This window comes from Macaca thibetana, chromosome 4 (assembly GCF_024542745.1).
Source record: "Macaca thibetana thibetana isolate TM-01 chromosome 4, ASM2454274v1, whole genome shotgun sequence".
NCBI classification, from domain to species: domain Eukaryota; kingdom Metazoa; phylum Chordata; class Mammalia; order Primates; family Cercopithecidae; genus Macaca; species Macaca thibetana.
Window position 1 is genome coordinate 26,893,975 of NC_065581.1, and position 143,600 is coordinate 27,037,574.

Below are 143,600 nucleotides of genomic sequence, written 5' to 3' on the forward strand. Positions count from 1 at the left end.
TTTTTATTTTTTTATTATGTACATTGTTTTTCCTGCCTTTATGGCTGTCTAAACTTTAGGGAAAAGGGAAGACCGGTTAATGATGAGTAGAAAAACTTGTAAGCTAATCATTCACTGACTTATTTTCCTTCCATTTTCTGGTTTTTTAAAAATTAGCCACACCACAAGAAACCCACATTTTTAGATGGAAAGAGCAAGAAAATTGTGTCAGTGCTCTTAGTTATTTTCATCTTAATGGTATAGTGAAAAGACATTGGCTTGCAGATGATGCTAAGGAAGCTTTGGCTCACTCTTACTTGAAGAGGGGATCTTGATGTTTTAGTACTTGGACTGTACAAATGTTTTACTGACTTTTCTTACTGCTATAAAGGAATCAGGCAGTTGGGTATTGATACATTATTTGGTGCTCTCATTCATGGTAAAGGATTTGATAAATAAGTTCTTAAAACACTAAAGCAAAATCAAATGAGCAAAACTAAGGATAAAATGTAATATTCATCAGAACAAGGATCACTGAGAAAAAATATTCAGAAACAACTTTAATAAAACCTGAGTTGAAATAACTGCAAAAAAAAAAAAAAAAAAAAAGAAGAAAAAGAAAAGAAAAGAGCTATCAAGACAGGAAAAGACATGGAGGAATCTTAAAAGCATATTGCTAAGTGAAAGAAGTCAATCTGAAAAGGCCACATACTGTATATATGATTCCAACTATACAACATAGTGAAAAACATAAAAATATGTAAACAGCAAAAAAGAGCAGTCATTGCTAGGAGGGTGAAGAGGTGAAGCACAGGGAATGTTTAGAGTGGAGATACTATTATACATGATACAGCAATGATGGACACATGTCATTATACATTTATCAAAGAGGAAAGAGTTACAACATAACCCATAAGAGTTACAACAAGGAGGAATGAACCTAAAATAAACTACAAATTTTAGTTAATATTAATGTATCAATATTGGTTCATCAGTTGTAACAAATGGACCACAATCGTATAAGATTTAATAACAAGGGAAGCTATAGGAAGGAGAGGAGATATATGGGAACTGTTTGTGCTTTCTCATCAATTTTTCTGTAAATAAAAAACTGCCTAAAATGTCTATTAATTTTTTAAAAGTATAAAGAATGTAACCAGGAAAGAGCAGTAAAAACAAAACCAAAAGTAGAGGAAGCAAACTGGAGATTTAAAATCCAAGTAAAGGAAGAGAAGGAAGGAAGGAAGGAAGAAAGGAAGGAAGGAAGGAAGAAAGAAAGGAAGGAAGGAAGGAAGGAAGGAAAGAAGGAAGGAAGGAAGGGAGGAAGGGAGGGAGGAGACGGAGGGAGGGAGAGAGAGAAAGAAAAGAAAAAAGAAAGAAAGGAAAAGAAAAGAAAAGAAAAAAAATTAGCCGAGTGTGGTAGCACATGCTGTAGTCCCAGCTACTTGGGAGGCTGAGGCAGAGAATCACTTGAACTGAGGAGGTGGAGATTGCAGTGAGCTGAGATTGCTCCACTCCACTCCAGCCTGGGCAACAGAGCAAGACTCTGTCTCAAAAAAAAAAAAAAGGGACAGAGAACACAGAAATCAGAAAACCAGCAACAACAAAAAACAAGCTAATATCCCTAACTGACATACATGATTTAATGATGTAACAGAGTTCCCAAAACAAGGAATAGAAATGGAAACACACTGAAGCATATCTTTCAGACATTGCAGAACATTGAGGACAAGGAAATTATCCTGAAATAGATAAATAAAAGCCAACTGCAAATGTAGACTCTGTAATTAGAATGACTTTGTACTTCTCAAAATGAATACTGGAAGCTAGAAGAAAATAGAGAACTCCCTCAAAATCCTGAAACGAATTTCAAAAGCTTGAAAAATATTTCCCAGACAAACATTCAATCAAGTTGCTGGAGAAGTATTAAAAAGTCTCCATCTACAATAAACTTTTTCTCAGGAAGCTGCTTTACAATGTACTCCACCAAAATGTGAAGGTATATTAAGATAGAAAATACACGAGAAATTGGGAATACAGCACCAGTGGCAGGGAAATAAAATGTATAGTACAATGGTGAAGGAAGACATCAGGATGAAAACCGAATATCAAGTTTAGAAATCACTCAGTTTATTGTTTTGGCAAAGCTTTTATGGTTATTTGTGATTTTTTTCTAAAAATAATGTTCAGGAAACAAAACACGAAAGATAGGTAAATAATATTGCCAAACATAATTATATAAAGGGTGATTACTCATTCAATAAAAATTCTGATATAACTATATTTGAAGGAAAAATTGCTAAGAAGGGTGTCTGTGGAGGTGTTTATGGTGAGGAAGAGAAGTGAATCTTCTATTTGTATCATGGGAAATCAATGGAAAATACTAAGCTTAAAATTAATATGTAGCATATGTATTAGAGTACAATTTTGTCTTTGTAACAAAGACCCAAAAGAACCATAGCTTAAAAGAAGCAGACATTACTGTGACTGTCTGAGGGTGTAATCAATGCCAGAGTGATGCTTTGGCTTCATGGTGTTGGTTCCAGTCTTCTATGTCATGGCTCCCTCCTTCCTACAGTGTGCTGGGTTCAATCACTGTTTCATGAAGCCTTCATTCTCAAAAGCAGAAACATGAGGAAGAGATAAATAGAGGTTATTTCCTTCTCTTATGGACATAACCTGGAAGCTTTACATACATTTTCTCTCTTATGCCTTTACTTAGAAGTTGGTCACGTGATGATGCTGACTCTCAAGGGAAGTCACTGTAATCTTTTCATGGGTGGCTATGAGTTCAGCTAATTTTCCATTTATTGGAAAAAACAGAAATAATGAATGGACAATTAGCCATCTCTGCAATAGCATGATATTTGGAGATATGCAGGTAAAAACAGCAACACAAAATGCCAAATGGCTGAAAATGCCTCTACTATGAGGAATAAGATAGGAGAGACCACTGTTTCGCATACACATATTTTTTTGAAGTAATTGAGCTTTTAAAACATGTGTAGTTAACTTTGATTAAAAATTTTGTTAATAAAAAAAAAAAAAAACAGCTTTAAGAACCAAAGTATGGATCAATAATTCAGCCAGGCTAAAGTGAGAAAGGGAAAGAGCATTCCATGAGGGAAAATCGCTTGTTGGAAGAGGAAAACTAGATCTGTCTTGATGCAAAAACCCAAATGGGACTGAGCATGGAAAACAAGAGGTAAGGAAGTGGGTAGAGTTGAGGTTGAAGATTTCAGGCACGTCAATGCAGCAAACACTACAACATAAGGGCTCTTCCGGGGAAAAAGAAAAGGATAATTCTTTATGAATTCACAGAAACAAGCAAAGGTGGTCTTCACTCAAGATGTTAGTGCAATTAACGTAAAATATCCTCACAGTGAGAGTGTGAAAATACAGCAGGGGTCCATTCCTGCAGGATTTCCCCTGTTCCCTGTTGCTCGGCCTGTGATTGATTTGCGTGGGCTTCTCTGAAGAGAAATCGACTCCGGTGTGAACGGTTTGGGAATCTCCGTCTCCTGCTGGCTCCCAGGTGCGCTGTCCCGACGCGACGAGACGCGGTGAGCCGACAGAAGGGCTGACCGGCTCACCTGCCGCCCCAGGTCGAAGGCAAACCCAGTGCGCCCCGTCGGCCCGGTCACGCCCGCAGCCTGCTCAGGCACCTCCTGCCTCGGGACCAGGAAGCGGAAGAAAGGGAGAGACTCGCCCGGCAACTACGTTACTATCATGTCTCGAACATTTGTGTGAGTCCCATGAAAGTTAAGCCCGTTTTTCCCCCCTCGAAGCGTTTCCATTCAGTTCTTGTTCATTCATGTGAAAACGAGCCATTTCCACGTCTCCCAAACGTCTTCGAACCATGTCCTAAGTCTTCTAAGGCCGCCAGTGGGTTCCGATCACAAACTCTGAAATAAAATACTCAGGAAATGAAGTGTATCGAGACGAGGTGGCCGAGTGGTTAAGGCGATGGACTGCTAATCCATTGTGCTCTGCACGCGTGGGTTCGAATCCCACCCTCGTCGGGTGAGGTCTTTTAATACAAGAAAACAATACCCAAGTCCAGCCAACTTTCCTTTAGACTCTCCTGGAATTCGGGACCCTGGCCTTGGAGAGGAAAAAGCAGCTGTCGTAATTCTGTACCATCAGTATTACGATGGTATTGCTGGGTTTTCTAACTTTAATGGTTGATTCGGTATTGATTGTCAATATTGTTCGCGTGATCAGTTTAATGAATATTCTTCTGGTGGGCTTCCTACCTGATGACTGTAAAAACGCGTTAGAGCCTGAGAGAAAGGGGAGAGGGGAATAGAGTAGAGGAAGGTGACAGTGGGGCTAGAGAGAGAGATGAAGCTGCCAAAAAGGGGGAAAAACTCGAGGTGTGGTTACCCCAACCCCTTCTTTTAGAAATCATTACTACTGTGAGCGTTAAAATAAATTCATAAAAAAAAAAAACCCAGCACGACAAATACACCAAGACAGAAATTCAATTACTAGATTCTCAAGACAAATCAAGGGACCAACATTGAAGAAACACGTAGCACTGACATGGCCACAAGATTTTTGTTTTGTTTTGTTAAAAAAGGAAGGAAGGAGGGAGGGAGGGAAGGAAGGAAGGAAGGAAGGAAGGAAGGAAGGAAGGAAGGAAGGAAGGAAGGAAGGAAGGAGAGAAGAAAGAGAAAAAGAGAAAGAAAAAAGCAAGCTGGGCTCTGTAGCTCAGGCCTGTAATCCCAGAACTTTGGGAGGCCGAGGTGGGTGGATCACCTGAGGTCAGGAGTTCAAGACCAGGCTGGCCAACTTGGCAAAACCCCATCTCTACTAAAAAATACAAAACATTAGCAGGGCGTGGTGGGCACCTGTAATCCCAGCGACTCGGGAGGCTGAGGCGCGAGAATCGCTTGAACCCAGGAGGCAGAGGTTGCAGTGAGGCGAGATGGCGCCACTGCTCTCCAGCCTGGGCAAGAGAAAGAGACTCTGTCTCAAAAAACAAAACAAGTTATGAAATTTGAAGGTAAGTTATTTTCAAGTCTTCTTCATGATCATCTTAATAGCTGCATTATAGTCACAGGAGTTGATATACTTTAGCAATTCTTCTGTTTTCAAAATGTATTATAGGAAAATTAACGAGTCAAAGGATTGTTGCAAAAATAGGTCAAAGGCTTTGAACGTCTTCTGGTTATTGCTGGTAATTAGTGATTTCTATTTCAGTGTATGTTGTTTCTCTTTGCAATCAACAGTGAAAGAGGGACCCAGTTACCCTACTGACACTTTGACGCAGGATAGGTATTCAAGGAGGTAACCATGTTCTTGGGACACAGCAACGGTGGTGACCGTACAGTCAACACAATAAGCCTCAGCATTCACACTGAAATTGAGCTCATTCAACAGCTATCAAGAGGAAATTTCCCCTAGAGAGAGCATGCGCATTTTGACTTTACCTGTACTTAGACTGAGCCTTTGCTCATTACAATAGTAAAAAACACACCTCTGACTGGAGATTTAAGATGCCAATGAGACATCCCATGTATGAACAAGCATGTACAGCTACTGCGCACGTGCACGCAGAGGACCACCCAGAAGATGCTTACTAGTAACACTTCTTCCCACCTCCTTCTAAATAGTCATGTAAGACCCCTATAAAGGTAGCCTCCCTAGAGCCAATCTTTGCTGTCTCATCCTTAGGAACAGTCTGCCCTGGGTTCTCTCTCTCTCAGGGTGCGTTGTCTATTCTGCACCTAACTTACAAAATATTCTTTTTCCTTTGCAATAAATTAATCTACGCTGCACTTCTTTTGCTGTGTGACTCTGGTTTAAATTATTTTAAACTAATAAGACAAGAACCGCCGGGCACGGCGGCTCACGCCTGTAATGCTAGCATTTTGGGGGTCTGAGGTGGGCTGTTCACTTCATGTCAGGAGTTCGAGACCAGCCTGGTCAACATGGTGAAACCCCATCTCTGCTACAAATACAAAAATTAGCCGGGCATGGTGGCGCACGCCTGAAATCGCAGTTACTCGGGTGGCTGAAGCAGGAGAATCGCTTGAACTTGGGAGGCGGAGGCTGCAATGAGCCAAGATCGTGTCACTGCACTCCAGCCTAGGCAACAGAGTAACACTTTGTTGAAACACACACACACACAAACACACACACACACACACACGATCCGAGGTCTTACAACAGCCATCAACAACTTGACAAGCTGAATTACATTATTTATTTATTTTATTTTATTTATTATTTATTTGAGACGGAGTCTCCCTCTGTCACCTAGGCTGGAGTACAGTGGCCCAATCTCGGCTCACTGCAACTTCTGCCTCCCGGGTTCAAGCAATTATTCTGCCTCGGTCTCCCAAGTAGCTGGGACTGTAGGCACCCAACACCACTCCCGGCTAATTTTTTTTTAGTAGAGACCGGGTTTCACCATGTTGGCCAGGCTGGTTTCGAACTCCTGACCTCTAGCACTCCACCCGTCTCGGCCTCCCGAAGTGCTGGGATTACAGGCATGAGCCACCATGCCTGGTCAACAATTATTTATATACTTTATATTTATATAAAATCATATATGTTACATATATATATTGGATATATCAAGTAGAATGGCAAGAATTTTTCCATATTCTGTTCTTTATGCATTTACTTGCTATAAATCTATCAGTCCTTAGAATCGTTTACCTCAAATATATTTCCTTTAACTTTTCAAATAGATTTTTAAAACAATTCATAGAAAAAATTTAAATACATTGAAATTTATATTAGTTATAAAATACCCATGTATCTATCTCAGAACTTCCATTTTATCCATTTTTGAAAATTCTTGTTCTACAAAATAGCACTTTTTTCATTTTTAAACTTTTTTTGTGAATATTATCACCCATGCAGAAAAGTACATAAAATATATATGCAAACTTAACTTTATGTACAGAAAAGTGTATAAAATATGTATGCCAACTTAAGTAATTACAAAGCAAGCACCTGCAGAATTGTGACAAAGGCCAAGCAGTAGAACATGGCAAGCATCTAATAAGGGAAACCTCCCAGTCACTGTCTCCTCTCTTCCCCAAAAATATATATCATGTATTATATATCATATATGTTCTATAACATGTTATATATCATGTGTTATATATCATATGTTATATGTCATATATCATATGTTATATATCATATATATGAAAACCAACCTGACTTTAATGGTACTTCCTGCATTTTTAAGAATTATTTTATCACCAATTATTTTATTCTTAAACACCATCGTTTACCTATGTCTGAACGTTATATAAATAGAATCACATCTCCAGTATATTTTCTACATTTTTCCTTGAAATAATATTCTATACATTTCATTCTTGTTGTAGTTTATCCCTGTTTTTATATAGTACGTCACAACATAAACATACTGCAACATATTTATCCTTTGTATTCATTTTCCATTGCTGTGTAAAATATTTCCCTAAAACGTTGTTGCTTAAAACATTTGTTGGCGGCTGGGTGCGGTGGCTTACGACTGTAATCCCAGCACTTTGGGAGTCCGAGGCTGGTGGATCACAAGGTTAAGGGATCGAGATCATCCTGGCCAATGTGGTAAAACCCCGTCTTTACCAAAAATACAAAAATTAGCTGGGTGTGGTGACGCGCACCTGTAGTCCCAGCTACTCAGGAGGCTAAGGCAGGAGAATCGCTTGAATCCAGGAGGCAGAGGTTGCAGTGAGCCAAGGTCGCACCACTGCACTCCAGCCTGACAACAGAGCAAGACTCTATCTCAAAAAAAAAAAAAAAAAAAAAAATTTGCTTCTAATTTCTGTGGGGGAGGATTCTGGGAGTGGCTTAGCTGGGTTCTCTGGCTCAGAGTCCCTCACAAAGCTACAATCAAGGTGCCAGCAGGAGCTTCAGTCGTCTCGAGGTTAGACTGGTGAAGGACTGGCTTTCATGATCACTGATATGGTTGTTAACAGCATGTTAAACTGAGGATGTAAGTACTCACCAACTATTGTCTGGAGGCCACTCTAAGTTCCTTGCCATTTGAAGTCTCCACAGCACTGCTGACAACATAGCAACTTGTTTCATCAGAACAAGCAATTCAGAAGAGCCAGAGTGAGTACAAGCAAGAGAAAAGTGACAATCTTTTATAACCTAATTTTGGAAGTGACATCCTATCACTTTTGCTGATGCTGTTCATTGAAAATGTTTAAGTAGGCCCAGCCCACCATTCAAGGGGATGGAATTACACAAGGGCATGATTAACAGGAGCTGGGTATCGTGGGGGGCTCTCTTAAAACCTGCCTACCACACATTTTAGGTTAATGAAAATTTGTGATTCCGTTTACTTCTAGGGCCCTTCTTGTGCATTTCTTCTGATGCATATATGCTCACATTGCTGAGTTATACATTATGGATATGTCATGGGTCTGGCTTTGTTCAATATGATGTTGGTGAGATAGATCCATGTAGTTGTAGTTCATTTTCATTGTGCTGTACTGTTCCACGGTTTGGATACCCATAGTTTATTTATCCATCCTATTGTCAATTGACCTTTTTTTCAAGTTTTGCCTATTATAAACTACATTTTTGGAGATTTTTTCCACATATCTCAGTGCACATTTGCACTGGATATACATACAGAAGTGTAATGTTGAGTCCTATGATATGCATAATTTATTAGATAATTTTATTAGATACCCCCAAAATTTTCTGAGATAGTATCATGCACCTGCAGTATACATTAAATTCCTGTTGCTTCAAATTCTTTCCAAAATTTAATATGATCAGGCTTTTTAATTTCACTATTTTCCTGGATGTTAATTGGTCAAAATTGCTTATTTATTCTGTAAATAGCTGATTAGTAATGTCGTTAAGTCCTTTTTATACTATTATTACTATTCAATATTCCATTTTGTGAAATGCCTCTTCAAATCACTTGATTTTTGTTTTTCTGTTCCTTTCTTACTGATGTGTAGTAGCTCTTTCTATATTTTGACTACAAGCTCTTTGTTGATTCCATGTGTTACAAACACAATTCCCCTACACTGTAACTTGCCATTTGAACCTCTGAATCTCTTAACAACTTGAGGAACAAAAGATTTTAGTTTTAATGAATCCAGATTTATTTATATGTGTGCGTATGTGTGTATTTGTCATATATTATATATGTACATATGTGTTAGTGTTTTGTGGGTTTTGTTTTACAAATCTTCTGCTCCCTAGGAGTCACAAAGATATTTCCCTTTATTAACATTTAGAGGCTATCTTGTTCTACCTTTCACATTTAGATCTAAAATGTACCTAGAACTGATATTTATGTATAGTGGGAGGGAAAATCACCTGGAATATCTATCTATCTATCTATCTATCTATCTATCTATCTATCTATCTATCTATCTATCTAAATTCATTTATCTAGAGATAAGTATATTCATTTTGGTATTAAAATGACCAAGCACTTGGTGGGGGGCAGTGGCTCATGCCTGTAATCCCAGCACTTTGGGAGGACAAGGCAGGTGGATCACTTGAGGTCAGGAGTTCGAGACCAGCCTGCCCGACACGGTGAAAGCACATCTCTACTAAAAATACAAAAAATTAGCTGGGCGTGGTGGCACACACCTGTAGCCCCAGCTACCCAGGAGGCTGAGGCTCGAGAACTGCTTGAACCCCAGGGGGCAGAGGTTGCAGTGAGCCGAGATTGTGCCACTCTGTTCCAGCCTGGGCGATAGAGCGAAACTCTGTCTCAAATAAAAAGAAAAAGAAAAAGACCAATCATCATTTGTTGAAAATAAACCCCATCTTTTCCCTCTTTATTCTGCAGACCTACTTTTTCTATACACCAGATGCCCATATATGTGGTCCTTTTCATTTCTGACTCTCTTCCTCTTGTCTATTTGTCTAACTTTATAATCCCCCACGCTCTTATTTACTATAGCTTTATAAGTCTTGATATGTGGTAACAGAAAACTTGACCTATTCTTCTCCTTCAAGATTTGCTTGTTCTGTATTGCCTCTCTATACTTACATGTACATTTTGGAATTATTTTGTAAATTTCTGCCAAAAAAAAAAGTCAGCTGCTGTGATTTTGGATAATATTTCTTGAATCTGTAGATCAGTTTGATTATAATAGGTATCTTTAAAATTATGAGATCTGGCCGGGCATGGTGGCTCAAGTCTGTAATCTCAGCACTTTGGGAGGCAGAGGTGGGCAGATCACTTGAGGCCAGGAGTTCGAGACCAGCCTGGCCAACATGGTGAAATTCTATCTCTAATAAAAATACAAAAATCAGCTGGGCATGGTGCCACATGCCTGTAATCCCAGCTACTTGGGAGGCTGAGGCACGAGAATCGCTTGAACTTGAAAGGCAGAGGTTGCGGTGAGCTGAGACCGCACCACTGCACTCCAGCCTAGGTGACAGAGTGAGATTCTATCTCAAAAATAATAATAATAACACAATAATAAAATGAAATAAAATTATGAAATCTTACAATCTATATATTACCTTTCCATTATTTAGGTTTTCTCTAGTTTATCTCAATAGCATCACACTATTTTTCTACATAGAAATATGGCCAACATTTTACTAGGTGTATTTCAGATATCTTTTGGTTTTTGTGCTAATACATGTGATATTATTTTTTTATTTTCATTTTATTAATACATTACAATTTAACTTATTTTTTATATCTGTTATAGAAAGCCTGATATTGGTTCATTGTGTGGATGCTGATATAAGGAGAAACAGGCATGCAATTTGAAACGCTGTATTAGGAAGGGTTAGCCTCACATCAGGTGATGCAGGATACACATATGTGTACAAGACAATAGACTACCTAAAAAACTCAGTCTAAGTTATGACTGAGGCTTCCCTGCTCAACCAGCATGCCTCTTTCATGAATGAAGGATCTAAGCAGTGGTTCTCAACCCACGGTGATTTTGCCCCATTGGGAGACTTTTGACAATGCATAGAGACATTTTTTGTTGTCACAACTGGAGAGGAGATGCTACTGGCATCCTCTAAAGGCCAGGGATGCTCCCAAACATCGTCCAATGCAAAGGACAGCTCTCCACGACAAATAATTTTCCAGTCCAAAACGTCAATAGCTTCAAAGTTGAGAAACCCTGATACACTATGATATATATTAATATATACACATATATAGAGAGAAAATATATCAAATGACAATTTTAGTCTCTTTTGGATCAATACCCAACTCCTTTGCTGACACTCAAGACCCTCCATGCCCTCTACTTACCTTACTGCTCCTTAGAGTGAAGTTTCAGTCTCGCTCACCCATGTCATATGAATTCCTATCTCCAGTACATGTCTTAGGATCTTTATGTAACCTACCCTGCACCTTTAGCTTTGACTAATGTATACTTCTTCAAAGACTATTTCCAGGTGTACCCTTCTACATAGACTATAGAGAAAAGTGATTATTTGCTTCTCTCAACTCTGATATGTGATGCTTCCTCATATATCCAGCTAATAGGACATTTGCCCATGTTTACCTTCTTTTGGATGATAGTTCTCAAACTACCCCACTTGCTTGGGTAGAGTTGATCTGCTTCTGTCAAATATATACAGAAATATGTAGATCTCTTTTTCTAGCACATGATATCACTGAATAATAATTTGTTCCCCATGTGGTATCTTCTGATAAAATGAGACCTCAGGAAGTTTTTCTTCAAACAGAAAATATGTTATATGATTTGCATGTTTGTGTTGCCCCCAAATTCGCACATTGAAATCCTAACCTCCAATATCATGGTATTAGGAGGTGGGGCCTTTGGGAGGTAATTAGACCATGAGGGTGGAGTCCTCTTGAATGGGATTAGCGTCTTTGTAAAAGAGACCCCAGAAGACTCTTACCTTCTTTCTGCCAGGTGAGAATACAATGAGAAGTCTGCAACCTGGAAGAGGGCCCCCACCAGAACCTGACCACACTGGCACCCTGATCTCAAACTTTTAGCCTCCAGAACAGAGAGAAATAAATTCCTATGGTTTATAAACCACCCAGTCTATGACTCTTTGTTATAGCAGCCTACACTGACTACAACATATACCAACCAAAATCAATTGTAGGCTGGGCGTGGTGGCTCATGTCTGTAATCCCAGCACTTTGGGAGGCCAAGGTAGGCAGATCACTTGAGATCAGGAGCTGGAGTTTGAGACCAGCCTGGCCAACATGGTGAAACCCCGTCTCGACTAAAAATACAAAAATTATCCAGGCATGGTAGCAGGTGCCTGTAATCCCAGCTACTCAGGAGACTGAGGCAGGAGAATCGCTTGAACCTGGGAGGTGGAGGTTGCAGTGAGCCAAGATGGCTCCACTTAATTGTATACTTATACACTGTGGTGTTCTCTTTCTCGTCTATATATTCTCCACTACACAGCTTTAATGCAACCTATCCTGGGGCCATAGGAACAAACTCTTGCTATTAGACACAACTTGAATCAAATATAATACTAACAGAATATTTAAAAACACTAACAGAGACCTAGAGTGACACAGAGACAGATTAGCACCTAGAGACACACCATGTGAGAAACAGATATGCCATGAAACAGACACAATCACACCCCCACACATTACGATAAGGCATTCAGGGCCAACATGTACCAGACACTGTGCTAAGCACTTCCTAGTCAAATTCACATGACATTTTCATAAAAAATTATGAGACAGGTACAAATAATTTCCACTTAAAAGTGTATAAATCCAAGGCACAAAAATATAATTTTCCCAAGGTCATCAAATGATAAATTGGGGTCAGGGTAGGAATTTTACCTGTCTTTGACCTTAATTACTACTCTGAAGTGTCCCCTTCCCTAAGTTATAATGAGGCTGGTTTCTTCTCTTTCTTCAGATTTCAGGTCTAAGAAGCCTTTCAAGATTCCACAGTTAAAGAGCCAACATTGCCTTGCTTCATTGTCTTTTAGAACCCATGACTATTTGGAAGTATTTATTATCTTCTACTTTTGTATAGCTGCTTGCCCTTCCAAGAGTTAGGCAAGAGAGACTTCCTTCATCTAGGATTGCCAGATATAGCATATAAAAATATAAAATGCCCACTTAAATTCGAACTTCAGATTTTTAACATATCTCATGTATTATTTGAGAGTTACTTATATTAAATACTTATATTCATTGTTTATTTGAAATTCAAATGTAACAGGACATCCTATATTTTATGTGGCAACCCTCTCCATCACAGTCAACCCATCTATGGAGTTTTTCATATAGTTGTGTTTTTTTTTGTTTGGTTGCTTGGGTTTTTCTTTTTCTTTTTTTTTTTTTCTGCGATGGAGTCTTGCCCTCTCGCCCTGGCTGGAGTACAATGGTGCAATCTCGGCTCACTGCAACCTCCGCCTCCCAGGTTCAAGCAATTCTCCTGCCTTGGCCTCCCAAGTAGCTGGGATTACAGGCGTGTGCCACCAGGCCCAGTTAAATTTTTTTTTTTTTTGTATCTTTAGTAGAGACAGGTTTCACCATGTCGGCCAGGCTGGTCTCGAACCCCTGACCTCATGATCCACCCACCTTGGCCTCCCAAAGTGCTGAGATTACAGGCATGAGCCACCGTGCCCGGCCTCGTATAGTTGTTTTTAAATGTATACCTTCAATGTAGAAATACAATAAGTATTTCTATGGCTGTGGTTCAGGAAATCCATGTAACTGCTTGAATTGGGTGCAGGAACTGGCATTTTTACAGATTTGCAGGGAGAATGTTCACAGATATTTCTAGATAAGCAAATAGATCAATGCTTTTTACCTTTGCTCTCTTAGCAAGTGGGCACTAGCTCCTTTTTATGTAGGATTTTTCCTTAGAACTTTCTCAGACGTGATGATTCCCTAGCTGTTCTTACATAAACCTCCTCCTTAACTCCCTTTGCTTTATAGAAAGACATAGAGAGACAAGGTGTTTGTGAAAGGAGTCTGAATATGTGGATCCTCATGGTGGACTCATCGTCCACTGTGTCTTCTTTCTCACCATCATACCCTGCTAATTTTTATATTTTTAGTAGAGATGGGGTTTCATCATATTGACCAGGCTGGTCTCAAACTCCTGACCTCATGATCCATCTGCCTTGTCCTCCCAAAGTGCTGGGATTACAGGCGTGAGCCACTGTGCCTGACCAGAAAACCTTGTTTTAACAGAGGGAACCATTCTTTAGAAAAACTATTATAAACAGTTCCCTTTTAATTATTCCTAAGAATCATATACAAAATTCCTTTTATATATTCCCCTTCACAAACCTTGTCGCAACTTACAGAGACCATCTGTGACATGCTTGGACTTTCTGACTTGTCCTATACTACCTCTTCCTTAAATACCTAGTTGTTTGACTCTAGAACAAGAGTTTATCATATAAGATTTCCTTTCCTACTGCAATAGTCCTCTCATATTGATTTTTTTAAATTGAAGATCCTTTTTCATATACAGTTATACTCTTTTCTTTATAACTTTCCTTTATACAATTATTCTTTATAACCTTCCTTACCAAAAATACATCTCCACATCCATAACTTTCTTCACATCTCTCTCCTACTTAAAGATTCCTTATTTCATAACCTTTTCTAATCCATAATTTAAATCAACCTTTAGATAGTTTCTGAATTTGACAAAATTATCTCATTAAGAACACATTTGAACTAAATATTTGTATTTAGCACTTCAAAAGTTACCTAACACTCTTCCATGGAGATGGGAAGGTGTCCAGTGGGAGCTGTGGGGAATCTTGGGCCCCATCGGTCTTGTTTTCTCAGCCATTATGGGTTTGGGTAACCTAGGCTCCCTCTGAAGCTTAGAACAGTTCCTTTTTCAATGGCCCTCTTGCTTACAGAAGGCACAGAGCTCAGCAAGTTTGGGACTCTCATCTGGGCATCTGGGATGCTGATCTCAAATTTCCTCAGGCTGGCTAACCCTGAGGTGGGAGAGTGTGCTTAAAGTAGTCATTAACAATTGCATTTTGGCTATTATTTCTTTTGGTTCTCTCTGCCTGTTTTGATCTGTCCCTATTGTTGTAAACTGTAAAGGCCATATTTAAAAATTGGCTTATAGGAGTTTGAGTTTCCCATTTCTGACTTTCACAGCTTCCTCCTAACATCAAGGACAGATTGAGTGATAAAAGAGTTTTATCTTTTATCCTTTAGCCTTCCTGGGGAGTCTATCCGGCAATATTTCCTGAGTGCCTCAACCAAATAGCCCTGACTAGAATAGGATTTTTATCTTCCCCTAGAGTTACTTCTCTAACCTTGTCATAATTAACTGGATTAAGCACATTTTCATATCTTCTATTAAACAAGTTACCTATGATTTCTACATTTGAGATCTCAGGAACCCCTCTGGTAATCCCACTGGGGGTCCAAATCTGGGAGTGCACTCCCCACATACAGTAAATGGCATGATCCTGGTTACAAGCAGCCATTCCATCAGCATATTCTCAGGCAGTATTCAAAAATCCCTTGTTTCTCCTCTACAGCACAGCAGGTGGACACTATTTGCAAGCCATGCTGAGTTACATCAAACTACAAGCTTCCCTGGATCCTCTGATACCAACCAACGTTTCCCGTGCATAAAGCTAAATTAGACATGGAAAAAGGCACAAGTACTATTCCCGCCATTAGCAATGTCTCAGTCTCTCACAACACATGTAAGTTTGATTTTAAGGGCTGATAAAGGGCCTCATTCCTGGTGAGACTGGTTGGACTTATTTCCTCAGGCAGTATGGCACATAGGCTGTAGTTAGTTGGTTAAAGCAGAGGGGTACCTGATGAACTTGGGATGGAATCCTATACTGAAGAACTGGCAGGACCCCCTTCCTCATATCAAGGCACCAAGGTGGCTCCAGGGACAGTGAACCATTTTTAGGCCAAATTTCTTGGGAAATTAATTTGTACTAAACAGTGTTAGCATAGAAGATGAGTTTTTAAGACATCAAATTTGAATTTTCTTTAATCGCCTAAAAGGCATCCTGAAAAAGTGTTTCAGGATGCTCACTGTTGTTATGTCTATCAGAGATACTACTAAACCCAGAAATCTTCTAAGTCCAGAGAGTCCAGTTACTTTCCCTTTCAAATTTCCACCTCCCTTTTCTTCAAGAGCAGTAGGGCAATTACCACTGACTCCTGCCAAAAGAACATGGGTATCAAGAATTAGGTGCCACAAAAGTGAAAGATGAGTGGGCAGTGGGCTGGCAACTACCATCACTAGCCAATGGAATGTTACAAAGAAGGCACTTTAAGTATGGAAGTAAAAAAATGCTGACCAAATTAAGAACCCTTAGTGGAAATTTAAACCACGATCTTAGAAAGGTGACCAAAAAACAAAGCCCCTAGGGCGGAACTCTCAATTCTAATGCCATGTAGAGTGGGACTGACAATAACCCAATAAATTCCCCCTAGAGTGGGACTCTAACCAGTCCTAGAAGGAACATGGCTCTGGCATACAACCACGCATTTAGGAACTGAATGGTAATATCAAGTAGCCAGTCATTATAGATTTAATAGACAATGGTCAAAGAGGGGGCAATGGGTACGTAATCTGAATATGGGACTAGCTGGAGGCCCCATTTTCATTTCCTGGTTTACCCAGAAAGGTCAGTATGGCAAGGAAATCACAGAAACCACATGGTGCCAATTGGCCATTAATTTGGGTCCAGGCAAAGATTTCCAAAGCTTTGGTGTACAACCAGTCAGTCACCAAGAAAACATGGTTCTGAAAAGAGCCTTTGGCTAGTATACAGCATTACAGCATCACAACTCCAAACTTTATCTTGATGGTCAACCCCCTCATCTTGATGCTCCCTTTGTGGTCTCCTCATTTTGATGGTTCCTTCCTTCATGGTCACCAGGCTGACACAGGTGAGCCCCAAAATGGGGACTTACCCAATTTTGGAGGGTTTGTGGCTTCAGAGTTAACTTAAAAACACTTTCTAGACCAATAGGAAGCAGCGAACTGCTCTATAAACAAAGGGCAACCTGTGTGCTAACCCGCAGGCAGCACAGCCTGGAGTAGCAGTGTACAGAAAAGTGAGTGCTCCACAGAGCACAAGATAACCCACACGGCAGAGCAGCCAAGTAGCATCATGCAGCAAAGTGGGCGCTCCACACAGCACAAGCTAACCCACAGGCAGAACAGCCCGGAGTAGTAGTGTACAGCAAAGTGGGTGCTCCACAGAGCACAGCTCACCCACAGGGAGAGCAGCCCAGAGTAGCAGCATGCAGCATAATGGGTGCTCCACAGAGCAAGGCTCGCCCATAGACAGAGCATCCCAGAGTAGCAGCATAGTACAGCAAAGTGGGTGCTCCATAAAGCAAGGCTAACCCATAGGCAGAGAAGCCTACAGCAACCGTGTACAGCAAGGTGGATGCTGCAGAAAGCACAACTAACTCACAGGCAGAACAGCCCAGAATAGCAGTGTACAGCAAAGTGGATGCTCCACCAGTAGAACAGACAGGAAGGGGAGGAGCAGTGTTTAGCAACAGGAGCAGTCCAGAGCAGGAGTCAGAGCAGGAGCCAGAACTGAAGAAACAGCCACAGTGAAGCACACAGGCTAGCTATATTTATACCCACTATTAATTATATGCTAATTAAGTGGCGTGTTATTCAGAATTTTCTAGAAAAGGGGCAGTGGGGCGCTCCCAGAACCCTATAAGGTAACTTCTGAGTCATGTCCATGGCATTTGTAAACTGTCATGGCGCTGGTGGGAGTGTTATTGTTCTAATGAGCCATGCGGGCAACTAGAGGTTGCTTTGTCACCATCTGCTGGTTTCAGCCGGTTTTTTTGTTTTGTTTTGTTTTGTTTGAGACTGAGTCTGGCTCTACCGCCCAGGCTGGAGTGCAGTGGCTCACTGCAACCTCCACCTCCTGGGTTCAAGCAATTCTTGCGCCTCGGCCTCCCGAGTAGCTGGTATTACAGGTGTGCGCCACCACACCCAGCTAATTTCTGTATTTTTAGTAGAGATGGGGTTTCACCATATTGGCCAGGCTGGTCTAGAACTCCTGACCTTAGGTGATCTGCCCGCATCAGCCTCCTGAAGTGTTGCAATTACAGGTGTGAGCCACTGCGCCCAGCCCAGATTTTTGTTTTTGAGACAGGGTCTTGCTCTGTCACCCCAGTGGAGTGCAGTGCCACAATCATAACTCACTGCTGCCTTGATCTCCCAGGCTCAAGCAATCCTCCCACCTCAGCCTCCCAAGCAGCTGAGACTACAGGTGTGGGTTACCACGCCTCGCTAATTTTTTTTAACTTACATTTTTAGGGATGGAGTTCTCACTATGTTGCCCAGCTGATATCTAACTCCTAGGCTCAAGGGATCCTCCCATCTCAGCCTCCCAAAGTGCTGGGATTATAGGTGTGAGCCACCACTCCGCGGAGGTTTTGGTTTTTTTTTTTTTTTTTAAACTGCATCCTGGTTTTAATCAGCATGGTCATTACTGGTGCTTGGAAAAGCTGATCTCCTACCTCACTTTGGAAAACTCTTTTAGAGATTAAGTATATGACTATTTATAAAGAGCTTAGTACAGTGACTGAAACCAATGATCAATTATTTAAAATTGCTTTACTTTTGTTAGTGTTATTATTAAATTTTTTTATTCTTTTCATTATTCTGTATCCCATATTGTTATATTTTCACAGTGACTATGAGTCTGCATCCAGTTATGGCCAATGACTTCATATTCTTTGGTGATCTATGGAGTGTCAGATGTGAGTCCATTCAGACAAGACCAGACCACCATAAACCACTGAGATATATTCATCTCTGCTGCTTGTGACCTGGGGTCCTCTTGCTTCCCCTCTGCTGCTACTATTCTAACAGAAGTAGAAGGAACAACAGAATGGGCAGTGGGTATAATTTTGTTTTATCTTTTTTTTTAGAATTACTACTTTTTTTACATTTTTGCTTTTAAAACTAGTTTTGCTAAAGTATAATTGGCATATGATAAACTGCACATAAAGTATACATGTTAATGAGTGTGACATAAGTATTCATATGAACCCATCACCCCAATCAAGACACTGAACTTGCTGGATGCGGTGGCTCACGCCTGTAATCCCAGCACTTTAGGAGGCCAAGGTGGGCGAATCACCTGACGTCAGGAGTTCGAGACCAGCCTGACTAACATGGTGAAACCCTGTCTCTACTAAAAATACAAAAATTAGCCAGGCATGGTGGCACATGCCTGTAATCCCAACAACTCGGGAGGCTAAAGCAGGAGAACCACTTGAACCTGGGAGGCAGAGATTGCAGGGAGCCGAGATCACGCCATTGCACTCTAGCCTGGACAATAGAGCAACACTCCGTCTCAAAAAAAAAAAAGACAGTGAACTTATCCATCACCTCTAAAATGGACTTGTGCCCCCTTTGTAATACCTTTCTCCTGTCTCACTTTATCCCCCATCTCAAAGGAATCACTGATCTAACCTTTGTCACTGTAGTTTATACTTTCTACAGTTTTGTAAAAATAGAATCCAGTATGTACTCTATTTTGATCAGTTTCTTTTATTCAGCAAAATTATTTACTCAGCAATCCTTGCTGGTTTCATGACTTCACTGGTCGTGTGGGGAAAGTCCACATGGCCAGGAGCTTCAAGGTTCTCTAGGAAGTACAGGCAGCCTCTCAGAATTAAAGGCATCTTCCAGTCAGCAACCAGCAAGAAGCTGGTATCCTCATACCTAAACCTGCGAGGAAATGAATTCTTCCAACAACCTGAGTGAGCTTGGACATGGATTCTTCCCCAGTCAAGTGTCTAGATGAGAATGCATCCTGGTGGGACACTTTGATTAGTCTTGTGAGACCCTAAGCAAAGGACCTAGCTAAGTCATGCCCAGACTCCTGATCATTTATTATCCTGAGATAATAAATGTGTGTTATTTTGAGACCCTGAAGTTTGTGCTAATGTATTTTGCAGCAATAAAAAACTAGCATATTTTATGCTGGGCACAGTGGCTAACACTGTAATCCCAGTGCTTTGGGAGCCCTAGGTAGGAGGATCACTTGACGCCAGGAGTTCAAGACCAGCCTGGGCAATACAGTGAGAAACTGCACCCCCCCCCAACCCTTTGTCTCCACAAAAAAAAATTTAAAAATTAGCTGGGTTTGGTGGCACACACTTATAGTCCCAGCTACTCAGGAGGCTGAGGTAGGAGGATGGTTTGAACCCAGGAGTTCAAGGCTACAGTGAGCTATGATTGCACCACTGTGCCCTAGCCTGGGTGACAAAGTGAGACTCCATCTCAAACAAAAAGAAAGAGTGACATTTTGAATCAACAATTTGTTTCTTTTGTTGCTTAGTAGTATTTCTTTGCAGGATATACCACAATATTTTAGCCATTCATCTATTGATAAACATTTGGATTATTTCCAGATTTAACTAATACAAATAAAGCTACTATGAGTATTTTTGTACAAATCTTTATATGGACACATATTTCCTTTTCTCTTGAGTAGATACCTAGAAGTGCCATGGCTAAATCGTATGGTAGTTAGTTATATGATTAACTTTTTAAGAACTTATCAAAATGTTTTCCATAATAATTTTTACATGCATAGGATAAATTTATGAGAGTTCCAGTTCCTCTATGTCCTTTCCAATACTTCACCCTCAGTCTTTTAAATTTTAGGCATTCTAATAGGTGTGTAGTGGTATTTGATTGTGATTTTAGTTTACATTTCCCAAACGACTAATGATATTTAAAGTATTTTCCTGTGCTTATTTGCTAACAATACAGTTTCTTTGAAGTGTCTGTTCATATCTGTTGCCCACTTATTTGGGTTGTTTATCCTCTTAGTGTTGAGAGTACTATATTAAGTATTGTTCATTCTGGATATTAGTCCTTTATCAGGTAAGTGCATCTACAAGTATTTCCCCGAGTTTGTGGCCTGATTTTTCATTTTCTTAACACTGACTTTCAAAGAGCTATTTTTAATTTTGAAGAAATCCAATGCATCAGTTTGTTCTTTTATGGATTCTGGTGTCATATCTAAGAAATCTTTGCCTAATCCAGTGTCACAAAAATTTCTCTTATATTTTCTTGTAGACGTCTTGTAGTTTTAGGTTTTATGCTTAGATGTATGAACCATTTTAATTTTCACAAGGTATAGACACAAGTTCTTATATATATATATATTACATATTATATATCTATATTTTGCATGTGGATATTCAATTTTTCTAACACTATTTGTTAAAAAGACTATCCTTTTTCCACCAGGATGCCTTTGGGCCTCTTTCAAACATCCGTTGTTTATATACATGTTGGTTTGCTTCTGGATTCTCTATTGTGCTGCATTGACCTACTTGCCTATCTTACAACCATACCATGCTGTCTGGCTTTCTGAAGCTTTATGATAATTCTGTGAAATGAGTAGTTGATAGCCATCCAGCTTTGTTCTTCTTTTTCAGAGTTGTTTTGGCAACTGTAGATCCTTTTCAGTTCCATATTAATTTTGGAATCGGATTATCAATTTCTGCAAATAAACCTCCTGGGTTTTGACTAGGTTAGTGTTGAATTTGTATATTAGTTTGGGAATAATTGTTATCATAACAATACTGAGTTTTCTGGCCTAAAAGCAAGTTTTATCTCTCCAAGTATTAACGTCTTCTTCGATTTCTCTCAGAAGTATTTTGTAGTTTTCAGTGTATAGATATTTCACATCTTGTCTCAAACTTATCCCTAAGTATTTCATATTTTAATTTTATTATAACATTTTTAAACATTTTATTTCTGATTGTTGCTAGTATATACAAATGCAGTTCAGTTTTTTTATATTGATCTTGCATCCCACAGCCTTTCTGAACTCAAGCATTAAACTCTAGTAGCTTTTTGTACATTCGGTCTGATTTTCTACATGACATGGCTATGTCATTTGAGAATAATGGTTAAGTGCTATCTTTACAATTTGGATGATTCTTACTTCTTTCCTTCCATTTTTCCTTCCTTCTTTTCTTTCCTCTTTCTTTTTGCCCCTAATTTCACTAGCTAGAATTTCCAATACAACATTGAATAGAAGTGAAAGGGAACATGACTATCTTGTTTACGACCTTAGGGGGAAAACATTCAGTCTTTAAGTATAATGTTAGTTGTAGATTTTTTGTAAATACCCTTTATCATATAAGGAAGTTCTCCTCTATTTCTAGTTTACTGAGAGTTTTCATCAATAATGAATGTTGAATTATGTCAAATGCTTTTTCTGCCTTATAATGTGACAGTCCTCCACCAGCTTGCTTAAGGGTGATATCTGCTACTTGAACATCATTTACAGAATATGGTGAGTTAACCAAATATTTTACCATGTATGTATAAATCTCAATAAAACAAAGAAATTTTAGAATTCAAATCTATAAACTTTAAAGTATTGACTTTGTAACATGATTAATTTAAAAGTAAATTAAAATACATGAGTTTGTGCCTGGCATGGTGGCTCACATCTGTATTCCCAGCATTTGGGAGGCTGAGGTGGGCAGATCACGAGTTTGTCGAAACCAGCCTCAACAACATGGAAAAACCCTGTCTTTACCAAAAAAAAAAAAAAAAAAAATTGGCCAGGTATAGTCCCAGGTACTTGGGAGGCTGAGGTGGGAGGATCGCTTGAGTCTGGGAGGCAGAGGTTTCAGTGAGCCAAGAATGCGTCACTGTACTCCAGCCTGAATAGTGCCAGACCCTGTCTTAAAAAGAAAATATATATGTATATTAGTTTGATAAACTCCAATATAACTTTTTACATAAAATTGACTTTTTAAAGTTTATAAATATAAATATTTAAATATGTTATTGAAATCCAATTTTGCTGGAAAGCCTAAACACAATGTGGAAGCTATTGACTTGTCTATTATCAATCTTACATACTATTATAAAACAAATGCTATGCCATTATAGCTTCTTTCAACTATCCAAAAGCTTGTGGGTCAGGTGTGAAACCTACAAGATGAAGCAAATGAGGCTTTATCTAGGGGTGACAGTTTTGTGGAAAGACATGAGTATCAGGGAAGGCTACATAATGCAAAAACAAAATTCTGTGTGGACTTGAACCCAAGGCATTTTGCTTACCAGACAAGTAAGCTGAATGACAAAGCAACAATTCCCTGTCATAAAAGTTAATTTATTTGATATTATAGTTAGACATTTAAAAATATACCAGAAGAATTTTAGAGTTTGAAAATGACAAGTTGCATTTTGTTTTGAGCAGGAAACATATCAAGACAAACTTACTTCATACAAGACATTATTGTAATCCCAGTGACTCAGGAGGCCCAAGCAGGACCACTTCAGGCCAGGAATTTGAGATTAGCCTAGACAACATAGCGAGACCTTGTCTCTAAGAAAATAAATTAGTCATTGTAGTAGCACACACCTATAGTTCTAGTTACCTGGGAGGCTGAGGTAGGAGGACAACTTGAGCCTAGGAGTTTGAGGCTGCAGTGAACCATGATCACGCCACTGCACTCCAGCTTAGGTGACAGATCAAGACCCCATTTCTGGGAGGGTGGGAAAACCAGACATTGACAAGGCCTGAGCAGAGGAGGCTGCCAACTGTAGAAATTGCAAGTTACAAAGAAATTCTCTGTTTTCTACCTTGACATCTATAAAAAGTTGCTCTAAAGAAAAAGAACCAGCTCTGGCCAGGCATGGTAGCTCACACCTGTAATTCCAGCACTTTGGGACACCAGGGCAGGTGGATCACTTGAGGTCAGGAGTTTGTGACCAAGCCTGGCCAACATGGTGAAACCCTGTCTCTACTACAAATACAAAAATTAGTGGGATGTGGTGGTGCTCGCCTATAGTCCCAGCTCTCAGGAGGCTGAGGCAGAATTGCTTGAATCAGGGAGATGGAGGTTGCAGTGAGTTGAGATTGCGCCACGGCCCTCCAGCCTAGGTGACAGAGCAACACAGAAGAGAAGAGAGAGAAGAGAAGAGAAAAGAGAAAAGAGAAAAGAGAAGAGAGAAGAGAAGAGAAGAGAAGAGAGAGAAGAGAACCAGTTATTTCCACTGTTTTCAGAACAAATCAACAGACTGAAGTTTACTTGTGTTGACAGTGTGTGAGGTTACAATGTGATACTTACTATTCTTGAGGAGATGGAAATGTTCAGAAAAGAAGCCACACAAAGTACATGGCAGAAGAGCAAAAATGCAAAACAGGCTTAAAGAACCCTGAGTTTAGAAAAAAGCAATAGATCAAAGGGATCAAGAATGGGCATTAGAAGATGAAACTGAAGACAGAATAGGGAGTAGGTTCCAGGCATGGAAACAGGACATTCTCTGTGAGGAAAAGGGAAGAACTTGTTTAGTTAGGCATGAAACACACATTCTAGGTAGAAATAATTTTTTTTTTCTTGAGACGACATCTAGCTCAGTCACCCAGGTTGGAGTTCAGTGGCACAATCTTGGTTTACTGCAACCTCCGCCTCCCAGATTCAAGCGATTCTCCTGCCTCAGCCTCCGAGTAGCTGGGATTACAGGCGCCTGCCACCACGCCTAGCTAATTTTTGTATTTTTAGTAGAGACGGGGTTTCACTGTGTTGGCCAGGCTGGTCGTGAACTCCTGACCTCGTGATCCGCCTGCCTCAGCCTCCCAAAGTGCTGGAATTACAGGCATGAGCCACCACGCCCAGCCCGGTAGAAATAACTTTTCAAAACTTAGCTGGAAAAATGTATATAGCAACAAGTCTTAAAACTCAGACTAAAAGGATAGAAGCTCTTTTGAAAAACTTTTTGAGAAGTTGCTTTCTCAAACTAAGCTTTGAAGTGTATTTCTTATCTGTCAGGAAGGTTGGAAGATGGAGAGCTTAGAAGTGGAGAAACCAGAAACTTTTCAAATAAGGGCCCCAGATGCTAGGCTATGTTCCTTCAGCCTCTGAAGTCAGCAGTGAATACATGTGACACAGCATGTGTTCATGCTATGTGCCACGAATCCATGAAGGAATGAATGAAAAGAAAGCAAATGTGCGGGAATAATCTATAAGAGTTGGCAAGTCATTGGAGGTGGAGATGTACGTCTAATGGGTGGGAATGCACAAATCTGTAAATACGTGTCAAGTGAACCGTTGGGTACATGCGGAAAAGGAATGTGGAGGGAACATGAGCTGATACGAGAAGGAGCACATTTCAGAATCAAAATTATTCTGCTTTCTAGTACTGGCTTTGCCACTTTTATCAGTCTTGTGACTTAAGGATGTTTTCTACTCTAAGTCTCAGCTTCATCTCTAAAATGAGGATAATGATACATGTTTGTGAAAAAAATTAAGTTGGATAAAATAAAACAATGTAAATGACTCATGTTTTGTTTTGTTTTGAGACAGTCTTGCTCTGTTACCCAGGCTGGAGTGCAGTGGCACCACCTCGGCTCACTGCAAACTCCACCTCCTGGGTTCACGCCATTCTCCTGCCTCAGCCTCCCAATTAGCTGGGACTACAGGCTCCCGCCACCACACCAGGCTAATTTTTTGTATTTTTAGTAGAGATGGAGTTTCACCATGTTAGCCAGAATGGTCTAGATCCCCTGACCTCGTGATTCGCCCACCTCGGTCTCCCAAAGTGCTGGGATTACAGGCATGAGTCACCGTGCCTGGCCATGACTCACATTTTATTGTCCCTTAATACATAGCCCTGAATAGACTGTGGCGATTTTTTATGATAAGGTCCTTTTGGTGGCATTTTCGAGAGGAGTATCTCAGGCCATGTGCTTGCAAGTGCAGATTTAAAATAAGGAGAAATCTAGGCTGGAGACAAGTTTGCCAGCATTCAGCCATTCAGCTGTACTACGTCACCTACTCTGTACTAGGGCCAGAGAGGAAACAATGGCTGGTGAAAGAGCAACTGATATTTCTGAAGGCAGGAAGACATAAATAATTAGAACAAAAGAGAGGGTGAACAACGAATAGTGTTGACAGCGCAGCCCTCAAGTCTTGGGTCCTTCTAAGTGCAAGATGAAAAAGGAAGCCTTCATGACACATAAATTCTTACGAGACAGTGTTTCTCTTCTGGGAGAAATGGAAACTCGGAAATCAGTGCTCTCAAAGGGAAATTAGGTATGATTTCTTGGGAGCCACAACCCAACCAGGCTATGAGGCTTTCCAAATAATAACAGTCCTGAGTTTGAGCCTCAGAGAAGGCACGTATATTTTCAAGTCATGCACGGTATCAACTGCCTTTTTTGGTAGATAAAAGAAAATACTGTATATGCTAATAATCATTAACAAAAAAAATTCAGGTAAAAAGAAGAAATCTGAGTTTTAACAAAACTGAAAAACACTCAGAAGAGGACTATATGGAATGACAATTTGTTTTTCATCTTCTGGATCATCCCCTGAGGAAAGCAAAGAAAGTTCCCCCAGGATATTCCAGTTGGCAACAGCGGAGCAGAGGAATATTACTTTATTCATTTATTCAGAGAAGTACTTTGCTGGGCACTGTTCTAGAAGATGGGAAATACAAGTGATCAAAATATAACCTACTCCACAACTCTCAAATCCAGCTCCAAAAAACTTTTAGTGTGGAGGATGGTACAGTAAAGATAATAAGCCAATAAATAAGTAAAACATAGCATTTCAGATCTGTATATTATGACAAAAAAAAAAAAAAAAAAAGGCCTAAATTGGAACAGGAAACACAGATGGGGTGCTGAATTACAAGATGGCAGTTAAAGAAGGCCTCACTGACAAGATAAGTTCCCAGTGTTAGGACCCCAATATCCTTCCTTACAAAGGGTGGGGATCCCACCCTAGAAAAGGAATAGCAGTTCAGCCGCCCCACAGCAGCTGTGGCAGGGCTGCTTCTGGATACCTTCATGGAGAAATGCACAAACTGCCCTTCATTTCAAAGATGAGCATCAGTGTCGTCTTCAGAGAAGATGCAGCCATTGTGGGGTTAGGGTTTCTCTCCTCAGGTCACTAGTGTAGGTGCACCTGCTGAGAAGGTTCAGCCACTCCACCTGCAATAAGACAGATAGTTAATGAGAAAAGCAAGAGACAGAACCTGTGAAGAACATGTGACCATCAATCATTTGAATGAAAGGGGGCAAATTTGAATGAAAGGGGACACATTTGTTTATTTGTGTTTGTATAAAGGTATTCCAGACAGGTACACAGGAAACGAAAAGTGGTTCACTGTAGTATATCAAAGACAAAACACAGCCAGGCCTTAGTTTAAATGACAAAAACAGATTTTATTTAGTAACCACTGACAGTGGGAAACCATCTGGGTTTCATAACTGGCACATATCAAAATCAGGCTCCACAAAGCCTGGGAGACGAGGGCCCTATCTTCAGACGTTGACTGAAACAAATGTAAATTCCTTTGGCAGCATCAATTGAGTTTTCTCAGGCAGGCACTTGAGGAGATCGGGCCTATTAGAAACTACGTTCGGGTTTGTTCAGGTCTTTATAGGCCAAGGTGGCCACCTAGTCCAGAAGAGGGCTCAGAAGAATCCGCCTACAGTTTGGTCAAAAAGAGAATCGTTGCCAAGTAGATGAGGGAACTGGGCGGCTGGGGACTGTTGGGGATGGGATGGTTTATAGTATTTTTTGCATATTCAATTATTAAACCGTAGCAATGAAATACCTAATCGAAATAATAAAACGAAACAAAGTTTTAGCTACATTATCCTATCCATTATCGCCACAAGATGGCGATAGCGCTTCTCAATTCGCCTGCGGGACAGAGGAGGGTGCGGCCCCGAGAACTCCTCTCTGTGCCAACTGCAGCGTTTCGTTAGTTCAGTCGCCTGAGCTTTTCTGCATGTAGATTCCTCTCAGGGTAGCCCTTTGTTGACCAAAAAAGAAATACGTTCACTGATTTCGCCAGCTTTTTTTTTTTTTTTTAAACTTTTTTTTTTGGAGGGGAAAGGGAGTGGTCATGGACATCCCGAAGCAGACACAAAAATACAGAGAATCCTGCACTTCCCAAGGCTCGTCGCGGAGGCTTCAACAGTTACCAACATCTTGCCCATTTTGTTTCATTATCCGCACCCACACTGACAGATGAGGGAGTCTAAAAAATATCCGAAACATGAAATCCCATATATGTGATTTTAATTATGAATATTTTCACAAATATCCTAACAGATACGGATATAAAGAAAATACACTGAGATTTTACACCTAAGAAAATTTTAAAAATGATGTGTAACATTATCCAATACCTAGCCCTTAAAGAAAGAAAATCCTGAATTGTCTCAAGTATTTTTTATACTGATTTTGTCTGAATGAGATCCCACCAGATCCAAATACGGCATTTGGTTGCTGTTCCTCTTGAATGTATTAAAATCCGTAAATTTACCCAGGTCTCCAAGTAGCCTGACTGCTCTTTGAAAAAGGAATTGAGACCATAATCTGGGTGGGAATTCTCACTGATTATGGATTGTCATTGCTTTTAAAACATTCTTTGAAAAGTGTTGTGGAAAAAATGGTTTTCTTTCTTTTTTTTTTTTGAGATCTGTCGCCCAGGCTGGAGTGCAGTGGCACGATCTGGGCTCATTGCAATCTCCGCCTCCCGAGTTCAAGCGATTCTCCTGCCTCAGCCTCCCAAGTAGCTGGGACTACAGGCACGCACCACCACGCCTGGCTTATTTTTGTATTTTTAGTAAAGACCGGGTTTCACCATGTTGGCCAGGCTGATCTCCTTCCTGACCTTACGTGATCCGCCCGCCTCAGCCTCCCAAAGTGCTGGGATTACAGGCGTGAGCCATCGCGCCCGGCCAAAGGTGTACTTTTTATGAGAGTATTTTTAAAAATACTCAAATTATCTGTCACGGTTCCTTGCCTATGCCCCTAAAAAGAGAGGGGAGGGGTGGGGGAAGCGGGGGGTGGAAACAGAAATAAAAAGAAAACTGACAGAGGAGGAGTCCAAAAGCCCAACTCCCATTAAGTCAAGACTTCCCACAGTTCTTTAAGCCAGCAAATGAATGTAATTTAAACTGCTTCAAACTTCATATAAAAATAAATCATTTTTGGTAAATCAATAAACAAAGAGGCATCTCCATGACTACTGGTGGGAGTATGTACTCCTCCTTTTCTAAAACAAAAAAAAACAGCAGAGAGCCCTGAGTTGGAAACATGGAAAGCATAACTTTTTTGAGTTGGCTATTATTAAGTGTAATATGAGACGGACCACTCCATTCCTACATCTCTTTTCTTTAACCAATGCATTTTGGCTACAGAAGAAATTATGCCTTTTCTTAGCCACTATTCAGCACACCTACAACATCCAAAATTGAACAGTACTCCAAGAGGGTGCTAAATGACTACATGCCACTTTAACTGAGTCTTCCAAAAACTGAGACTTCTGCTTATAAGGAATGTGGTACACATTAGGACTACTGAGTCCCATGGTCATCCATTCATTACCTTACCCTTTCTGTATAATGGGTCCAAAAAATGTTGAGATATGAGGTATAAAGTGTTCAGTAAGTTCATAGGTGGTCCTGCTAGCAATAGCAAAGTGAAGCATATCCAAATTTAGAGGGTTTATCTCAGTGAAGACAAATCCCTGCCTTATCCATCACAAAATACTTGCAAGAATACAAGAATACTTCCCCTGACATATGGGGCACTTAGCAGCATCAGTATCCAGAGGTCAGCCTTGGTGAGCTAAGTCTATACTACAGAGCTCAAGTATCACCTCTACCATTGCCTGCCATCCTGGTCACATTGTTTACAAATAAATCACTTGGGCAATCAGTGGGGTGATAGGAAAAGAGACTACGTAACAGCCATATGGTTGATGTGTACCTGATTGTTGATAGCCTCCTCTGAAGAGTGAGAATTTAGGTTAGTATTCATATGGGACATTATTCTCATACTCTGGGACCATTCTGGGAAATTCGTCCATATCACCATTCCCCAAAGCTTCTTGTCAACACAGCCTCCACTTTTGCCCACTTAAAATCTCTGTCTATCCAAACCATTAGCCGTGTACATTCAGTTTAGATCACTCTCCTTCTAGAAAAAGTAAACAATGGCATTCAGTACTCCAAATTGTGCTGAGTGGCAGCAATTCTTTTTCCTATTGTCATTTATGGACATACTTGAGTTACAGCTTCTAATGCTACTGTTACAACTGGTGTCAGTACTATTAGCCAGCTTATATTGAATGCTCACTATGTACAGGACATTGTTGTAAGTATACCAAAACTATTTGCTCAAGAGGCACTATTACATCCCCTATTACATCCACTATTACATTTTAAAATGAAGGGAAAAGCCAGAGGAAAAAAAAGAGAAAAAAGCCAATTCTTCAGGAACTGGTTAGTAATGGGTTGAACTTGTAGCATTCAGTTTTTTTTTTTTTTTTTTGGAGACGGAAACGCCTCTGTTGCCCAGTCTGGAGTACAGTGACACAATCTCGGCTCACTGCAACCTCCACCTCCTGGGGTCAAGTGATTCTCCTGCCTGAGCCTCCTGAGTAGCTGAGATTACAGGGTGCTGCCAGCTCATTGGGCTAATTTTTGTATTTTTAGTAGGGATGGGGTTTCACCATGTTGGCCAGGCTGATCTCGAACTCCTGACCTCAACTGATCCACCAGCCTCGGCCTCCCAAAGTGCTGGGATTACAGGCATGAGCCACCCCGCCCAGTCCCATTCAGTTTTTCAAGCAAAGTATTAACTTTTTGTCCTTATTCTTAAGGGGATACTAGCAAGATGAAAATAACCCATAAGGTGATCATTTGTTTCATTGCCTCTTAGGCAGGTTAGTCTTCTGAGTAACAGAATTAGCTGGGTTCTTTTCAACTTAACTTTGTGTAGTTTTCGAAAACCTAGCCTTTACAAATTTTCACCTGTGGCTGGACGATATGCCCATGAGTCAGTCGCAATCCTCCTTTTCTTACAAACTCTGCTTTTTATTCTGATTTCTATATCTTGTAAGACAAAGAAGCAAGTTATTTAGCTTGGAAATTATCATCTATTTGGATTAATAGAGAGGGTCAGAGGCCCCTGTAACATAACAATAATGTCATAAAAGTAATTTAAGTTCTGTTTATTCACAGAATTGATAACAGTTCAGTTATCATTAGTATGGGATTATGGTGAAGTAAAAGAACTTGAGTGTATATTTTCTACATAGAAATATATACAACAAACCAGATAGCAATTCAAAGAGATATATGTTTTAGAAACTCTACAGAGACAGTTTTCAAAGGCTGGACAAGTGTCCGAAAAAAAGCTCAAAAAAGAAATTTCATAAAGCAGACAATATTTAACTGGGCTTTGAAAAAAATAGGACATGAGTCAACAAAAGTGTGTATTTGATAGTGGATTTAACAAAAATACTAATTGCTTTAGATGCTATTACTGTGCTAAATTTAGATCCATTTTAAATAAACTAGATAGTAACTCGTTTATATACAATTACTACCTTTGAAACCAAAAGCCAGTCATAGTGGGAGCTTCCAAATGCTTTATAGACCTTGGATTTTTACCTAAGAGACACATGACTGAATAGTTACAACCTAGAGCAACATCGTTTGTTGGATGACTGGTTCTCATTTGTGACAACCTGAATAAGGGGGAACTTGTTTTTCCTCACTTCTTCTAGGCAAAGTCAAAAACAGTATTTAAAATACTAAAGAAAGGAGTTTTAAAATTGAAATTGACTTATTTCAGAAAAGAGTCTGGGATAAACGTCCTCAAGTTTTCTGCCTTAACACCCCGAATTGTCCTGTTTAGGCTTCTAATGCCTTTGCTTATATAGATATACCATAAAGGGAAAATAGTATTCTAATTAGAGATAAAGCATTGATCAGGCTGAAAACTACCGCCTTCAAATTCCATTGCAGCCGGACTGGATGGCTCACGCCTGTAATCAGCACTTTGGGAGGCTGAGGCTGGTGGATCACCTGAAGTCAGGAGTTCGAGACCAGCCTGGCCAACATGGTGAAATCCCGTCCCTACTAAAAATACAAAAATTATCCGGGCATGGTGGCGCATGCCTCTAATCCCAGCTACCCGGAAGGCTGAGGCAGGAGAATCGCTAGAACCCGGGAGGCGGAAGTTGCAGTGAGCTGAGATCACGCCACTGCACTCCAGTCTGGGTGACAGAGAAAGTCTCCCTCTCAAAAAAAAAAAAAAAAAAAAAAAAAAAAAAAAAAAACTGATTATGTTGCCATAAAGGGTCCCTTTTTTAAAAAATCGCTGTATCCAATGAAAACTGAGAAGAAATCAATCTCCTTCCCGAAAGCGATAAAATACTAAAGAATGAGAAACACAAACTGACAGTTTACTGAGTTTGTTAAGGCAGGCCAAATAAAGGCGGGGTTTGAATTCCTTTGGCGCACCCAAACAGGCCGTGGACTTCCTGGATACAGCAACTAATCAGGATGCAGACAGGAAGGGTGGGCGCTGCCCGGACAAATTCAAACTGATAACCGCTGCAACTTGGCACTGTTCCAACTCACTATCCGCTGGGGGACCGACGAGTATTTTAATCGGTTTCGAACGTGTAATAGAAAGTCTCCCCATCTCCTTACTTAACTCTAAGGGGATTAGAATGGCAGATCTAAAAAAAAAAGTCATTAAGGATTAGTTCAGACTAAAAAAACAGTAGTGAGTTACAAGTACTATGTCAATGGCCAGCACAGGAGAAATACAAGCACCAGCTCTCTCTTTGAGAAGATGGGTGGCTCTTAAAAGAGCCGTTAGGGTCGAGTTTGCAACCAACTCACTGTTTACTTAGCGCTGGTGTACTTGGTGACGGCCTTGGTGCCCTCGGACACGGCGTGCTTGGCCAACTCCCCGGGCAGCAGCAGGCGCACAGCCGTCTGGATCTCCCTGGAGGTGATGGTCGAGCGCTTGTTGTAATGCGCCAGGCGGGAAGCCTCACCAGCAATGCGCTCGAAAATGTCGTTCACAAACGAATTCATGATGCCCATGGCCTTGGACGAAATGCCGGTGTCAGGATGGACCTGCTTCAACACCTTGTACACATAGATGGAATAACTCTCCTTGCGGCTGCGCTTGCGCTTTTTGCCGTCTTTCTTCTGCGCCTTAGTCACCGCCTTCTTGGAGCCCTTTTTCGGGGCGGGAGCGGACTTCGCGGGCTCTGGCATAGCGAACACTAGCTACAAAGCTTCAAGTAAAAAGAAAAACACGGCGAGCAACGTACGACAAGGCGCTTTTATATAGAATCGCTTATGCAAATAAGGTGAAGAGTTGAAGTCTTGTGTCTGATTGGTAGTTATTCAGGGTAACGTCAGAGGTCAGTTCTGCCCAATCAGGATTCGCAAATCCAGAAGACGTACTGCCATTGGTTGAAATTAAACTGCACTCCTAACCAACAACACGTCTTCTTTTTCGCGCCCAATAGTGCTTATAAAAAGCGCCGCCTGTCCTGTTTGTTTCGTAGTTGCTTGTGGTGAGTTAGTTGCGCTCGCAATGTCTGGACGTGGCAAGCAGGGAGGCAAGGCTCGCGCTAAGGCCAAGACTCGCTCCTCTAGAGCTGGGCTCCAGTTCCCCGTGGGCCGAGTGCACCGCCTGCTTCGCAAAGGCAATTATGCCGAGAGGGTTGGGGCCGGCGCGCCGGTGTATCTGGCAGCGGTGCTGGAGTACCTGACAGCCGAGATCCTGGAACTGGCGGGCAATGCGGCCCGCGACAACAAGAAGACCCGCATCATCCCCCGTCATCTCCAACTGGCCATCCGCAACGACGAGGAACTCAACAAGCTTCTGGGCAAAGTCACCATCGCACAGGGCGGTGTCCTGCCCAACATCCAGGCAGTGCTGCTGCCCAAAAAGACTGAGAGCCACCACAAGGCGAAGGGCAAGTAACTACCTGGACTAGTTTGTGGCAACTGGAGTAAAACTAGTCCAAACCAACGGCTCTTTTAAGGGCCACCCACGTCTTCTCTAAAAGAACTTAACATTTCCACGTGGAAGAAAATGAGACATGGGGAAAACTTAAGCCATAAGTTACCCATCCTTATACCTTTTTAAGACAGTGTAGCGAACACCGCAGATTTAAAAAAAAACTACAGGAGAGGTGGTCCAGATTCTACCACGTTTAAAAGTTAGGATGTGAACAGATGTATTAGGCCACTACTTAATTTTAAACTTAGCGTGTGTCCACAGAGTGCCAGTGGCTTCGTGAGTTTTTGAAGCACTTTGGCACAAGGGTTATTGCCCTGGCTAGAATTTAGCAGACAGCTATTCCACGCAGGCCAAGGGCGGCAAGAAGTCTCCCCGCTGTGTTCCCTGCACGGTGACCCTGCGCGACGTACGGCGCTACCAGAACTCCGAGCTGCTGATCAGCAAGCTGCCTCCTGCGAGAGCTCGTTGGTGACGCCGCTGCAGGAGAGCGAGGCTGCAGGACTTTTGTGACACGATAGTCCACCTCCCTGCAAAGGCTCTCTCAGAGACACATCTTTCCTGATGGATAGCTGTGAAGCATTCTCTTACCCACCCCACTGCATGTTTCAAAGTATTCCTTTAAAATGAAGTGAGTAAAACACTGGGATGACGTTATCTGGAGCCCAAGAAACATTTCTCATTTGGAAAGGCCTAATATCCTAAGTTGCTTACCCAGAAGAACTTGACAGGATAGTTATTTCTAATAAACCTTAAAACCCTTTCAGGAAATTTGAGGTAAAGTGTTAGCACACAGACTGTTAAAACGTCTTCCTCACAAATACGGGGGAAAATATATAGAGGATTATCATGGTTAACAAATGATGAGTATTAGAAATGCACTTTAGAAATGAGTATTAGAAATGTTTATGAGTATTAGAAAAGTACAGTGTTGGGCGTTCCTGACACAAACTGAGGCCTCCTAGCAAGACTGGCAGATTTCTGTGGAGGAGGGTTATTTAGTACGATAGTGCAAATAACTTTTGGTGTTGTAGCTAAATAAGGAATATTCATACCAAGATTGCACAATCTTGCCTCCTACCTCTGTTCACTGAACTCTGATGTAATTTATTTATTTATTTTTATTTTATTTTATTTTATTTTTTTGAGACGGGGTCTCGCTCTGTCGCCCAGGCTGAAGTGCAGTGGCGTGATTTCGGCTCACTGCAAGCTCCGCCTCCCGGGTTCACACCATTCTCCTGCCTCAGCCTCCCGAGTAGCTGGGACTGCAGGGGCCCACACCACCATGCCCGGCTAATTTTTTGTATTTTTAGTAGAGACGGGGTTTCACCGTGTTAGCCAGGATGGTCTCAATCTCCTGACCTCGTGATCCGCCCGCCTTGGCCTCCCGAAGTGCTGGGATTACAGGCGTAAGCCACAGCGCCTGGCCCACTCAGATGTAATCTTGAGAAAAAGACATTAACAGTTTTCTTGCGTATTGTAGACACTTTTGGCTGTCTGGTAACATGGAAAATCTCAGAATGATGTTTTAAGTATATAAAATGCCAAACAAAGTTAAATTACAGTTATCAGAGTATTTTTGAAACTTGATAGTGATAAATGGGCCTATATAGTTATGTTGTTAATATAGTTAACACATTATATAATTTGGTGAGCCTAATTGCTGTTACTAATTAGAGGAGTATAAATGTTTCAAGATAACTCAGCAATTGTAACGAGAAATGAAACATCTAATGTCTTTTGGGTTACAAAGTAACAGGTACTGAGATTTGTGGCCTAAATTCATAATAAAGTGAAATGTTCAAGTTCAGTCAAGGTTAACTTTTTAAAAATAGATATTTTACTACCCAAACTCACAGACTTCCCCTTCAGCACCCTCCAATTGCTGAATTTTATCCTTAGGGGCGTTGTGACATATAAGTATGGACCTCAGGTTAAAAACTCTTGCTCTAAAATTTGGTCGACCTACCCCATTTCTTTTCAGCTCCTTTTCTCTAGATACCTCCTCTTCCTATCTGGAATTTCTTTAGCACTTAGTCTATTGACGTCTCGTAACCTTTTATTGTTTCTGTTTCTTGTTCTTAAAATATAACTACTTCCAATCCTAGTATAAATATGATGTTCTGGAACAGAAATAAGTGCTGACAATTAGCAAAAATAGGTACTTGAGAGGCCCCCAAAATTGTAAAATATTTGGCTTTTTGATGGATTTTTATACTGTGTAACCCAAATAATAATTTTATTCATTTTTGAGTTGTTCGTCTTTAAAGGTCTTTCAACTTATTTAAATTAATATTTAATAAATTTCACAAATGTATAGTGGTTGGACACAGGATGTATTTTGCAAGTGTAACTGTCACTGGAAAGGGGTCCCAATCCAGACACCAAGAGAGGGTTCTTGGGTCTCTCTCAAGAAAGAATTCGAGGCAAATCCATAGAGTACAGTGAAAGCAAGTTTATTAGAGAAGTAAAGAAAATTGTTCTTTTGTTCTATTCTAAGGATATTTATAGTTATTTCTTGATTACATGCTAAACAAGGGGTGGATTCTTCATGAGTTTTCTGGGAAAGGGGTGGGCAATTCCCCAACTGAGAGTTCCTTCCCCTTTTAGACCATATAGGGTAACTTTCCTACGTTGCCATGGCATCTGTAAATGGTCATGGCACTGGTGGGAGTGTCTTTTAGCATGCTGATGCATTATAAGTGTGTATAATGAGCAGTGAGGATAACCAGAGGTCAATTTCCTCGCCATCTTGATTTTGGTAGGTTTTGGCTGGCCTCTTTACCTCATGCTTTTATTAGCAGTTTTTGTGACCTGTACCTTGTGCCAACCTCTTCTGTGACTCATTCTGTGAATACAAATGCCTTAAGCTTCTGGGAATGCAGCCCAGTAGGCCTCAGCCTTATTTTACCCAGCTCCTATTCAAGATGGAGTTGCTCTGATTTAAACGCCTGACATAATAAAGTTTGCTGCTAGATTTGTTTTGTAATGTGAAAGAATGTGAGTACTCAGAGTTACTCTGTTTGAACTAAGTTTATCTTGATAGTTATCCTATTAGAAAAGAGACTGATTAGCATCACATTTTAAAAAATGTTATACTGTGTGTATGTTTACTATTGATTTCAGGACTAAATTTACCGTCAATTTCAGAAACTAAAGAGTCTGACAAACTCAAATATCCTTGTAGGGGAGGCAAAATTTTACCACTATCCTCTTGAGTTTTTATGGCTGGGCCTGATAATTAAACTGACATAAGACAGGTTAAGAGGAGAAAAGCATATAACTTTATTTAATATAAATTTTATGTGGCATGGGACATGGGAGCTCTAATTACAGACCCCAAAGAAGTAGCAAAACCTAAATGCTTTTATAGTAGGTTGAACAGAGTAAATTGTGAAAATGTAACTATGTAGGAAGGCTAAAGGAAAACAATTATTTTAAGGAGATCTGCTTGTACAGAATTTTCTTGGTTTCAACTTCCTGTCCTTGATGAAAATGTTATTTTCCTTTTGGTACAAGGAGGACATCTTCCACACCAGGCCTCTGAGCCCAAGCTAAGCCTGTGATAATGGCCTGAAGCAACTGAAGATCCACAGAAGTGAAAATAGCCTTGACCGATGACATTCCACCATTGTGATTTGTTTCTGCCCCACCCTAACTGATCAATGTACTTTGTAATTCTCCCCACCCTTGAGAATGTACTTTGTGAGATCCACCCCCTACCCCCAAAATATTGCTTTAAACTCCACCACCTATCCCAAAACCTGTAAGAACTAATAATAATCCCACCACCCTTCACTGACTCTTTTTTCGAACTCAGCCCGCCTGTACCCAGGTGAAATAAACAGCCTTGTTGCTCACACAAAACCTGTTTGGTGGTCTCTTCACACGGACATGGGAATTTTAATTCCTGCTTTTAGGGAGGAAAAAGGGAACAGTGAGAGTGCCTTTCTGCCTTTCTTGTACCTACTCTTTTAAATTGCCTTTATCTCAAACTCTTATTCCAAAATGGCATATTTTGGGATGGCATATTCTGCCACATTTTACCATTCATTGCTATCCTTATTGTCACTAATTGCTATGCAAAAACTCATGAAATCAGATACAGAAAATGGCTTCTGATTGGTGAGAAGCTCAAGCAGAGAAATATATTTGTTAACTAATGTTGGGGAAAATACAATTTTGAAATCTCCCAAAGAATAGAAAGGAAATAATTTTATTATTGAATAAGCATTAAACCAGAGAGTTGCTTATCACAGGCAATCTTACGAAGAGATTGCAAAACCAGAAAGAAATCTTGCTTTCTTATTAGGAATAGCCACGTTGGATAGGTTTTGCAATTCGAAGTTAGGTGACAGCTAAAGTTTGGCCTATTTTCTCACTGGAAACTGGGAGACAGAGCACTATCTTTTTTAATGATGAACATTTCAAAGAGATAGCTCTCCAGGCATTGAGAAAATATTCTCAGTTATAAGGCCTGTTTAGTCATTAAAAGGATTTGCATACATTTTAAAAGGACAGAGAAAGACATCTTGAAAGTGATGGGAAAGGAAGTCTCTTGTTTACAACAGATAATTAAGCCTGTTATTTTTAATTTGTATTTACCCTTAGATTAAGTATTCAATTAATCTATGCTCCCTTACCCTCTTTACAACATATACTGAATTCAGCTACAGCAAGTTACAGCCAGTCATATCAATTTTGTTTTGTTTTCCAAAGATGTATGGCAAGTTTTCTTTTATTGCAACATAAATGCAAAAATTTTAAAAGTATTTTAATGAAAAGTTTATCTTCATTTACTTTATGACATTTAAGTGGAGTACTTTGAAAATACTTCAAGCATTGCTGTAAGGAACTCATTGAAATAAAGAGTAGCAAGAAAATCACCAAATAGGCCGGGTGCAGTGGCTCATATATTCAGTATATGATAAGTTCCTCAAATCAGTGGGGGAAATAGGTCATGTATTGTACTGACTAACCAGCTGATTAACTTTTTGAAAAGTTATTTCTATAAACAAGAAATCAAATCCTTATTAGTACAGTTAGATTATTTAAAATGGTTCTACCCAGCATTAGTTAAGGTTGTAGGCATATCAGAAACTGCTACTGGTGTAGGGGCCAAGAGAAAACCTCCCTTTTGCCCTCTGAAAGTTTACTGAAAATCAACTGATAAGAGAATATTAATAAGAGAAAAGGCATACAAATTTATTAAGGTACAGGGCTGGGGACCACAGAATAACTACCTCAACGCCTCAGTGGGGTACAGAAGCTTATATACCCTTTCTCAGAGGCAAAAGAGGAGATGGGTAATGTAGACAATTTTTTGAGGAACAGTAAATGATTATTAGGGAGAAGGAATGCACCAAGGAGAAAGAAATTAACTTGTAAATGATTCTCTTTGGAATCTGAATGAGATCAAGAGGCCAGCTTTATCTTGTGGGAAAGTTCATCTAGGTATAGTTGCATTCTTCAGTCTTCTTTTCTGCATGCAGTAGATAATGAGGTAACCAAAGGCAATTGTGCTTCTTTGGTAAGAAGCTTTCTTGGTCATATCAGGAAATTCCAGAGAAAGTCCCTCCCTGGAAGAGAAACAAGACAAAGTTAGAGGGATCTTGATTCTTAGACTTGTTTCTGAGAACCTTCAATTTTCCAAAGCACCCAGGATTACCAAGCTCGATATCTGGGGGGATAATTCTACACCCCAAACACTGGAAATTAAAATAAGTAGAAGATAACTTAGCAATATACCTGAAAGATCTTTAAATTCTATATGAGTCTATCTTGTATTGCTAGGAATTTAGCATATGGAGTATATTTCCATGGTATATTAAGGAGAAAAATGCCACAAAATAGCATAGTTCCACACAAATAAACATGTATATATGTAGAGATAATATTTTATTCTTTTTGCTTTATGTATCTTCTATAATGTTAACATTTTTGTTATGAGGCAGGAATCATGTTAAGTGAAAAAAGGAAGAAAAACAGCCTAGGTCTCGAGGATTAAAAAGGGCTGAAGGAGAACAAAAGGGAGTAGTGCACAGCAGGCCTGTTTCCCTTTTAGGTCCCCTCCCCCGACGCGGAGGGACTTCCCGCCAAAGCTCTTCCGGTTTTCAGTCTGGTCCGCAGGGTTTACCCATAAAAGAAAGCTGCCATCACAGGCAGCAGATCTTTGTTCTCTGATCACTTGATAATGTCAGGACGCGGCAAAGGAGGTAAGGGTCTGGGGAAAGGGGGTGCCAAGCGCCACCGCAAAGTGCTGCGCGACAACATCCAGGGCATCACCAAGCCAGCCATCCGGCGCCTTGCTCGCCGCGGCGGTGTGAAGCGCATCTCCGGCCTCATCTATGAGGAGACCCGCGGGGTGCTGAAGGTCTTCCTGGAGAACGTGATCCGGGACGCCGTGACCTACACGGAGCACGCCAAGCGCAAGACGGTCACCGCCATGGACGTAGTCTATGCGCTGAAGCGCCAGGGCCGCACCCTTTATGGCTTCGGCGGCTAAACGACATTTTGAAGCCCTGTCGTTCTCTAAAAAGGCCCTTTTTAGGGCCCCTAAGCTTTCAACAAAAGAGTTAAAATGACAGCAAACTGAGTCTCTTAATAGGGTCCTTGTCAGTGAGTTCTCTTACCCTGTTTTACAAGATTAACTCGGGATGTCGAAAGTGGACTGATGATTACAGGTGGCCCTGGGCCGAGATTTCCCAAGGCTAGAAGAGCCTCTGCTGGCCAGTAACTTCTGGCGGCTGCTTGCAAATTGCCTGCAGCCGGTTTACCGCTCGGATTAGGGGCGGGCTAGACACTTAACTTCCCTCTGGCCCTTCAAATACGTCTCGGGAGAGATGAGGGGTTTGATGGGGGCTCCATTAAATGCTGGAGCCTTCAGGATTTGGAGTGGGGAGCAGACCATACTTTTACTACTGTAGAAGACAGCTGGGCAGTCTTAAGAGTCTTAGTAATAATATTCCTTTATATGTTTGCCTTCGGATACGATTTTTAAATACTGAAATATATCAAGTATACAAAATGCGCTGGTGACCACACCACTTATTCAACAACTACAGTTAAAATCCTCATGTCCCTTCTCAGTAGCACAGCCCTCCCTTTTTCCTATCCTAGAATTAACTAATATTCTAGGATAAACTGATATTCTGAATTTGGTGTTTACTGTTCCTACGCATTTTTAACTTTAGATGCACATACCCCTAATCTATTTTAAACATCTTCATGAATTTTTACATTTGCTCTTGAAATATATCCGTGTTGAAATGTGCAGTTCTACGTTATTTTCACCATTAATCTAGTTTTCTAATGTGTCAGTAAATACTTTATTCATTTCTGTTGATTTTTTTTTTTCCTCATTACAAAACAGCACTGTACACACCTGTGCATTTTCTGGTTACATGAAAGTGGAATTATTTGGTAAAAGTATGTGCATATTCAACATGAGTAAAAATGAACAATTTGCTTTCCAGGATAGTATTTTAAAATTTACACTCCCATATTCCACCAGCAGTGCTTCAGAATTATTGTTTATCAGCATTTCCTTATGTCAGATTGGAGTTTTTTCAATGAGATTTTTGACTATTTGGAGATTTTCCCACTTTTCTGGGAATTTTGGTCTATCCAGATTCTCTACAGTTTTTATTTTATGAGTTTTGATTTGTAAATATTTATATATTTGAGTTTTAACTTTTTGTCAGTATGTGACAAATATATTCTGTCACCTTGTGGGTTCGTTTTTAACTGTTCGTGATATCTTTGGATGTACAGAATTTTAATAATGTTGGATTTATATTTTTTATAGTTTTTGAATGCTGCCTTTTCATAAAGGAGTTATCTGCCTTCCACTTTCCCCAGGAGCTGCAGGCATCAATCTGGGGAGAAAAAAAAAAGTATTTAGGCTGCTTATCTCCTGATTTGGCTTGAATTGGATAGTAAGGCTTTTCTGAAATAGCTCTAAGAGTAGCTTTAAGAGCAAGCTAAGGGAAGACCTCACAAAAGATTGATCTTACTCTCTAAATAAGCAATGATTAACAACACCTAAAATTTTCAAAGTATTACAAAAGGGACAAAAGAAAGGGTGAAAGAGGAAAGTAATTCCTAAGATACACTGAAAGTTTGTTGAAAATTGTGTTAAACGCTTTACATGGATTATCTCATATCTCATATTTTCATGATAGATTTTACTACTCTTATTTTAAAATGACAAAATAGAGGTTAAATCAAATAACCAATTCACAAATGTTAGAGTCTGTGACCCAAACTTGTAATTTTTAAATTTTTATTCTTCCAGGAGCATAGATTCAAATTGCCCTGAACATACACTCACTCAAACCTGTAATATTCTTAATCACACTCTCTTAGTAGATAGAGAAGCCATCACAGAGAGTAGTAGTGGTGCTAGTCCTATAAGGGAGAATTTGGGGAAATGTGTCAGGACAGGTACAAAACCTGCCTGTCACTTATCCCAATAGGAATGAATTATTTTCATGTGTCAGTTTGTGGGCCTACCTGAGAAAGTCGTTTTCATTTTGTGTCTATATAGTTATGTTATTGTTAAAGAAATCTGCAGCAATGTAACATGTCCTTCCCTGTCATTTTTCATGTTCCAAGCCCAATGGATTAAACACTCCCTTAGGAAAAACTGTAGTAAGTGGTGATGCCAGAAGGAATTGTAATCCTTTGCATAGTGCCCTAGTGGGTTTTAGGTCAAGTTCTGCTCATTGAGTGTCTTATGGTATAGCACTAGCCATGCATGGAGTTTGAGCACTTACAATGTGGCATGTGACTGAGGGAGTGTTTAATTATATTTTAATTAGTTTACATTTAAAAACTGGTGCTGGATTCAATTAGATAACATCCAAGTATGCTTGGAACACCTTAGGGACATGAATCAGAATCTTATTCTAATTACAGATGAAGAATTCCCCATGAAAATTTATTTTGATATACTGTAAAAGTGTAAAATACACACCAGATTTTGAAGATTTGAAATGAAAAAAGAATGCAAGATATTTAATACATTCTGTATTGACTATATGCTGAAACTGTATTTGATACATTCTGTCAAATAGGATACATTATTAAAATTAATTGTAACTTTTTTTTTTTTTTTTGGAAACGAAGTCTCGACCCTCTTGTCCCCCAGGTTGGAGTGCAATGGCGCCATCTCGGCTCACTGCAACCTCTGCCTCCCAGGTTCAAGAGATTCTCCTGCCTCAGCCTCCCGAGTAGCTGGGAATACAGATGCGTACCACCCCGCCTGGCTAATTTTTTGCATTTTAAGTAGAGACGGGGTTTCACCATGTTGACCAGGCTGGTCTTGAACTCCTGACCTCAGGTGATCCACCCACCTCGGCCTCCCAAAGTGCTGGCATTGCAGGCATGAGCCACTGCACCTGATTTTTTTTTAACTTTTAAAAATGGTTACTGGAAAGATAAGAAGTACATGTATGACTTGTATTATATTCACTCCCCCCCTTTTATTTTTTTTTTTTGAGATGGAGTCTTGCTCTGTCGCCCAGGTTCTAGTGCAGTGGCATGATCTCGGCTCACTGCAACCTCTGCCTCCCAGGTTCAAGTCATTCTCCTGCCTCAGCCTCCCAAGCAGCTGGGACTACAGGCGTCCCATTAGTCGAAACCATGCCCGACTAATTTTTGTATTTTTAGTAGAGATGGGGTTTCACCATACTGGCCAGGCTGGTCTTGAACTCCTGACCTTGTGATCCACCCACCTCAGCCTCCCAAAGTGCTGGGATTACAGGCATGAGCCATCGCACCTGGCCGTATTATATTTCTATTTGAGTAGTGTCTTAAGAGTAACAAACTGGCTTTCAGACACTTATAATAGGACAGAAAAATCCTAGTTCAAGAAAGAATGAGAAAGTAGGAGAAACCAAATGAACAACAAATTTCCCAGGCCGGGCACGGTGGCTCACCCACCCAGTTCATGCCAGCACTTTGGGAGGCCAAGGTGGGTGGATCACCTGACGTCCGGAGTTCAAGACCAGCCTCGCCAACATGGTGAAACCACATCTCTACTAAAAATATAAAAACTAGCCGGGCATGGTCACGGGCGCCTGTAATCCCAGCTATTCAGGAGGCTGAGGCAGGAGAATTGCTTGAACCCAGGAGACAGAGGTTGCATTGAGCTGACACAGTGCCACTGCACTCCAGCCTCAGTGACAGTGAGACTGTCTCAAAAAAAAAATTTTTTTTTTCCTTTCCTTCACGTATATTCCTGAAGACAGAGATAAGGTCTTCTCCCAGCTGTACTTATACCTCAGGTAATATCAAGAAAGCAGTGACATGATATATTACACTTCATGGGCATAGAGTTGTGACATTTACTCCTTTGTATTAAGGACTTGAAGAATTACTAAGTTTTTCCAGCTCATCTAAGGTAGAAAGCCATGCCATTTTCTTAGGTCCATTGACCTCTTTACTTCCAACTTCTAGGCTCAGATACTAGATAACAACACAGACCAAACATGTGATTGCCAAGTCCCTAACCACAGTTAAATAAACCTCCACTTTTCAATCCCAGAGCTACTCTCAGTTTCCCAAAGAATGGGAAAATCTGAAGCAGGCAATTATTCTGTGCAAGTGTTCTTCAGGAGGCTGTAACAATTGTTAGATTAAATTGCTGTGGTCCAGAATCACACAGCAATTGTTGTAAAGCACTGAACTACTCTTTAAAAAATTATTTTATGAGACAGGAGACAATTTAGCACATTCAACTTTTTAACAATCTAAGAGAGATTATGAAATATAAAAATGAATAAAAGAGCCCTATTTTTGTTTCAAATTAAGTCAAATTAATACACATGGCTAATGAGAAAATACATGACAAAGAGATATGTGGTATAATGGGAACAAACAAGAGCATAATGGAATCTTGTTCTGATTCTAACGATCTGAGCAAATTAAGCTTTGCATCCATTTAGCTATTTGTAAAGTAACATTGATCTGAACTTTTTGATTCCTTCAAGCTGTTAAACTCTGTGCTATCAACCGGGAATGGTTGCTCACGCCTGTAATCCTAGCACTTTGGGAGGCCGAGGCCGGTATAGATAGCCTGAGGTCGGGAGTTCGAGACCAGCCTGGCCAACATGTTGAAACCCCCATCTCTACTAAAAATACAAAATTTAGGCAGGCGTGGTGGCAGGCGCCTGTAATACCAGCCATTTGGGAAACTGAGGCAAGAGAATCGCTTGAACCTGGGAGGGGGAGGGTTGCAGTGAGCCAAGATCTCACCATTGGACTGCAGCCTGGGCAACAGAGCTAGACTCCGTCTTGCGGGGGGAAGGGGGGGGATATCTGTGCTATGGAGAGAAATAAAATGAGATCATTTTGAAGGGAGTGAGAAAAGGGGTGAGGGTGAAAGCAGGAGAAAGTTATGGCCACTTCCACCCAGTATTTCTATTAAAACACAAATGCACTTCCAGAATTTTATAAAAAGCAAAAAGGACTGAAAGTAAATTGTATAAAATCAAGATGTTATGTCCATTTGCAAAAATAGTTTGTAAGTCTAAAGGTAATAACAGCAGATAACTTCAGAGTAAAAATTTTAGTCTGTAAAGAGTAGTCAGGTATACCTGAAGGTAGAATTCATTGGCATAGTGTATCTTAGTTTGTTTTTAAATTTTATTTGCGACGGAGTCTTGCTCTGTTGCCCAGGCTGGAGTGCAGTCAGGTGATCTCAGCTCACTGCAACCTTTGCCTCCTGGGTTCCAGCAATTCTCCTGCCTCAGCTTCCCCAGTAGCTGGGACTACAGGCACACGCCACCACACCCAGCTAATTTTTGTATTGTTAGTAGAGACGGGGTTTCACTATTTTAGCCATGCTGCTTTCGAATTCCTGACTTCAAGTGATTGCCTCCTATATAGGTATAGATATAGATCTGTGCCTTCTATATAGGTAAACAATAAATATAATTATTTGTTGATACATTTCTTAGAATATTAGTGTAACCCCAAAATTGCTGATAGGATAAATAAGACTTAGATGAACAGTGAACATATGCTTTGCATGCATTTAAAGTTTTCCAATATGACCTTGCTAATCTCCAAATGCCCAAGGGCGGGCAATATCCCCAAAGACTAGAACAATGCATGGCCAAATATGTTAAATATATATACAGACACATATACGTTGAAAATTTCCCTGTGAAACTGGCCTGCATTTCTAAATCACAAATTTAGCCAGGTAACAACCTAGCTTAAAATTCGTGGACCCTTTCTTTCACTTGGTTCTTCCAAAAAAGTTCCACACTGCTTATCACCGGCATAGCCATTCTAGCCTCCAGTTACACAATAAAACCCACCCAACTCTGCTCAGACCCTGTGCTGCTGGGGAAGTTCCCTTCTCCTCTACTCCAACTTCTTGCTTGGGGGCGGACTGTCTCTAGTCTCAGTCTGTTGTCTCCCCTCTGGATCCAGTTGCTTTTCCTTAAGTTTTGTCAAAAGGAAAAATTACTGATTGAGCCAATTGACGCTGAACATGCCTTAACAACTAGCAAACTATTCAAGAATCTCCGCGATGATCTCATGTTCCGTTTCTTCACTCATGAGAAAAGCTGTGCTCCTCCCCTTACCCTTGCAGACTATCCTGCCTGGTGGTCTGGCATCTTCCCGATGTCTTGTGGGCTGGAGAGGTGGAAACGGGGCGGGGGGGGCGGTGAGAGGGAAGCAAGCAAGGCAGAGCTGGGTACAGCCTAGAAGGGGTTAAACAAGGTAATTGCTCGCGCGAAAGCCATACGTACTGGTAGGCCATCGGGAACCAAATTTACAAATATATAAACTCAAGTTAGAACTCCTTTAAATGGTGGAAAGTACACGTGACACAATAGGCTTTCAACAAGTTCTAACAGGAAGTCACAGCACTCGACACAACGGAAGTATCCATTTTCGCGCCAAGAGCCAGGAAGCACTTTCTGTTAACGCAAATTTCCTGCACATCCTTAATTTTTTAGGCGCCATATTCCCTACTCAGTACTCTCAGTACTAACAAAGTGCATATGGCTTCTTTAGCCTGTACTCGATTACAAGCACTGTACGCATTACTCAATGTAATGAGATCATAACAACCCCTTTAAAGAGATCGCCATTATTTAAACCTGGATTAGGAACACGTGTTTGCAGCTCTAATAGCGACAATTTAAGTGGCTCTTAAAAGAGCCTTTGGGGTTGGGCTTTAAGACGCTTACTTGGCAGGTTTACTTAGCGCTGGTGTACTTGGTAACGGCCTTGGTGCCCTCCGACACCGCGTGCTTGGCCAACTCCCCGGGCAGCAGCAGGCGCACGGCCGTCTGGATCTCCCTGGAGGTGATGGTCGAGCGCTTGTTGTAATGCGCCAGACGGGAAGCCTCACCCGCAATGCGCTCAAAGATGTCGTTGACGAAGGAGTTCATGATTCCCATGGCCTTAGAGGAGATGCCGGTGTCGGGGTGGACCTGCTTCAGCACCTTGTACACGTACACGGAGTAGCTCTCCTTGCGGCTGCGCTTGCGCTTCTTGCCGTCTTTCTTCTGGGCCTTAGTCACTGCCTTCTTCGAGCCCTTCTTGGGCGCAGGAGCGGACTTCGCTGGCTCCGGCATGTTGAGGGCGAACTACGAGTCGAGGCGGACTAACAGCAGATCGAGAAAACGGGAAGTAATGGGAGCAAGGCACCAGGAGTCGTTTTTATATAGAACCTCTCATGCAAATAAGGTGAAGAGTTAAAGTCCTGTATCTGATTGGTGGTTATTCAGGGTGACCTCAGAGGTTAGCTATACCTAATCAACCAATCAGCAAATCCAAAAGGTGTACTTCCATTGGTTAAAATTAAGTGGCAACTCTAACCAATGACATATCTTCTTTTTCGCGCCCAATGGTGTTTATAAAAGGCGCTGCCTCTCCACTTTCGTTTCGCTGGGTACTTTAAGTAAGTTGCGGCCAGTATGTCTGGACGTGGCAAGCAAGGCGGTAAAGCTCGCGCTAAGGCCAAGACCCGTTCTTCTCGGGCTGGGCTGCAGTTCCCTGTGGGCCGAGTGCACCGCTTACTCCGCAAGGGCAATTATGCAGAGCGGGTTGGGGCCGGCGCGCCGGTGTACCTGGCTGCGGTGCTGGAGTACCTGACTGCTGAGATCCTGGAGCTGGCCGGCAATGCGGCCCGCGACAACAAGAAGACCCGCATCATCCCGCGTCACCTCCAGCTGGCTATCCGCAACGATGAAGAGCTCAACAAGCTGCTGGGCAAAGTCACCATCGCGCAGGGTGGTGTCTTGCCCAATATCCAGGCCGTGCTGCTGCCTAAGAAGACTGAGAGCCACCATAAGGCCAAATAAGGAGCAAGGTTGTGAAAACTGAAAAACAAAGGCTCTTTTCAGAGCCACGCTACACTGTCCTGGAGAAAGCTGGACACGGTCATGTTTGTTTCACTTCATGTTTGTTTCATTAGATCACATTGTAAAGCGCTTCTTTCCCGGTTGGGCTGGAGTAACTCTTTACAATGTTTTTTGATGTAACTTAATCCACTGGAAGGCAATGAAGACCCACGAGTTATTGTAGGATACACCGGAGAAGCTTATTCAGCAGGAGTAATAAGTGAAATCAAATATGCAAATCCCTGAAGTCTATTTACCAATTCCAGAGTTTATGTTTGTTTTTGAGATGGAGTCTTTCCCTGTTGCCCAGGCTGGAGTGCAGTGGTGCGATCTCGGCTCACTGCAACCTCCACCTCCCAGGTTCAAGCGATTCTCCTGCCTGAGCCTCCCGAGTAGCTGGGATTATAGGCATGCACCACCATCCTCAGCTAATTTTTGTGTTTTTAGTAGAGACGGGGTTCCACCATGCTGGCCTGGCTGCTCTCGAACTCCTGACCTCAGGTGATCCGCCCGTGTCGGCCTCCCAAAGTGCTGGGATTACAGGCGCGAGCCACCACGCCAGGCCTCCAGTGTAATAATTATATTACATTAATAGTGTTGTCAAACAGCCATAAAAATGGGATATACTCGCCACTCTTTAAAGGCAAATTTTGCAATTCTAAGTATTCTTGAAAAGCAAGAAAGGTCAGCCTAATTCTTAAGTGGTCTAACTCTTAAGAGCAACTTTACCCAGGTGATGAAAGTCTAGTGACTCATTTGCATTACAATTTGATTCCGATGGGAGGAGAATATGGGATACAGAATTTCCTGAATCCCATATTTGTAAATCCTTAGCCCCATTTCTTTGGAGAAGGTGTATTAATGCACTCTTTTAGTAACTCCGGATACAACATGGCTTTTTCTGTCTAGTTAATTTGTATTATCAAATTTATTAGATCAGGATTGCTATTGCTTTTGATTGCTTGTCCACATTAATTTACCTACCCTAGGAAGCCCTATGAGTTTCCTTCCTCCCCACCGACCCCCAACTTGATATTACTTGCCTGCTTTTACTTCATAGCCTCAAGGCTTTCTGGCTATTCCTACAAAATGCGAAACACATTTTCTGTCTTAAGGCCTTTGCACTTTAAATTCCCTCTTCCCTGATAGCTACCTTTCTCACTTTTTTTCAATCTATGTAGGTCTCACAGAGTGAGACTCCATCTCAAAAACAACAACACAAAGAAACCACACAGAAGAGATATTTGGTGCCAACCACTTATGGCTACATATGCAATATGAATGTGCTTATTTAATTCTCACAACCTTTTGAGGTGAGTATTGTTTGGACTCTAATTTGGAAACAAAAGTGTTGTGTTACTTATCTAATCAGATTCTCAATTAGTAGAAGAAAAAGCTATGTAGGTCTCTGTATACTCAGCCAGTATGCCTGTCAAGTTGCCCCCACACTGGGCCAAAGGGGCTCTAGACCACCCTTTTTAACTCCTTTGTGGGTCACTGAGTGAGGACTGCCCTGGGGAAGGATGCAGCCTTGAGTGGGGAGGAGCTCTGCAGCTGAGGCAAATACTAAAGAAGCTCACAGCTGGTGTCTATCTGCTAATTGTGCTCTCTGCAGTTGGGCTGCAAGCCCTTCCTTGAAGGAGGATCTGGGCAGTGTATTTCCATGTCTATGACATATATTAACATGAATATAAATATCAATGTTAAGTAAGGTCAATGATAGTATCTGTGAGACTGACTTTAGCATGTATAAGTGCATAGCTGGTATTGCTCTTTGACTTTTTTTCTTTTTCTCTTTTCTTGTTTTTGAGATGGAGTTTTGCTCTTCTTTCCCAGGCTGGAGTGCAATGGCCTGATCTTGGCTCACTGCAACCTCCACCTCCCAGATTCAAGCGATTCTCCTGCTTCAGCCTCCCGAGTAGCTGGGATTACAGGCGTGTGCCACCACTCCCGGCTAATTTTGTAATTTTATTAGAGACGGGGTTTCACCATGTTGGTCAGGCTGGTCTGGAACTCCTGACCTCAGATGATCTGCCCGCCTTGGCCTCCCAAAGTGCCGGGATTACAGGCATGAGCCTGTAATTACTTTCATTAGGGAATGTGAAGGGGGTGGGGTCTTTTCTTTTTAGAGAAATAAGAAAATGTGCAGACTTTCTAAAAATCTTTATTAGTTTGGTATACTCCTGTAAGAGTTTTAAATGCCTCAATCATTGCACATGGAAGGTGATAGAAAACAATTACAAAGGAAATGGGAGATTTTTCTACTGACTTTTCCTACCCCAGATTCAGCAAATCTCTTCACTTTTCCCGTTCTGAGAAATAATCCAGTTTAGCCCCATACTGAAGAAACTTCAGAATTAATACTTGATGCTCAAAGGAGAGGAGAAGGAGCCTTTAAAAAAAAAACATGGAACGAGTTTCTGTAGTATAGTGGTTATCACGTTTGCCTCACACGTGAAAAGTCCCTGGTTTGAAACCAGGTGGAAACACATTTACCAGGTGCAGTAGTTCATGCCTGTAATCCCAGCACAAAAACTTAGCCGGGCGTGGTGGCAGCTGCCTGTAGTCCCAGCTACTTGGGAGGTGAGGCAGGAGAATCGTTTGAGCCCGGGAGACGGAGGTTGCAGTGAGCTGAGATTGTGCCACTGCACTCTAGCCTGGGCAACAGAGTGAGACTCCAATCTCAAAAACAACAACAACAAAAAATCACATAGAAGAGATATTTGGTGCCAACAACTTATGGGCTACATATGCAATATGAATGTGCTTATTTAATTCTCACAACCTTTTGAGGTGGGTATTGTTTGGACTCTAATTTGGAAAAGAAAGTGTAGTGTTACTTATCCAATCAGATTCTCAATTAGTAGGAGAGAAAGCTATATATCAGAATATTATCTACTCAACATGGAACACACACATAACTGCCTTTTCTTAACTATCGGGTCTCATTTGCTTTAGTCTAAGGTATATAGAAACTTGGGTAAGAATTGTTAAAGGGAGATGTTGAAAGGTCTGTCAGAAGAGTATCATGATCGTATTTGAATTAATAGATACCGAATAAGAAAGAATAAAACTAGACTTAATTATTCACACAGTGTTTACAATAGTTTAAAGTGAATAAAGATTCCTGAAAATGGGAATCACACTTATATACTTTTTAAAAATATATTTTTAAGACACATACAATTTTAAAAACGCATACATACATGCTTTTCCTCGGTTCCACCCTTCCCCTTCATCTTCATACCTATTACAGATGGAGTCGTTGTCATGCATTCCTTGTAAGGAATAATTCTGATAAAATCAAAATAGTAAAGTCACATCTAAAAATATGTGAAGATTTATACCCCAGAGGAGCTGCATGATTTAAATAATTAACAATGACAAAATCTGAGAAATACATGTGATTATGGATAATGAAGGGTGCTTAACTAAGGTCAAAATAATATAATTTTATATCAGGCTAACTATTAACATGGCTTCACTTACCTGGGAAGCTAGATTCTGTGTGTAATAGTAAACACCTGGGAGGAATACTGATTGTTTACAATGCTGACTGATATCTGGACTCAGAACTGGCCATCAGTAAATCAACTTGAGATCGCAAATATTCCTTGGAATCACACAAAGGAAAATACCAAAAAAAAAAAGGAGGTAAAATTGCTGGTGTACATTGATATTGCTTGACTTATTAAAGACTAACTTTACTCACAACAGAATTGCTAAACTTTTTTCTATTTACAGCAAAATTGCTATTTGTGAAGAAACCAGTGCATTTTGTAATTTGCTTGAAGCTATAAGATTTTATAAAATTATCGGACTAGAATTAGAAAGTGTATTCAGGGATTGGCCTGTCTGATTCTATCTGGTACTCCTGTAGCTTTGCACTTGCTATTTCCTAGGCCCAGAGTGTTTGTCCTACCAGCCTCTCCTTGGGTAACTCCTATTCATTCTTCAATTTTCATAATATGGCACCTCCTCAATGAGGTATTCTCTTATTCCTAGTTCACATTATGCCTTCTGGGTTTACCAGATCAGGTTTTTTGTTTTGTTTTGTTTTTGTTTTTTGAGATGGAGTCTTGCTCAGTAGTCCAGGCTGGAGTGCCAGTGGTCCAATCTTGGCTCACTGCCTCCTCTGCTTCCCGGGTTCAAGTGATTCTCGTACCTCAGTCTCCCAAGTAGCTGGGATTACAGGCACGTGCCACCACGCCCTGCTAATTTTTTTGTATTTTTTGTACAGATGGGGTTTCACCATGTTAGCCAGGACGGTCTCGATTTCCTGACCTGGTGACCTGCCTGCCTCAGCCTCCCAAAGTGCTGAGATTATAGGCGTGAGCCTCCGCACCCAGCCCAGATCAGGTTTTTAAACTCCGTATCATCATCGCTTCTCAGCCTTTTGACTAAGATCAAGTGTTTTCAGCCTTTTGGCTAAGATCATCATTCTTATCAGTTTAAACTCTGTATCAATGACTATATTTTGAAAGTAAATATCTTATTTGTATTTTCATTTAATATCTGTAAACACAGCAGCGTATAAGCTAAAAGAGGTCAATATGTCAGCCATCAGGAAAAAGATGAGTCATTCAAATTGGGTACTTTGGGCTGGTCGCAGTGACTCATGTCTGTAACCCCAACACTTTGGGAGGCCGAGGCAGGCAGATCACTTGAACTCTTGAGGTCCAGAGTTCGAGGCCAGCCTGGCCAACAAGGTAAAACCCTGTCTCTACTAAAAATACAAAATAATTAGCCAGGCGTGGTGGTGGGCACCTGTAATCCCAGCTACTCAGGAGGCTGAGGCAGGACCTTGAACTCGCGAGGCGGAGGTTGCAGTGAGCTGAGATTGCACCACTGCACTCCAGCCTGGGTGACAGAGGGAGACTCTGTCTCAAAAAACAAACAATAACAACAACGAAAAAAACCAACTGGGTGCTTTGAAGATTGACAAAGAAGTGAGCAAGGTGTTAGGAAGCCACAAGAGATAGTGCAGTATTTTGAAGCTAATACCATATATAAGTAATTACCACACCTAGGCCCAAAGGGGCAATGGGAGGAAAGAAAATCTGGAAACAGAAAGAACTCCTACCTCTCTCTGACATATTTTTACTTTCCATCAGCCAAATTCGACCAGAAGCCAAAAGGCAAGGATCAAATTCATGTATAGATCAACCTCCTAGGAACACAGGATGAAAGAAAGGGACAGTGAATCTAGGCTGGCAAAAGTAAATATCTAGCGCAGTCCATCCCTTTTGTCCTTTGGCATGTACTATCCTTTTCACAAGTCAAAAGTCTGCATTGCATTCCAACATGGAATTTGTGAAATCACAGCCAGCTCATGGGGGTGATGCCAGTTTGTTCATAATCCTACTTTAAAACTAAAATGTTAGTTGTCACCTTCCTAGAATGTACTGGGGTAAAAAGCGAGAAGTACTTAGTTAACATAATACAAGCTGTTACGAACCTTGCTTCTGTAGCTAATCATGAGGCTTAGGTTAGTAATCACAGCTTTCTTCTAAAATTCATTTCTTAGGCCAGGTGTGGTGGCTCGTGCCTGTAATCCCAGCACTTTGGTAGGCCGAGGGGAGCAGATCACTTGAGCCCAGGAGTTCAACATGAGACTGGGCAAAATGGCAAGATTCTGACTCTACAGAAAATACAAAAAATTAGCCAGGCATAGTGGCGCATGCCTGTACTCCCAACTATCGGGGAGGCTGAGGTGGGAGAATCACCTGAGCCCGGGAGGTTGAGACTGCAGTGAGCCATGATCATGCCACTACACTCCAGCCTGGGCACCAGCCTGGGCAATGAAATGAGACCCTATCTCAAAAATAAATAAATAAAAATAAAATTCATTTCTTGTTTTCCTGACTTCCGACAGCACATTGGCTGAATTCTTTACACAGTAGTATAAAGTATGCCTTTATTCCTGTGGGATCTGTGTCCTTGTGGTCTTTTCTTTATCTCATTGTCACAATTTTTAATTGACCATAGCTTGTGGGCAAAAAACATTTACAGACTTCTCTGTTTGTTTTTTGTTTTTTGTATTCTTTAACCTCCGTTGTACAGCAGACATCAAACTACCTCCTAGAAATTGGGAGCAATGACTCCAAGTAGAGGGACACTTTGCCCGGCATATTGGTTCAGTGGCATGAAAAGACTAAAATGGCCAGAAGCAGTTTTCAAGTTTCAATTGATCTGAAAAGTGACATTGCTCTCTAGTGGAAACATTTATCCACTGGGCATAAAGACACCCATTCCCTCAGAGCTCAATCAAGGTCACAGGGATAGATACAAAATTGTCCAAATGGATCACTGAGTAATAATGAGAGGCGATACTCACACCTTTACATCTTGACTCCTGGACATGTGCATTCTGGATATAGAGAGATGGCTCTACATATTGGCCACTGTTTTGATACTTATTAATACTATCACATTGGCAATTAACTATCAACATAAGAATTTTGGGGAATACATTCAGACCATAGCAGTTTCTAAGAGGCGGGAGAAATCCAGTGTATCAAATAGTGTTGAGAAATCATATAAGTTGAGGACTAACATAGCCATTTCAACTAGTGAAATGTAATAGATCAGTTTAAGTGGAATGTTGGAGAAGAAAGCAAAATGAAGGAGCGTAATAAAGAAATGAGATGAAAGAAATAAGATAGGGGTTTGATGACACTTTGAGGAAATACGGCTATAAAGTGAAAGACAGCACTATCAATAGCTGAAAGGAAAAGTGAAAGCAAGAGAACATGTCTTTCAGATGAAAGAAAGAAAAGCTTTGAATGCTGAAATGAAAGATCCTATAGAGATCAAATAGAATTTTTTTAAATAATACAGGAGAAGAAGGAAAATATTGCTGAACTATTCCCTTGAAAGAAAGAGGGTTTTAAATTATTTATTACAGAAAGTTTAGAAATTCAGACGTAGAAGACTGCATGGCATTGATAAAGGTAGAACTGGTAGGTTCAACTGTGCCAGCCTGTCTCTTATTCTTCTCAGAATCACTGTAGTGAATGTGTTAGATTAAATATTCAAAACGTCCTTTCAAAATAAGCACGAGGAAAGAGGCCTTTTTCTAGGCCTGTGACATCAAAGATACAGCTTTTCTGTCTTTTTATGGAGAAGCGCATGCAGATCAACCCAATTTCCAAAAACATCCCAGCAGAAAATGCTGAAAAGCACTTTCATTCACAGCAGCTTTCTGAATGGGGTTGAGGAAGGCCCTAAGCAAAGGAAAAAGAGAGATTCAATTCAAGGAGACTTGAGACAGAGGCAGCTTGCATTCTCCTTCTTACTGGCTGCATTTTCTTTGATGGAGCTCATGTCTTTGATACTGAGAAAGCCCTTAGGTCTCTTCACTGATCAAAAAAATGAATGTTAGGGCCAGGCACAGTGGCTCACGCCTGTAATCCCAACACTTTGGGAGGCCGAGGCAGGTGGATCACGAGCTCAGGAGATCGAGATCATACTGTCTAAAACAGTGAAAACCCGTCTCTACTAAAAACACACAAAATTAGCCAGGCATGGTGGCATGCACCTGTAGTCCTAGCTGCTCGAGAGGCTGAGGCAGGAGAATCACTTGAACCCGGGAGGCGGAGTTTGCAGTGAGCCAAGATTGCGCCACTGCCCTCCAGCCTGGGCGACTAGACTCCGTCTCAAAAAAAAAAAAAATTGTTAGGAAACAGGTAATTCTTCATTCAGTAAAGCTGTTAGTAATTAGAATAGTTTTGTGTAATCGAGACAGAGGAAAGGAGATAAAGAAAATTTTAGGAAATTAAGCACGTTATTTTGGCTCTGCTGAGCTTTTTTATGGATAGCTGCAACTGTGGTTTTGAACTCCCTTCGTTTTTAAATTTCTTATTATTATTTTAGAGGCAGGATCTTGCTCTGTGGCCCAGGCTGCAGTGCAGAGGCACAATCATAGCTCACTGCAACCTCAAACTCCTGGGTTCACGTGATCCTCCTGCCTCAGCCTCCCTTGTAATGGGGACTATAGGCATGCACCTCTGTGCCTGGCTAAATTTTTTTTTATTTTTTTATAGAGACAGGGTCTCACTATGTTGCCCAAACTTGATTCAAATTAATGGCCTCAAGCAATACTCCTGTCTTGACCTCCCAACCTTTCTTTAAATTATTACCAATGTTTTCCCATCAAAAGTCAAAAGACAAGCCTGCTGAACTGGGCCAGATGCTGCTGGATGAAGTTGCTTTTATATAGCTTTGGATTGTAATCTCTGCCCATCCATTCATTCATTCTGCAGTCAAATTATATTGATAAAGAACCTACCAAATGGGGAGCCCTAATGATAGACTATTGAACAAAATGGAAACCTCGTCTTGGGGCATACTGGAGAAGGAGGAGGGAGGCTGACATTAATCAAATAACTCTGGTATTATACATTACAAACTGATATAGGAGCACTAAAGGAAAAGTGAAAAATAATCAAGTGGCCAGGCATGGTGGCTCACGCCTGTAATCCCAGCACTTTGGGAGCCCGAAGCAGGTGGATCACTTGAGGTCAGGAGTTGGAGACCAACCTGGCCAACATGGTGAAACCCCGTCTCTACTAAAAATACAAAAATTAGCCCGGCGTGGTGGCTTACTCCTGTAAACCCAGCTACTCAGGAGGCTGAGGCAGGAGAATGGCCTGAACCTGGGAGGTGGTGGTTGCAATGAGTCAAGATTGTGCCATTGCACTCCAGCCTGGGCAACAGAGCGAGACTCTGAGAAAAAAAAAAAAAGAAGAAAGAGGAAGAAAGAAAGAAAGAAAAGAAAGAGAGAAAGAGAGAGAGAAGGAGAGAAGGAGAAAAGGGGAGAAAGAGAGAAGGAAGGAAGGAAGGAAGGAAGGAAGGAAGGAAGGAAGGAAGGAAGGAAGAAAAAAAAAAAAGGAACCATATGTTGCGTGGAGACGGGAGGCCAAGAAAAGCTTCCTTGATTTGAAAAAGCTTCCTTGAGTTGAAGCTGAAGCATTAAACAAATTTAGCCAGGTAAAGAGAAGAGGCCGGGCGCGGTAGCTCACTCCTGTAATCCCAGCACTTTGGGAGGCCTAGGGGAGCGGATCAGTTGAGTTCAGGAGTTTAAGACCAGAATGATTTTACAGAAAAAACAACATTTAGTATCAAGGGGAAAACACGACCAGGACCTTGACTCTAGAGGCTGCGTTCCTAAAACAGCAAGCGGGGCGGGAGGGAAGTCCCATAGAGCTTTGGAGCCACAGGAGAGGCACTCTCTTATCTCACCCTTCTGGCAAACTAGGTATGAGAGGGAGAAAGAAGTTTCACTCTGAGGTGCAAGCGCCGCAGGACATTTCCTGACGGCTCAGGTGGGCAGGCTGAGTGCGCCAGCGCCTCAGGGGCTTCTCACAGGTGCCTGGGTCAGGACGAAGCTACATAGTTCCTCGTGACGAGAAACTCACTTCTGGCACCTGTCGAGATGCCAGATTCCATGCCAAGCCCCCAAAGATTCTGACTAGTTTGGCAAAAAATGGGATCCGGCAGGTCCGCTTCAAAGTAGCGCCCTCTTCCTTTTGTTGCCAAAGATCTGAGGACCACACTGCTAAACTAAGCAAGAGACATGCGTGGGTTGGCGATAGAAGTGAGACTAGTAAGTTTACAAGCACAATATTACCAATCCCAAAAAAGAACCACCACGCTGGGAAAAATCCGTATAATGAAACTATTCGTGTCACCTTTGGCTTGTTTGCCATAAGCAAAATACTGGGGACAGGGAGTGGATAAGGAAGTAAACTGGGTAGGTGTGTAAATAAGGACGGAAGACAGTGCACCATTCTTTAGATGACAAAAATAGACAGTTCCTGAGAAATGAGCAAAGGGAGAACCATCCAGGCAGCGGCCTCTGGTGGCGTGCCGTGATCGTATAGTGGTTAGTACTCTGCGTTGTGGCCGCAGCAACCTCGGTTCGAATCCGAGTCACGGCAGTACCTTGACGTTGTGTGCGCTCACTTTTGCAACGTGCTGGAGTAGAGATAGTCTCAGAAAAACGCATGCAAAATTGAATTGACTCATGATCTAATCTGTACACAAAAAAACGCTAGTATTCATCGTGGTGCCCCAACCAGTCAGCCAAGCAGAGAGTGTCTATGGTTGTCGCCTTGACTTTCTTTTTTTCCCTCTCCAAAGTTTCTCTTCCCAACCCTACCCAAGCCCTACAGTTTTGTTGGCATTGGCTGTATGTAAAGAAACTGAGGTCATTTTTTTTTTTTAATGGAAAACTTTTACTTTCAAACAGTGGTAGGCATGAGGAAAGGACTCTTCAAAAGGGGATCCAGGTTTGTTGTGGAGATCTTTCTTAAAACACAAAAGACAAATTATTAATCACGCGTTTCTAAGTATCCTAGCTGGGCCAATGCTGAGAAACTGTAACCTTTGATTGTCTGGAGAAAATTAAAGAAATTTGAGTAATTGAAGGAATTTGAGGAGGGGAAATAATGGCCCAGAAGAACAGCCCCCATTTCTAGCCTGTTCAGTTTCTAGAATGAGTTCTAAAGGGCCAAATACACTGTTGGGTGAGGTGGGAATGGAGGAGAGTTGATCTGAGATAGGGAGGTGGCTGGAAAGAAGTAGTTGGTGCTACCTGGGACCAATAGGAGGTGGCTAGAGACAGGCAGATCCCCAGAGGAGCTACCATGAGCCCCGTTCTAGTTAGTAGCACAGCACTCTGAGAACACATTAATGGCACTTCGTCCCTCCTGGCCCTGGTGGATGGCTAGTATTCAAACAGGCGTGGTGGCTCATGCCTATAATCCCAGCACTGTGGGAGGCCGAGGTGGGCAGATCACCTGAGGTCAGGAGTTCAAGACCAGCCTGGCCAACATGGTGAAACCTCGTCTCTACTAAAAATACAAAAATTAGCTGGGCCTAGTGGCATAGGCCTGTAGTCCCAGCTACTCAGAAGGCTGAGGCATGAGAATTGCCTGAACCCAGGCGATAGAGGTTGCAGTAAGCCAAGATCATACCACTGCACTCCAGCCTGAGTGACAGGGTGAGACTCTGTCAAAAAAAAAAAAAAAAAAGAAAGAAAGAAAGAAAAAAAAAAAAAAAGCGTTGTCATACTTTTAGCAACTTCTCAAAAATTTCAGCAAAAGAGATTTGTTCTTTCCTTCTTGGGGCTAAAATAGCCCCCATTTATTCTCCAACTGTCCACTGACATGGATTCTGAAACTCAGAGATATTGTAATTAAGCTGAGCTGCCTTATACTGTCAGATATCATCTCTCCAACAGGTCAGGTTCTAGGCCTCTTCACAGTAATTTAATAGCATTTACAGTGGTTATTCGTGTTCACTTGTATCACACTCGACTTCAATTTTCTTTTTAGTCTATTTTATCTTGACTCAGTCTTACAAGAGTGAAGACAGGGACCAAGCATGTACTGACCCCAAAGGATCAGTTCTTGTCAATTACTTGCCACAAGTGAATGATAAAACTGCTAAAGCAATAAACATCTTAATCTTGCAATTCTCCAGAACACATTTCCTCAGATCTTACTGGCCTGAGTAGCAGAAATCTATGGACTCTGACTCAGAGGCTGGCTACCTCTTAGTGAGAGAGCTAGGGTCCTAGATCTATCACAGAATAAAATTGTAGTGACAGGTGAGTAATAGAGATCAACAAAACCCGTGCTGTATGATTTGCTGGAAAAGTAGAGAGCTTGCTTGACGTGTACCATATGATACTCGGTGCAAAGCACGTGTTTATCTTAGAGGTGTAAAGTTCTCTGGTTCACAATATTGTTTTGCAGCTTTGAGTGAGCATTGCTAGAAATCTGGTATTAACTAAACAGGGGAATTGTGAGATTAAAAGCTTGCATTTTATGAATGCACTAATATTGGTATGGAAGTATCTTATACAATCTGCCAACCACATTTTCAGAAAGAAAATTGTCTTACTCTACCTATGGCATCCATGGTCTTGAAATTACTTTTTAACATTTCTATGTCTTATCATTCTCATCTCTCAATGGAAGTTAATGAAAGTTACCACCTTCTAAAATTGTTCTAAAGATTTAAGGGTGTTAAATGCATGATGGCACTATCTTAGTAAGGTACAAACAAACAAACAAACAAAATGATAAAATAAGCCATTTTGGAGTTAAATAAATAAATATCATTGCTACTTAAGTGGTGGAAGGCCTTCATACAGTAGTAATATTGCAAAGACTTTTACCAGACTCAGCATCTATTTAACTTGACCACAATCCTCTGCTTCTTTGATGCTGATAAGGTAGTTCTAACAATAACAAGAAGGGTTTTGTCTGTCCTCAGGATTGAGGCTTATTTGAAGATTTGAGCAAGGCTTTTTATAAGGCAGATGTTGGCCAAAATGTTTGCTATGATAGGCCATAAGTTTAGGGAAGACACAGATGTTGTGGGAAAAGGTAGGTTCTAGAAAGGATAGCCCCAAAAGTCAGGGAATCAGGAAAAGAACTTTCCTTCTAATGTCAGCAGAAATCCAGATGAAACACTTTAAACAGCGGTTTGGTAGTGTTAATTTCTCTCAAGGGTGCAGCAATCTATCTGTAGCCACACCATTCCAGCACCTACTTTATGTTGAAATGTCTGCTCATATCTTGGAAAGATTTCCAAAAGGAGAAACAAAGGGTTTTTCTTCCAGGGCTTTACACCATAGCAAGATTTATGAAACACGTGTCAGTGAGAAACAGAAGTCAGGGAATAAATAACTAAACTTAACAAAAAACCTCAGCCAAGAAAGCCAAAAAATTTGTATATCCTGGCCTTGTGATTAGCTAGGTAGTGAGTAGAAGCTCATGACCTACAGGAAATAAATCAGAAGCAACACCAGGCTTGGTTAAAAAATAAAAACTCAACCTCAACCTAAGTAATTTCTCATCTTTCCAGGGTCTTGCATTTTGTGGATGCTTAAGCAATGCATATGCAAAGCACCAGGCAGTTATTTAAATATTTCAGGATATTGGTTTCATCTGCTTTTCCCCATGCTAAGCTGCATTCAGCTAAACATTCCATGACTCCTTCTACATTCATCAAACCGACATAGAACCTGAGATAAAAGGTCATGCAACTCTGTGAGGCCCAAGTTAGAGGTTCCCACAGCGTCCTGTGAGGACTATCACATTGTACTCTACTTTGTTCTCTAATTCTCTGTATCATCCACGCAGTTTTACAGTCTATGTGGGTCTAGAAATTGAGTCTGTTTTAACCCAGCAGGCAAATGAGCAGAACAAGACTATGGCAGAAGCAAAGATACCCATCCAGCAGAACTCCCTGTTTACACCTAACTTACTGTTTCTAACAGCAGATCTCCTGTTGAGACCAAAGCTCTCTTTGAAACAGAGGATCTCAAAGTGCCTAGTTTGGGTGAGTGGGAATCAGCATGACCACAAATCTCCACTGCATCACTGTGTCCTGGTCTAGGCTCACTTTCTTGTGCCAGATTAGATAAAATGGAAGCATAATGGTTTTTTCTCAATTGCAGTGAATTAGTTCAGAAGGTAGTGTGGTGGGTGCTATAACCCAGCAATAAAGAGATTGGTTTTCATATCCCTTGTGTTTTTGTTTCTTGTTGGATTTTTTAAGTTGGTTTATTTGTTTTGGGGTGTTTTTTGTTGTTGCTTTCGGCCAATTTTTAAAATTTTGCTTTTTTATCTCCCTGTAGAACATAAATTCAATAATGGAAGAAAATTTTGCTGTTTTATTTACTGTTTTCAGTGAATAAAATCTCCAATACCTGGAAAACTACCTGAAATGCAGTACTCAACATTTGTGGACAAAATGAATGTACGAATAGAGAAATGTTTAAAATATGTTGCGATATCCAATATTTCCTGTAGGGGGAGATAGTCACCACGAAATAGTAATTTCACTCATTTCAATTTGAAATAAATTCTAAAACCCTGCATTGAAGAAAAGTATTTTTTTAAGTGTTGGAATTTCTGCTTTGTTGCTGGTTCAGAAACATAGATGTGCTTTCTTTGTCACAAAATTAAGTACACTTTTGGCAAACTGATAATTTGTCAAAAATGTTATAAATATGATATATCTGAACATATGCCCAAGAGGGGCCCTGTGGCTTAGCTGGTCAAAGCGCCTGTCTAGTAAACAGGAGATCCTGGGTTCGAATCCCAGCGGGGCCTTAGTTGTTCAATTTTATATTTTCAATAGTATGTTGCAAATACATAAGTTGAAAATGCATTAAGGAATTTATAGGTTGTGAAATCTGTATTGAGCGATTAGCACAATTATGGGGAGTCCCTTGCCAGGTAACTGCATCACAATATGAAAGAGTTGGGATGAAGGGAAAAATGAATAAAGTTTCTGTTGGTAAAAAGCAATGGGTTTGCTGATGACAGGTAAGACTGGGGGTGTATAAGTTGTACCAAAAAAAAAAAAAAAATCTTGTAATACATAGTAGAGAGCAATATTTCAAATTCTGTCATAGACATTCAGTCTCCAGCCTCTTAACCTTGATAGCCATCATTTTCAGCACATGATAGATTTTGATTATCAGTGTCAGGCAAATAATTAATAAGCTATGGCATTTTGCTTGGAGTCTGATTCACTTTGATTTTTGAAAATAAGAGAGTAATGGTGAAATTTATTTTCTCACCATTTCGGTTTTGTATGACTGTAAGAATTGTCTTATTTGTACATCTAGGATCTAGGGACTCAATTATATATTGAGGAAATAAATCACAAATGAATGACTTTCCTGAATCTTAAGTGGCATTGCAGTTCATAAACTAAAGTGTACCCTCTGTAGCACTGGCTGACTCATTAGGTTTCTCAGTTTTATCTAAAGAGATTTCAAAGGTTATTATCAGAGTTCCACCAGAGTCATTGTCTTTTCACTGCTGTAAAAGTAGTCCTGCACTGTGCCTGAAATCGTTTATACTTCAGAGTAAATCTGAATTCTGCTTTCTCATTTTATTCATAGCAGTTCTCTCCCACCTACTTTCAAAGGAATGTGAGCAAAAAAGATTGTCACAAGCCTCTGCTTCACTTCTCAGAAGACTGATATTTAAAGGATCCTGCAAATTGGAATGCTGCTATTGAAAAATTTGTAAACAATTGATTAAGCTATGTCTTCAAAGTTTAAGTATCTAAAAATACAAACTTGAATACTACAGTATTCTCTCTTTCTTGCAAACTAAATTCAATGACGGCTGAAAATATCTGAAGATTTATATATTACATGTTATAGTGTTATTCTTGCTCTATGCTTACCAAAAGCACAGAGAGAAACAAATATGTTCTCAGGTACATTTTAGTTAAGTGGCCCTAAACAACCTCTGTCTGAAATATTAAGTGGAACACACAAATCAGCTATCAAACTCTCACTACCTTACACCTGTCAGTTACTCCAGATTCAACCTACACATTAAAAGGAAGCCTCAGGTCAGGTGCAGTGGCTCACACCTGTAATCCCAGCACTTTGGGAGGCCGAGGCAGGTGGATCACGAGGTCAGGAGTTCAAGACCAGCCTGACCAACATGGTGAAACCCCGTGTCTACTAAAAATACAAAAATTAGCCAGGCATGGTGGCACATGCCTGTAATGCCAGCTACTCGGGAGGCTGAGACAGGGGAATCACTTGAACCCAGGAGGCAGAGGTTGCAATGAGCCGAGATCATGCCACTGTACACCAGTCTGGGCAACAGAGCCAGACTCCATCTCAAAAAAAAAAAAAAAAAAAAAAAAGAGAGAGAGAGAAAGAAAAGAAAAGAAAAAGAAAAAAAAAAAGAAAGGAAGCTTCCTCCATTATTAACATATTTGCAGACTGTCCCACAGCCTGGTTTTGAAAGATGAGGAAGTAGAATTCTCCCTTCCCCCTGTTATATTTAGGAAAGAAGGGAGAAGTAAATTAAGAGGAATGACAGAAGATGACACAGAATATATGGTGTCAATCTTATTTAAAGCTTTGCAAAATAACAGAGATTCAGTGAAGAATTTTTAGAGAGGAGTGACATGAAATGTTCTTAGAAAGACAATGATTAAAACGAATTCAAGGAAGCAAGATAGACAAACAAAAATAAATAAACAAAAGACTTTACCATACTGAATCATGAGGGCAAATCCTTCATAAATGACTTGGTGCACTCTCCACAGTAATGAGTTCATGTGAGAGATCTGGTTGTTAAACCTGAGCGTTCTCACAAGGAATCTCAGATTGGACTTTAAAAAGAGACTAGGGCTTTCCTTCTCTTGTTCCCTCTCTCACCATGAGGCGCCTGCTCCTGCTTCAACTTCCCCAAGAGTAAAAGCTCTTTTTGGCCTCACCAGAAACCGAGCAGATGCTGGTGCCATGCTTGTACAGCCTGCAGAACCATGAGCCAAATAAACTTCTCTTCTTTATAAATTATCCAGCCTCAGATATTCCTTGATAGTAACGCAAAATGAACTAACACAACTTTCCTCCCGCAGTGGAAAAACTAGTTTTCTCTCCATTGCCAATCTAATTCTTCTACTCCATATAAATTTGTGTTTTTTGACTTTCCCTTTAAACTGGTTACAACATCTGTCTGATTCCATCACTGAATCAGCAAAATAAGATACTTAATCTGTATTCATTAATTTTATTGAGAAAAAATTTACATAATATAAAATTAATCATTGTAAATGATACAATTCAGTGGCATTTAGTATGGTTACAATGCTGTGCAATCATCATGTCTATCCACTTCCAAACATTTTAATCACCTCAAAAACAAACTGTGTACTCATTAAGCAGTCACTCCCCATTGTTCTTTTCCCCAGATCCTGGCAATCATTAATGTAAGTTCTGTCTGTATGAATTTACCTATTCTGGATATTTCATTAAACGGAATCATACACTGTCAGCCTTCTATTGCTTAGCATAATGTTTGAGGTTCATCCGTGTTGTGTATATATGAGTACTTCATTACTTTTTATGCTGAATAATATTCCACTGTATAGATGTACTATATTTTCCTTGTGCCTTTATCAGTTGATGGATATTTGTGTTGCTTCCACCTTTTGGCTATTGTGACAGCAATACTATAAATATTCATGTACAAGTATTTGTTTGAAAACCTACTTTTAAATCTATTGATTATATGCATAAGGGTGGAATTGTGAGTTCATATGGTAATTCTATGTTTAACTTTTTAAGGAACTACTAAACTTTTCCATTTTACATTCCTGTTAGCGATGTATGAGGATTCCAGTTGCTCCATATCCTCACCAACACTTTGCTATTACCTGACTTTTTAATTCTAGTCATCCAAGTAGGTAAGGAGTGGTATCTCACTAATTTGCATTTCCCTAATAATTAATAATGTTGATCATCTTTTCATGTGCTTGTTGGTCATTTGTATATCTTCTTTGAAGGAATTCCTAGTCAAGTCTTTTGCCCAATTTTTAATTGGTTTGTTTTCTTTTTGTTGTTGAGTTGTAAGAGTTTTTATTTAAAAATATACTCTGGACGCTAGACCCTTACCAGATATATGATTTATAAACATTTTCTGTCATTCTTTTTTTTTTTTTGAGACAGAGTCCTGCACTGTCGCCCAGGCTGGAGTACAGTGGCATGATCTACTGTAACTGCAACCTCCACCTCCCAGGTTCGAGTGATTCTCCTGCCTCCCGGCTAATTTTTTGTATTTTTAGTAGTGATGGGGTTTCATTACGTTGGCCAGGCTGGTCTTGAACTCCTGACCTCGTGATCTGCCCACCTGAGCCTCCCAAAGTGCTGGGATTATAGGTGTGAGCCACTATACCCGGCCTTTCTGTTATTCTTCAGGTTGCCTTTTCACTCTTCTGATACGTCCTCTGATCCACAAAAGTTTCTAATTTCAAGAAGTCCAATGTGTCTATTTTTCTTTTTGTTGCAGGCACTTTTAGTGTCATATCTATGAAGCCATTGTCACATTGAAGGTCATGAAGATTTATTCCTATTTTTTCTTCTAGGAATTTTGTAGTTCTAGCTCTTTCATTTAAGTCTTTGATCCATTTTGATTTAGATTTTCTGTATGGTATAAGGTAGGGATCCACTTTCAAAGTTTTGCATGTGAATTCTCAGTTATCCCAACCCCATTTGTTGAAGAGATTATTCTTTCTCTCATTGAACTGTCTTGCTGGCCCTTGTCAAAAATTAATTGGTCATAAGTATATGACTTTATTCCTGAACTCTCATTGATCTATATGTCTATCTTTATGCTAGCACTGCACTATTTTTATTATTGTAGTTTCGTGGTATCTTTAGAAATCAGAAAGTACAAGTTCTCCAACTTTGTTTTTCTTTTTTTTTTTTTTTTTTGAGATGGAGTCTCACTCGGTCGCCCAAGCTGGAGTACAGTGGCATGGTCTTGGCTCATTGCAACCTCCACCTCCCGGGTTCAAGTGATTCTCCTCCCTCAACCTCCCAAGTAGCTGGGACTACAGGTACACACCACCATGCCTGGCTAATTTTTGTATTTTTAGTAAAGACAGGGTTTCACCACGTTGGCCAGGTTGGTCTTGAACTCCTGACCTCAAGTGATCTGCCCATCTCTGCCTCCCAAAATGCTAGGATTACAGACGTGAGCCACCAAGCCCAGCCTGTTTTTCTTTTGATAGCAAAAACATATGAATTTTAGAATCAGCCTTTCCATTTCTGAAAAAAAAAAAAAAGTTATTAGGATATTAATAGGGATTGCATTAAACCTTTAGATAGCTTTGGGGCAGAATTGCCATTTTAATAATACTAAGTCTTCCAATCTTTGAACATGGGATATTGTAATGGTTAATTTTATGTGTCAACTTGGCTAGACCACAGTACCCAAATATTTAGTTAAATACTATTCTAGATATTCCTGTAGAGGTATTTTTTGGGTGGGATAAGCACTTATATCTGTAGACTTTGAGTCAAACAGATTGCTCTCCATAATGTGAATGGGCCTCATTCAATCAGCTGAAGAGGAAAAAAACTGATGTTTCCTAAGGAAAAAAGAATTCTGTCAGCAGAATGCCTTCAGACTCCAGCTGTATCATCAATTCTTCCCTGGGTCCCCAGCCTGCTGCCCTACCAAGAAGATTTTAAACTTGTTTCCACAGTTGCAGAAATCAGTTCCTGAAAATAAATCCCCCCTCCTGTATACATACATATATACACACACACTCACACATGCACACACACACACACACACACACACACATCCTATTGGCTCTGTTCCTGGGGAGAACCTTCACTAATACACATGCCTTTTCTTTTATTTACATCTTCTTTAATTTCCTATTTAAAAAAAAATAAAAGTTTCTTCCTAATTCTAATTAGGAATGTTCTTACCTTGGAAAAGTGAAAGAACTCTAGTTAGGTCTTACAGAGGTACTAAACCAACACACCTTTTAACCCAACCTCAACCCTGGAAAGATAAAGCAAAGTGAAAGAAAATGCACAGCAAAATAGACATAATCCTGAAGATTTTTAAAGAATAAATTTTTTAAATTAAACATTATGCAAATACGTGCCACACTTGCTTTGTCCATGCATAGGCGCTATACACAATTTTGAAAAATACTGTGTTGTCCTCTTGTTTTAAAAGTCATATACAGGCAGGGCATGATGACTCACGCCTGTAAATCCCAGCACTTTGGGAGGCCGAGGCGGCGGATCATCTGAGGTCAGGAGATTGAGACCAGCCTGACCAACATGGTGAAACCTTGTCTCTACTAAAAATACAAAAATAAGCAGGGCGTGGTGGCACATACCTGTAATTCCAGCTACTCAGGAGGCTGAGGCAGGAGAATCACTTGAACGTGGGAGGCGGAGGTTGCAGTGAGTCGAGATCACACCACTGCACTCCATCCTGGGCAACAGAGTGAGACTCCATCTAAAAAAAAAAAAAAAACTCATATATAAAATTTTGTTTTGTTTTGTTTTGTTTCTTGCTGCCAAGCCCCTTCGCCATCCCAAGATTTTCTTTACGAGGACCTAAGCATAATTCACTCATTACCTTGGGGTATGAGGGTAAGATTCAGTCTGTGTGGTGGGGGTGTATTTGTTTGTGTAGGGGAGGAGGGGAAGAGGCCTTTTATCAAATTACAATAAAATGTCTGGTTTGGACATGAAAAGCAGTGTCAAGGAGCTGTTTGAAATCTAAACTGTTCTACACTCAGGAAAAAGAAAAAAGGAGTCAGCTTTGAGAATGAAGCTATGTTACAAGTTAAAGTTGGAGGGCTTTTAGTGTGTCTGTTACAGCTTCCTTTTCTTTTTCTTTTTCTTTTCTTTTTCTTTTTTTTAAAGGCAGGGTCTCATATCTGTCACACAGGCTGGAGTGTAGTGGCGCGATCTCGGCTCACTGCAGCTTCTGCCTCCTGGGTTCAAGAGATTCTCATGCCTCAGCCTCCTGAGTAGCTATACGGGCACACACCAATATGCTTGGCTTTTGTTTGTTTGTTTGTTTGTGTTTTTAGTAGAGATGGGTTTTGGCCATGTTGTCCATGGCTGGTCTCAAACTCCTGACCTCAAGTGATCCACCCACCTCAGCCTCCCAAAGTGCTGGGAATACAGACCTGAGCCACCATGCCCAGATTTCTGTCATAGTTTTGTTGGTGGCCTAGAATACTGTTGTACAATGTTTTATCTACCTTTTCATTAAAATATAATTTACTTACACTTTGCATCAATAAGACTTCTGGCACTACAGACCAGCAGTGTCAGAGTAGCCTTAGTGCCTCCTTGTTGGTGTTTGTTTTAATTGCACGAGCACTCTAACATCTTCTTTAATTTCTTTCAGCAATGTTTTGTATTTTCTAGAGTACAATTCTTGCATCTCCTTGGTTAAATTTATTCTGAAGCATTTTATTCTTTTTGATCATATGCTTATTTTTATATCTGTATGAGAGCCACAGATTTAGCTTTTTCTGAAAGCCATCTTTTAACAAATTAATATGTAATTTCCTTTGATCAACAGAGTGTTATGGATCCCCTACTTGAAGACTCTTTGGAATATCACATGACTTCATACAGAGTTTTATTCATATTATTAAAGTAAAGGTGTAATCTTCTCTCTCTCTCCAATACTGCTTGTATACTTCCTATCCTCAGTGGTGGGATGCACTTAAAGGGTCTAGATTCGGCCAAGCTCAGTGGCTCACACCTGTAATCCCAGCACTTTGGGAGGCCGAGGTTGGGGGGTATTTATCGGGGGAACCTGCCCCCAATAATTCTATGTGAGTCATTTTCTATTTTCCCTAAGTGTCGGCCTATCTGAGAAATAAAGGGAAAAAGTGCAAAAGAGAGAAATTTTAAAGCTGGGTGTCCGGGGAAGGCATCACATGTCAGCAGGTTTCATGATGCCCCGCAAGCCGCAAAACTAGCAAGTTTTTATTAGCAATTTTCAAAAGGGGAGGAGTGTACGAATAAAGTGTGGGTCACAGAGATCACATGCTTCAAGGGCAACAAAAGATCACAAGGCAGGAGGTCAGGGCGAGATCACAAGGACAGGGTGAAAGTAGAATCAGTAATGAACTTCCATTTCCCGCTGTGTACACATTGTCATTAATAAACATTTTAACAGGGTTCAAGAGCAGAGAACTGGTCTGACTAGAATTTGCCAGGCTGGAATTTCATAATCCTAGCAAGCCTGGGGGCACTGCAGGAGACTAGGTGTGTTTCATCCCTATCTACATCTGCATAAAGGCAGACACTCCCAGGGCGGCCGTTTCAGAGGCCTCCCCTGGGAATGCATTCTTTTCCCAGGGCTGTTAATTGTTAATATTCCTTACTGGGGAAAGAATGCAGCGATATTTCTCTTACCCATTTTTGGTAATAAGAGAAATATGGCTCTGTCCTGCCCGGCCCACAGGCAGCCAGACTTTAAGGTTATCTCCCTTGTTCCCTGCAAATCGCTGTTATCCTGTTCTTAAGGTGCCCAGATTTCATTTTGTTCAAACACACATGCTCTATGAACAATTTGTGCAGTTAACGCAATTCACAGGGTCCTGAGGTGACATTCATCTTCAACTTACAAAGATGACAGGATTAAGAGATTAAAGTAAAGACAGGCATAGGAAATCACAAGAGTATTGATTGGGGAAGTGATAAATGTCCATGAAATCTTCACAATTTATGTTCAGAGATTGCAGTAAAGACAGGTGTAAGAAATTATAAAAGTATTAATTTAAGGAACTAATAAATGTCCATGAAATCTTCACAATTTATGTTCTTCTGCCATGACTTCAGCCGGTCCCTCCGTTCGGGGTTCCTGACTTCCCACAACAGGTATCACCCGAAGTCAGGAGCTCGACACCAGCCTGGCCAACATGGCAAAACCCCGTGTCTACTAAAAATACAAAAATTAGTAGGGCATGGTGGCGGACGCCTGTAATTCCAGCTGTTCGGGAGGCTGAGGCAGGAGAATCACTTGAGCCCAGGAGGTGGAAGATGCAGTGAGCCGAGATCACACCACTGTACTCCAGACTGGGCGACAAGATGGAAACCATATAAAAAAAAAAAAAAAGAAAGAAAGAAAGAAGTTTTATTTCTGTACAGTATATAATGCTGTTTGAAAGCATTACAAGTGTTGCTAAATTAGACACCTCCAAGACATATCAAGTGAAAAAAGCACAATGTAAAATAGTATGTATAACGTTACATTTTCCATAACTAGAAAGGAAAAGTAAAATGTATTATGTATATCTGCACCTATTGCACGAAGAACACTGAGGAGAATACATAGGAAACTAAGAAGAATTGTCATCATATATGGGAGGTAGTTCTGAGAATGCCAAGAACTGGGCAGATGTGGGCTATGAGGAAGAAGAAATTTTTCACTTTTAGTTACTGTTTATGTGAATGTATTAAGTTATCATATATATGTAGATATATTCTTAATTTTTAAGATCAAAAGAAGCTTTATATTTCTTTTCATTCTTACTGTGTTGATGTTGAAAATTATTGTCTCTCATTTTAAAACCATATTTCATCTTACATTGCACTGAAGAGAGGAAGATAACCCAGGATAGACAGTAGGAAGTGTGGGTGGGTTAACAATTTCTTGTTTTGTTAGTTTTTCTATTACTTCTTTAACAAACTACCACAAATTCAATAGCTTAAAACAATATCCATTTATTATCACACAGTTCTGTGCATTATAAGTCTGGCAGGGTGTCATCAAACTAATACCAAAATGTCAGCAGGCCCTGCCATGTCCCTTATGGAGGCTCTAGGGGAGAATTCATTTTCAAACTCACTCAGGTCGTCAGCAGCATTCAGTTCCCTGCAGCTGTAGGACTGAGATATTGGTTTACAGGTTGTTCGCAGTTTCTAGCAGATGCCTGAGTTCTCTGGCTGGTGGCTCCCTTCGTTTTCAAAGTCAGCAACTGCCTGTGGAATCCTTCTTATACTTAAATCTGTATATATCATCTAATATACAATGGACTAAGTAGTAGGTACTGTTTATTAATTCATTCTAAATTAACCTTTTTCAGTCGCTGACTTTGAGCTACTTACTGTTCTTGACGTGAAAAATGCAGCACTGAGCAAAACAGAGGGAGTCCCTTCTCTTTGTGGTTCACCCACTACGTCCTTGGCGCTGTTTTTGAGCCATTATTTACCTCATTATTTATCAATATTGTTAATGTCATTTTCATAGCAACCCATGTTTTAAAATAAGAGAAGGGTAAAAATATGTTGGGAGGATGAGGAGTGAAGGAAGAAATGTAAATGAGACACGTGCCAGGCACATGGGGACCCAGTGACCAGACTCCAAGAAAAGCACAGGACAGGAAGAGCAAGATGCTAAGCCTTAGAGTGGCCCCAGAGGCTCTGGCCTTCCTATCTCCCACCATGTACTCCATTTTCGTCAAATTTCAAACCTATCGCTTTTATGATATATGTTCAAAAATTGTTTAATGAATTGTAAATGACTTGGTAAGGGCCACATCATAAATGGCTTGGTATGGTCCACATCGAGAACGGCTGTCAAATATAAGCCAAAGGCTAACCACAGATCCATTTTAATGCTGAGCAGTTGTGGTTGCAAGCCTGGAGCTTGGCAGAAAGCAATGTCACAAGTCTGGCTTTTTCCCGCATAGACTGAACCCTCACCCTCAAAGCTACAAACACAACAATTTAACCAACTAAGCGATCAACTAGGGGAAGAATCAATATGATCTCTTTCAAAAGCTTAAAATATGTCAAAATAGTATCATCTCAGAAAGTCTTTTTTGCAAAATAATACAAGATATTATCGAATTCTTATTTTCCCCATTCCTAAAATCACCCACGCACCTCACTGAATTTCCTTTAAAAACTCTCCATCCTGGCCTGGCACGGTGGCTCATGCCTGTAATCTCAGTACTTTGGGAGGCCAAGGCAGGAGGATGACCTGAGGTCAGGAGTTCAAGACCAGCCTGGTCAACATGGCGAAACCCCGTCTCTACTAAAATACAAAAATTAACCGGGCATGGTGGCACACTCCTGTAATCCCAGCTACTTGGGAGGCTGAGGCAGGAGAATTGCTTGAACCTGGGAGGTGGAGGTTGCAGTGAGCCAAGATTGTGCCACTGCACTCCAGTCTGGGCGTCAGAGCAAGAATCTGTCTCAAAAACAAACAAAACAAACAAACAAAAAAAACCCTCTTCATCCTAACTGGTATCTTATTTCTTCAAAAGAACAGAAAACGTACAAATCTAATGCTTGTCTAGCTATTGCAACCACATTTACAAATGTATAGGCAGAACTCCGGAGTTGGATGTAAGACCATAGTATACAAGCTAGGTGGGGTCGATTTAAAAAAAAAAAAAAAAAAAAGTGAAGTAAAGAAAAAAATTCCTGTCTAGTTAGTGCAACTACATTTATAAATGGATAGGCGAGGCTCTGGAGTTTGATGTAAAACCGAACTTTACAAGGGACATGTGGTCGGTTTAAAGTAAAAACGAAAAAGGAAGGGAGGGGAAAAAAAGAAAAAACAACTAAGTGGCCCGTACGGGGATCGAACCCGCGACCTTGGCGTTATTAGCACCACGCTCTAACCAGCTGAGCTAACCGGCCGCCTTGATGTGATAATTTCTTCTTATATTTACTTAAATCATATCCGATCCATGTCCTCTGATTTTTTTTTTCTTTGTAACAGAAATATTACTTTCCCTTTTATTAATAAAATATATTTTTTTAAGAAAAGGAGAACTCCTCCCTGTAGGCACAGGTAAACCATTCTTTTTCAGGGAAAACAATCTCAAACCACTGATTCTGACTGGAGAAAACTCAGATTCAACGACCCCAAGCAGGGCTTCCTTCCCCTCACCAGGTGAAGGACTCAGAACAAACCAAAAAGCAACTCCAAGCTTGCGATCGCTGCCAGTTCCTCACGGAACCGACTGCAGAGCCGCCGCAGGTTCGGAGGACTCGGAGGGTGCTGATTCCTCTCTGCTCCTTGAGACCGTTCCAGCCAGGTGGGCTCCTCGGCCTCGGAACCTAGGAAAGTGCACTCTCGCCTCCTGGCCTCGCTGTGGTTCCGCAGTCACCAGGACCCGAAATTCACAGCTGTGTTTCCTAAGCTTGAAGCTCCACAAACGATAAAATCAGACTTGGCCCTGCAGTCCCGGGCGCCGGGCACTTGGTGAGTGGCGGGCTGGGATCGGCGTAAATGAAAGGACCAGCGGGACGGCTCTTCTATTCAAGAGTCTCTGACTCCTTACGTCCCGGGAAGATCAAGGGCCCCAAATCTAAGACAAGGGAAGTCACCATTATCTACACCCATGATAAACGCCGGTATCTGGGAGGAACTGAGCCCAGGGCTGGGTCAGGCAACTCAGCGTGTTTTCACAACTAAGTTCCTTTTCAATGACTCAACTTTCTGGTCATAAACTGTAAAAGTTGTACATCAATCCTACCCCCTCCCCCCCACACCTTCTTTTTTTTTCGCAAATCCAGTTTTTACCGTATTTGCAAAAGTTTAAGTCTTAGCCAGTCGAGATCAGCTTAGATTGTGTGGTCCAACCCCAGCCAATAGGGGAAGGACACAGAAACGGGAACCCGTTAGGATTAAAAACTCCTTCCCTCCTTTGTTTGGTGTTCTCTTGCAATTGTAACAGGCAAGGAGCACCCTTCCGCAGAAGTAAAGGTGCCTTGCTGAGGAATCTTCCTTCTAAGTGCGAGTTTCTTATGGCTACACCGAGCACTTGTTTCCAGCAGATCTTAGGGACTCGTCCGGGATCCCATTCTCCTTCAAGAGGGGCTAGCGATTATCTTTCATGGGAAGACTGTCCCACTGCCTCGTTGTGGTGGCCCCAGGAGCGGAGGATCGAGTCCCACCCGAAGTGACGAATAAATCCAGACTCTTAGCAACGCGGGCAGTAGGGAGGATCCTTAAGAATTCTGTGAGACCAGTCTGGCCAATATGGTGAAACCCCATCTTTACTGAAAATACAAAAATTAGCCGGGCGTGGTGGTACGCGCCCGTAGTCCCAGCTACTTGAGAGGCTGAGGCAGGAAAATCACTTGAACCCGGGAGGCAGAGGTTGCAGTGAGCCGAGATCATGCCACTGCACTCCAATCTAGGCGACAGAGCGAGACTCCGTCTCAAAATAAATAAATAAATTAATTAATTAAATAAAATCAAAAGGATTCCATGGCAACCACAGGTAACACTGTGCACAGACCAAGGTAAGAAAAGTCACTATTGGGGCGGCAAAGTATTCCTTGGTGGTCGGGGTCTCTGGAGGTTGAAAGTGTGTGAGTGAGACGCACCACTGGGCGAGCGCAGAGTCCAGACTTGGTTCTGTGGTCACCTCATACGGCTTAGAGCGGTTTTCCAATCAGGGGATTCTACCTACCTGCCAAGAGGACCTAAAATTCCCACAAGGGAAGCAGCCAATAAGGACGAAGTGAGTGCTCAGGTGAGTGCAAGAAACCCCCAGTGGGAAACGGGGAGGTTGAGCCTCTAAGACACTGGAGTGCAAGAGATCTCTACCCTAATATTATAGATTAAGCCTCACCAACCTCCAGGATGGGAAATACCCCAAGTAAGACAGAGACTCTAAAAGGCCAAGCAGACAATAAAATTCCCCTGACAGTCCCCTAGGCATTATGTTAAAATACTGGAAGGATAATGAAAGGACCAAACACGAGAAAAGACAGAAAATGATAAAGTACTGCTGTTTTATTTGGACTAAGGAACCCATCCTCAGACCTTCAGTCTTTTGGCCAAAGTTTGGGTCGGGCGAGGACTGGACATGCCAACTCCTGAGCCAGTATGTCAATGATAAAAGCCCAGTTTCTCAAGAGGAGATAGATTATGCTCTATGTTGGAGACAGGACCTGTCCTTCTCTACCCTCTAAAGGATGAAAAAGCAAAGCCAAACTCAAAACCCTCCAAAGACGACCTAGCTAAGTCATATTCTATATCCAAAGATACATGGGATCCTCTAGGCCACCTTGCCCCACCTACCCCTCCCCCCATAACTCAACATCAGCCCTTCCTCCAGCTACCCCTCTGCCCCAAGCTGAAAACTCGGTCCCTCCCCCATATTACCCTTCCCCATGGGCCTTGACACCCCACACCCTGGCTGGACAGCCACTTGAACATGCCCCTCCCTTAGGAAAGCTCCAAGGGGAAATAAAACAATGCCAAAGGGATATTCAAAACTTTCCTTTTCTCTCTTCTTCAAAGAAGTCTGCTCCAACCTTTTTTCCCTTAAGGGAAGTACCACTAGGAGGAGTGAATATTGGCTTCGTAAATGCCCCCTTATCTGGTTCAGAGGTTAAAAATCTAAAAAGGGAATTCAAACCACTGTTAGATGACCCTTTTGGAGTCTCCGATCAAATTGACCAATTTCTGGGGCCACAACTGTATACCTGGGCTGAATTTAATGTCTATTCTAGGTATTCTCATCTCAGGAGAGGAAAGAACCATGATCCGCAAGGCCGCTATGATAGTCTGGGAGTGCAAGCAACCCCCTGGTCAGAATGTCCTTGCAGCAGAGCATAAATTCCTGGCCCAGAACCCTCAATGGGATAACAACAGTTCAGCTCACAGGGGAAACCTGAGAGATCTCAGGGATATGATAATTAAGGGGATTCAGGAATCAGTTCTTCGAACCCAAAATATTTCCTGACCATTTAATGTACAGCAAGAGAAAGATGAAGGGCCCATGGGATTCTTAAACAGACTTAAGGAACAGATAAGAAAATATGCAGGTTTGGACATAGAGGACCCACTAGGACAAAGGATGTTAAAGCTCCACTTTGTCACCAATAGTTGGCCAGACACTATAAAGAAATTACAAAAGACAGAAAATTGGAAAGACCGTCCCATAGAGCAACTTTTAAGAGAGGTCCAAAAGGTATATGTACAGAGGGATGAGGAAAGGCAGAAGCAAAAGGCAAAAATTATACTGTCCACCCTACAACAGGGAACTTTTCAACAGGCATCTCAGGAAAATAGAACTTGTAAACCTTCTGAGTACTAGGCTGCCAGACCCTATAAAGGAAGCAAAGGGATGAAACTTGAGAATCAGGGAACCAGGAGGGAGAGAAGGAAAAACAGATGTTTCAGGTGTGGAAAGCCAGGACATTTTAAGAGGGAATGTTCTGAATGGGAGAGGGAAAAGAAAGTCCTTTCACTCATGACATTTGAAGAACAGTGGGCTCAGGGGCTCTACATCTTCCATCTTGAGTCCCACCAAGAGCCCTTGATAAATTTAACAGTGGGACCCAAATTGGAAATAGTCAGTTTTCTAGTCAATTAGGGAGCAGCTGGCTCCTGCCTATGTTTTCTCCCATCAGGTTTATCCTGTTCAGCAGAATACCTTCTGTCTCAGGAGTTAAAGGGGAAGGATTCAGAGCAAATATTCTAGAGGAAACCAAAGTCAAATATAAGAATAAGTTGGTTGCTACTAAGTTCTTGTTAATTCCTGAAGCAGGAACTAATTTATTAGGAAGGGACTTAACGTTAAAGTTAAGCATAGGCCGGCCGGGCGCGGTGGCTCACGCCTGTAATCCCAGCACTTTGGGAGGCCGAGGCGGGAGGATCACAAGGTCAGGAGATCGAGACCACGGTGAAACCCCGTTTCTACTAAAAATACAAAAAATTAGCCGGGCGCGGTGGCGGGCGCCTGTAGTCCCAGCTACTCAGGAGGCTGAGGCAGGAGAATGGCGTGAACCCGGGAGGCGGAGCTTGCAGTGAGCCGAGATTGCGCCACTGCACTCCAGCCTGGGCGACAGAGCGAGACTCTGTCTCAAAAAAAAAAAAAAAAAAAAAGTTTAAGCATAGGCCTATATGTTAATCAAGGAAAACACCTTACTTCCTTAAACCTACTCACCACTTCAGAAGAAAGCCAGATCCATCCCAACATATGGTCGAAGGAAGGGAATCGAGGAAAGCTATGGGTTCCTCCAATTCATGTCAAAAACTCCTGGGGAAGTAGTGAAAAGAAAACAATACCCTATTCCCTTGGAAGCCAGGATAGGTTTAAAACCTGTAATTGAAAGCTTTGTCCACTATGGGCTCCTTGAACCCTGTATGCCCCCTTATAACACTCCAATATTGCCTGTAAGGAAGTGAGATGGGTCATACCAGCTAGTGCAAGACCTCCGGGCTATTTACCAAATAGTTCAGACCACCCACCCTGTTGTTCCCAATCCTTACACCATTTTCAGTAGAATCCCGCACAACCACCAATGGTTCACGGTGATAGATTTAAAAGATGCCTTTTGGGCTCGCCCTTTAGCAGAGGACAGCTGGGACATATTTGCCTTTGAGTGGGAGGACCCTCACTCTGGTCGAAAACAGCAGTACCGATGGACAGTCTTGCCCCAAGGCTTCCCCAAATCAATATGATCAAATTTTAGAGCAAGTCCTAGAAAACTTCTCCCTGCCTTCATCCATATGCCTACTCAAATACGTAGATGTCCTGCTCATTTCAGGAGATAACAAGGATAAAGTAACAGCAATTTCAGTTAACTTCCTAAATTTCCTAAGGGGACAAGGATTATGGGTCTCAAAGAATAAACTCCAATTCATAGAACCTGAGGTAAAATATCTAGGACACCTAATCAGTAAAGGTGAACGAAATATAGGACCCGAATGAATTGAAGGTATCGTATCTTTGCCTTTATCTGAAACAAAGCAGGAACTTGGGAAATTCTTAGGATTGGTTGGATATTGTCATCTGTGGATTGACTCTTATGCCTTAAAAACAAAGTCCCTATATCAAAAACTCACTCAAGAAGGACCAGACCCCCTCCTTTGGACCCCATCAGAGATCCAACAAGTAAAAGAATTAAAACACCTACTTGTAACTGCCCCTGTTCTAACCTTGCCCTCCTTAGAACAGCCATTCCACCTTTTTGTTAATGTAAGCAAAGGAGTGGCCTTAGGGGTACTCACCCAAAAACACGGAGGCCACCGGCAGCCCGCAGTCTTTCTGTCAAAAATCCTTGACCCGGGGATGGCCCGAATGTGTCTAATTCATAGCAGCAACTGCCTTGCTAACAGAAGAAAGCAGGAAAATTACCTTTGGGGAAAACCTCATCATAAATGCCCCTCATCAAGTCAGAACCATTCCTTTTTTTTTTTTTTTTTTTTTTTTTTTTTTTTTTTGAGACGGAGTCCGGCTCTGTCGCCAGGCTGGAGTGCAGTGGCTGGATCTCAGCTCACTGCAAGCTCCGCCTCCCGGATTCACGCCATTCTCCTGCCTCAGCCTCCCGAGTAGCTGGGACTACAGGAGCCCGCCACGTCGCCCGGCTAGTTTTTTGTATTTTTTTTTAGTAGAGGCGGGTTTTCACCGTGTTAGCCAGGGTGGTCTCGATCTCCTGACCACGTGATCCGCCCGTCTCGGCCTCCCAAAGTGCTGGGATTACAGGCTTGAGCCACCGCGCCCGGCCAAGTCAGAACCATTCTTAATCAGAAGTCAGGGAGATGGCTTACTGACTCAAGGATTTTGAAATATGAAGCTATCTTATTAGAGGGAGATAACCTAACACTAACCACTGACAATTCACTCAACCCCGCTGCTTTCCTAACAGGAAATCCAAACCAGGAGGAACATGAGCATAATTGCTTAGATCCAATCAGTTTTCAAACTACAGTCAGACCACATCCAGGTGCAAAACCCCCTTCCAAACAGGGTGTTACCTCTTTATAGACATCTCCCGGGTCATTGAAGGAAAAAGGCCCAACGGGTACTCCGCAGTTGATAGGGAAACCCTCACAGTGGCAGAGTCAGAAAGACGGCCAAATAAGTAGTCTGCCCAAACGTGTGAACTCTTTGCATTAAACCAAGCCTTAAAATCCCTGCAGAATCAGGAAGGAACTATTTACACTTACTCCAAGTATTCCTTAGGAGTAGTCCATACCTTTAGAAAAGATCTGGACTGAACGAGGCCTCATCAATAGTAAGGGCCAAGATTTGGTCCACAAAGAATTAATTATGCAAGTACTAGAAAATCTTCAGCTGCTGGAAGAGATTGCAGTTGTCCATGTCCCAGGACACCAAAATAACCCATCTTTTGAAAGCTGGGGAAATAACCTCACAGATTAAGTAGCTAAGCAAGCTGCCTCTTCCCAAGAGGCACCCATTTTCCATCTAACCCCTTGTCTTCCCCCTCCAGTTGTGATCTCCATCTTCTCCCCGACAGACCAAGAGAAACTTAAGAAAATAGGAGCTAAGGAAAGCCCAGAGGGAAGTGGGTGTGAAAAGATGGAAGGGAAATGCTGTCTAAACCCCTCATGAGGGAAGTACTGTCACAGCTTCACCAAGGAACTCAATGGGATCCTCAAGCTATGTGCAATGCAGTCCTTAGAGTCTATGGATGTGTAGGGACATATACCCTCACTAGGCAAGTGGCGAATGGTTGCAAGTGGTGGATGGTGCAGAAAAACTAATAAGCAAACCCTAAAGAGGCAACCTCCTGGGGGAAGAAACCCAGGGATGAGGCCGTTCCAAAGCATCCAAGCTGACTACACGGAAATGCTCCCAATAGGCTATCTTAAGTATTTACTAGTAATAGTTGACTATCTCACCCACTGTTCCCAAGCACAACAACCAGTAATGCAGTCAAAGCCCTGTTGGAACATATCATACCCAGGTTTGGACTAATAAAGAACACTGATCTGGACAATGAAACCCACTTCACTGCACACATCATTAAGGGACTAACCCGAGTACTAGGAATAAAATGGGAATATCATACTCCCTGGCACTCGCCCTCATCAGGGAGGGTTGAAAGAATGAATCAAACTCTAAAAAATCACCTAACCAAATTAATCTTGGAAACTCAGTTACCATGGACAAAATGCCTTTCCATTGCCTTACTAAGAATCTGAACTGCCCCTTGAAAAGATGTTGGCCTATCCCCTTATGAAATGGTCTATAGGCTGCCTTATCTAAATTCCACTACTGACTACATTTGAAACAAAAGATCAGTTTCTCAAAAACTATATATTTGGTCTGTCTTCCACCCTTTCCTCCCTCAGGACTCAAGGCCTCCTAGCATAAACTCCACCCCTCGAATTCCCAGTTCACCAACACCAGCCTTATCAAAAGTTGGAAAGAGGGAAAGCTCGAACCAACCTGGGAGGGACCTTATCTAGTACTCCTAATGACTGAAACAGCAATCTGAATGGCCAAAAAGGGATGGACCCACCACACTCGAGTAAAAAAGACCTCACCTCTTGCAAAGTCATGGACTGTCGTTCGACAGTCCCCAAACTAACATTCAAAAGGGTTTAATCTGTCTTTTTCTTCTTCCCTTAGCTACCCAAGGACGTCTTATCATCAATGTAACCCAATTACCCTCCCCCGAAACGATTACATTTGATGCCTGTCTTGTCATGCCCAGCAGGGATCTCCAAAGTAAAAGACAGCTAGCCTCTTCTGAAAAGTACCTTTGTCCCTCCAGGATAGACTGTACTGCCTACAAAACTGACACTTGCACGAACGGGCATGAACCTGGCATTGGTGGTTTTGCTATACTTGGGGAGATGTTATATGGACTAGCAAGTGTCAGGGCTGGACCTCCTCAGAGGGTTGCACCACCCTAAAACCCTACCTCCACTTCACCAAAGGAACCACCCCCTCTAATTGCCAATCTCACCATTGCAACCCAGTACTTATCTCTATTAAGACCCCTACCTCCACCAACCCTACACCCACTTTAGAGCGCTTTTACGGCCTAGGAGCAGATGTCATTGGAAAGGACCCTATAGGCTTCTTTGAAATGTGCTTTGCTCCTCCTTCTCCATCTTCCACCATTACCCCCTCCCACACATTCGAACCATTTCTCGCTTCATGCCGAATGACAAAACCAAAGTAGCTATAGTAGACGTCAAGGACTTGAAGCAAACCCTAGCCATAGAAACCAGGTATCAAGATATGAATGCCTGGCTGGAATGGATTAAATATTCCATTTGCATTCTAAATAAAAGTGATTGTTACACTTGTGCAACGGGCAGGCCATGAAACCCAAATTGTTCCCTTCCCACTCGGATGGGCCAACCAACCAGGAATGGATTGTATGGTAGGTCTCTTCCAGCACCCCACAGCCTGGGGAAACAAGTCATGCACCATCTTTCACTACTTTTCCCAAAGGTAAAGAGCCCTATGGAACAGCCCCCAAGGGCCCTTCAATCTCCAGCTCTCAATGCCAATTTTACCTTGTGTCTCTCACGGCAAGGGAAACATTTGACATTCCTTGGAAACCTGACGGGATGCAGTGGGCCTAAACTTTTTCAAGAACTAACCACTCAGTCAGCCCCAGTCTATCCCTGAGCAGATGTGTAGGACCTAGTCTATCCCTGAGCAGTATTGTGGGGGACCAACATTGGGTACACTGCCAAGCAACTGGAGCAGCACTTGTGCTCTGATCCAATTAGCCATTCCTTTCACCTTGGCATTTCATCAACCAGACAGGAAGCAGGTAACCCGAAGAAAAAAAGAAGCCCCTTTTTATTCTTTGACCTGCACGTTACATAGAGAGTATCGGGGTCCCACAGGGGGTACCAAATGAATTCAAAGCTTAAAACCAAATAGCCACCAGATTTGAGCCTATCTTATTCTGGTGGTCCACTATTAACAAAAATGTAGAGTGGATAAATTATATATACTACAATCAACAGCAATTTGTCAATTATACCAGAGATGACGTAAAAGAAATAGCTGAACAGTTAGGCCCTAACAGCCAGATGGCCTGGGAAACTAGAATAGCCCTTGACATGATATTACCTGAAAAGGGCAGAGTCCGTGTCATGATCGGGGTCCAGTGTTGTACTTTTATTCCTAATAATACAGCCCCCAGCGGGACAATCACAGAAGCCTTGCAAGGCCTTAACCACCCTAGCAAGTGAATTAGCAGAAAACTCTGGAATAGATGACCCCTTTATGGGCCTGATGGAAAGGTGGTTTGGAAAATGGAAGGGACTCATGACCTCAATCTTTACCTTCCTCGCAATTGTTACAGATGTTCTCATCCTTGTGGACTGCTGTATCATACCTTGTATTCATGGGTTAACCCAAAGGCTCATAGAAGCAGCTCTCACAAAAACCTCCCCCACCTCTCCCCCTCTGTACTCAGATAAGCTCTTGCTCCTAGATAATCAAGAAGAACAAAAAAAACAAATCCTGCTGAAGAAATTCGAAGAGGAAGAACTGTAAAATGGAAGAGGGGAAATGGTTGGGACAAACAAGTTCCTCTTCAAAGACTCAACTTTCTGGTCATAAGTTGCAAAAGTTGTAAATCAGTTCTACCCACTGCCGCCCCCCCCACACACACCCCCCCATACCCCCGCCCCCCCGCACCTCTTCTTTTCATAAATTGCGTGTTTACCCTATTTGGAAAAGTTTAAGTTTTAGCCAATCAGGATCAGCTTTGATTGTGCAGTCCAACCCCAGCCAACAGGGGAAGGACACAGAAACAGACACTGCATTAGCATTACAAACTCCTTCCCTCCCTTGTTCAGTGTGCTCTTGTGATTGTAACAGGCACAAGCAGCACCCTTCTACAGAAGTAAAGGTGCCTTGCTAAGGAATTTTCTGTCTAAGCGTGGGTTTCTTTGGGCTACAATGAGCACTTGTTTCCAACGATAGGGAGGAGGTGGTAAATATCTGACCTTGCAAGGGTTCTCCTCAGGCAAGGGCCTGATCCACCCGCCCACAGTGGTAAACCCAGAGAGGGGCCAGTAGAGCCCCTGAGTCACCCCGTGCCTGCTGTCTTGTGGACCCTACAACTCTCCCATTTCTTTTCTACTTTTCTACTCCCTTGATTCATCTGAAGTTATTGACTCATTTACTCTCCCTCTCTTTCTGTTTATATACACCTATGCGTCTCAGACTTGAAGGATATTTTTGTTTTGTTTTTGAGAAAGGAGAGCTATATCTTTCAATGAGCCAGGTCAACTATTTACTTATTTTTGTTATGTAACTTGTAAATTTTGTTTTTAATTTAAGGATAGGCACAAGATTGACTGGGCACAGTGGCTTACGCCTGTAATCCCAGCACTTTGGGAGTCTGCGGCAGGCAGATCACGAGGTCAGGAGATTGAGACCATCCTGGCCAACATTGTGAAACCCTGTCTCTACTAAAATACAAAAAAAATTAGCCAAGCGTGGTGGCACGCACTCATAGTCCCAGCTACTCAGGAGGCTGAGGCAGGAGAACAGTGTGAACCTGAGAAGCCGAGGTTGCAGTGAACTGAGATCGCACCACTGCATTCCAGCCTGGGCAACAGAGCAAGACTCCATCTCAAACAAACAAACGAAAACAAAAACAAAAAGACAGGCACAAGATCATGTTTCTTATCTTTAGCACACTTCATTAACTTTGTTTCTGCATCTACCATGTGAAATAGTAGTTGTCTTTATTTGCTTTGTTGACTAGTAGAAATCTGATGGAAGGTGAGTGGTAAAACCAAAATTATTATTTTTTTACTACAGTACTTCTCAGTAGTATCTTCTCTTCTCTTTGTGCTTTACTGCCCCTCCTCCAGCTTTCTAAACCCTGAGAGATTGAGCTCTGCTTACCCACCAGAGTGTCAGCTGTTTGGGTTGCTGGACAATCTCTTGAAGGTCTGTTGGGAAAAAACTTATGGGGTACCTGCATAAACTGGCAATAAAAATATGGGACAATAAGTTATGGAAAGTCACAAGAGGCCTCTGAAGAGGAAAGCCTTCCTATCACCATTAAGTTCCCATGCTCTGAGCACAACCTGCTCTCTTATCTATAAACACTGTGTTGAAGGAGAAAGACACTCCTTTGAAGCACTGGAATGTAGACAGACGTGCAGGCTCCTAGTTAAGCCTGCTCCCACTAGCTACTCTCTGATAAGTTAAAGATATGCTGTTTGAGCACAAAGGAGATTCATTTAAACCATTATTGCTATAGGTTACGCTTATAACACACTGCCTCCCTTTCGCCATTTCACCCTAAATGTCTGCTTTTTAGATCTAAGTGATTGTACTCAATAAATAAGTGTAGAGACCAGAGCCTGGTGCCTTTTGCGGCCTCCATTTTGCAGTTGGTCCCCTGGCCCCCACTCTTTACCTGTCTCTTCTCATTCCTTTGTCACCACCGGACTTTAGGTACCCTACGGGTGGTATTAAGGCAGGTCCCCAACATTCTGGTGCCCAACATGGGGCTCGAAAGCGTCTGGTGAAGGAATGCTCGAGCACGTGAAACAGAGGGCTGATGGACAAAGGACTCCCGAGGACAAAAATGTTTTTAAGCTCTGCAGGTAAGCAGGGCACTTGGAGAAAGCCAGGGACACAATGGGGAAAACTGAAAGTAAGTACACCATGTATATGAGCTTGCTAGGGCAGCTCTTGAAGCATGGTGGGGTAAAAGTTGGTACAAAAAATCTTATGAATTTATTTCATGTTGTGGAACAATTTTACCCTTGGTTCCCTAAACAGGGAACTTTGAAATTAAAAGATTGGGAAAGAGTTGGAAAGGACTTTTAAAATGCACATAGAGAAGGAAAGGAAATTCCTTTGCCTGTTTGGTCAGTTTGGTCATTGGTACGTGCAGTACTGGAGACTTTTCAGAAAAATGATGAGGCTGAGTCAGAGAAAGAGAGAGAGGAGTTTGATTATCAGGATTCTGAAACGCCTCTACCAAGTACTAGCCAAAAGGAGTGTCCAGAAGTAATTTATGCCAATCCCCACAGTCTTCCTAAACCTATTCAGCAATTCATTCAGCCCACGGTTCCTCTAGAGGAATGTTCGGAATGGCCACCTCCTCCTCAGCTGAGTGAGCACTGGGAGAGGGAGCCCGAGACTCGGCTCGCCATGCCCATTATTGCCCGACTCACAGTTCATTATGGAGAGGGGGCAATTCAGGTTCACCCTGCAGTTCATTACGATGAAGGAGCAATTTCCCTTAAAATGGATGACCCAGCACCCTGTCTGGGTCGAACAGTGGCCTCTCCCTAAGGAAAAGTTGGGGGTGCTTTATGAAATAGTTAAAGAACTACTAGAAAAAGGATGCATTTCACCCACTTTCTCTCTTTAGAATTCCCCAGTATTTGTAATAAGAAAAAGTCTGGTAGATGGCACATGCTGACCGACTTGCGAGTGGTCAATGCTGTAATTCAACCAATGAGAGCCTTACATCCCCCACTATGGGCTCCCATCCCCCACTATGCTCCCTAAAGACTCACCGCTCATTATTACAGATTTAAAAGACTGCTTTTTTACAATTCCTTTAGCAGAGGCAGATTTCGAAAAATTTGCCTTTACCATCCCTGCCATTAATAACAAAGAACCAACCTGCAGCCAGATATCATTAGAAGTTTCTACTCCAGGGTATGTTAAACAGTCCCACAATTTGTCAAACTTTTGTAGGCAGAACTATCCAGTTCTGGAATTGAGAGATCAATTTCCAGATGTGTACAGCAAAAAAAATACAGACCAACTTATTCAATGTTACTCATCTTTACAAAAGGCAATTACAAACACTGAATTGCTTATAGCACCTGACAAAATTCAAACAACCACTCCTTTTCAGTATTTGGGGATGCAAGTAAAGGATAGAGCCATTAAGCCTCAAAAGGTTCAAATTAAAACAGATTATTTAAAAACCTTAAATGATTTTCAAAAATTGTTAGGAGATATTAATTGTATTCGGCCCACCTTAGGAATTCCTACTTATGCTATGTCTAATCTCTTCTCAATATTCAGGGGAGATTCCAACTTACACAGTAAAAGAGAACACACACCCGAGGCCATAAAGAGTTAAAAATAATTGAAGAAAAAAATTCAACAAGCCCAGGTCAGTAGGATTGACTCAGACTTGCCTTTACAATTCATTGTGTTCCCTACTTCACATTCCCCAATGGGGGTTATTGTTCAAAATAATGATTTAGTTAAATGGTCTTTTTTGCCACATAATACCATAAAAACACTTAGAGTATATTTAGATCAGATGGTAATTCTAATTGGAGAGGCTTGTATACACATTGTTAAACTTTGTGGCACTGAACCCAATAAGATTATAGTTCCATTAAATAAAAATCAGGTTAAACAGGCATTTATTAACTCAGTTACATGGCAAGTTAATTTAACAGAATTTGTTGGACGTATTGATAATCATTATCCTAAAAATAAAATTTTCCAGTTCTTAAAATTAACTGCATGGGTTCTTCCAAAAATTACTTGTGATGCTCCCTTGGAAGGAGCCATGACTGTTTTACTGTTGGGTCTAGTAAGCACAAAAAAGGGACAGTCTGGTGGAGACCACATAATCCAATCACTAGATCTGAACTTACTAACATTCAAAAAGCTAAGGTTATTCTGTTTATTTATTAAAGAACTTTTACAGCCTTAAGTTCGCTCTGGAGCCCACTGTGTGTGCTCTTTTTCTTCAACTTCAGCAATTGCTAGACGAAGGTATACCTCCTATTTTCATTACACACATTCGAGCCCACAGCTCTCTGCCTGGCCCATTGGCTTATGGCAATAATCAAGCAGACCTTCAGGTTATGACATCACTGCTTGACCAAGCCACCCAATCACATCAATTTTTCCACCAAAACTGAAAAACTTATCTAAATAATTTCAACTTACACAGAGGCTGGCTAAGCAAATTATCCTACAATGCCCAGAGTACCAGCTCACAGGCATATCTCCTCCTTCAACAGGTGTTAACCCTAGAGGATTAGAACCTAATCCATTTTGGCAAACAGGTGTTAAACACATCCCTAAATTTCGGAAACTAAGATATGTACATATAGCCATTGTTACCAACACTCATCTAATTATTACACGTTAAAAAAAAGAAAAAAGTAAAGAAAAAAGACTAAAAGAGACAAAGATCAAAACAAGATGCAAAAAAAAAGACTATGAAAAAAATTAAGTAGAAAAAAGAAAAAAAAATTGGCTGGGTGCGGTGGCTCATGCCTGTAATCACAGCACTTTGGGAGGCTGAGGCGGGCGGATCGTGAGGTCAGAAAATCAAGACCATCCTGGCCAACATGGTGAAACCCCATCTCTACCAAAAACACAAAAAATTAGCCAGGCACAGTGGTGGGCGCCTGTAGTCCCAGCAACTCAGGAGGCTGAGGCAGGAGAATGGCGTGAACTCAGGAGGCAGAGGTTGCAGTGAGCCAATATAGTGCCACTGCACTCCAGACTGGGTGACAGAGTGAGACTCCGTCTCAAAAAAAAAAAAAAAAAAAAAATTAAGAAAGTTATAAAAATGTACCTTTAGTTAAAAGAAAAAAAAGTTATAAAACACAAAATTTAAGATGTTAAAAATTGTCTGTGAAAATCATGAAAAATGTTGTTAAAAAATTTATACAAAAAAGGTTGTATAATTTTTGTTTCAAAGGTCTAAGCAGGCCGGGCGCAGTGGTTCATGCCTGTAATCCCAGCACTTTGGGAGGCTGAGGCAGGCAGATCACGAGGTCAGGAGATCGAGACTATCCTGGCTAACACGGTGAAACCCCATCTCTACTAAAAATAAAAAATATATATTAGCCGGGTGTGGTGGTGGTCGCCTGTAGTCCCAGCTACTCGGGAGGCTGAGGCAGGAGAATGGCATGAACCCAGGAGGTGGAGCTTGCAGTGAGCCAAGATTGTGCCACTGCACCTCCAACCTGGGTAACAGAGCAAGATTCCATCTCAAAAAAATAATAATAATAAAATAAAAATAAAGGTCTAAGCAAATTTTAAACTGATAATTGTAAAAAATTCTGTGTGTAAACACATTTGCTAAAGTTAAAAAGGTATCATCCAGTTTTTCTATAAACTAAACATTAAAATAAAACACAAGTCTTTCTTTTTTTTTTTTTTTTGAGACAGAGTCACGCTCCCTTGCCCAGGCTGGAGTGCAGTGGCGTGGTCTTGGCTCACTGTGAGCTCCGCCTCCCGGGTTCACACCATTCTCCTGCCTCAGTCTCCCGAGTAGCTGGGACTACAGGTGCCTGCCACCATGCCCGGCTAATTTTTTTTGTATTTTTAGTACAGACGGGGTTTCACCATGTTAGCCAGGATGGTCTCAATCTCCTGACCTCGTGATCCACCCACCTTGGCCTCTCAAAGTGCTGGGATTACCAGTATGAGCCACTGCGCCCGGCCCACAAGTTTTTCTTAAAACACTAACCTGCTCTTTAAAGACTGTAAAAAGTCTGTTAGCACAAGCACCACCCCTAAAACTTCCACTACCAGCTTAAAAACTATGTCTTCATCAAAGGATAAAAAGAGGAAAAAAAATTCGAGCCAGCTTAAAAAAGACCCTACAGAAACTGCAGCCTCAACAATGTGGCTTCTGCAAACAACACAGGCCCCAGACATTAAGCTGAAAAAATGGAAGACTAAGCCAAATAATTTATTCATTTTTAATTTTCTCATTTTGCCTACTACCTATACCTGCTACACTCTATTAAGCTCATACCTTAAATCTGCCTTTCTTCTGCCCTGTTACTTTAACAAACACCCCCTTCTCAGATTCTAATAACATAACTGCTTGGCTAAAATAAATTAACATACCCCCAATGGGGTTCCTCATTAATAACATATAGTAAATTAAGATGCCAAGTAACTCTACAGGTCACTTTTTGACTGGAAAAAAATGTTGCTAATTATACTCATGTTTGTTTTCTGTTATTTACTAATTCTAGGATGCAAAGCTCAAATAAGAGCAGTGACCTCCTCACCTGACAAACTTGTGGCTACAACAGACCAAAATTATACCTATTGGGCATATGTCACATTTCCGCCTTTAATTAGGCCTGTCACTCGGTTGGAACCCCCAGTTGAGGTTTATGTTAATGATAGTGTTTGGATGTCTAAGCCTACAGATACTCATAGGCCCTCTCACACAAAAGAGAAAAAAATGTTAATAAATGTGTCCATAGGTTATCAATTCCCCCCTCTTTGCATAGGGCTGGCTATTGGTTGCCTAAAAGTCTACCGACAACATTGGCTAGTTAAAATTCCACGTCATAATCAAAGACCAGTATCTTATTATTTATTTTCTGGCTAGAGCCTGGATCATTCACAGAGTTTGGTTCAATTGAAACAGTTTAAGCCCAAAAAAAAGAGGTGTCAACAACTTCAACAATGGTCAAAAGATTTAGAAATATTAATTTTTTTTTTTTTGAGACAGAGTCTCGCTCTGTCTCTCAGACTGGAGTGCAGTGGCACGATCTCGGCTCACTGCAAGCTCCGCCTCCCGGGTTTACGCCATTCTCCTGCCTCAACCTCCCGAGTAGCTGGGACTACAGGCGCCTGCTACCTCGCCCGGCTAGGGGTTTCTTTTGTATTTTTTAGGAGAGACGGGATTTCACCGTGTTAGCCAGGATAGTCTCAATCTCCTGCCTCGTGATCCGCCCGTCTCAGCCTCCCAAAGTGCTGGGATTACAGGCTTAAGCCACCGTGCCCGGCCAGAAATATTGATTTTAAAGAATTTGCATCACTAATCACACTGAGGTACTGCAAAATAATTCCTATGGAATCGTCATTAATTGGTCCCCTAAGGGGACATTTACAGTTAATTGTACCAATCAAATTAATAGATGCAAAACAAAACTAAAACAAATTTTATACTATCAAAGAAATGACACTACTTACACTAAAAATCGTGCTCATTTTCCCATAATTTGGACCAATTTTAGTATGGCCGGCCCACATTCAAAAATGATTAATCCAATAATAGGCCCTAAACATCCCAAATTATAAAAGTTAATAATGGCCCAATCTCATATTCCGGTTTAAAAAGAAAAATATTATCTTGATAGAGAAGGTGAGAGACTTCAATTTGTGTATCAGTTTTCTTCCAACCGAATGGTGCCCATTCAGAGTTGTGTCAAGCCTCCTTTTACACTGATGATCGAAAATATTAATATTCAACCTAATTCTCTAACTATTACTTGTCAAAACTGTAGCATTTCACCTGTATTGATTCCACATTTGGTGTGAAGACATCTGTGTTGCTGATGAGGGCTAGAGAAGAAGTTTGGATACAGATCTGTGTCAATAGATGTTAGGAAGCCTCTCCTTCCATTCATATCGTCACAAGAATGTTAAGAGGAGTGTTTACCAAAACAAAAAGATTTATTTTTACCCTTATAGCAGTAATTATGGGCCTTATTGCAGTCACAGCTACTGCTGCGGCTGCTGAAATTGCTTTACACTCCTTTGTTCAAACTACAAAATATGTAAATAATTGACAAAAAAATTCCTCAAAATTGTGGAATTCTCAGACCCGGATAGACCAACGAGTAACAAATCACATAAATGATCTTAGACAGACTATTATTTAGATAGAAGATCATACAATGAGCTTAGAGCATTGATTACAAATACAATGTGATTAAAATGCTTCTAATTTCTACATAACTCCCTGTTCATATAATACTACTAAACATCATTTAAAAAAATGTTAGACGCCATCTAGCAAAAAGAAATAAAAATTTAACATTAGATTGTAGATCCAGCCCTACAGGGCCTGTGGGTGTTTTCTTCGTGTGCGGAGATGAGAGATCATAGAAAAATAGACACGAGACAAAGAGATAGAAGAAAAGACAGCTGGGCCCGGGAGACCACTACCACCAATGTGTGGAGTCCAGTAGTGGCCCTGAACACACTGAGAGAGAAATTCTCATTGGGTGCCAGATGTAGGGTCCAGCTCTACAGAGCCTGTGGGTTTTGTCTTTGTGTGTGGAGACAAGAGATACTAGAAAAATGAAGACACAAGATAAAGAGATAGAAGAAAAGACATTTGGGCCCAGGGAACCACCTACCACCAATGCATGGAGTCCGTTAGTGGCCCCGAATGCCTGGACGAACTGCTATTTATTGTATACAAGGCAAGGGGGCAGGGTAAGGAGTGTGAGTCATCTCAAATGATTGATAAAGTCAAGCAAGTCATGTGTTCATGTGACAGGGGGCCTTTCCCTTTGTGGTAGCCAAAGCAGAGAGGGAGGACAGCATATGCCAGCATTTCTTCTTTGCACTTATCAGAGAGATGAAAGACTTTAATACTTTCACTAATTCTGCTACTGCTGTCTTCTAAGAACTTAAAAGGAGGAGCCAGGTGTACAGGCAGAACATAAAAGTGGACAAGGAGTGTGACCTTTGAAGCACAGCACCCCAGGGAGATGTTTAAGCCTCGGATGACTGCAGGCAGGCCTGGCTAATGTCAGGCCTCCAACAAGAGCTGGTGGAGCAGAGTGTTCTCTAACTCCCCCAGGGAAAGAGAGACTCCGTTTCCTGGTCTGCTAAGTGATGGATGCCTTCCCAGGCACTGGCGCTACCACTAGACCAAGGAATCCCCAAGTGGCCCTTATCCGCGTGTGATAGAGGGCTCACACTCTTGTCTTCCAGTCACTTCTCACAATGTCCCTTCAGCTCCTAACTCTGTATGACCTGGTTTTTCTTTGGTAATAATAATAATACAAAGATTAACACTAAAAACTAATGATTGATAATATCTGTATATAATCATCTCTGTATTCTATTTCTAATATAACTTTGTCTTGTCTTATCCTAACTATTTTCTTTATTATATTGGAACAGGTTGTGCCTTCAATCTCTTTTCTCAGCACCTGGGTGGCTTTCTGCCCACATTAGATATAGGCAAATTAAAAGAACAGGTTTTTAAAGCATCTCAGGCTCATTTAACTCTCCTGCCTGGGACTGACATTCTCACTGAAGCTACTGATGGACTTTCAAACATAAACCCTCTTAAATGGATTAAGAACATTAGAGGATCAACTATTGCAAATTTTGCTTTAATGTGTATCTGTTTATACTGTTTACTTTTAGTCTACAAATACAGAAGACGCCTCTGGAGAGAGACCAGACACTATGAACAAGCCTTAACAACAATGGTGGCGGTTTAAAAAAAAAAGTGCGGCATGTTGGGAAAAGGGCTTGTGGGGTGCCTGCATAAACTGGCAATAAAAATATGGGACAATAAGTTGTGGAAAGCCACAAGAGACCTCTGAAGAGGAAAGCCTTCCTATCACCATTATGTTCCCATGCTCTGAGCGCAACATGCTCTCTTACCCATAAACACTGTGTTGAAGGAGAAAGACACTCCTTTGAAGCATTGGAATGTAGGCAGACGTGCAGGCTCCTAATTAAGCCTGCTCCCACTAGCTACTCTCCGATAAGTTAAAGATATGCTGTTTGAACACAAAGGAGATTCATTTAAATCACGATTGGTATAGATTATGCCTATAACACACTGACTCCCTTTCACCATTTCACCCTAAACATCTGCTTCTTAGATCTAAGTGATTGTATTCAATAAATAGTGTGGAGACGAGAGCTTGGTAACTTTTGCAGCCTCCATTTTGCAATTGGCCCCCTGGCCCCCACTCTTTATACACTCTTAACCTGTCTCTTCTCATTCCTTCCTTGCCACCAGACTTCAAGTACCCTATGGGTGGTGATGAGGCTGGTCCCCATCAAAGATCTCTCTCCACTTAGAAAGCTTTGGAGGGGTTTCTCTCAGCTCTCCAGTCCTGGCACTTGGCAGCAGAAATACAAAGTGCCCTAGATTGATTTCTGTTAGTTTTATGGTCATGCTCCCCAACTTCAAAAGACTTTGCACTTGGGGATGCCTCAGTGGATATTCCTCTCTACTTTCCAGCCTGCCCCTTCACCTTCTTTTGGGATACTCTCCTCTAGCAGAGACAACTGGCAATGGTTTTTTGGCTACTTGGAATTCTGTTCTTGGGTCAAGTAGGCCCACAGGCAAATCTTAAACATCTTTTTGAGTTTTGATGGCTTTTTCCTCATTTAGTATTCAAGGGTTTCTCTTCCTCTGCTTGTCTGCCCATCTGCCAGGAACAAGGGCAGCTAGAAACCTCTTTTCTCATATGAAGACCTCTTTCTAGGTGGAATTTGATTAGATTTCCTTGTACCAATTCCCTGGTGGGTTCAGAAAATCTACTATTTTGTAACTTATGCTCTTGCTTTAGTTATTAAATTGAGAGAAACAGACTCTTGCAATTTTCTACAACTTAACTAGGAATGAAATTCAGTGGGGTGTATTTTTAAATATATTTCCAGATTTCTGTGCCAAAATGCCTTTTGTCATGTATTGAAACTATTTTCTTTAAGATATATAGCAACTGCCTCGCCACTCTCACTTAAAAAACTAATGGTTTGAGGGTCCACTTCATGCCAGATGCTTTGCATGTTGTTTTAGGTAAACTTTAAATCACACTTCATTGATCCAAGAGATATTAAAATAGCCATTATTGTTCTTATATTTAAGTTATGCAAAGTCACAAATAATGTCAACATGATGACACAAAAACATCAAGAAGTAAAATGGCCAACTGCCTACAGCTGCGTTCCTAAGCTTTACTTAGACTTCTAGATGAACCTGCTAGGCACATGCAGAGTGACAGGATGTCACATAAGTGTTTGGATACATTTCAGAAAGTTACCTTTAATAGTATCCATTGACTACACTGATGTTTACTGAGAACCTGACATAATCCAGTCTAGTCTTTTTTTTTTCTTTTTTTTTTTTTTTTTCTTTTTTTTTTGGAGACGGAGTCTTGCTCTATCGCCCAGGTTGGAGTGTAGTGGCACAATATTGGCTCACTGCAACCTCCGCCTCCCAGGTTCAAGCAATTCTCCTGCCTTAGCCTCCCAAGTACCCAGGCTACTGTCCAGCTAATGGGAAGGCACCCATTATTTAGCAGACCGGGAAAGGGAGTCTCTCTTTCCCTGGGGGAGTTAGAGAACACTCTGCTCCACCAGCTCTTGTTGGAAGCCTGACATTAGCCAGGCCTGCCTGCAGTCATCTGGAGGCTTAAACATCTCCCTGGGGTGCTGTGCTTCAAAGGTCACACTCCTTGTCCACTCCCACCATGCCCAGCTAATTTTTTGTATTTTTGTAGAGACAGAGTTTCACCGTGTTGTCCAGGCTGTTCTCGAACTCCTGAACTCAGGCAATCCGCCTGCCTCAGCCTCCCAAAGTGCTAGGATTACAGGCATGAGCCACCACACCTGGCTGATCCAGTTCATGGCGGAGGCCTCTATAACAAAATACAGATTAAACAAGAGGAGAGCATACAAGTGTATTTAACATAAGTTTTGTGTGATATGAGAGACTAGAAATGAAGACCCAAAGAAACAGGGAAACATTTGTAGTTTTATGATAGGTTGACAAAAAGAAGATAGTTATGCAGAAGTGTAATTGTACAAAGAGGGTATGATGTAATGATAATAAACTGGGGGAACTTAGCAAGGCTTACTTGTTCAGGTTCTTCTGTGTGTCCCTGTGTCTTCAGAGAAAAACATGTTCCTTTCCTTCAGTTATAGGAAGGACACCTTTGGAATGAAGATTTCATGACCTGCTTTAGGGGAGAAGGGCTAGGGAAAGGTGAGAGTGAACTACTTGCTTCTGTGGTTTTGTCAAATGTCAAGATGTCATATCTCGGGGTAGCACGTTCTGAACCCCCATCATCTGAATTATCTTATTTAGTTATTTACTTGGTGGTTGCAAGAAAGCTTCCAAAAACAGGAACTCTGTTTTATTCATAACTATAGATCCAGAGCTTTTCGCCACAAATTCCTATGTAGTGTTTGCATTTCTGACCATTTGCTTGAATGACCTCTACTATTGTTTATTCCAAAACCACTCCTTTGGCTTCTGTGACATCAGTTGTCCTGACTTTCTTTCTATTCCTCTGATACTTGTCATAGTCTTCTTCATAGGACCCTCTTCTCAAAAAACTGCAGGTTCAAAACTCTTCTTTTTTTTTTTCTTTTTGAGACAGCATCTTGCTCTGTCACCTAAAGAGTGTAGTGGCTCGATCTCGGCTCATTGCAACCTCTGTCCCTCAGGTTCAAGCGATTCGCCTGCCTCAGCGTTCCTGTGTAGGTAGGATTACAGGCACGCGCTACGACGCTCGGCTGATTTTTTGTATTTTTAGTAGAGACAGGGTTTCACCATGTTGGTCAGGCTGGTCTCGAACTCCTGGCCTCAGGTGATCCACCCATCTGGGCCTCCCAAGGTGCTGGGATTACAGGCGTGAGCCAAGGTGCCTGGCTGAAACTCCTTTTAAACCACTTAGATTGGAATGCTGCTGTTGAAATTGCATTGGGTGATATTTACTATCTCTTGAAGAGCTACTTTTAAAAAATAATAACAGTTGTATTAATCAGGATTCTCCAGAGAAACAGAACCAATAGGAGGTGTGTATGTACAGAAAGATATTTATTTTAAGGGATAGGTTCACACAGTTGTGGAGGTTGACAAAGATTATTTGTTTGGTCAAACTTTAGTCAGGCTCCTGAACTGTCTTCTGGGCCCATCTGTGCTATTCCTCGTAAAACCAGTTTTAGCAAGAATCCTGATAAATCAGTTTAGGAAGAATCCCCTACCCTTGATATCTGCTCCCACTCGATATCTGATCAGGTTCCTCATCCTCCACCATCCCCCAGGTAAGGTCTGATGGCCCTGGCCTGTCTTCAGCAAGAATCCTGCTAGGTCTGTTTAGCCAGAATCCCCTTATCCCTGATGCTTCCTCTTAGTAATTTTCCATCCACTGACCACCCACCACCCTGATCCTTGGCTATAAATTCCCACTTGTCCATGTAGTATTCAGAGTTGAGCCCAATCTCTTCTCTACTGCAAGACTCCTTTGTGGACCCTATTACCTACCATGATGGTCCTGAATAAAGTCTCTCTTACCATGATTTAGTAAGTGTCGTTAAGCGAAGAGCCTCAGATCGCAGCCCGCTGCCACCTGCGTTCTGGGCTAAGAGGAAGCATCAGGGATAAGGGGGATTCCGGCTAAACAGACTTCTTGTTACCTGCCCGAGGTCCTTGTCAGTTCTTAAGGACAGGTGCTTTGCATTATCCTCCAGCACTCTCCCGCCCACTGCAACCTTCCCCTCTCACCATGCAGGCGGTAAGCAGATATTGGTTGAAAATATCTAGGGCCGGGAGCGGTGGCTCAAGCCTGTAATCCCAGCACTTTGGGAGGCCGAGACGGGCGGATCACAAGGTCAGGAGATTGAGACTATCCTGGCTAACACGGTGAAATCCCGTCTCTACTAAAAAATACAAAAAAAACCCCTAGCCGGGCGAGGTGGCGGGCGCCTGTAGTGCCAGCTACTCGGGAGGCTGAGGCAGGAGAATGGCGTAAACCCGGGAGGCGGAGCTTGCAGTGAGCTGAGATCCGGCCACTGCACTCCAGCCTGGGAGACAGAGCGAGACTCCGTCTCAAAAAAAAAAAAAAAAAAGGAAAAAGAAAATATTTATCTAGCAAGAGATAAATTGCCGGATGGCGGGCTAGGGCGAATGTCACTGCCCGGGTAGTCGCCACTTCGCTTAAAGGCGGAGCTGTTGTTAGAAATCCAGGTTCCAAAAGTAAGTAACAACCCCGCTCCTTTCTGTGACACTCTTCCAATGACCCCTTTTAGACCAAGGGGAAGGCCCGCAGAAGTGAGAGAGAGGGAAAGTTGTTTTACAGAGGCGAAACCATTCGGCCACAAGGGCTTCTCACGGACACCTCCTGTTTTCAAAGTGTACATACATATTTTTTGGAGTAGAAAATCTTTGATACCAAACGAGCAAAGAATGTTTCCGCCTGGTTTCGAACCGGGGACCTTTCGCGTGTGAAGCGAACGTGATAACCACTACACTACGGAAACAACCTCTGCGAGGGTTCTACCCTGCAAAGTCCTGCAGGGCCTGGCCTGTTCCTTGTATGTGTGTCTAGAAAATGATCGTTGTGGTGCAGTTCTCTCCTTTTACTGTTTTCGAAAACAAAAGCAATTCATAACCAAGCTTCCCCAGGACTCCAATTCCTGCACAAATTTCAAACATGGAAAGCTAGAACAGAATGCTAGAGAATTTTATTTCAAGACCTCCCTATGCTGTCTATGCACGTTACTTTATCTGCACAACCCACCCAGATAGTCATATCTTGGTGACTTTTGGGAAAACCATGAACGACCTGAGACCAGGAGATGATTGGAGGCCATCAGCACTTTCTGCCACAGCTGCTGTCAGCATTTTGTTTGCAGTCAATTAACTAGAAGTAGTCATGGCTTCTGGGAAATATTGGGAAGTAGATGAAACATGTAGAGAACACCACCAACTCTGCCACAGAATGCAAATGCAAAGAGATACAGTCTTTGCCCCCAAGGAAATCAGAATCTAGTAATGTCTTCCTTATAAGATCATGATGATATATTTTTTCTATTGTCTTATTGCCCAAAGATATACCCACTGCAGACAAGAATCAAAACAAGATTATAGTTCATCTAACTTTTGAATCTCATGCTCTTTCTAGCAAAATTGTATTGGACACATTATATTAAGGCAAAATATTTTAAGTCATCTTGGGCTTCTAGCCTCAGAACTGTGAGAAAATAATTTTTGTTCAATCCACCCAGTCTGTGGTATCTTATGGCAGCTCAAGTTTACAAATACAGATGTGTTTACTATAACGAATAAAAGCAGTAATCAGAATAGTCTGACTCAGAGATCTTTGACATTGATGAGGATACTATACAATGTCCCTAGAATTAAAATAAATGTGCAACTTCTTAATATCTTACTTGATCTATATAAGCAGAAAAGTCTAGTAGATAGAAGTCTGACCTGAATCAGCAAAACAGAGAATCATGGCCTCCCAACCAATTCCCAGATATGAGCCAGCTTTGACTGAGGAGAAGGCCAGCTTCCCTTGAGAAAGTATACTTGTAGCTTAGTACAAATTTATACTGTTATTCTTCCTCCCTTCTCTAAAGGGGCCTGCGTCCATTTACCAGAGTGACTGTGCATTGGGAAAGGGGAAATAGGCAGACATATCAGGAATTACTAAACAAAGATCCTGAACAGACATTAATTCCTGGAGATACTAAGCATCACTATTGTCCACCTGGCAAATTAGGGACTCAGAGAGGTCAGACAATCAATGAAATTTTGCCTCTGGCCCATTTCACCGTAGGAACAGCAGATCCCTGAACCTACTCTGTAGTTATTTTCCCAATTCCAGACAGAATATTTATATTGTTTCCATGAGTGATAGATTGCAGGCTATTATGATATAAATGGCCAAGTGGAAGCCACTGGAAATTCCTCTACCTATGACAATTATAAACCAAAAGCAATATTGTACTCCTGGAGGGACTGCAGAAAGGATGGCACCATCAAGGACTTGAAATATGCAGGAGTGGTGACTTTTACCATATCTCTATTCCACTCATTATTCAACTGCAGAAGACAAAAGGATTATGGAGAATGACAGTGAGTTATTGAAAATTTGGCCAGGTAAATATTCCAATTGCATCTGCTATTCCAGATGTGGTTTTGTAGCAGGATGAGCCGCAGACAAAACTCCTCAGACACTGGATTAAAGAAGGAAGAGGTTTTTTATTCAGCCGGGAGCGTCGGCAGACTCGCGTCTTAAGAGCCGAGCTCCCCGAGAAAGAAATACTCGGCCTTTTTAAAGGCTTACAACTTTAGGGGGTCCACGTGAAAGGGTCATGATAAATCAAGCAAGCATGGGAAACATGACTGGGGGCTACATGCATCAGCTAACAGAACAAAAAGTTTTACAATGCTTTTTTCATACAGTGTCTGGAATTTACAGATACACAAGTAGTTTAGGCCAGGGGTTGATATTATTATTATTACTTCGTTTAACTCCTAGGGCCGGGTGGTAGTGCCAAGGTTGTCTGGCTATTTATCTTACTTTTGTTTCTTTCTCTCTTTTCTCCTGTCTTTGAACTAGGCAAGGTGGGGGGAGGAGGGCAGCAGGAGTAGTAGTGGTCTCCTCCCTTAGTTTCATTAGTAGAAATATTAACACATCTCCTGGTACCTGCTATGCTGTTATTGATATGGTTAGATCTTTTTTCTTTATACTTAAACATTAAGACCATCAGAAGCAGTGGTCTTTTAGCTGGCAAGGCCAGCAGTACACCTTATCTGCCCTACTGTTGCAGGACTTTTCCTTAGTTCAGCTAAAGGTGGGGTTCTTTCTTCCACGGCCATGAAAATTAGTGAGTAAGACAGGGTTTTATTGGGTGAAAAGGGAAAAGTGGGGAAACAGGGACTCTCGCAAGGCCAGAGTCCCTCCACTAGAGCGTTTCCACTTCCTGCCCAGCAGCTGGAATCCCAGGTTCCACATAGGAAGAGGAGGGGTCAGGCTCCTCCCAGCTGTAAACGTCATGAACTTTCTGAGGCTCCACCTCAGTGGGCAGGCTGGTTGGAATCCAGGAACCCCCTCCCACCTGACTGTCTCACTATCTTGGGGGTATATGGAGTGTCTAACCCCATGTCACCAACTAGTCCACAGGGACCTTTATCACCTTACCGTTCTATAGAACACCATACTGGTCTCTTACATTAATTTTATTTTTAGTGACAAGAAGGTAGCAACTACTCTATAACATTGGTAAGACATTTGTATGCCAGACGGTGGGAAATAAACCTCACAAAAAATCAGAGCCTTACTTCCTCAGTGAAATTTCTAGGGGTCCAGTTGTCTGAAGCATTATGAGTTGGTGCATCTGATACCTTTCCTTATTAAGAAAGTGGGCCGGGCGCTGTGGCTCACGCCTGTAATCCCAGCACTTTGGGAGGCCGAGGTGGGAGGATCATGAGGTCAGGAGATCGAGACCATCCTGGTCAACACGGTGAAACCCCGTCTCTACTAAAAATACAAAAATCAGCCGGGCGCGGTGGCGGGCGCCTGTAGTCCCAGCTACTCCGGAGGCTGAGGCAGGAGAATGGCGTGAACCCGGGAGGCGGAGCTTGCAGTGAGCCGAGATTGCGCCACTGCACTCCAGCCCGGGAGACAGAGCGAGACTCCGTCTCAGAAAAAAAAAAAAAAAAAAAAAAAAAGAAAAAGTGGTGGCCGGGCGCGGTGCGGGCGCGGTGGCTCACGCCTGCAATCCCAACACTTTGGGAGGCCAAGGCGGGCGGATCACGAGGTCAGGAGATAGAGACCATCCTGGCTAACACAGTGAAACCCTGTCTCTACTAAAAAAAAAATACAAAAAAATTAGCTGGGCATGGTGGCGAGCGCCTGTAGTCCCAGCTACTCGGGAGGCTGAGGCAGGAGAATGGCATGAACCCGGGAGGCGAAGCTTGTAGTGAGCCTGGGCGACAGAGCGAGACTCCGTCTCAAAAAAAAAAACTAAAATTAAAATTAAAATTAAAAAATAAAAAAAAAAGAAAGTGGTACAATACTGAGTAGAACTCTTTGGATTTGGGAGGCAACATTTGGACACACTACACCAAACGATTTATCAAGTAACCTGAAAATATCCCAGTTTTGAGTTATCCCAGTTTTGAGTGGGGGCCCTAGAACGTTCTGCTACAGGACCACGTTGCAGCTCATGCGACTCTGCCACTGGGACCATAAGAACCAGAAGAGTTGATCTTGCTTAGTGTCGAAGAAGAGGGATGTTATCTGGAGGCTTTGGCAAATTTCTACAGGTGAATCACAGCACAGAACTTCAGAATTTCAGAGCAAAGTTATGCCATCCTCTGTGGGTAACTACTCTTCTTTCGACAAATAGCTTTTAGTTTGCTACCAAGTTCTTAGTACAGTTTGAATGTTTGGCCACATGCCACCACATTACCATATGGCCTCAGATCAGATGCAGATCTTGAACTGGATAGTGTGTGTTACCAAGACATAAATTTAGACATGCACAGCAGCATTTCATTATCAAATGGAAATGGGATGTATTAGATAAAGCTTGAGCAGGTCCTAAAGGCACAAACAGGTTGCATGAGGAAGTGGCACAGATGGTCATGGCATCTACCCTTGCTACATTGCCTTTTCTTTGTGTGTGTGTGTGTGTGTGTGTGTGTGCGCGCGCGCGCGCATCTACATCTATGGCCTCATAAGAGTTCTAAATGACCAGTTGACTGAAGAAGAAAAAACTCAAGAATGGCATATAGATGTTCTGTACAATATGCAGACATCACTTGAAAGTAAACAGTTGCAGCCCCACAGCCCCACAGCCCCACATACAAATAAACAAGACAGGCTAGCAGTGAAAAATTACAGCGCTCAGGGCCCTATGCATTTGTGTTTTTGACGCATAAGTAGGCCCTTAGAGGGCTGTGATGGCCGAGTGGTTAAGGTGTTGGACTCGAAATCCAATGGGGTTTCCCCACGCAGGTTCAAATCCTGCTCACAGCGCTTCTGTTGTTTTTTTTTTTTTCTTCCTGAATCACAAATCGCTGTGACTCTCAGTCTTTCTGGTGTCGCCATGGGCCGCCGTCTCGCCGGTTGTTACCGGTATTGTAAAAACAAGCCTTCCCCAAAGTCTTGCTTTTGCTGAGGTGCCCCTGAGGCCAAGATTCGCATCTTTGATCTGGGGCGGAAGCAAGCAAAAGTGGGATGAGTTTCCGCTCTGTGGCCACATGGTGTCAGATGAATATGAGCAGCTCTCCTCTGAAGCCCTAGTGGCTGCCCAAATTTGTGTCAGTAAGTACATAGCAAAAAGTTGTGGCAAAAATGACTTTCATATCCGAGGGCGGCTGCACCCCTTCCACGTCATCTGCATCAACAAGATGTTGTCCTGTGCTGGGACTGACAGGCTCCAAACAGATATGGGAGGTGCCTTTGGAAAGGCCGCAGGGCACTGTGGCCAGGATTCGCATTGGCCAAGTTATCATGTCCATCCGCACCAAGCTGCAGAACAAGGAGCATGTGATTGAGGCCCTAAGCAGGGCCAAGTTCAAGTTCCCTGGCCGCCAGAAGGTCCACATTTCAAAGAAGGGGGGGTTTCACCAAGTTCAATGCGAATGAATTTGAAGACATGGTGGCTGAGAAGCGGCTCATCCCAGATGGTTGTGGGGTCAATTACATCCGGATCTTGGCCCTCTGGACAAGGGTGCGCCTTGCAGTCATGAGGGCTTCACTGTGTTGCCTCCTCTTCATACTCACCATAAATCCTACTTCCTGTCCAAAAAAACAAAACAAAACAAACAAAAAAAGCAGTGAGTAGAAATGAGGAAATTGAGACAAAAGGAGGATACACAACTTGGCCAAGGCTACAAGGAGGGAGTCGGCATAAAGGCGCCGTGCACTGTGGCTGCAGTGGGGCCCAAAACTGCTGAGCTTCTCACTTTCAGAGGAGAGGACCACCCACCCCCGTTTATAAATACTTTTGCATTTTCACGTGCCTATTTCGCCTACATTGAGTCCTTAAATAATATTTAGCCATTTAATGATGACTTATAATTTAACTTCGTAATTATATTAACTCCAAGTTTCTAGGTTGTTAATGAATTTTGTTCTTAAAATGTTTACCTCTTTTTTTTTTTTCTTTTGAGACGGGCAGGGCGGGGGGGGCAGCACCGTGTCTCGCTGTGTTGCCCAGGCTGTTCTCGAAATCCTGGGCTTAAGCGATCCTCCCGCCTAGGCCTCCCAAAATGCTGGGATTACAGGCGTGAGCCACTGTGCCCAGTCAAAATGTTTACCTTTATTGAATTGATATATCAATTTTACCTAATTTGGGGAAGGGGGATGTTTCTTTTCTTTCTTTTTTTTTCTTTTTTTTTTTTTCTTTTTTTTTTTTTTTTTTTTTTTTTTTTTTTTTTTTTTGAGACGGAGTATCACTCTTGTTGCCCAGGCTGGAGAGCAATGGCGCTATCTAGGTTCACTGCAAACTCCGCCTCCCGGGTTCAAGCGATTCTCCTGGGTCAGCCTCCCGAGCTGGATTACAGGCATGTGCCACTACGCCCGGCTAATTTTTTTGTGTGTGTGATTTTAGTAGAGACGTGGCTTCACCATGTTGGCCAGGCTGGTGTCGAACTCCTGACCTCAGGTGATCCGCCCGCCTCGGCCTTCCAGAGTGCTGGGATTACAGGCGTGAGCCACCTCGCCCAGCCTGGGAGATGTTTCTTAAAATTTTTTCTGTTGCATAGAGTCTGAAATTATTTCCTCCGTAATGGTTTTGTGGTTATGGTTCTTTTGTTATGATTCTTTGGAGAATGAGATGGAAAACATATGATGTATACCCCAAGAATGTATTTTATTCCATTTTCTTTTTCATTATCTCAAAATTTAAAAGTATTTGGGTCTCTGACTACTGTTCCACACGAAACATCAGTATCCAACACAAGTATGTTTTTAAAAAATGAAATTATTTAATGAATGAACAGATGAACCGACTGCATAAATTAATGAAACTTTCACAAGTGCAATAGACACAATGGGGCGCTGGCTCACGCTTATTATCCCAGCACTTTGGGAGGCCGAGGCAGGTGGATCACCTGAGGCCAGAAGTTCGAAACCTGCCTGGCCAACATGGTGAAACCCCGTTTCTGCTAAAAATACAAAAATTAGCCGGGAATGGTGGCCCGCGCCTGTAATCCCAGCTACTCGGGAGGCTGAGGTGGAAGAATCACTTGAACCCGGGAGGTGGAGGTTGCAGTGAGCTGAGATGGCGCCACTGCACTCCAGCCTGGGAGACAGTGCCAGAGTGTGTCTCAAGAAAAAAAAAAAAAAAAGCAATTTCCGAAGAGACTTAAGGTCTCTCAAATTTCAGTTTGATGCTTAACGTTAAACCAAACTTAAAGTTTAGGATTGTGCTGTGCAGCAGTACGGTGCAAGGTGAAGAGCCAAATCAAATCAATTTTCTTCCAAAGGACTTTAAGAACCTGTTTCTGTCTTTTTTTGAGACGGAGTCTTGCTCTGTCGCCCAGGCTGGAGTGCAGTGGCGTGATCTCGGCTCACTGCAAACTCAGTCTCCCGGGTTCACGCCATTCTCCTGCCTCAGTCTCCCAATTATCTGGGACTACAGGCGCCCGCCACCACGCTGGGCTAATTTTTTGTATTTTTTAGTAGAGACGGGGTTTTACCGTGTTAGCCAGGATGGTCTCGATCTCCTAACCTCGTGATACACTTGCCTCGACCTCCCCAAGTGCTGGGATTACAGGCGTGAGCCACCACGCCCGGCCCTGTTTCTGTCTTTAATTAGAAAACGGAGACCCGGGAGACGGAGGTTGTGGTGAGCCGAGATCACCCCATTGCACTCCAGCCTGGTCATCAAGAGCGAAACTCCATTTCAAAAAAAAAACAACAACAAAGGCCGGGCGCGGTGGCTCACGCCTGTAATCCCAGCACTTGGGAAGCCGAGGCAGGCAGATCACCTGAGGCCAGGAATTCGAGACCAGCCTGGCCAAAATGGTGAAACCCCGTCTCTACTTAAAATACAAAAATTATCCGAGCGTGGTGGAAGGCGCCGGTAATCCCAGCTACTCGGGAGGCTGAGGCAAGAGAATTGCTTGAACCCTGGAGGCGGAAGTTGCAGTGAGCCGAAATTGCGCCATTGCACTACACAGCCTGGGAGACAGACCTAAACTTCGTCTGGCAGGGGGAAAAGAAGCAGTTTCCGAGCCAGCCAGGAGTCGAACCTAGAATCTTCTGATCCGTAGTCAGACGCGTTATCCATTGCGCCACTGGCCCGTCGACAGAAGCCTGTCGATTATCTGTTCTTCATTAGGATCCCTAAGAAAATAGTTGATTTGCAATACAACCAGGCACACATTGAACAAGACTGCGGATTCTGGCAAAGTGCGATTTTCTTTGTGGTCAATTTAAACAAGTTTCACTCCCTTCAGATAGTTATATTTATAAAGAAATTTTCTGCTTTGGAACATCATGTACGTAATAGAGTTACTGTCGTTCACATTTTTTTAATTGATGTGCCTGCTTCTTTCTTTTCTTTTCTTTTCGGTTTTTTTTTTTTTTTTTCTTTAGAGACGGAGTCTCCTTCTGTCACTTAGGCTGGAGTGCAGTGGCACGATCTCGGCTCACTGCAATCTCCGCCTCCCCGGTTCAAGCGATTCTCCTGCCTCAGCCTCTCGAGGAGCTGGGATCACAGGCGCGCGCCACCACGCCAGGTTAATTTTTTGTGTTTTTAGTAGAGACAGGGTTTCACCATGTTGGCCAGGCTGGTGTCGAACTCCTGACCTCAAGTGATCAACCTGCCTCTGCCTCCCAAAGTGTTGGGATGACAGGTGTAAGCCACGGCACTCGGCCTGGGAAATGTTTCTTAATGTCTTTTCTGTTGCATAAAGTATGAAATTATTTCCTCTGTAACGATTCTTTGGTTGTGTTTCTTTTGTTATGATTCTTTGGAGAATGAAATGGAAAACATACGATGTATAACTCAGTAAAGTATTCCATTTTCTTTTTCATTATCTCAAAATTTAAAAGTATTTGCATCTCTGACTACTGTTCCACACGAAGCATCGGTATCCAACACAAGTATGTTTTTAAAAAATGAAATTATTTAATGAATGAGCAGATGAACCGACTGCATAAATTAATGAAGCTTTCACAAGTACAATAGACACGCTTGTGATTCCCTCACTTTGGGAGGCCGAGGCGGGCGGATCACCCGAGGTCTGGAGCTGGAGACCAGCCTGGCCAATATGGTGAAACCCCATCTCTACTAAAAATACAAAAATTAACCGGGAGTGGTCGCGCGCGCCTGTAATCCCAACTACTCAACAGACTGAGGCAGGAGAATCGCTTGAAACAGGGAGGCGGGGGTTGCAGTGAGCCAAGATCGCGGCACTGCACCCCAGCCTGGGCGAGAGAACGAGTCTCCGTCTTATTTAAAAAAAAAAAAAAGAAGAAGAAGAAGAAGAAGAAGAAGAAGAAGAAGAAGAAGAAGAGAGAAGAGGAGGAGAAGAGAAGAGGAAGAGGAAGAGGAAGAGGAAGAGGACGAGGACGAGGACGAGGAAGGGGAAGGGGAAGGGGAAGGGGAAGGCGGTGGGGGAGGGGAAGGGGACGGAGCAAGAGCAGCCCACACATCAACAATAATCGACAGATGCAGACTGATGGGCCAGTAATCGCAGACGCAGCCGCGGGCCAGTGGCGCAATGGATAACGCGTCTGACTACGGATCAGAAGATTCTAGGTTCGACTCCTGGCTGGCTCGAGCGCTAATTTTGGCCTGTTTTTTTTTTTTTTTTTTTTGAGACGGAGTATCGCTCTGTCGCCCAGGCTGGAGCGCAGTGGCTGCATCTCGGCACTCTGCAACCTCTGCCTCTCGGGTTCAAGCAATTATCCTGCCTCAGCCTCCCAAATAGCTGGTACTACAGGCGGACGCCACCAGGCTCAGCCTGCTCAATTTTTTGTATTTTAGTAGAGACGGGGGTTTCACCGTGTTGCCCAGGCTGGTCGCAAACTCCCGCGCTCAGGCAATTCGCCCGCCTTGGCCTCTCAAAGCGCTGGGTCTACAGGCTTGACCCACCGCGTCCGGCCTGGAAATTGCATTTTTTAAAATCTCTCCCTTTTTTTCCCCCAACTGATACTGAGAAATGGGTTAGCTCAAAGAGATCCCTGGAAAGACAACTCAAAAAATTCAAACATTCGACGACAAAAAGAAATAAAGTTCTAGGTCAGGCGTGGTGGCTCACGTCTGTAATCCTAGCACTTTGAGAGGCCGAGGCAGGCGGATCACCTGAGGTCAGGAGTTCGAGATCAGACTGGCCAACACGGCTGTACTAAACATGGCTCTACTAAAAATACTAAAAGTAGCCATCTGCAATCCCAGCTACTCGTAAGGTTGAGGCAGGAGAATCGCTCGAATCCGGCAGGCGGAGGTTGTAGTTAGCCGAGATGGGGCCACTGCACGCCAGCCTGGGCTGTAGAGCAAGACACTGTCTCAAAATAAATAAAATAAAATAAAATAAAGTTACAATACGTGCTACAAAGTGAATGAACCTTGAACATATTATGCTAAGGAAAAGAAGCCAAACACGAAAAGCTACATATTGTATGATTCCATTTATAGGAAATCTCCAGAATAGACAAATATGTAAAGAGAGAAAGTGTGAATATTTGCCAGGGGCTGGAGAAAGGGGAATGAGTATAAAGTTTGTTTGGGGTGATGAGAATGGTTTGAAATTAGATAATGGTGATAGTTGCACACGTCTGTGAATACACTAAATAGTGAATTGTACACTTTCAAAAGTTGGATTTTATGTTATGTTAATTATATCTTAATTTTTAAAATCCAAATTAAAAAAAAGTATTGACCGACCAACTTTTCTTCTTTTCTTTTGAGTCTGGATCTCCCTTTGTCGCCCAGGCTGGAGTGCAGTGGCGCCATCTCGGCTCATTGCAACGTCCGCCTCCAGGTTTAGGTCATTCTTATGTCTCAGCCTCCGGAATAGCTGGGACTACAGGTGCCCGCCGCCAGCCCTGGCTAATTTTTGTGTTTTTAGGAGGGGCGCGGTGGCTCACGCCTATAATCCCAGCACTCTGGGAGGCCGAGGCGGGCGGATCACTTGAGGTCAGGAGTTTGAGACCGACCTGGCCAACATGGTGAAACCCCGTCTCTATTAAAAATACAAAAATTAGCCGAGCTTGGTAGTGGGCGCCGGTAATTCCAGCTACTCGGGAGGCTGAGGCGGGAGAATCGCTTGAACCTGGGAGGCGGAGGTTGCAGAGAGCCGAGATCGCACCCCTGCACTCCAGCTCGACCCCCAAGAGCGAAACCCGCCAAAACAAAACCAAAAACAAGGAAGAAGGAAGGAAAGAAGGAAGGAAGGAAGGAAGGAAGGAAGGAAGGAAGGAAGGAAGGAAGGAAGGAAGGAAGGAAGGAAGGAAGGAAAAAGAATTTTTAGTAGAGACGGGGTTTCGCCATGTTGGCCAGGTGAGTCTCGAACTCCTGAACTGAAGTGATCCGCCCGCCTCAGCCTCCCAAAGTGCCGGGATTACAGGCGTAAACTACCGCGACCGACCGACATTTTTCTTTCTTTTTTTTTTTTTTTACTTTTGTTTTGGTTTTTGTTGTTGTTGTTTTGTTTTGTGTTTTGTTTTGTTTTGTTTGAGACGGAGTGTTGCCCTGTTGCCCAGGCTGGAGTGCAGTAGCGCGATGTCGACTCACTGAAGCCTCTGCCTCCCGAGTTCCAGCGATTCTCCTGCCTCAGCCTCCTGGGTAGCTGGGATTACAGGAGCATGCCACCACGCCCGGCTTTTTTTTTTTTTTTTTTTTTTTGGTTGGGGGGATATATTTAGTAGAGATGGGGTTTCGCCATTTGGCCACACTGGTCTCGAACTCCTGACCTCAGGTGATTCGTCCGCCTCGGCCTCCCAAAGTGCTGAGATTACAGGCGTGAGCCGCCGCGCCCGACCACTTTTTTTACTATTTTAAACCAAGCATCTTTTTGTTTGTTTGTTTGCTTATTCTGTGCCTATGCTTACCCAGACAATTTCTTCATTGATTTTCCCCCGCCTTGGGCAGATTTCCACTCTTCAGACCCTTTCCTGCACAACTTTGTCCCTGAGCATAGGTCCTGGACGAAAAAGAAGGGACATCGCCTGGAGAAATATTGCATCAAGAAAGGCACGGCTGTGAAGAATAGATATCAGTGTCTCCCTTAGGCCCTCAGTTCGGCGATCTTGGTAATGCCCTGTCCCATGCCTGCGAACGCGATTCAACCTCGATCTCCCCGTCCCGCCCCATGATCGCACCAAGAAGAGCGTGCGAGCCTCCCTGCTACAGACTGACACTAAGAAACCAGATTTGAAAAGGATCACAGACAAACGTTAAACATGCAACAAGAGGGAGAGGGTGTAAGGAAGAGACATTCTTGGGGCGGTGTCTGATAAAACAGATGGTTGTCCTTTCCAGATGTTTCTGAATTTGATCCCCGACGCCTGGGGCATTGTGGAGGAACTTGCAAAGGAAATCAAGGTGTCGCAGGAAAGAGAACACGCACAAGCAAAAGACACCTTAATTTGTGGTATTCTCAATATTTATCTTACGGAAGTGTATCTACGATGGACAATGTGCGATGTGATGGGTGCTGGGAACTCAACGAACTCTCCACGCGCCTAGACCTCATTGGATCCACTTTCTCTTGGCTGTGAGCCGGTAAAAAAGCGGTGGGTGTGGGGGACGGTCCAAAGGATTCGGAGCTCGGTAAAATGCTACTCAAACTTTAGCGTGCTGGAGAATCCCTGAGAAGGAGTATTATACCCAGTTTTCTGGGACTTACCTCCGGTGATTCTAGGTCGATTCTTTGATGAGGCCCATTAATTTTTAACTGGGTGATGCCGAGCAGACTGTAAGCAGCACTGTATTCGTGCGTTTTCTTTTATCGTCCACTTTTTGCAACTAACACCAACAGAGAACTTCCACGGTAGAAGGCGAAAAATTGAGCGTCTACCAAGGGTGAGACTCACAGTCTTATATCGCTGGGCTTTAACCAACCGAGGTAATTCCCTTCTACTTTCAAGATTTTTATTTTTGTTTTCGTTTTTAATAAATTGTAGGTTTCGTCGCATTGTTTTGTTCTGTTCTGTGGTGGCTTCATAGAAAGACAATACCAACCTGGGCGTGGTGGTGTGACCCTGTAACTATACCCAGCTACTCAGGAGGCTGAGGCGGAAGGATCGCTTAAGGCCAGGAACTGAAGGCCAGCTTGGACAACAGAATGAGACCCTCGTCTCTAATCAAATAAATAAATTTTTTGAAAAAGACGTCTCCCCCTTAAACAAAATGTTCTCTTCTGAAATTGCATTCTCTTAATCTCCTGTCTTTTACTGGCACTGAGAAAAAAGTTGGCTGAAAGAGATCTCTGGAAAGACAACTAAAAAAAAACTCAAATAAAGAGTATTATTCGACCGGGTGTGATGGCTCACGCCTGTAATACCAGCACTTTGGGAGGCCGAGGCAGGTGGATCGCCTGAGGTCAGGAGTTCCAGACCAACCTGGCCAACATGGTGAAACCCAGTCTCTACTAACAATACAAAAATTAGCCTGGTGTAGTGGTGGCCACCTGTAATCCCAGCTACTTGGGAGACTGAGGCAGGAGAATCATTTGAACCTGGGAGGCGGAGGGTGCAGTGAGCCGAGATGGCCCCACTGCATTCCAGCCTGGGCGATGAGAGTGAAACTCCGTCTCAAAAAAAAAAAAAAGTATTACTCGACTATAAAAAGAAATGAAATTCTAATACAGGCTACAACATGAATGAACATTGAAAATATTATACTAAGGAAAAGAAGCCTTTGACCTTCGATATGTTAAGCACATTGGGCCCCCATCCCACTCTGCTGAAAAACTACAGAGATTGTATTTGAAGTTAAAATACTTTATTTTCCCCTGAGTATTCTAGAGCAGCACTGTCCGCAACAGCCGCTCACGCATATTTCAAAAACGTAGCACAAAAACAGAAAGAAAAAAGAAATCTCATATTTTCTTGATAACATGTTTAAATGATAATATGAGGAGTTAAAATATATTAGAAGTACCTGGGCGCAGTGGTATGCTCTTGTAATCCCAGCTATTCCAGAGGCTGTGGAAAGGGGTATTTCCTGAACCTAGGAGTTTGAGACCATCGCGGGCAATACAGCGAGCCCCCTTCTCTTAAAAAAAAAAAAAAAAAATTGAAATTAATTTCACTTGCTTAACTCTACTTTGTTATATTACTAGAAAACTTAAAATTACCCACTATATGATATTGTATATTAATTCTCACATCTTCTTGTGGTTATTGATGTGGTAACATCAGTAAAGTGCTATCAATTTACCAGGGGCACAGTCCCTTTGAGCAGACTCCAGACTCTATAATGCTGTCGTATTGCATTTGTTTTTCATCAATAAATACATATTTTCTTCTCTTAAACCAATTTCTTTTTTTTCTTTGTGTGTGTGTGTGTGTGTGTGAGAGAGAGAGAGAGAGAGAGAGAGAGAGAGAGAGAGAGAGAGAGAGACGGAGTCTTGCTCTGTTGCCTAGGCACTCCATGGTGAAATCTTAGCTCACTGCAACCTCCGCCTCCCAGGTTCAAGAAGTTCTCCTGCCTCAGCCTCCTGAGTAGCTGGGATTACAGGTGCCCGCCACCATGCCCAGTTAATTTTTGTGTTTTTTAGTAGAGATGGGGTTTCACCATGTTGATAAGGCTGGTCTCGAACTCCTGGCCTCATGTGATCCACTCGCCTCAGCTTCCCAAAGTGCTGGGATTACAGAAGTGAGCCACTGAGCCTGGCCTCTCTTACACCAATTTCTAGTGTGTAAAAACGGTAAACTCCTCATACTAAATTTCTTTTCCTGCTTTTCTTTTTTCATTCAAGAGAGCTGTATGGGTTGGCTAGTTAAAGAGCTTGCTTAGTAAACTGAAGATACTGGATTTCAGTTTGGTAGGGCTTTCTATAGGCTTTGTAAATTTTACAAGTGTAGCTCTATCTTTGTAGAATACAGTTTAAGGAATTTATTATTGATGACATCTGTGTTATTCATTTGTTATATGGTGTGGAAAACTAAAAAGCCTGAGGTCTAGTTCATCAATTTAGTTTTTGAGGGTGGCAAGAAGTCTTCAAGGAAAACAGGAGGAAAGACTGGATGGAATATGCTACATGATGGAAGCCATGTGAACAATCACTTCCTACATGGTGTGACTACAGCACTGTCAATTATTTATTGGGAACAAAAAAAACTTTAGAATTTTCAGGTCTGGTGCGGTGGCTCATGCCTGTAACCCCAGCACTTTGGGAGGCCGAGGCGGGTGGATCACTTGAGGTCAGGAGTTCGTGACTAGCCTGGCCAAAATGGTGAAACCCTGTCTCTACTAAAAATACAAAAATTAGCCAGGCGTGGTGGCAGGCGCCTGTAATCCCAAGCTACTCGGGAGGCTGAGGCAGGAGAATCACTTGAACCTGGGAGGCAGAGGTTGCAGTGAGCTGAGATGGCAGCCACTGCACTCCAGCCTGGGAGCAAGACTCTGTCTCCAAAAAAAAAAAATTAGTGTTTTCATCTGATGACAATGTCCTTGTCTATACAATAATACAATAAGATTATCAATGATTTCTTTTGCAATCATTGAATATTTTGTCTTTTATTTATGACTTTACCATTTGAGAACATGCAATAAGAACTCCAGTAGTTACTGGAAATCAACATTTTCAATTTTGTATGATCTCCACAATTTTTTTTTTTTTTAGACGGAGTTTCACTCTTGTTGCCCAGCCTGGAGTGCAATGGCACAAACTTAGCTCACCCGACCTCCACCTCCCGGGTTCAAGCGATTCTCCTGTCTCAGCCTCCCAAGTAGCTGGGATTACAGGCGCCCGCCACCATACCCAGTTAATTTTTTTTTTTCTGTTTTTAGTAGAGATGGGGTTTTGCCATGTTAGTCAGGCTAGTCTGGAACTCCTGTCCTCGGCTGATCCACCTACCTCGGTCTCTCAAAGTGCTAGGATTACAGGCGTGAGCCACCGCGCCCGTCTCCACTTTCTTTTCTCCACTTTCATGGAAGTCAATAGAATAGAGCTGGACACTGCAGAAGTTGAGAGGTCCGCAGGAGCTGCTGGAACCATAAAGCAAAACTCTCTTCCTCCTACAAAGTCTCTCCAGCACCCACAACTGACAAAATTCAGTGCCAGCTGGCACAAGAAAAAAAAAATTAAAGGGCCCAGATCCCATTTCAAAAAGCAGTCTAAAAGGATGAATTGCAGGTTGAGACGTAATAAAAGCAATCATTGGCACAGATGGCTCCATAATGAGTAGGGTCCCAGAGCAGTGCCCCCAAACAGTATCTTCCAACTCATAACACCTGAAAACTGCTAACTAGATACCATCAATTATGCACATTTAAATAGTGAGTGATCCACATATGTGCTCTTGTCTTTTTCTTCTGTTCTTTTTGGGTTTTTTGGTTTTTGTTTGTTTGTTTTTGAGAGACGGAGTCTTGCTCTGTCCCCCAGGCTGGAGTGCAGTGGCAGGATCTCGCCTCACTGCAATCTCCGTCTTTCTGATTCAAGTGATTCTCCTGCCTCAGCTTCCCAAGTGGCTGGGATTACAGGCACCTGCCACCACAGCCAGCTAATTTTTGTATTTTTTTTAGTAGAGACGGGATTTCACTATACGTTAGCCAGGCTGGTCTTGAAGTCCTGACCTCAGGTGATCGACCTGCCTCGGCCTCCCAAAGTGCTGGGATTACAGGGGTGAGTCATTGCACCCCACTTGTTCTTTTGTGTCTTTTTTGTTGTTGTTGTTTGTTGGTTTGTTTTGAGACAGAGTTTTGCTTGTCTTCCAGGCTGAAGTGCAATGGCGCAGTCTCGGCTCACTGCAACCTCCACATCCTGGGTTCAAGCAATTCTCCTGCCTCAGCCTCCCAAGTAGCTGCGATTACAGGTGCCCGCCACCAGGCCTGGCTAATTTTTGTATTTTTAGTAGAGATGGGGTTTCACTTTGTTGGCCAGGCTGGTGTAGAACTCCTGACCTCAAATGATCCGCCCGCCTCAGCATCCCAAAGTGCTGGGATTACAGGCATGAGCCACTGCACCCAGCCTCTTTTCAATGCACTTTAGGTATTTCTGGATGATTGGTTTATCCTCCCCTCCTCTAGTTCTCTTTTTTTTGGGCTAAGCCACATATATGTCCTTTAAAGTTGCCAATCTGACTGAACCTGAAACACCACATGCAGTTTTTGTATACTCTATCATCAAATACATTTACTTCTATTTAAATTATTTCCTATTAACATAATTTTGATTTCCAAAACCTCTTTTTTGGGTTTTTGTTTTTTTTTTTTTTTTTTTTTTTTTTTTTTCTGAGACAGAGATTCGCTCTTGTTGCCCAGGCTGGAGTGCAATGGCGCGATCTCGGCCCACTGCAACCTCTGCCTCCCCGATTCAAGCGATTCTCCTGCCTCGGCCTCCTGAGTAGCTGGGATTACAGTCATGTGCCACCATGCTGGGCTAATTTTGTATTTTTAGTAGAGACGGGGTTTCTCCATGTTGGTCAGGCTGGTCTCAAACTCCTGACCTCAGGTGATCCGCATGCCTCAGCCTCCCAAAGTGCTGGGATTACAGGTGTAAGCCACCGCGCCCATGCTTTTTTTTGGTTTTATGAAAGTTTTTCTTCATTGGATCCTAGTCCTTGTTATTGGATACAGTATTGTTTCTCTCCCTTCTGAAGATATTAGTGAGATATGATATAATATGATATATGGTGTAAAGTTTTTGCTGCAGTCTGTGTCCTTAAATTGTATTTTAAAAATCTCTCTTTGTATTCTTCCTCCCTCCCTCCATCTCTCTCTCTCCCTCACCTCTCTCTATATATATCTTTGGTGATCCTTGCACTATACACATTGTATTAGTTATCACTGCCATAACAAAGTACCACAGATCATGTGATTTAAACAACAGACATTTATTTTCTTACATTTCTGGAGGCTAGAGGTCAGAGATTATGGTGTCAACAAGATTTGTTTGTTTGTTTGTTTGTTTGTTTTATGCTTCTCTCCCTGGTTTGCAGATAGCCATCTCCTCCATGTCCTAACATCGTTTTCCTTCTGGGTGTGTCTGTGTCCTAATCTTTTCTTGCAAAGACATGTCATACTGGATTATGGCCAATTCTAAATACCTCATTCAAAGGCCCTATCTCCAAAGATAGTCACATTCTCAATTAGTAGGTATTAGGACTTCAACATATGAATTTGGTAGAGAGGGGAGGACACAAATTAATCTTTGATACATATATTTAAGAATAGGAGACTAAAATGCTGATTGAGGCTGGGCGTGGTGGCTCACGCCTGCAATCCCAACACTTGGGAGGCCAAAGTGGGGATATCACTTGAGGCCAGGAGTTTGAGACCAGCCTGGCCAACATGGAGAAATCCTGCCCCTACTAAAAATACAAAAAAAAAAAAAAAAAAAAAAAAAAAAAATTAGCCGGTTGTGGTGGCACGTGCCTGTAATCCCAGGTACTCAGGAAGCTGAGGCAGGAGAATTGCTTGAACACTGGGAGACGGAGGTTGCAGTGAGCTGAGATCCTGCCACTGCACTCCAGCCTGGGCGATAGAGTGAGACTCTGTCTCAAAAAAATTAAAATAAAATAAAATGCTGATTGAGAAGACAATGTAGTCATATTGTTCCTATCATTCCCACCAAACACAGTTAAAAACCCTGGACATCATGTATAAAACAAACATAGGAAGACTTCGAAAAATGGAGAGAAGGCAAACTAGCGGGAGACCTTTCAACCAGAGGAAAGAGACGGTGGTAAATTTTCTAATTTTTTTTTTTTTTAATTTCATGTATCCTGGACTGAGTGCGGAGAAGCCAACAACCCGTTAATACAGACAAAAAAGCCACAAGAAAGCCAGCTTTCTCTAACCAAATGACAAGGAAAAGAGCAGCCTAGCAAGACAGAAAACTTGTAGACAATAATTCTCTATTCCAACAGAACACTACAGAAAACGCTGAACTCCAATACCCCTACTCCCTCATTCCCCACCTGAAAGGCCCAGTCAGGAGCCCAAACTCTCACCTTTGACCAGCAGCTGAGGTGGTTTCAGAGAAGGCCAAGTGTGGAACTGAGATCTTTATCCTCATTTGGTAGTATCACTGTCCACCTTCACACCTGCTAACCCCGGCCTGATCAGAAGCTCAGAGCACTTGAGTGTGGTTCTTAAAAGGAAAAATAACTTTTGATTTACATGGCTGGAACACTGTGGTTGAGAGAAACCTCCACTGTCAGGGAATCAGTAAGGATCAGTAAGAGGGTTGAGCAGATTTCCAGAAATTAACTTCCAGTCAACTGGGAGATCATAGTCCTAAAAATGAATTGGAGACAAAATAAGGTAAAGTTCCATTACTTTGTAGGATGTTGTACACCTTTCAAATTTGTTAGTCCCCTCCAGGCTAGTGAGTGTCCATGTTACTCACTTAATAGAATCGTCTTCTAAATATTCTGCTATAAATTTCCTTCATATTCTGAAACTGAGCAAGGGGTTATATAACTCTAAATTTCCTCATTAAATTAAACGAGATCTATTTTCAATCTCCTGTTCACTACATGTACACAAACACCACCAATTCCTGAAATTTTGGGGGTTGGCTTTCACAAGGTAAGTTATATTCTTCTTTGGCTTTTCCCAATTCTGGCTTAAAGTGAAACTTTCCTTGTGTATCACACTAACCATCTGCTATTTAGTTTTCAGAATTTTGCTACTGCTTTCTCCTTTCCCATTATTGTCCTTCTGTACTTATGAACGGCTCTCTCTCCTTTTTTTCTTTCTTCCTTTTCTTCCTTCTTCTCTTTCTTCTCTCTCTGTCTCTGAATTTTTGGCTAGAAAAACATCAGATGCCTGTCTTCAATATGCCATTATTGTAAACAAGTCTATTACTAACTTACTATGATTCTTCATAATGCTTGATATTCAGAGGATTAGCAAAATAATACAGTAGACAATGAAGAGGATGCTATCCTTTATGCTCAGATTAAAATCCCAAAGGGACTCCAGCCTCTACCTAGAATGTAGAAAGTTGGAAAGAATATTGCTCCTAATCTAACAATGAAAAAGTCCAGATAGGCCAGGCATGGTGGCTCACGCCTGTAATCCAGCACTTTGGGAGGCTGAAGTGGGCAGATCACCTATCACCTGAGGTCAAGAGTTTGAGACCAGCTTGGCTAACATGGTGAAACCCTGTCTCTACTAAAAATACAAAAAAACTAGCCAGGCATGGTGGCGCACCCCTGTAATCCCAGCTAGTCAGGAGGCTGAGGCAGGAGAATTGCTTGAACTCGGGAGGTGGAAGTTGCAATGAGCCAAGATCGAGCCATTGCACTCCAGCTTGGGCAATAAGAGTGAAACTCCATTTCAAAAAAAAAAAAAAAAAAGAAAGAAAGAAAGAAAAAGAAAAGAAAAAAGAAAGAAAAAGTCCGGATAGTCTAGAAAAGCATAATTTTCCTTGAACCCATGAAAGAGTTGAGGTCTCAGAGCAACCACGTAGCCTGAAATCTATGGAAAAATAGGTGCTCCCAAGTAGAAATGGGAAATGAATACTGGCTCATTTATAGCAATAGGATGATGATGAGGCCTCCATGCAAGAGGTTAAGAAAAATTCAGCAAAAATTCAGTATTTTATGACTTGCTAAATTTAGTCTAAGTGTCTATGTCTGAGAAGGAAATTCTAGAACCCCTAGGATCAAGTACTCAAGAAGAGTTTTCACACTTTTGCAGGCTTCTCTTCACAATTCTCAAAGAACTACTGCCCTCCATGTTCCAGGAGAATTGGTTCCAGGACCCCCAAGAATACCAAAATCCACTGATGCTCAAGCCCCTTATATAAAATAACCTATGCACATCTTCCTGTATACTTTAAATCATCTCTAGATTATTTATAATACCAAATATAATGTAAATTCTATGTAAATAGTTGCTATACTTTTTGTTTGTTTGTTTACTGTTGCATTGTTTTTATTTTTTTCAAATATTTTTGATCCTTGGTTGGTTCAGTCTACAGATGTAGAACCCGTGCTCATAAGAAATGATGGAGCAGGGCTAGGGATCAGAGAAAGCCCCTTTCTTTTTTTTTTTTTTTTTTTTTTTTTGAGACGGAGTCTTGCTCTGTCACCCAGGCTGGAGTGCAGTGGCCGGATCTCAGCTCACTGCAAGCTCCGCCTCCCGGGTTTACACCATTCTCCTGCCTCAGCCTCCCGAGTAGCTGGGACTACAGGCGCCCGCCACCTCGCCCGGCTAGTTTTTTGTATTTTTTAGTAGAGACGGGGTTTCACCGTGTTAGCCAGGATGGTCTCCTGACCTTGTGATCCGCCCGTCTCGGCCTCCCAAAGTGCTGGGATTACAGGCGTGAGCCACCGCGCCCGGCAGAAAGCCCCTTTCAGTGGAACAGGGCTGACAGAGAGAATAGCCTGTCCCTAAAGAAAGCAAACTTAAACACTTAGGGAGTAGCAGCAAACATGGTTATATCCAGAGAGCAGAAAATTCACAGGAGCTGAAGAAAGTAAAAAAGAATGAAAATTTCTACTTTAAAGGAGTATTAGGTATAGAATATTAGAGAATGTCAACTTCTGGGAGCAGGCAGAATGACTAAGAAAGTCCAACCTCAGGGACCCTGATCACGGAGTCTGCCTGTCTCAGTCTGTTTTGGGTTGCTATAACAGAATACCTAAGCCTGTGTAATTTATAAAGAAAAGAGGCTTATTTGGCTCATGATTCTGGTGGCCAGAAGGTTCAACCACACGATCATCTCAACAGACGTAGGAAAACATTCAACAACTATTTATGATTTTTTAAAAAATTCAGTAAACTGGGAATAGAGAGGAGCTTCTTCAACTTGATAAAAAGCATCTGCAAAAAAAAAAAAAGTAATATCATACTTAATGGTGAAAGACTAAATGACTTCTCAATATAGGAAATGTCTGACAAGAATATCTGCTCTTACCACTCTTTTTTTTTTTTTTTTTTTTTTCTTTTGAGACGGAGTCTCCCTCTGTCGCCCAGGCTGGAGTGCAGTGGCATGATCTCGGCTCGCTGCAAACTCCGCCTCCCCGGTTCACGCCATTCTCCTGCCTCGGGTAGCTGGGACCACAGGCGCCCGCCACAGCGCCCAGCTAATTTTTTTGTATTTTTAGTAGATACGGGGTTTCACTGTGTTAAGCCAGGATGGTCTCGATCTCCTGACCTCGTGATCCACCCTTTTCGGCTTCCAAAGTGCTGCCATTACAGGCAGGAACCACCGCGCCTGGCCTCTTACCACTCTTATTCAACATTGTTCTAGAAGTCCTATTTAACGTAATTACACAAGACAAATAAATAAAAACACACAGTTTAGATTGTAAAGGAATAAATAAAACTCTTTCTAGTCATAGGCAACATGATTGTCTATAGAGAAAATGCAAAAGAATCTAAAATAAAAAATAAATATAACCCCAAATAAATATAAATAAATGTAACCTAAAAATAATAAAATAACTAAAATAGAATAATAAAAGAATATAGTAAGAGTGTGAGATAAAAGGTAAATAAATAAAAATCTATTGTATTTCTATGTACAGAGGTACCTCCACTTATGGTGGAGTTACATTCCAACGAACCTATTTCAAGTTACAGGCGCGGTGGCTCACGCCGTAATCCCAGCACTTTGGGAGGCCGAGGCGCGTGGATCACGAGGTCAGCAGATCGAGGCCATCCTAGCTAACACGGTGAAACCCCGTCTCTACTAAAAATACAAAAGAATTAGCCGGGCGTAGTCTCGGGCGCCTGTGGTCCCAGCTACTCGTGAGGCTGAGACAGGAGAATGGCTTGAACCCGGGAGGCGGGCAAGATCGCGCTACTGCACTCAAGCCTGGGCATAAAGCCAGTTTTATGATGGGATACCTCAGGGCTTGGTCCTTGGACTTCTTTCCTATATACACTCACTCATCTATTTTCATGGCATACATAAAGTTTATATGACTACCACTCATAAATTTGAATCTGCAATCTAGACCACTCCATTAAACTCCAGATTTGTGTATTCAAGTGATTCCTCAGCATTACACTTAAATGTTTTATGCTATACCAGTTAGCATGTCTAAAACAGGACTCTCATTTTTTTCTCGTAATAATCCTGCTGCACCCAGTCTTCTCTTTTTCAGTTAATGGCAACTACATCCTTTCATTTTTTCAGACCAAAAAAAAAAAAAAAAAAAAAACCTTCAGAGTTATCACCAATTCTATTATTCCACTCTTCACGTCCATGTTCTCTGAAATTCCTCTTGATTCCACCTTTAAAATATAACCAGACTCTGACTACTTCCCACCACCTCAACTGCCACCATACTGTTCAAGTCACAGTCATCTCTGATGAAAGGAACTTAACAGATCTCCTTAATTCCATTCTTTTCTCTCTACAAAATATTCTCCACTGAACTGTCGAAAGAGCTTTTAAAAACTTAAGTTACTGCACTAACTCCCCCTGCCCTCAACAGAAGAGTACTGCATCTCTTCCTATAGAAGGCCAACGCCAGCGGGGCGCAGTATCTCTTTTTTATTTTTATCTTTATTTTTATTTTTTTTTTTTGAGACAAAGTCTCCCTCAGTCGCCCAGGCTGGAGTGCAGTGGGATCTCGACTCACTGCAACCTCCACTTCTCAGGTTCAAGTGATTCTGCTGCTTCAGCACCAACAAGCACAGCTAATTTTTATATTTTTAGTAGAGATGTAATTTCACCATGTTGGCAGGGCTGGTCTCGAACATCTGACTAGAGATGATTAACCCGCCTAGGCCTCCCAAGTGCTGGGATTAGGTGCGTGAGCCACCACGCCCGGCCGAGGCATAGTATCTTTAATGGAACAGGTACTACGTGAACTCGAGTATCTGTTGAGGGCTGGGTGAGAGGGCTGGTTGAGAAAATCAGTCTTAGCTCTGCTCTTGTTATATTACTATTATTTTAATTGAAAGTTCTGACTGACAGGGCGCGGTGGCTCACGCCATAATCCCAGCACTTTGGGAGGCCAAGGCGGGCGGATCACCTGAGGTAGGGAGTTCAAGACCAGCCTGACCAACATGGAGAAACCCCACCTCTACTAAAACTACAAAATAGCTGGGCATGATGGCTCATACCTGTAATCCCAGCTACTAGGGAGGCTGAGGCAGGAGAATCGCTTGAAACAGGGAGGTGGAGGTTGTAGTGAGCCGAGATCGTGCCATTGCACTCCAGGCTGGGCAACAAGAGTGAAACTCCATCTCAAAAAAATATATATATACTATATATACATGTTTATATATGTATAAAATGTGTGTGTATACATAGACCCACACATATAAGTAAACAGATTCAGAATTTTACAAAGCAACTATAGGCCGGGCGCGCTGGCTCACGCCTGTAATCCCAGCACTTTGGGAGGCCGAGGCGGGTGGATCACGAGGTCAGGAGTTTGAGACCATCCTGGCCAACATGGTGAAACTCCGTCTCTACTAAAAATACAAAAATGAGTTGGGCGTCGTGGCGCGTACCCCTAATCCCAGCTACTCGGGAGGCTGAGGCAGGAGAATCGCTTGCACGAGGGAGTCAGAGGTTGCAGTGCACCGAGATCGCGCCATTGCACTCCAGCCTGGCGATAGAGTGAGACTCCGTCCCAAGAACAAAACTGCACACTGTTTCCGCCCAGTTTCGACCCAGGGACTTTTCGCGTGTTAGGTGAACGTGATAACCACTACACCACGGAAACTTACTTGGTGTGAGAGTGTTTCACCTTCAAATTAGTTATAATGAACTTTAAATTTATCTGTTCCTTCAGGGTATATCTTTGGCAGAGGGATAATATTTTCCCCTATACGTTCTAATTCTTAGAATCCATAGTTTAAAATCCGACAACTCGCAATCAAGCAAATGCTTCTCCCGAAGCTTCAATTCCTTCAGCAGCACAGGGCAGGGAAATAGGCAGTCCCTTGGGAAATTTTATTTCAATTCATTTTTTGTGGTATGTTCTATGCTCTCTGCTCTCATAAGACGCTCTAATGTTCATCTCCCCGATGACTGAAAATTAGGCAGGACATTAGTGCCCTTGAGTATTTTTTTCTTCATGCTAGCAGCCTGTCAGATTCATTCAAAGTCCCGCTTACTCCTAAATGAGACTCTTTCTTGAGGTTTGAAACGAAAGGCAGAGACAGTGTTCATGAAAAGGCGTATAACAAGAAATAAATAGCTTGGGTATGTATGGGGAAGTTTAAAATCAAGACAGAACAACTGTATTCATTAGAACCAGTTACCAATGAGCAAATATCTATATATTATACATGGTAATTGGTAATAAATATATATGTATTTACACATATGTATATATGTATATAGGTTTCTCACACTATGTATTTTTGCTGTTTTTTATATATATATATATATATATATATATATGAACATGAGGATAAGCTTCCTCATCCATAATTATCTCATCTTTAGCATAGTGAAAATTATCTAGGAGGCCAGATTTTATAAATCCTAAAGAAGTGATAAAGAGTTCTGCTAATTATGGTAAAAATTTTCATCAAAAGATAGCATATTTGATCATCCACTGCTATTTGATAGGAATTAAAACAAATTTCATGATGAAAAGGATATTTTGTTTGTTGTGTTCACTGCTTTATTCACAGCTACTTAACAGTCTCTGGCTTAGGACTTTTAGTAGAGAATTAATTAACATTCCTTTTGTGAATGAATGAATGAATAAATGAGAACAAGTAACAATCAATAGTTCCGTTTTGGATATCTAAACTTACCTTTTCTCAGTGTATTCTAATTGATGGGTCTTTCAGACTTGTGCCAGTTGAGATGCATATAGAATTGTTTAGCACTTAAAACACTCTCTTTACTTTATCTTGTAGTGAGACTATCCCTGGATTTTACTGTAGCCATTTTTTTTTCTAGCATTTGTACCTGTCATCAGCTATGATATTTTGTGTTAGTGTAGTGATTATCACTATGTGTTATATGCAGAAGATCATGGTTTTGCTCTGCAGGAGATGCAGAATAAACCAAGGACTGATCCCTTTATCCTGCTTTTTACATTTCTTAATAGAGAGACCAAAGAATTGTTTTACAGTTGTTACCATCTGGTTGCCTGTTCCAGCAGACTACAGGGTTCTGGGGGCTGGCTAACATTGCCTCATTTTTTTCCCGCCTCCATAAAGGGCCCTCTAAAAGCATTTTCTACAAAGCCCAAGTGCTTACAATTGCCAGACATTCAGAATACAGAATTAACAGCTGATTTCTGAGACTATCGTGGAAGCTGTGAAAATGTAGAAAGATGCCAGCTTCAGCCAACAAAGAGAAGGCCAGGGATTCAGATGGCCTGAGAAGGCCTTAAGTCCAGAACCCCAGGAATAGAAAATGCCCAGGATAGAAAGGCATTTGTGTCTTTCTAGGGGAGCTCATGTGGGTCTGGCTTTTAGCTCTATATTCTGAAAAGTTGGAGCGGTAAGGAAGGCAGAATAGTAGTAACTGAGCCAGCATTTGTCAGAATGTAGGAAGAGTGGTCAAAAAAATAGCAAGTAGCTTGCAAATGAAGTTCTGCCCTGGATGCGATATTTGTTCTTTCAACTTAACCTCAATAGATTGAAGTGGTGAAATGAGAGAAAGAAAATTTGATGTAAAGATTTATTTTCTAGACTCTTTGGTATTTGACCCCAATAAAATGATGGTTCTCTATCTCCATGCACTATTTTACCAATCCTTAGGATTCCATGGTGATAAAAAAACATAGTAAGTCACAGATAGACCTAGTTATAATGATGGCAAATTAAGCACAGCTTTTGTTTTCTCTTTATTCCAAACTACATTTATACAAAGCATTAAGGGTGTTTAAAGACATAAATGCACAGGGACGAAAAGATGAGAAAACGAAGAGCAGTAGCAAGTAGCAAGATTTTGAATGCCAGAGAGCAGAATGATTAGTGTTAATATAAGGGAAAATCTTTTGGTGTTAAGTATCTTTTTTAAAAAAATTACTTTTTAAGATTGGTACATGCGGCCACGCGCTATGGCTCACGCCTGTAATCCCAGCATTTTGGGAGGCCAAGGCAGGCAGATCACAAGGTCAGGAGTTCGAGACCAGCCTGGCCAACATGGTGAAACCTCATTTCTGAATTATGTGGGCATGGTGGCGTGTGCCTGTAATCCCAGCTACTCAGGAGGCTGAGGCAGGGGAATTGCTTGAACCAGGGAGGTGGAGGTTGCAGTGAGCCAAGATCACACCACTGCATTCCAGCCTGGGCAACAGAGCGAGACTCCATCTAAAAAAAAAAAAAAAGAAAGATTGGTACATGTACATATACTCCAGCACATCTCATAGTTGCATAATATTTAATATTATGTGTTTACCACACTTCACCTATCTACTGTTCAATGTTGGCTTCAAGGCTGAATCTGATTCTGGAAGAGGAAAAATAGTGAGACAATTAACATCCATATATGATATAATCTGTATCTTTGTGACATGAGGGGGAATATATACCTAGGAGCCGAATACCTAGGTCATTGGGTGAGACAATCTTAACTTGAGTAAAAAGTATTAGACTGCTTTCCAAAATGGCTGCATTAATATAAACGTCCATCAGCAGGATATGAGGGCTTCCGCATCCCCATTTCTGCAATAATGGACACATTAAGTTTTCTAATTCTTCCAGTCTAACGTAGGTTGAGTAATAACTTATTTTATCTTGCATTTTATAAATTAATAATATTAAGTATTTAAAATGTTAATCTTTTCGGGTTCTTCTTATCATGGGTTTGATGAGGACCCTGTCCCTACTCTTTACACATTTTTTTTTCTTTCTTTTTTTGAGACAGAGTCTCACTCTGTCACCCAGACTGGAGTGCAGTAGTGAGATCTCTGCTCACTGCAACCTCTGCCTCTTGGATTCAAGCAATTCTGCTGCCTCAGCCTCCCGAGTAGCTGAGACTACAGGCTCCCGCCACCACGCCCTGCTAATTTCTGTATTTTTAGTAGAGACGGGGTTTCCCCATATTGGCCAGGCTGGTTTCGAATTCCTGACCTTGTGACCCGCCAGCCTCGGTCTCCCAAAGTGCTAGGATTACAGGCGTGAGCCACCGCGCCTAGCTTCTTTACACATTTTCTATTGAGTCTGCTGTTTGATCTTGCTGATTTTAATGGCTTCTTACTATATCATGTAAATTATTTTCATTTGTAAACATTTCAAGTATCTTCTACTTTGGTTGTATTTGTCTATTTACTTTTCCATTGTGGCTTTCTTTGATTTGGGTGCAGCAGACTATATCAGTGTTTTGCTTTACTCTGTGTGTCTGTGTGTGTGTGTGTGTGTGTGTGTGTGTGTGTGTGTTTTGAGACGGAGTCTTGCTCTGTTGCTCAGGCTGGAGTGCAGTGGCACGATCTCGGCTCACTGCAACCTCCGCCTCCCAGGTTCAAGCGATTCTCTTGATTCTCCTGCCTCAGCCTCCCGAGTAGCTGGGGTTATAGGCACATGCCACCACCCCCGGCTAATTTTTGTATTTTTTAGTAGAGATGGGGTTTCGCCATGTTGACCAGACTGGTCTCGAGCTCTTGACCTCAGGTGATCCGCCCGCCTCGGCCTCCCAAAGTGCTGGAATTACAGGCGTGAGCCACCACGCTCGGCTTATTGTTTGTGTTTTTAGTTTTGTTTGTTCGTTTGTTTAATGTTCTTCTGTCCCCTAGATAATAATGCTATTTTTCTACATATGTTTCTATTATTTTTTATCAGTCATATGTAGGCATTTAAACTATCTTGATAAGTATATTTTACAAAATCCACAGATGATTATACTGTATAGTGCATGTTTTTAAAAAATCACAACAATAGAATAATTAAAAACTCTTCTGTATGTCAATGTATGGGAGACTCTTTTCTCCGACACGTTCTTTCCTGCACCCAGCAATCGCCTGAACCCGGGAGGCGGAGGTTGCTGAATCTTTAGAATTCAGCTCTGATCCCAGCATTGACAGGCGTGGATTTCCCTCAACATGCCTCATTTTAATGGAAGTCCAAGGAATCAGGGATGGTTCGTCTTTCCCCTAACACCTAGTATAGTGCCTGTCACAAATTAGTGATTAAGCATACTTTTGGAAATATATCTTTTCATTTGTTTATTTCCAAGCAATATTAGAAAGATTTATTAACTTTGTACACTCTTTTAAACATGGTCCTAGTTTTCACGGATATAACATTATTCATAGTCTTCCAGAAACTACAAATTCTAGCCTAGTAAACGTTGACAAGGACAGTATGGCTTATCACCGGGATGGCCGAGTGGTTAAGGCGTTGGACTTAAGATCCAATGGACGTATGTCCGCGTGGGTTCGAGCCCCACTCCCGGTAGGTAGGTGTTGGTGCATGTTTTGACGTTTGTGATTTCTGGCACAAAGTTGAAAGCTAGGTATGTTTACACAAAGAACTAGTATGACAACCTTCTCACTTTAAGTGTAATAAAAGCTTCAAAACATAACGAGGGTTATTAAACAATATTCTGCCCAACACAACATTTTTTTTTTAATCTTCAAAGAAATTGCTTCCTGAGCAGTATTAAGTAGGAGGCGCCTCTTCCCACAATTCCTATAGCCTAACAGCACAGTGTATTCAAGTCCTGAATACATTTCTATCACTGTGGGATGTATTCCAAGTACATTGACACGTCTGTAATCCTAGCACTTTGGGAGGCTGAGGCAAGCGGATCACTTGAGGTCAGGAGCTCAAGACCAGCCTGGCCAACATAGCGAAACCCTGTCTCTACTAATAATACAAAAATTAGCCGAGGATAGTGGCGGGCGCCTGTAATCCCAGCTACTCAGGAGGCTGAGGCAGGAGAATCGCTTAAACCCGGGAGTTGAAGGTTGCAGTGAGCCGAGATCACACCATTGCACTCCAGCCCGAGTGACAAGAGCGAAACTCCGTCTCAAAAAAAAAAAAAAAAAAAAAAAAAAAAAAAGGAATTGTGGGAAGAGGAGAGCCTAAGTGGATGTTCTGCCTAAAGAGACCTGAATTCTGCAGGCGATTCAGTTCCAAAAGAAAGGAAATTGTGAAATATTTTGCTTTTAGGTTCTCTTTGTCACTGAGGCAGGCAAAAGTGAATCCTACATGCACTGCTTCTTTTTGTTGCCAGAGAGCAGGACTCAGAGAAGCCCAACTCCACTAAGGTTAAGGCTCTGAATATTCCTTACAAAAATCAGACTCAGGTAGGAGAAATTATCCCAAATGCGAGCAAGATTGTCGAATGTAAATAGTCTTTCAGACTAGAAATGTTCAGCTAAGACATTATAGGAAAGCATCAATAAGTAAATAATGTACTTTTAAATTTACTTCAACGAGCAAGAGATAATTGGCCAACCTAAATCAATATTGAAAAGAAAATGAAAGGAAATGATCTTCAGTGTGGTTATAGTTTTATAAGAGAAAAATATGTGTAATCCGACTGCTGTATATACTTAGTGAGAGAACATCCTTGCATCTGATGACTGCAACCAATTGTTGTTTGAGTTCTGCTGTTTTTAGAATTCTCTCCTGTCCTTCTTCACAGTGATATTGGACCTTCATGTAATGTTTATCACTTTTGTATTACAAGTTTCATGAGAAACTGCTGACTTGCTTTCCAAAGCAGTCATACCGTCTTAAATTTCCGGCAACAATTCATACCGTTTTAAATTCCCAGGAACCATATATATTAGAGTTTATGTTCCCCCTCATTCTCACCAATGCTTGTTTTCAATTATTTTTTAATTTTGTAGCCATTCTAGCAAAAATATATTAGTATCTTACTGTGATTTTGATTTGCATTTCCCTAAATATTCAAGTATATTTTCATAATGTATATGTGTTTATCTGTTGGCCATATATAATCTTTGGCAAAGTGTGTGCTTAAATATTCGTTATTATTTGGTTTTCTTGTTTTTGAGTTCTGAGAGCTCCTTATATTTTCTGAACAAACCACAACAATCAGATATGTGTTTTGTTTGTTTGTTTGTTTGTTTTTGAGATGGAGTCTCGCTCTGTCGCCCAGGCTGGAGTGCAATGGCGCAATCTCAGCTCACTGCAACCTCCGCCTCCCAGGTTCAAGCGATTCTCCTGCCTCATCCTCCTGAGTAGCTGGGATTACAGGCGCCGGCCACCATGCCTGTCTAATTTTTTTGCATTTTTAGTAGGACGGAGTTTGCCATGTTGGCCAGGCTGATCTCAAACTCCTGGCCTCAGATGATCCAGCCGGGATTACAGGCGTGAGTCATGGCGCCTGGCCCTAATTGTTCATTTCTAATACAGTAACTGACTTACCATAGTTTGCCTTAAATTTTCTAAACTTTGTGATGTTCTTTTTTTGGGGGAGGGTACTAAACGCATTTTTGACTTATAGTCTTTTTTTTTTTTTTTTTTTTTGGAGTCCTGTGGGAAGAGGGGAAACAAAGGCGGTTGACAAGGAAGAGCCAGTGAGAAAGACAGAAAATCAGGAGAGCAGTGTCTTGGAAATCAAATAAAATGTTTTAAGAAGAATAATGTGCCTATTGCCTCTGAGAAGTCAAGAAAGATAAGGACTTGGGAGTGATCATTAATTTTAGACATGTAAAGGTCATTCATGATTTTGACCAGAAGTTTCCATGAAGTGCTGATACCAAAAAACCTAAAGGTGGCGGGTTTCCAACAGAAAGGGAGGAGAGAAACTGCAGATAGTAAATCTGAATAACTGAATATAGGAAATTTTTAAATAAAGTCATCTGAGAAATGGGGCACTAACTAGACAAAAATGTTGAGCCAAGAGAAGCTTTTTTTACGATAGGGGTCAAACTCCTGACCTCAGGTAATCCGCCAGTCTTGGCCTTCCAAAGTACTGGGATTACAGGCGTGAGCCACAGCCTGGCCAACGTGATGAAACTCCGTCTCTACTAAAAATACAAAAATTAGCTGGGCATGTAATCCCAGCTACTCAGGAGGCCGAGGCAGAGAATCGCTTGAACCCGGGAGGCAGAGGTTGCAGTGAGCCGAGATTGTGCCACTGCACTCCAGCCTGGATAACAAGAGCAAAATTCCGCCTCAAAAAAAAAAAAAAAAAAAAAAAAAAGGTTGGGGTCAAATGTCATATTTAAATGTTCACAGGAATAATCCAAAAGCTAGGAGAAAATTGCTGAGTTCAATGTAGATAAAATTCTCTTTATGTCATTAGTAATTCACTGATGGGAGTATGGGAAAATTACTTTCCCTTCAGGAGAATAAGGAATTTTTCAAAGCTGTCTAACAGCAACAGGTCACCAGTAAATTTTGATTTCATGCTTCTCTTCTGTTATTTTTTGTTTTCAAGACAAAGATACATGGAGACTTATTCTAGAATAGCTATGCTAAAATTTAAAGTGGTGGAAAGAATCATGAGAAGTCAACTATGGAGCAACAGACTTGGCAATCCACTAGTTTGCCATGTCATTGGTGTCATTTAATGAACACTGCTCCACCTCCAGCCTATCACAAAAGTGATCTATATTCTTCAGAAGTGTCCATATTTTCTAACATGTAATGCTGACTCTTAAGCTCAGGTCATATGTAATTGCCTTTTGTAAAGGCAGTTAATCCATTGGCTATCAAGTAATCTGTGAGGAGATCTATGAGACCTTCAGTTAAAACAAATAAATAAATAAAAACAAAAGCCCTTCCCAAAAGGGATTCAAGTATTTAGATAGGTACTCCACATGGATTCTTAAAGGGTACATTGAAACTGGAAAAACTAAAGATAATCAGATAGTAGACAGACATAATAGATTCAAAGAGAAGATGACGCTGAAAGATTTATTGATTCACATTCATCCCCAATTGATAGAATATAGATCAATGAATTACTGCCCTTCAGTGGGTTTGAGATAATCTAGACTTTCCATAGATCTTAATAAATTAAGAGATACTTTGAGCTGGAATATAGATGATCTTATTGCTAAAACCTAATGTGGGTAACTCCAATCACACCGGACAGGAAATGGAGGGAGACAGTTTACACCAGGTAGGTCCTGCTATGAACTTTCAGAAAAGGAAAATGGATTGTTCCAGTGTTAATGACACAACATATCTGAAGTCCCAGACCTAAGGTAATCTTTGCTTCTCTCTCCCAACCTCTCTTCAAGCATGTGTCGTCTTTTCTTTAGACAAAGAAGAATTTGATCACTCATTCATTCACAATAAGTATTTATTAAATGCATACTATGTGTCACATACTGTACTAAGCACTGGGGTAACACCAATGAACAAAATATAAAGAAATTTTTCCTTTCTAATGGCAGGATTAACATGCTTTTTTAGAAAAGTAAAGCATAGACCAGGGGCGGTGGCTCACACCTGTAATCCCAACACTTTGGGAGGCTGAGGCAGGTGGATCACGAGGTCAGGAGTTCAAGGCCAGTCTGGCCAAGATGGTGAAAGCCCATCTCTACTAAAAATACAAAAATTAGCCAGGTGTGGTGGCAGACGTCTATAATCCCAGCTACTTAGGAGGCTGAGGCAGGAGAATCGCTTGAACCCGGGCGGCAGAGGTTGCAGTGAGCCAAGATCCCGCCAATGCACCCCAGCCTGGGCAACAGTGAGACTCCATCTCAAAAAAAAAAAAAAAAAAAAAAAAAAAGTATATATAAAATACATGATGTGATGACAAATGTTAAAGAGAAAAATTAATCAAGGATGGACATTAGGGTTGAGTTTTTATTTTCAGTTTCTAAATGGAGTAAATGTTATATTTGAGCAAAACTATGAAGAAAATGAATTAGCCATGGGGATATCTAGGTAAAGTCATTCCAAACATAGGAAATCATGCCCACAAAGACCTTGATGTGTTTCTCTTATGTATTAGAATAGTAGCAAAAAAGCTAACTTTGCTGATGTAGAATGAATGATATTTTAGTGTACATATCAGTTATCTATTGCTACAAATATACTTCTTAATAAACCACCTCAATAGCTTAAAAAAAATGTAGATCTATTTAGCTTACTAGTTCATAGCTGATAAGTTGGGATTGACCAGACAGTTTGTGTCCCAGCTGGGGCACAATAATCAATCAATCTCCATATTGCATTATATATTTTTCCAAACCCATAGAATGTACAATTCCAAGAGTGAACCCTAATGTAAACTATGGATTTTGGGGGATAATGATGTGTCTGTGCAGATTCGTATGTACAAATGTGCCACTCCAGTGTGGCTTGTTGATAGTGGGGAGGTTGAGGAGGAGGATTAGCCAGAGTATATATGAAAACTCTCCCTGTACTCTTTCATCCAATTTTGCTGTGAACCTAAAACTGCTCTAAAAAATAAAGTCTATTTAAAAATAAGAAAAAAAGAGCAAAGGGCTTACTCAAGAATCTTCTTTGTCGGGGCCGTGCGCGGTGGCTCACTCATGTAATCCCAGCACTTTGGGAGGCCGAGGAGGCAGGATCACGGGGTCAGGAGAACAGACTATCCTGGCTAACACGGTGAAATCCTGCCTCTACTAAAAATACAAAAAATTAGCCAGGCGTGGTGGCGGGCGCCTGTAGTCCCAGCTACTCGGGAGGCTGAGGCAGTCGAATGACGTGAACCCAGGAGGCAGAACTTGCAGTGAGCCGAGATAGCGCCACTGCATTCTGTTATGCCCAGACTGTTTGTTCCCCAAAGAAGACCACCAGAGTCCAGAGTCAAAGCCAAGCGGCAAGGATCTTTACTACAAGTTCGAACTTGGTCCCTCCTTTACACAGTATACAAGAGGGCCCCGAACAATGCGAGCGTTTGCTTTTTATAGCCCGAAAGTTGTAGGGGAACAAAGAAATTCTTTTGGCTCCTGCGCTTTCAGTAACCTTGAACGGCTGTCTCCTTATCGGAGACTTTCCAGGTGGTGTTTGTACTGAGCTCAGGGAGTTTGAGAGATATATGGTGGTGGGATGGGAGGATGGGATGTGTTTGTGCTAGGCTCAGGGAGTTTTGAGCCCGGGGCTGAGGAATGTGCCCAGCTCCTTTCATTCCCCCCTTCTTTTCAGGTATCTTTAGAGCCAATCTTGGGTCTTGTAAGTCTGATTCTGTTTCAGCGTTTACAGGTTGGTATTGGGCTCTGAGGACCATGAGTTGTACGGTGTCAAATCTCTCCCTAACAAATTGTAAAATTCTGTTAACAGCACAAGGTCCTACGGTAAGCAGAAATAGTAGACTTAGCAGGGGTCCAAGGAAGGGGGCTAACAGAGAAAACATAGAGGAATTCCACCATTGGTCTGCAGCTGAAGCAAACTGCCGTGTTTTTACTTCAGTGCTTAACTTGCGTAACTGTTGGACCCGGTCCTCTACAAGTCCTGATTCATTTATGTAGAAACAACAGTCTTCTTTTAGAAATATACATGTACCACCTTTTTCTGCAGTGAGTAGGTCTAGGGCCCTCCGGTTTTGCAAGGTTACCTGAGCTAGGGACGTAAGCTGCCGCTGAAGGGAGGCAAGGGACTCAGCCGACTCCTCCATAGCAACGGCAAATTGTTGGTATAACTTGTTACTTTCTATGAGGGTGTGACCTAGGGCTCCCCCCGCCAGTCCGGCCGCAATGAAGGATGCGGTGAGGGAGATTCCTGCAATGAGGGGGAGAAATATGGCTCGTGCAGGTCTTGGTCTAGGGTCTGGGTGAATAACAGCACTAGTCCAGTTACCGGTATACCCTAGGAACTCGCCAGCAGTTAGTAGAGTCAACCGGGGAACTAATGTGACAGGGAGACATAGTAGGTTATTAACAGAAGGACTAGGTAGGTTCTTAGATAAGGTTCCATTACACCAGAAGAATATGCCTGATGGAGCCCTTAAGGTGATATTAGGGGGCGTTGCAGTGATGCTGCAGAGGCTGGAATTGGTTCCTGAGAAACAGTAGGGAAACTTCTCCTGACTGGGGTTTAGGTATAGGGGCACGTTCAGGATAGGAGCATACGAGAGGTTTCGGAGGTTGTTAGCTTGGGCAAAGGTAGAGGATCCCCATGGCAGAGGGACAGCGGTTAGTGGTGGACGTCCTAGAGTGGCGCACAGAAAGCAGCCAGACAGGCTATGAAGTCCTGTAAGGTTAGCAGGTTCTAGTCCTTCTTGTAATAACTTTAACCAGGAGAAAGGACGTAAGTCTTGTGTTAGTCTGTTTTCCTGTCGTTGGATATTCCCGTGGACCAGGGGCAGTACTTGTACTAGGCCTCACCACAGATAGAGGTGACTGCTAGGCCATGTGGAGTAGGGGGAGTAGTATATAGCCCCATGTTGAGGTGTGGTCCAGCGGGAGTTCCAGGGGTCTCTAACTATCCAGGTATATGGAAAGTCTCTATCCCGTCTACGATAGAAGGGCCATTTAGGGTCTAACTGTTTTCTCTCTCCCCAGTAACGGGGTCTGTGGATGTTACAATAGTTATAAGGACAGCCAGCATTTTGGTGCCACCAATAGTGTTTACAATTGTATTTAGTCTGATCAAACTCAAAGCATATTATTGGTGTCATAGGTTTGGCTATTTGAAAACCAGTAAAATTTAGTAGAATTGGGCTGTTGCACCCTGAGGAAGGGCAATCAGCACTGGCCAATAATTTTCCGGGCTTATGAGGTTGCCCAGGGTGGGTTCGGTTTTCATAAAGCCAGAATCTCCAGACAAAGGGATTATGAGCTGGTTTTGTGATTTCTCCAGCGGCCACTAGGGCGACTAACGTTAGGTTAGACTACCTAACTGCATGTTTGCAGTGAGCTATGCTGCCGGCGCAGGGTGAGTTTTAAGGGGTTGTTCCTAGCTCTGTCCACAGTCCACGTGTCCGATGCTTCAGCCGCCGCCGTGATTGGTCCCAGAAGATCAGAGGTTGGGTCCACTGGCTTGACGTGGGTGTAGTGGATCCACGATGCGATGCCTTCTACCTTCAGGGCGGTGGGTGTGGTTAGGAGTACCTGGAGTGGTCCTTTCTACCTGGGTTCTAGGGTCTCTTGTCGGTGTCACTTGACCAGGACCCAGTCTCCCGGCTGGTACGGATGGGGTGTCGGCGGGGGACCGGTCTCATATAGTTCCTTCAGCTTGGGCCAGATTTCTTGATGAATTTTCTGCAAGGCTTGTAGGGAAAACAAGAGTTCAGAGACATTTTCTGTTTCGGACTTGAGCAGATCATCTTTTAGGCCGGGAACTAAGGGTGGGGGTCTGCCATACATAATTTCATAAGGAGTAAGGCCCAGTCTGTAAGGGGTGTTACGGGCCCGGAACAGAGCGTAGGGGAGAAGGACCACCCAATTAGCGCCAGTCTCCATAGTCAATTTTAGTTAAGGTCTCTTTTAAGGTCCGATTCATTCTCTCTACCTGTCCTGAACTCTGGGGCCTGTAAGCGCAATGTAGTTTCCAATTTGCCCCAAGGATGGAAGCCAAATCCTGACTTACCTTAGCGACGAAGGCCGGCCCATTATCTGACCCTATCTGGACGGGGAAGCCATACCTGGGGAGGATATCTTCCAGGATTTTCTTTGCTACAACCTGAGCAGTCTCTTTCTTGGTGGGGAATGCTTCAGTCCACCCTGAAAAAGTATCTACAAAGACAAGTAAGTACCGATACCCGTATTTTCCTGGCTTTATCTCAGTAAAATCTACTTCCCAGTAGATACCGGGCCTGGTTCCCCTGAGCCTTGTTCCCGTTGCAGCCTGGGATTGGGGGTAGGCGTTGTTAAGCTGGCAGACTTTGCAACTTGTCACGATGTTGCTGGCCATCTCGGCTGTATGTCTGAATTTGAGCTTAGAGCATCTGATCAGGTCTATCATCCGCCGAGCACCCAGGTGGGTGGTTCGGTGGATGTGTTCTAACATTTGTTGTCCTAATTTTTCTGGTAGGATGGTTTGGTCATTAGTATCAGTCCACCACCCATTCTGGATCTGTTTCAGGGGAAGCTTGTCAATCCACTGGAGATCTTGTTCTGAATAATCAGGGAAATATGGCAAGTCCCGGGGGCCCGGGTCAGGGAGCTGGAGTGCAAGGAGTTGGCTGGGAGCCTTTGCCACCTTTCTTGCAGTTTGGTCCGCCAGAAAGTTGCCTTGAGCAGTTGGAGTAGTTAGTTTCTGATGCCCTGGGCAATGCACAATGGCTAACTTTTCTGGCCTCCATAGGGCTGTTAGCAGGGCTAGGATTTCTTGCTTGTTTTTTATTTCTTTTCCTTCAGCCGTTAGTAACCCCCGCTCCCTGTAAATGGCCCCATGTATATGTGCTGTTGCAAAAGCATATCGGCTGTCTGTATATACCGTCAGCTTTTTCCCTGCCCCTAAGGTAAGAGCTTGGGTGAGCGCTATTAATTCGGCCTTCTGGGCCGATGTCCCCGGGGGCAGGGGTTCCGCCCAGATTACCTTAGTCTCTGAAGTCACTGCCGCTCCAGTGTACCTCTGGCCCTGATGCATGAAGCTGCTCCCATCAGTGAACCAGACGAGGTCGGCGTCAGGAAGTGGGCGATCCTGCAGGTCTTCTCGAACTCCGTGCACCTGAGCTAGTATCTCGGTGCAGTCATGGAGTGGGGCGTCCAGGTCCGGGTTGGGCAGTAGCGAGGCAGTCTCTTACCCAGTGGCCAGCCTCCTTGCAGTAGGCACATTGGTCTTTTTTCAGATTATCATGCCTGGGGGGGGGGGCCACCTAGGTTGGGTGTACTCTGGCTGTAGATGTTCTTTCTGTACTACTGCTGCCAGGACCTTGGTCATTTTTTTTAGTGGCCTTAAATTGTCTTTTTTCTGGAGTATCTCTGTTATTATAAACCTGCTGGGCTATCTGAAGGAGGTTTTGAATCCGCTTTTCTTCCAAGTCTTTTAGTTTTTGGAGTTTTTTTAATATCTGGGGCTGCCTGATTTATGAAAGACATTACAACAGCTGTCTGACTTTCTGGAGCCTCTGGATCTATGGGGGTGTACTGTCTAAAAGTTTCTATTAATTTTTTAAGTAGGTGGCTGGGCTCTCTGTCTTTTCTTGCCGAATAGAATATATTTTAGCCAAATTAGTGGGCTTGCAAGCAGCTGCCCGGAGACCTGCCATTAGAGTCTGGCGATAAAGGTGTAGCCGTCCCCTACCTTCTGCCGTGCTGTAGTCCTACGCCGGCCTGGTCAGAGGAAAGGTCGCGTTTATGAGGTCAGGGTTGGCAGTCGGTTGACCGTCATCCCCCGGGACCAGCTTTCCAGCTTTTACCTGTATTCCCTCTCGCTCCTCCGTGGTAAACAAGATTCGGAGGAGCTGCTGACAATCATCTCAAATGGGCTGGTGGGTGAACATGACACTATCCAGTAAAGCCAGTAAATCTTTGGGGTTGTCTGAAAACCGAGCACTTTGAGCCTTTTAGTTATACAGATCACTGGTGGAGAATGGCCAGTACTGGAGCTTGGGGATTCCTGTGTCATTTTGGGGTTTTATTTCCCGAAGGGGTAAAGCCACCGTGGAGTCAGGCGGCTGGGGGGGGGGCCTAGTCCGCGAAGTGCGCCCTCGCGTCCGCCCCCCCAGCCTTTTAAAGTTACTTTCCCTTTCAGCGAGCCCGCCTCCCCTCCGCCTGCTCCCTCCCTCTATCTCTCTCTCTAATCTTTTCGTTTCTGTCTAAATCTTTGATTGACATATTACAGGGTCTTTTCTTTAAGTTTCTATCTCATTCGCGCGCGCTTTCTCTCTCTCTGTCTCTCTGTCATCCCGTGTCCTTTCTCCTTTATACTCAGTCTTTTTCTCTGACTCTCCACGTCTGCCGTTTTCTCCCCTTTCTCTTTCCGATTTCCCTTCTCACTTTCTCCCTTTCCCATCTCTATGGTCTCTCTCTCACTTATTTTCTCTTCTCCCCAGTCTCACTTTCTGTGTCTCTTTTTGTAAAGGAATGTGGGTTAGAATTAGGTTGTGGGTTGGAATCCCTGTAAAGGAAATCTGCGCTGGAAGCCGGGAGCCCGGGGACCGGGGCCGCGAGCGCGCGCCGGAAGCCGGGAGCCCGGGGACCGGGCCGTGAGCGCGCGCCGGAAGCCGGGAGCCCGGGGACCAGGGCCGCGAGCGCGCGCGCGGAAGCCGGGAGCCCGGGGACCGGGGCCGAGAGCGCGCGCCGGAAGCCGGGAGCCCGGGACCGGGGCAATTCAGACAGCGAGCGCGCACCCGGGGACCGGGGCAATTCAGACAGCAGGCGCGCACCCAGGGACCGGGGCAATTCAGACAGCGGGCGCGCACCCGGGGACCGGGGCAATTCAGACAGCAGGCGCGCACCCGGGGACCGGGGCAATTCAGACAGCGAGCGCACACCCGGGGACCGGGGTCAGATTCAGACAGCAGGCGCGCACCCGGGGACCGGGGTCAGATTCAGACTGTTGCCCGGATCGCGAACCCGCTCCGGCAACTCAGATCGCAATTTAAATCAGAAGAGAGCCAGGGGACGTCTCCCACCGGTCTCCACTGGCTGTCCTATAGCGCGTCCGCCAGGACTGTGCCAGCCTCAGTTTCAGACCTCGCGAGTCAGAGATTCAGATTCAGAACAGACACACAGACACAGACAGACAAACGGAGACGAGCCAGCTCACCTATCAGTAGATCGATCCTAGCAGATCCGTTGACCAGGGGTCTGGTGGGCTTGGGGAATCCCGGACGGGCCCCCAGATGTTATGCCCAGACTGTTTGTTCCCCAAAGAAGACCACCAGAGTCCAGAGTCAAAGCCAAGCGGCAAGGATCTTTACTACAAGTTCGAACTTGGTCCCTCCTTTACACAGTATACAAGAGGGCCCCGAACAATGCGAGCGTTTGCTTTTTATAGCCCGAAAGTTGTAGGGGAACAAAGAAATTCTTTTGGCTCCTGCGCTTTCAGTAACCTTGAACGGCTGTCTCCTTATCGGAGACTTTCCAGGTGGTGTTTGTACTGAGCTCAGGGAGTTTGAGAGATATATGGTGGTGGGATGGGAGGATGGGATGTGTTTGTGCTAGGCTCAGGGAGTTTTGAGCCCGGGGCTGAGGAATGTGCCCAGCTCCTTTCAATTCCAGCCTGGCGACAGAGCGAGACTTCTTCTCAAAAAAAAAAAAAAAAAAATTCTTTGTCATATTTGCTAACGTCCCAAAGTCATGATGCTTAGCTTAAAGAAAGAGTGGAAGAGCACTACAAGGTCACCTGAAGAACAGCATGGGTAAAGGTGCGGAGACCAGCTTGGTCGGGGAGACCCTAACCCAAGGGCACTAGAGGAATTAAAGACACAGACACAGAAATATACACGTGTGAAATGGGAAATCAGGGGTCTCACAGCCTTCAGAGCTGAGAGTCTCGAACAGAGATTTACCCACATATTTATTAACAGCAAACCAGTCATTAGCATTGTTTCTATAGAAATGAAATTAACTAAAAGTATCCCTTATGGGAAACGAAGGGATCAGCCGAAGTAAAGGGATGTTGTGCTACTTAACATGCCCTTAAGGCACAGATCGCTCACTCTATTGTTTGTGGCTTAAAAATGCCTTTGAGTGGCTTTCCGCCCTGGGCGGGCCAGGTGTTCCTTGCCCTCATTCCCGTAAACCCACAACCTTCCAGCTTGGGCGTTAGGGCCATTATGAACATGTATGTCACAGTGCTGCAGAGATTTTGTTTATGGCTAGTTTTGGGGCCAGTTTACCGCCAGATTTTGGGGGGCTTGCTCCCAACAAAAGGGAAGGGAGCATGGTTGGGGTTTGTTTGTTTTGAGACGGAGTTTTGCTCTTGTTGCCCAGGTTGGGAGTGCAGTGGCGCCATCTCGGCTCACCATAACCTCCGTTTCCCGGGTTCAAGCGATTCTCCTGCCTCAGCCTCTGGAGTAGCTGGGATTACAGGCATGCGCCACAATGCCCAGCTGATTTTGTATTTTTAGTTGAGATGGAGTTTCTCCGTGTTGGTCAGGCTGGTCTTCAACTCCTGACCTCTACCTGCCTCAGCCTCCCAAAGTGCTGGGATTACAGGTGTGAGCCACGGCGCCCGGCCCAGAACCGGTTTTCAATCAGCTCAATCTGTCAGTAACAATCACTTCTGTGAGCACACTTTTGAAAACTAATCAGTGTCTGCTTCTGGCTTCTGAAAGTCAGCTGATCAGGGATGGACTCACTCCAATAAACAAACCTCTGAGTGCCGACCAAACAATGGCAGTCTCTGACAAGTAACCATGCTCCCATAGATTATAACAACCTAACAAAAAAAAGATTAGCAATCTGTTCTGTTTTTAGGGACTGTGGTTTACAGTATAGCTCTCCCTTGAATGAGCTTTGATTTTGTCTTTTTAAAGTATTGAGCAGTGGTTTCATCATCCTTTGAAAATGCCCCTTTGTCAAATCCGAAATGTCTAAGTTTCGTTTCTTGCTGGGATTATTTTTACCATTTCTTTTTCACATCTGTAATTCTGTGTATTCTATAAAATGATATGGTCTTTACAACCACATTGTTTTGCTGTAAATGTAGACCTTGGCAGACTTTTGCTCCTTTACCTATGTTTATCAGTCAGATTGGGCAAACAAAATCCCAATGTTTGAAAACACACTCTAATGGCGAGTCTTCAAGTGTCACTCCACAAATATTTACCGAATGCTTACTCTGTCTTCAGAGCCATTCTGAGACCTGGTTATCTAGAAGAAAAAAGAAAAAATTCTGTCCTCAAAGACAAAAATCCTGATGAGAACCGACTGAGAATTTAATATGAAAAAAAGGAAAGCAAAATAAGTATGCATGGTTTCCCATTGTGGTTATCTAATACAGAATATCAATTTCAACAGTGTTGAAAAGATAGTGTAAGGGGTGAGGAGACCATCAGGTGGAGGAAGCATGTGACAGCCACAAGCAGACGCGATAGGCTGGATCCTGAGAAAGGGACCAAAAATACATGGAGTTCAGATGGACAGCGGGCATCAGACACACATACAAGCCCAGTGCTATCCCTCTCTAACACCCTCATTTTCTTCACTAAAATGTCTTAGGGCGTCAGGTCTCTTGTTCCATAAGATTTTTTTTCTTTCCCAAGCCCCTTTAGAGGAGGGCAGGAATCAAATGGGTAGGTGTCACTGCTGAAGAAGAAATGACATCAACATTTAATTCCGTCTTTAAGTTGAAGAGGCTGTTATTTTCAACGTGTAGCTGGATGTGAAGTGACTGCCGCGAAATTGAAAAGGTGACAATTCTTCCGGCCTGTACGGCAATCGAACCCGCAACCATTAGCGTTATTAGCACCACACTCTAACCAACTGAGCTAACCAGCCATCCCAGTAACAATCTTTTTTTTAAATTTTACAAGAGCAAAAAGTTTGTTGTTCTTGTGTTTCTTTAAAACTAAAGGAAATTCTTTTCCTCTCCTCAAAGAGATGTCTTTTAAAATAATTTTAATTGCGACTATGTAATATTGTTTCTTCAAACTTCTGTTGGTGTTTTACGTTTTCCCTTCCCGTACTTCCGCAGGGAAGAAGGAAAACAAAAACGAAAACAAGGACAAGACCAAAAACTCCACCTCCAGCAGAAAGGAACTTCGCCTCTCCTGTGGGAAATGATATTTTCTCAAACTCACCTATTCTGCCCGGAGAAAATACTACAGAGAACCATTCACGAGAGGAGCTTCCTTCCTTCTGATCCTGGGAAGGGTCCAGAGACCCGGGGAACGATCTAGAAGCAGAAGTTGGTCGTTCTGAGTTTTCCGTCCAAATGGTTTGATTATGAAATTGACTCACCCCGCAGAATGGCTGGTGGATTTGGTTCGCCGCATGAGGAATCCGCTCCATACTGGAAGGAAGAAAATCTCTGGCAGATATGCCTCGCGGGTTCTTAAGGACTGGGGAGGTAACCCTTCTCTGTGGCCCCCTCAAAATGCCCGGTGATTATGTCTGTTGCTCCACTATACATTATTATAATTAACTGCTTGTGTTACTCTTTGTGCTATCTTGTTCTTCATTCTCCTGGTACCTCGGGTGCCCGCACAGCATGGTAGGCTGCTCGAATAGTTTAATGAATGGGGAAAAGGTGTGCAGAGGTCATTTCTGCTGATTATCAAGACTTCGATTCTTCGAAGTGCAGCACGAGGATCCTCTAGGCGTCAGGCAAATGTCTTTAGGAGTCTCAACGTCTTCCCCCCTCCAAAAAATACTTTCAACAGAAATCAATTTACCTCCTCATTGGTGGTGGAATGGGAAGATGGTGGAGAAAGCTGTCCTTTAATAACAGTTCGGAGATCTTCTCCGACAAAGGACTTTGTACGTACCTTTTCTTTCCCAACTCCCGCCGCTATGGCTGTTGGAAGACTAAGGACTTCCATTCAGCTGGGCTTCCGCGCCTCTTCCTGTCTGGGCGCAGCTACTGTTCCTGGTACACATTCGCTGCGCCTCGGGCAGCCTAAGGGTTCTCAAGTTCAACAAGCTCGACACCCAGTTCTTTTCAGACAGGGAACACACTGGCGATGCAAACAGGGTTGAGTTGGTTCAGGTAAGCATGTGTTGAAATAGACAAGTCTGCGCCCTAGAGCCCTCGCAAAGATCCTGAACAGGCAGCTCATTTTCCTGGACAATTTCCCAGGAATTAAGAGTGTGGCTCAGCTCTAGTTTGGAGTCCAACTCTAGTTTGGTGGCCAGCAAATAAATTTCGAGTGGAAAGAGGAATTCAGACCATTTCTGGAGTGACAATGGCATCCACGAGCCAGCGCTCTAAATTTTCAGTTCACTTTCAGGTTTCTTGGATTTCTATTTTGAGGACAAAGAGGATAACGCTAGCCTCCATGACCCTGCTGAGTATCTAGGAAAACTTCAAGAACTTGAGGAAGGCCGTGTTGTAATATCTGGTCTGAGTGGGCCTCTTTGGATTTGGAGGCTGTTTCCAATAGACACAAGATAAAAACTGAAGATTTAACAGAGCTTAGTGGTTAGCCAAGCTGGGCCCTTAGGCTTCAAAATATTGTTTTTTTTTTTTTTTTTTTTTTTTTTTTTTTTTGAGACGGAGTCTCGCTGTGTCGCCCAGGCTGGAGTGCAGTGGCCGGATCTCAGCTCACTGCAAGCTCCACCTCCCGGGTTCACACCATTCTCCCGCCTCAGTCTCCCGCGTAGCTGGGACTACAGGCGCCCGCCACCTCGCCCGGCTAATTTTTTGTATTTTTCAGTAGAGACGGGGTTTCACTGGGTTAGCCAGGATGGTCTCGATCTCCTGACCTCATGATCCGCCCGTCTCGGCCTCCCAAAGTGCTGGGATTACAGGCTTGAGCCACCGCGCCCGGCAGGCTTCAAAATATTGTTACCCACCGTCCTCCACAATTTTTTAAAACTATGTACATCCCTACACACATTTTTGATAAAGTAATATGTATCTTAAGATTAAGCAGATGCTTTTCTTTGTATTATAATTATTGACATTTTAAAAAATTAAAGTGCTGCATAATTCTTGAATACGTTGAAGATTATAAATTTTGAATAATGTAATAATGTTATGCTTAAAATTATTTTAAGTTTTCCATAGCCTACTTACTTGCAACAACAACAAAAATATATATGTACATTACAGCCAATTTGGGGGATGGCACAGGCTTTCTTTCTTTTTTTTTTTTTTTTGACAGAGTCTGACTCTGTCATCCAGACTGGAGTGCAATGACATGATCTCAGCTCACTGCAACCTCTGCCTCCCGGGTTCAAGTGATTCTCCTGCCTCAGCCTCCTGAGTAGTTAGGATTACAGGTGTGGCTACCACGCCCAACTAATTTTTGTATTTTTAATGGAGACGGGGTTTCACTATGTTGGTCAGGCTGGTCTCGAACTTCTGACCTCGTGATCCACCTGCCTCAGCCTCCCAAAGTGTTGGGATTACAGGCATGAGCCACTGTGCCCGGCCGGCTTTCATTTTTATGAGTTCCTCTGAGTTGAATTATCACTAAAATTATTACTTATATACAATCAAGCATAACAATAAAAATATGAACTCGGAAACTAATCAGTAAGTATAAAGGTGAAACTAATTAGATATTTATCTAAATGACACAATTGAGCTTTTATAATTAGTTCATGTGATTATTGATAAATATACACATTGCCATGATAAGTCATTTCAACATCAGTTTTATGCCCAACTTAAAACTACTGAGAAAATGTATTTTAGTATACAAATAAATGAAAATAGATCAGATTTTGTTACACAAATGTCTCAGAATTATATAACACTAAGTTATTTGCCAAAAATCACATAGTAACCCACAATAAATAATTACATTTTACACTCTATTCTAGTTGAGAACTTGACTAGATTTTCCCTTAATTTGCTTAAATCAAATAATTGGAAACTTCCTGACTTGCTAAGGATAGTTATATAGCAATTAGAACAATTCAGTTACCAGGGAAAGACTCTTCCCACCCAGGTCTTTCCAATGGTCCCTGTGTTGAAGCCCAGAGTGTTTCGCACTTTGAGCTAAAGAACCTTGGTCATATTGAGAAGAGTGAGAGAAACATGGGTTTTTTGTTTGTTTTGTTTTTGTTGTTGTTATTTGTTTTGTTTTTTAATATAAGAAAGGCCATTGAGAAAATGCACACTTTGATATCAGGAGTGTTCTCAGACAGATCAATTTTAGAAAAAATCTATATGGTGGTTGATGATAGCACAGTGGTATGATCTTGGCTCATGCAACCTCTGCCTCCCGGGTTCAAGCAATTCTCCTGCCTCAGCTCCTTGAGTAGCTGGGATTACAGGCATGTGCTACCACGCCCAGCTAATTTTGTGTGTGTGTGTGTGTGTGTGTGTGTGTGTGTGTGTGTGTGTGTGTTTTCATAGAGATGGGGTTTCACCATGTTCGTCAGGCTGATCTCGAACTCCTGGCCTTGTGATCCACCTGTCTTGGCCTCCCAAAGTGCTGGGATTACAGGCGTGAGCCACCA

The 143,600-nt window shown here is 42.3% G+C and overlaps 5 protein-coding genes, 9 non-coding genes and 1 pseudogene across 14 annotated transcripts; 10 read left to right on the top strand and 5 right to left on the bottom strand.

Moving 5' to 3' along the window:
- Positions 1-3,919: 3,919 nt before the first annotated feature.
- TRNAS-GCU (transfer RNA serine (anticodon GCU)) lies at positions 3,920-4,001 on the top strand. The gene has a single exon. It is a non-coding gene; the product is annotated as a tRNA-Ser (tRNA).
- Positions 4,002-26,525: 22,524 nt separating this feature from the next.
- On the bottom strand, positions 26,526-33,075 carry LOC126953534 (histone H2B type 1-J). Its single transcript, XM_050788967.1, has 2 exons — positions 32,623-33,075; positions 26,526-26,895 (listed from the first exon to the last, which is right to left on the bottom strand). The coding sequence occupies exon 1, from the start codon at positions 33,004-33,006 to the stop codon at positions 32,626-32,628; it is 381 nt and encodes a 126-aa protein (XP_050644924.1). The 5' UTR covers positions 33,007-33,075; the 3' UTR covers positions 26,526-26,895; positions 32,623-32,625.
- A 219-nt stretch (positions 33,076-33,294) lies between these two features.
- LOC126953520 (histone H2A type 1) lies at positions 33,295-34,518 on the top strand. Its single transcript, XM_050788952.1, has one exon. The coding sequence runs from the start codon at positions 33,332-33,334 to the stop codon at positions 33,722-33,724; it is 393 nt and encodes a 130-aa protein (XP_050644909.1). The 5' UTR covers positions 33,295-33,331; the 3' UTR covers positions 33,725-34,518.
- Positions 34,519-39,870: 5,352 nt separating this feature from the next.
- Positions 39,871-41,298, top strand: LOC126953545 (histone H4). The gene has a single exon (XM_050788979.1). It carries the CDS (start codon positions 39,954-39,956, stop codon positions 40,263-40,265), a length of 312 nt encoding a protein of 103 aa, XP_050644936.1. The 5' UTR covers positions 39,871-39,953; the 3' UTR covers positions 40,266-41,298.
- Positions 41,299-45,888: 4,590 nt separating this feature from the next.
- Positions 45,889-47,433, bottom strand: LOC126953531 (histone H2B type 1-K). The gene has a single exon (XM_050788964.1). The coding sequence runs from the start codon at positions 47,359-47,361 to the stop codon at positions 46,981-46,983; it is 381 nt and encodes a 126-aa protein (XP_050644921.1). The 5' UTR covers positions 47,362-47,433; the 3' UTR covers positions 45,889-46,980.
- A 219-nt stretch (positions 47,434-47,652) lies between these two features.
- LOC126953529 (histone H2A type 1-H) lies at positions 47,653-48,137 on the top strand. Its single transcript, XM_050788963.1, has one exon. It carries the CDS (start codon positions 47,704-47,706, stop codon positions 48,088-48,090), a length of 387 nt encoding a protein of 128 aa, XP_050644920.1. The 5' UTR covers positions 47,653-47,703; the 3' UTR covers positions 48,091-48,137.
- Positions 48,138-57,998: 9,861 nt separating this feature from the next.
- On the top strand, positions 57,999-58,070 carry TRNAH-GUG (transfer RNA histidin (anticodon GUG)). The gene has a single exon. It is a non-coding gene; the product is annotated as a tRNA-His (tRNA).
- A 4,117-nt stretch (positions 58,071-62,187) lies between these two features.
- TRNAT-AGU (transfer RNA threonine (anticodon AGU)) lies at positions 62,188-62,261 on the top strand. Its single transcript has one exon. It is a non-coding gene; the product is annotated as a tRNA-Thr (tRNA).
- Positions 62,262-73,046: 10,785 nt separating this feature from the next.
- Positions 73,047-73,120, bottom strand: TRNAI-AAU (transfer RNA isoleucine (anticodon AAU)). The gene has a single exon. It is a non-coding gene; the product is annotated as a tRNA-Ile (tRNA).
- A 23,995-nt stretch (positions 73,121-97,115) lies between these two features.
- Positions 97,116-97,188, bottom strand: TRNAV-CAC (transfer RNA valine (anticodon CAC)). The gene has a single exon. It is a non-coding gene; the product is annotated as a tRNA-Val (tRNA).
- Positions 97,189-101,620: 4,432 nt separating this feature from the next.
- On the top strand, positions 101,621-101,702 carry TRNAS-CGA (transfer RNA serine (anticodon CGA)). The gene has a single exon. It is a non-coding gene; the product is annotated as a tRNA-Ser (tRNA).
- A 70-nt stretch (positions 101,703-101,772) lies between these two features.
- LOC126953514 (60S ribosomal protein L10-like) lies at positions 101,773-102,256 on the top strand (annotated as a pseudogene).
- Positions 102,257-104,905: 2,649 nt separating this feature from the next.
- Positions 104,906-104,978, bottom strand: TRNAR-ACG (transfer RNA arginine (anticodon ACG)). Its single transcript has one exon. It is a non-coding gene; the product is annotated as a tRNA-Arg (tRNA).
- A 1,410-nt stretch (positions 104,979-106,388) lies between these two features.
- On the top strand, positions 106,389-106,461 carry TRNAR-ACG (transfer RNA arginine (anticodon ACG)). The gene has a single exon. It is a non-coding gene; the product is annotated as a tRNA-Arg (tRNA).
- A 19,588-nt stretch (positions 106,462-126,049) lies between these two features.
- On the top strand, positions 126,050-126,132 carry TRNAL-UAA (transfer RNA leucine (anticodon UAA)). Its single transcript has one exon. It is a non-coding gene; the product is annotated as a tRNA-Leu (tRNA).
- Positions 126,133-143,600: the final 17,468 nt, after the last annotated feature.

Coding starts and splice junctions, on each gene's coding strand:
- LOC126953534 (XM_050788967.1), bottom strand. CDS start 33,006: ATGCCAGAGCCCGCGAAGTCCGCTCCCGCCCCGAAAAAGGGCTCCAAG.
- LOC126953529 (XM_050788963.1), top strand. CDS start 47,704: ATGTCTGGACGTGGCAAGCAAGGCGGTAAAGCTCGCGCTAAGGCCAAG.
- LOC126953545 (XM_050788979.1), top strand. CDS start 39,954: ATGTCAGGACGCGGCAAAGGAGGTAAGGGTCTGGGGAAAGGGGGTGCC.
- LOC126953520 (XM_050788952.1), top strand. CDS start 33,332: ATGTCTGGACGTGGCAAGCAGGGAGGCAAGGCTCGCGCTAAGGCCAAG.
- LOC126953531 (XM_050788964.1), bottom strand. CDS start 47,361: ATGCCGGAGCCAGCGAAGTCCGCTCCTGCGCCCAAGAAGGGCTCGAAG.